The sequence below is a fragment of the Colletotrichum jinshuiense genome, chromosome 4 (genome assembly GCF_051148585.1).
Source record: "Colletotrichum jinshuiense chromosome 4, complete sequence".
Classification (NCBI taxonomy): domain Eukaryota; kingdom Fungi; phylum Ascomycota; class Sordariomycetes; order Glomerellales; family Glomerellaceae; genus Colletotrichum; species Colletotrichum jinshuiense.
Genome location: NC_139311.1, coordinates 4099414 through 4232950, shown reverse-complemented (window position 1 = coordinate 4232950; position 133537 = coordinate 4099414). Strand labels below are relative to the sequence as shown.

The 133537-nt window shown below is 54.9% G+C and overlaps 39 protein-coding genes across 39 annotated transcripts in view; 18 read left to right on the top strand and 21 right to left on the bottom strand.

Annotated features, from left to right (window-relative positions):
* The window catches only part of EsH8_IV_001059 (Kelch repeat-containing protein), a gene marked incomplete at both ends in the record, with an annotated part of 1901 nt that extends 1547 nt beyond the window's left edge, over positions 1-354 (bottom strand). Inside the window, 2 exons of the mRNA XM_083265949.1 lie at positions 1-165; positions 225-354. The exon at positions 1-165 is cut by the window's left edge and continues 634 nt beyond it. Of these exons, the coding sequence (XP_083124844.1) occupies positions 1-165; positions 225-354 (295 nt within the window). The remainder of the gene's footprint in view (positions 166-224) is intronic.
* A 1419-nt stretch (positions 355-1773) lies between these two features.
* Positions 1774-2994, top strand: EsH8_IV_001058 (YgfZ/GcvT domain-containing protein; the record flags this gene model as incomplete). The annotated part of the gene is made up of 1 exon (XM_083265948.1): positions 1774-2994. The coding sequence occupies one exon, from the start codon at positions 1774-1776 to the stop codon at positions 2992-2994; it is 1221 nt and encodes a 406-aa protein (XP_083124843.1).
* Positions 2995-3090: 96 nt separating this feature from the next.
* EsH8_IV_001057 (J domain-containing protein) lies at positions 3091-4005 on the bottom strand (the record flags this gene model as incomplete). Its single annotated transcript, XM_083265947.1, has 1 exon — positions 3091-4005. One exon carries the CDS (start codon positions 4003-4005, stop codon positions 3091-3093), a length of 915 nt encoding a protein of 304 aa, XP_083124842.1.
* Positions 4006-6538: 2533 nt separating this feature from the next.
* EsH8_IV_001056 (PUA-like domain-containing protein) lies at positions 6539-7702 on the top strand (the record flags this gene model as incomplete). Its single annotated transcript, XM_083265946.1, has 3 exons — positions 6539-6993; positions 7045-7320; positions 7378-7702. 3 exons carry the CDS (start codon positions 6539-6541, stop codon positions 7700-7702), a joined length of 1056 nt encoding a protein of 351 aa, XP_083124841.1.
* Positions 7703-8066: 364 nt separating this feature from the next.
* On the bottom strand, positions 8067-9864 carry EsH8_IV_001055 (major facilitator superfamily domain-containing protein; the record flags this gene model as incomplete). Its single annotated transcript, XM_083265945.1, has 2 exons — positions 8067-9274; positions 9333-9864. 2 exons carry the CDS (start codon positions 9862-9864, stop codon positions 8067-8069), a joined length of 1740 nt encoding a protein of 579 aa, XP_083124840.1.
* A 1329-nt stretch (positions 9865-11193) lies between these two features.
* EsH8_IV_001054 (peptidylprolyl isomerase) lies at positions 11194-11796 on the top strand (the record flags this gene model as incomplete). The annotated part of the gene is made up of 4 exons (XM_083265944.1): positions 11194-11334; positions 11396-11498; positions 11572-11708; positions 11779-11796. 4 exons carry the CDS (start codon positions 11194-11196, stop codon positions 11794-11796), a joined length of 399 nt encoding a protein of 132 aa, XP_083124839.1.
* A 287-nt stretch (positions 11797-12083) lies between these two features.
* EsH8_IV_001053 (40S ribosomal protein eS12) lies at positions 12084-12772 on the bottom strand (the record flags this gene model as incomplete). The annotated part of the gene is made up of 3 exons (XM_083265943.1): positions 12084-12208; positions 12261-12579; positions 12770-12772. The coding sequence occupies 3 exons, from the start codon at positions 12770-12772 to the stop codon at positions 12084-12086; spliced, it is 447 nt and encodes a 148-aa protein (XP_083124838.1).
* A 715-nt stretch (positions 12773-13487) lies between these two features.
* On the top strand, positions 13488-14121 carry EsH8_IV_001052 (40S ribosomal protein uS8; the record flags this gene model as incomplete). Its single annotated transcript, XM_083265942.1, has 2 exons — positions 13488-13620; positions 13862-14121. The coding sequence occupies 2 exons, from the start codon at positions 13488-13490 to the stop codon at positions 14119-14121; spliced, it is 393 nt and encodes a 130-aa protein (XP_083124837.1).
* A 4126-nt stretch (positions 14122-18247) lies between these two features.
* On the top strand, positions 18248-20794 carry EsH8_IV_001051 (uncharacterized protein; the record flags this gene model as incomplete). The annotated part of the gene is made up of 8 exons (XM_083265941.1): positions 18248-18532; positions 18579-18781; positions 18831-18903; positions 18998-19020; positions 19094-19238; positions 19285-19647; positions 19694-19901; positions 19950-20794. 8 exons carry the CDS (start codon positions 18248-18250, stop codon positions 20792-20794), a joined length of 2145 nt encoding a protein of 714 aa, XP_083124836.1.
* A 1086-nt stretch (positions 20795-21880) lies between these two features.
* Positions 21881-26086, bottom strand: EsH8_IV_001050 (aminophospholipid-translocating P4-type ATPase DRS2; the record flags this gene model as incomplete). Its single annotated transcript, XM_083265940.1, has 3 exons — positions 21881-22061; positions 22120-22787; positions 22838-26086. 3 exons carry the CDS (start codon positions 26084-26086, stop codon positions 21881-21883), a joined length of 4098 nt encoding a protein of 1365 aa, XP_083124835.1.
* A 2032-nt stretch (positions 26087-28118) lies between these two features.
* EsH8_IV_001049 (uncharacterized protein) lies at positions 28119-28475 on the top strand (the record flags this gene model as incomplete). Its single annotated transcript, XM_083265939.1, has 1 exon — positions 28119-28475. The coding sequence occupies one exon, from the start codon at positions 28119-28121 to the stop codon at positions 28473-28475; it is 357 nt and encodes a 118-aa protein (XP_083124834.1).
* A 547-nt stretch (positions 28476-29022) lies between these two features.
* Positions 29023-30051, bottom strand: EsH8_IV_001048 (Alpha/Beta hydrolase protein; the record flags this gene model as incomplete). The annotated part of the gene is made up of 1 exon (XM_083265938.1): positions 29023-30051. One exon carries the CDS (start codon positions 30049-30051, stop codon positions 29023-29025), a length of 1029 nt encoding a protein of 342 aa, XP_083124833.1.
* A 1081-nt stretch (positions 30052-31132) lies between these two features.
* EsH8_IV_001047 (pinin family protein) lies at positions 31133-32169 on the bottom strand (the record flags this gene model as incomplete). The annotated part of the gene is made up of 4 exons (XM_083265937.1): positions 31133-31471; positions 31522-31590; positions 31646-32102; positions 32153-32169. The coding sequence occupies 4 exons, from the start codon at positions 32167-32169 to the stop codon at positions 31133-31135; spliced, it is 882 nt and encodes a 293-aa protein (XP_083124832.1).
* A 419-nt stretch (positions 32170-32588) lies between these two features.
* EsH8_IV_001046 (PHF5 family protein) lies at positions 32589-32980 on the top strand (the record flags this gene model as incomplete). Its single annotated transcript, XM_083265936.1, has 2 exons — positions 32589-32605; positions 32665-32980. The coding sequence occupies 2 exons, from the start codon at positions 32589-32591 to the stop codon at positions 32978-32980; spliced, it is 333 nt and encodes a 110-aa protein (XP_083124831.1).
* Positions 32981-33295: 315 nt separating this feature from the next.
* EsH8_IV_001045 (uncharacterized protein) lies at positions 33296-34778 on the bottom strand (the record flags this gene model as incomplete). The annotated part of the gene is made up of 2 exons (XM_083265935.1): positions 33296-34202; positions 34276-34778. The coding sequence occupies 2 exons, from the start codon at positions 34776-34778 to the stop codon at positions 33296-33298; spliced, it is 1410 nt and encodes a 469-aa protein (XP_083124830.1).
* A 1218-nt stretch (positions 34779-35996) lies between these two features.
* On the bottom strand, positions 35997-38305 carry EsH8_IV_001044 (CAF1 family ribonuclease; the record flags this gene model as incomplete). The annotated part of the gene is made up of 6 exons (XM_083265934.1): positions 35997-36307; positions 36361-36914; positions 36981-37224; positions 37284-37335; positions 37673-37832; positions 38055-38305. 6 exons carry the CDS (start codon positions 38303-38305, stop codon positions 35997-35999), a joined length of 1572 nt encoding a protein of 523 aa, XP_083124829.1.
* Positions 38306-39681: 1376 nt separating this feature from the next.
* On the bottom strand, positions 39682-40861 carry EsH8_IV_001043 (mitochondrial 54S ribosomal protein mL46; the record flags this gene model as incomplete). Its single annotated transcript, XM_083265933.1, has 3 exons — positions 39682-39975; positions 40038-40756; positions 40813-40861. 3 exons carry the CDS (start codon positions 40859-40861, stop codon positions 39682-39684), a joined length of 1062 nt encoding a protein of 353 aa, XP_083124828.1.
* Positions 40862-41813: 952 nt separating this feature from the next.
* EsH8_IV_001042 (uncharacterized protein) lies at positions 41814-43947 on the bottom strand (the record flags this gene model as incomplete). Its single annotated transcript, XM_083265932.1, has 2 exons — positions 41814-43573; positions 43635-43947. The coding sequence occupies 2 exons, from the start codon at positions 43945-43947 to the stop codon at positions 41814-41816; spliced, it is 2073 nt and encodes a 690-aa protein (XP_083124827.1).
* Positions 43948-46773: 2826 nt separating this feature from the next.
* EsH8_IV_001041 (60S ribosomal protein eL43) lies at positions 46774-47683 on the bottom strand (the record flags this gene model as incomplete). Its single annotated transcript, XM_083265931.1, has 3 exons — positions 46774-46837; positions 46909-47105; positions 47666-47683. The coding sequence occupies 3 exons, from the start codon at positions 47681-47683 to the stop codon at positions 46774-46776; spliced, it is 279 nt and encodes a 92-aa protein (XP_083124826.1).
* Positions 47684-48446: 763 nt separating this feature from the next.
* On the top strand, positions 48447-50146 carry EsH8_IV_001040 (Saccharopine dehydrogenase-domain-containing protein; the record flags this gene model as incomplete). The annotated part of the gene is made up of 5 exons (XM_083265930.1): positions 48447-48501; positions 48566-48709; positions 48956-49301; positions 49371-49936; positions 49989-50146. The coding sequence occupies 5 exons, from the start codon at positions 48447-48449 to the stop codon at positions 50144-50146; spliced, it is 1269 nt and encodes a 422-aa protein (XP_083124825.1).
* A 738-nt stretch (positions 50147-50884) lies between these two features.
* On the top strand, positions 50885-52527 carry EsH8_IV_001039 (RMD1 family protein; the record flags this gene model as incomplete). The annotated part of the gene is made up of 3 exons (XM_083265929.1): positions 50885-51997; positions 52050-52401; positions 52454-52527. 3 exons carry the CDS (start codon positions 50885-50887, stop codon positions 52525-52527), a joined length of 1539 nt encoding a protein of 512 aa, XP_083124824.1.
* Positions 52528-52850: 323 nt separating this feature from the next.
* Positions 52851-53968, bottom strand: EsH8_IV_001038 (uncharacterized protein; the record flags this gene model as incomplete). The annotated part of the gene is made up of 3 exons (XM_083265928.1): positions 52851-53447; positions 53505-53743; positions 53953-53968. 3 exons carry the CDS (start codon positions 53966-53968, stop codon positions 52851-52853), a joined length of 852 nt encoding a protein of 283 aa, XP_083124823.1.
* Positions 53969-54499: 531 nt separating this feature from the next.
* Positions 54500-56311, top strand: EsH8_IV_001037 (chaperonin-containing T-complex subunit CCT8; the record flags this gene model as incomplete). Its single annotated transcript, XM_083265927.1, has 4 exons — positions 54500-54558; positions 54624-56016; positions 56067-56240; positions 56294-56311. The coding sequence occupies 4 exons, from the start codon at positions 54500-54502 to the stop codon at positions 56309-56311; spliced, it is 1644 nt and encodes a 547-aa protein (XP_083124822.1).
* Positions 56312-60022: 3711 nt separating this feature from the next.
* EsH8_IV_001036 (Pleckstrin homology domain-containing protein) lies at positions 60023-63775 on the bottom strand (the record flags this gene model as incomplete). The annotated part of the gene is made up of 5 exons (XM_083265926.1): positions 60023-61971; positions 62022-62254; positions 62315-63014; positions 63072-63413; positions 63580-63775. 5 exons carry the CDS (start codon positions 63773-63775, stop codon positions 60023-60025), a joined length of 3420 nt encoding a protein of 1139 aa, XP_083124821.1.
* Positions 63776-76223: 12448 nt separating this feature from the next.
* EsH8_IV_001035 (uncharacterized protein) lies at positions 76224-77684 on the top strand (the record flags this gene model as incomplete). The annotated part of the gene is made up of 1 exon (XM_083265925.1): positions 76224-77684. The coding sequence occupies one exon, from the start codon at positions 76224-76226 to the stop codon at positions 77682-77684; it is 1461 nt and encodes a 486-aa protein (XP_083124820.1).
* A 245-nt stretch (positions 77685-77929) lies between these two features.
* On the bottom strand, positions 77930-79482 carry EsH8_IV_001034 (uncharacterized protein; the record flags this gene model as incomplete). Its single annotated transcript, XM_083265924.1, has 2 exons — positions 77930-79181; positions 79232-79482. 2 exons carry the CDS (start codon positions 79480-79482, stop codon positions 77930-77932), a joined length of 1503 nt encoding a protein of 500 aa, XP_083124819.1.
* A 751-nt stretch (positions 79483-80233) lies between these two features.
* On the bottom strand, positions 80234-81230 carry EsH8_IV_001033 (uncharacterized protein; the record flags this gene model as incomplete). Its single annotated transcript, XM_083265923.1, has 2 exons — positions 80234-80705; positions 80755-81230. The coding sequence occupies 2 exons, from the start codon at positions 81228-81230 to the stop codon at positions 80234-80236; spliced, it is 948 nt and encodes a 315-aa protein (XP_083124818.1).
* Positions 81231-81824: 594 nt separating this feature from the next.
* EsH8_IV_001032 (uncharacterized protein) lies at positions 81825-82969 on the top strand (the record flags this gene model as incomplete). The annotated part of the gene is made up of 2 exons (XM_083265922.1): positions 81825-82173; positions 82227-82969. 2 exons carry the CDS (start codon positions 81825-81827, stop codon positions 82967-82969), a joined length of 1092 nt encoding a protein of 363 aa, XP_083124817.1.
* A 70-nt stretch (positions 82970-83039) lies between these two features.
* Positions 83040-86470, bottom strand: EsH8_IV_001031 (glycoside hydrolase family 35 protein; the record flags this gene model as incomplete). The annotated part of the gene is made up of 10 exons (XM_083265921.1): positions 83040-84818; positions 84866-84992; positions 85041-85077; positions 85128-85242; positions 85300-85677; positions 85729-85881; positions 85938-86079; positions 86138-86181; positions 86232-86280; positions 86334-86470. The coding sequence occupies 10 exons, from the start codon at positions 86468-86470 to the stop codon at positions 83040-83042; spliced, it is 2961 nt and encodes a 986-aa protein (XP_083124816.1).
* Positions 86471-95187: 8717 nt separating this feature from the next.
* Positions 95188-96038, top strand: EsH8_IV_001030 (uncharacterized protein; the record flags this gene model as incomplete). The annotated part of the gene is made up of 3 exons (XM_083265920.1): positions 95188-95243; positions 95543-95659; positions 95708-96038. 3 exons carry the CDS (start codon positions 95188-95190, stop codon positions 96036-96038), a joined length of 504 nt encoding a protein of 167 aa, XP_083124815.1.
* Positions 96039-96878: 840 nt separating this feature from the next.
* EsH8_IV_001029 (uncharacterized protein) lies at positions 96879-98360 on the top strand (the record flags this gene model as incomplete). Its single annotated transcript, XM_083265919.1, has 1 exon — positions 96879-98360. The coding sequence occupies one exon, from the start codon at positions 96879-96881 to the stop codon at positions 98358-98360; it is 1482 nt and encodes a 493-aa protein (XP_083124814.1).
* Positions 98361-100035: 1675 nt separating this feature from the next.
* EsH8_IV_001028 (XPC-binding domain-containing protein) lies at positions 100036-101631 on the top strand (the record flags this gene model as incomplete). The annotated part of the gene is made up of 7 exons (XM_083265918.1): positions 100036-100053; positions 100163-100210; positions 100300-100372; positions 100427-100506; positions 100565-100900; positions 100955-101452; positions 101506-101631. The coding sequence occupies 7 exons, from the start codon at positions 100036-100038 to the stop codon at positions 101629-101631; spliced, it is 1179 nt and encodes a 392-aa protein (XP_083124813.1).
* A 1443-nt stretch (positions 101632-103074) lies between these two features.
* EsH8_IV_001027 (transcription factor TFIIIB subunit BDP1) lies at positions 103075-104973 on the bottom strand (the record flags this gene model as incomplete). The annotated part of the gene is made up of 1 exon (XM_083265917.1): positions 103075-104973. One exon carries the CDS (start codon positions 104971-104973, stop codon positions 103075-103077), a length of 1899 nt encoding a protein of 632 aa, XP_083124812.1.
* Positions 104974-105490: 517 nt separating this feature from the next.
* On the top strand, positions 105491-108132 carry EsH8_IV_001026 (BRE1 E3 ubiquitin ligase-domain-containing protein; the record flags this gene model as incomplete). Its single annotated transcript, XM_083265916.1, has 5 exons — positions 105491-105679; positions 105998-106141; positions 106189-106249; positions 106299-107908; positions 107959-108132. The coding sequence occupies 5 exons, from the start codon at positions 105491-105493 to the stop codon at positions 108130-108132; spliced, it is 2178 nt and encodes a 725-aa protein (XP_083124811.1).
* Positions 108133-108539: 407 nt separating this feature from the next.
* On the bottom strand, positions 108540-109493 carry EsH8_IV_001025 (uncharacterized protein; the record flags this gene model as incomplete). Its single annotated transcript, XM_083265915.1, has 1 exon — positions 108540-109493. One exon carries the CDS (start codon positions 109491-109493, stop codon positions 108540-108542), a length of 954 nt encoding a protein of 317 aa, XP_083124810.1.
* A 5924-nt stretch (positions 109494-115417) lies between these two features.
* On the top strand, positions 115418-119592 carry EsH8_IV_001024 (P-loop containing nucleoside triphosphate hydrolase protein; the record flags this gene model as incomplete). Its single annotated transcript, XM_083265914.1, has 3 exons — positions 115418-115970; positions 116040-117305; positions 117353-119592. The coding sequence occupies 3 exons, from the start codon at positions 115418-115420 to the stop codon at positions 119590-119592; spliced, it is 4059 nt and encodes a 1352-aa protein (XP_083124809.1).
* A 7121-nt stretch (positions 119593-126713) lies between these two features.
* On the top strand, positions 126714-127876 carry EsH8_IV_001023 (uncharacterized protein; the record flags this gene model as incomplete). The annotated part of the gene is made up of 2 exons (XM_083265913.1): positions 126714-127241; positions 127289-127876. The coding sequence occupies 2 exons, from the start codon at positions 126714-126716 to the stop codon at positions 127874-127876; spliced, it is 1116 nt and encodes a 371-aa protein (XP_083124808.1).
* A 923-nt stretch (positions 127877-128799) lies between these two features.
* EsH8_IV_001022 (phytanoyl-CoA dioxygenase family protein) lies at positions 128800-129903 on the bottom strand (the record flags this gene model as incomplete). The annotated part of the gene is made up of 2 exons (XM_083265912.1): positions 128800-129249; positions 129424-129903. 2 exons carry the CDS (start codon positions 129901-129903, stop codon positions 128800-128802), a joined length of 930 nt encoding a protein of 309 aa, XP_083124807.1.
* Positions 129904-130922: 1019 nt separating this feature from the next.
* Positions 130923-132617, bottom strand: EsH8_IV_001021 (uncharacterized protein; the record flags this gene model as incomplete). The annotated part of the gene is made up of 2 exons (XM_083265911.1): positions 130923-131425; positions 131612-132617. The coding sequence occupies 2 exons, from the start codon at positions 132615-132617 to the stop codon at positions 130923-130925; spliced, it is 1509 nt and encodes a 502-aa protein (XP_083124806.1).
* Between the last annotated feature and the right edge of the window lie 920 nt (positions 132618-133537).

Sequence of the window (133537 nt, the reverse complement as noted above, 5' to 3'; positions counted from 1 at the left end):
TTTGCGTTTGCTTGATCTCTACCTCTGAGGGCGTCCATGACTTCGAGAGGTCGATTGATAGGGTGCTTGACAGTGGGGTGGACGGGTTTGTGGTATTCTTCCCGCTGTTGATATGCTGAGATACCTCTCCTCCGTCGAAATAGGCCCAGTCGCCGATCACCGAAGCTGCCTCCGTCAGTCACGCCTCATAACAACAGACACTTGCTCGGGACCAGAAAACTCACGACGAGCGAAGACTCTTCTCAGAAAATTATCAACCGAAGGAACGTCCACAGCCTTGGAATCATCGGCGCTAGACATTGTCGAAAGTTGGCCGACGGCGAACAATGCCGCCATCCATGAGCGCGACACCATGGAGGGCAGTTGGGTGAACGAGTTGGGTGCGAGACTGGAGATGAGCTGCGACGCTGCTTTGTATCGAACCACTACTGCTTCGGCTACAGCAAATCAGGACAATGTCCCCTTGAGCCGACTGGTTAAGATACTGCCAAGAAACTTTCCGATGTAGCTTCAATCCACGCCATCTGGCGATCGCAGGAGAAATCGAGGAGAAGGTTGAGACGGCAAGGGTCAACGCGGGCGGGAAGGAGCATGAGAAAACATGTCCAGGTTCTGAATTCTCGAGCAGGATCGGCAAAACACATGATTAGGATTCAAGGATCCGCTCGAGTTAACGGATTGAACCCAGCAACCAACCCCTGATCCAACAATCACCGCGAGTGGTACGGGACGTCGATCCACGGCACCGATTTGTGGGCTCCGAATGCGGAGAGTGGCTGGTTTTGTGTATTCCTCTTCTTGGCAATTCCCTGCCATGGGGCAGGAAACATTAGTGCTTACTAGAACCGCTGCCGCCGAGTGTCCCATTGGCGGTGCACCGCTGGGGGTTCATATACAGGGGAGCTTTGGGGGCCACCAGGCCGCATTGAAAGCCCTCAGCCTTGCGGAGGGAACTGCATGCTGTGCCACACTCATCCGCCCGGCACTGTCGATTGCCAGCGTCATTCTCTGGGGGCCACGGGGAGGACCACGAACAAGATAGCATATTTGCTGAGCTCTCTCTCTCTCAGCTAGTACGAAGCTGGACCATTGACTCACAATCTCAGCTACCAGTGACCGTACAGAAACAGAACATACAACGGAGAGAGAACCCAACTGAAAACATCCATCAATTTACCAGTCCAATGGGAAGGTTTCAGCAGTACTCCGAAGAACAGGGGCTGTCTTGAGCAATTGGCAAGGGGCCGCCACATCCTGTTCTAGATTCAGTACCTGCTAGGCAACCAAGCATTTAGACCTAGTGTGTGTATGCCCTGTCCGTATCGCCGTGTGTCACTATAAATCATCGAATCTGTTCCACTTGATATGGATACTTTGCTGGCAAGGAAATCCACTTCAGAAGCATCGTCAAGTTTGAGAGGATGTTATGAGAAGCTTGGACGTGTCGTCGTCCCAGGCAGCAACTTAGCCCCCAAAGCTCAGGCCACCTTCGGAGCCAGGGAGGAGCCAGCAGCGGGAGCCTGTCGGAGCTAATTGGGCCGCCCGATACTCCGTACCTTGCCTTAATTAACAAATGATTACCCGGCCACGGTCCCCGTACATCCCGGCGCCAGGGCCAGACGTCATTACCAACTGGGAACAATTTTCTTTCCACATCCCAGCCCCATCGCGGGAGTTCGCATGCCGTGTAGCTAGCTCGGTCACCGATTGAACCGACAATCCATCTTTTTTCCCCCCTGCATATTCACCGAGGTCAACGACCGGGCATCAACGATGAGTGTCATTTCGCGCAACGCGACGCTCGCCGCGCGCAAGCAGCTGTCTGCTGCAAGCTTCGTCTGCCGCTCATGTCGCCAGCAGCAGCAGCGTCGGCAATACTCGAGCAACATCAGCCCGCCGCCCCCTGCGCCGCCCACAGCCGGCTTCGCAGCGCTGCCCTCGCGACGCCTCATCTCCGTCGCCGGCCCCGACGCGGCAAAGTTCCTTCAGGGCGTCATCACAGGCAACATCGCGTCCAAGGAGGCTCGCGCGAGGCCGACCGGCTTCTACGCCGCGTTCCTCAACGCCACCGGCCGGATCCTGCACGATGTCTTCATTTACCCGGACAATGCCGGCCTCGGTGGCGGTGCAGCCGCGGAGCAGGAGCAGGCAGGCACCAGGTTCCTGATCGAGGTCGACGCGAACGAGGCCGAAAGGCTGACGAAGCACATCAAGCGGTACAAGCTGAGGGCCAAGCTCAATGTTCGGCTGCTCGCGGCGGATGAGGCCACGGTGTGGCATGCCTGGGACGACAGTGGGAAGCCTATCACGACGGATGCTGTCACATTAAGCACCATCACCCGTGATCCGAGGACGCTGGGGCTGGGATACCGCCTGGTACAGGGAAGAGACACGCCGCCGCAGCTGGATCTCAACGCGACCACGGAGGACAGCTACACGATCAGACGGTACTTGCAGGGCGTCCCCGAGGGGCAGGACGAGATCATCCGTGAGCACTCGCTGCCCCAGGAGACGAACATGGACTACATGAACGGGATCGACTTTCACAAGGGCTGCTACGTGGGACAGGAGCTTACGATTCGGACGAAGCATCGCGGAGTGGTGCGCAAGAGAATACTGCCCTGCATGGTGTACGACGTGGATAGGGCCGTCCCACAGACGCTGCAATACCGGCCAGAGGAGGACGCGAACCACGGACCCGAGGGCTTGCCAGCAGAGACAATCCCACGGGAGACGAGCATCGGCAGGTCTGGCAAGAGGGGAAGAAGCGCGGGCAAGTGGCTCAAGGGCATTGGAAACATTGGTCTGGGGCTCTGCCGTCTGGAGATCATGACGGACATTGTCCTGCCCGGCGAGACGGCCGCTTCCACTTTCGACCCTGCCAACGAGTTCCTGTTGCAGTGGGGCGAGGAGGACAAAAACAACGCAGTAAAGATCAAGGCGTTCGTGCCCGAGTGGCTGAGGAATGGGCTAGACGGGACCTCTGCCAACTGAAAAGTCGGCGCAGCTCTTATTGTAGAATAAAAAAAAGGAAAAGGGGGTATAATTGTTTAAACATGCTTTCGTCGTCTCTCCCGTCCTCAGTCCAGTCTACGCTGCCTTGGTGGCTTCTTTCAGCCTCGGATCCAAAGCCTTGCATGCATCAAGTCTTCGCTGGACCTCTTCTTCTGTCGCCAGCCCAGCCGCAGCCGCCTTCCGGGCTTCTTTAAGTCTCTGAGCCGCGCTCGCCCGAGCCTTGAGACGCTCCCAGTCAGCCGCCGTTGGTGTCGGTGCCGGCGCCGGTTCTGCGGCTGGAGCTGTACTCGGTGCCTTGCTAGTATCACCGCCATCAACCACCTCGCCCTTCTTTCTTGCCTTTTTCTCGGCTTTGCGCCGCCTGGTCTCATCTAGCCGTCTTTGTAGATCCGCCAGCTTCTCGTCGTACTCGTCAGGCTCTCTCTCCCTTTCCATCCGCTCCAGGTTTTCCCTCTTGAACCTCTCGTCCTCTTCAGCGATGCGCCGCCGCCCCTCTTCGGCCAGCCGCGCCCTCTCGCGGTCCAGCTCACGGGCGCGCTCCTCCTGGGCAAGCTTTTGTCTCTTGGCTTCCTGCTCCGCAGCCTCAAGCTCATCAATCATGCGCTTGCGATGGCCCTGGACGCGTTCGCGCTCGGCTTTCCGCAAAAGCACGGCCTTGCGGGCATTGTCGTAGGCGGTGCGGGCGGCGGCGTCGAGGAGGATGTCGCGGGCCGTCTCGATAAGCTCCCATTTCTCCGGGTCGAATGCGTCCTTGAGCTTGTCTGGGTGGTAGTTGAGCGACTGTTTACGCCACGCGCGCCTGATATCCTTCTCTTCGGTTGTGCTGGCGCCGATTTGGAGCAGTTCGTACAAGTCGACGTTGTTGGACGAGTACTCTTGCGCTTTCGCGAGTAAGTCTTTGTTGCCGTCCATTTTCGGCGCGTTGTCGGGGGGAGGGTTTTTTTTTTTTCGTGCCTGGAGGAAGGTTGATGAAAAGTTGTAGATTTGCATGTGGTTAAAGACTGCGCGCCAAGATAACCCGTCGGTTCGCGTAGAGCAAGTGGCACTGGGCGACTCACGTCAAGAGAAAAGTGGAGATCGAACTCCTTTGCTCACGCCCGACACATACGCAACGGCAACCACAGGAGCTTGCTTCATCTTACGTCCGTACCCCTCACTTACACAGCATTCGCCGTTTCCTGGCGGGGATTTAGATCTTACCATCATAGGGTGGTGGAGTTTCAACTATTCTGCAAGGGATTGGGAGGAATACCAGACCTCGTCTCTCCCTTGGGAGGGGAGAACTGCATTGGTTTCCCTTTCGATGTTCCTCATTACTCGAGGCTGCTTGTGTCTGCTTCCATCTGGTGGTTAGCGTCTAGTTCCCTGCCTTGTCGGCGATGTACAAAACTCCTGTTGCAGACCGTCTGGCGGTAAATGGCAGGTCTACACGTCGGAGAGAGAGAAGAGAGAGACGGACGGAGAAAAGCCAATCACCACAAGCACACCATAGTCCTACTACGTACAATTTTCTTCTTTCCGTTCTGAAGCATGGCATTTAATTCTGCCCAGCGTGGACCAGCACGGCTTGCCACCTGGCATTGAAGAGTGGCCGAGTTCTTTGTCAACTCCCATGAGGTCAACTTCCGTGTTCTAGCCCAAAGCGACCAACACCACCATCGCACCATCACAACCCGACTGGAGTTTTCCTTTCCCTTGGAATACAGGGGAGTTAAAGTCCTCAGCAAAAATATCGGGTTAAGCGGTGCGTTCTTTAGGCACCTCTTTCTTCATCAATCAGCATACCTGGGAGGGTCTTCAGTTGGTCTCTTGCGCCCGCTGATGCAAAGGTTGAACCCACTTACGTCTCTCCCACAACAAACCCCTCGAAGCCACAGTAAATCTCTTACCGGAAAATTCCTGGCTTGTTGACCTAGGAGCGGTTGGTTCTTCTGCTAAAGAGCCAAAAACCTGGTTTTATAACGTCAGACCCAGCGCAACATGTTTTGGGATGAGACAGGTTGACGCTGGTACGCCCGCCAAGTGAGGTATTGGGGGCGGGCGGCAAATCTGCCAAGTGTGCTCACTCTTCCGCCTTGACCAGTTTGGGAGTGAAGAGAGAGCCGTTATGCCAATGAGTTGGGCGGACATAGTTAGGAGCATCCCTTTGTCCGGAGTCTCATGGGTGATGCCACCGAGATCGGACAGGTACTTAGTTGGCTCTCCTATTGATGTACATTCACTGAGATGGGGGCCGCCACCGATGGTGGTTGGTGCAGTTACAGGACTCGGCATACGAAAGAGGGCCGCCTATGCTCGGATTGCGGATTGTTCAAACTTTGCGTTTCCCGTTCTTGTCAAAGACTCTCGAGGCGGACTACGCACATGTGCTCCCAACTGAGCGCCGGAAATGGTTAACCACAGCCGACCTGAATCCGACCTCTCCGGACAGGTGCCACATGGTCGGGCAAAGCGCCAACAACTTGGGCGAGGGATCTGCCCATTGCGTCCTATGCAGCTTGCCATGCCTTGGGGTTTATCCTGTAACAAGATGTCTCACAGCATCACCGGAGTTGGATTAGGGGATGAGCAGATTTTCGCCCAAGACCATAGATTTGGCCCTCAAGCCTAGGAAAGAGGCCACCACATGGGGCAAGTCTGGAACACCTGTAGCCATCGGGTACCTTCCAAATTCCCCGTCGGCCATTGTGCCGACCTTACCCCCCTTCCCAGGGGTTTGACGAAAGCCTCCCAGTCAACTTGGCAGCAGCCCCAGCAACCTTGGCAACCCAAACCAACCCCTCGGTAGCGCACGCCACCACCAGAGCTGAAAGACGCGATGAAAGCTCATCGTTGTTGCTCTCCGAACCCAACCTCTTCCCAGCAGGCTGGTTCAAACGGACATTACTTTCCCATTTTGCACGTTTTGTCTCAGAGCTAGTTCACATGGTACCTGAGCTGTTTCTACTTCCGGCCATCTCGTATCGCTTCGCATCGCATCGCATCGCCCGTGGATCCGATGGCCAAAGAGTTCACGCTTGGCTAGCCCAAACACCACCGGAAGTTTTCCTGGGGCTTTTATCTTCCTTCTCTTCAAACTATTGCCCTGATGTTCTACTTTTCATATAAGCCGTTGTTCATTCCTCCTTCATCTTGAAGCCGCCCATTTCCAAACACGCTTATCATCAAGAGAATATACTCCACCCAAGTCCCAACGACTAGTTCCGGAGACTTCAGCAAAGCAACTCGGAGGTACTCCGCCGTGTAGATGCGAGTCTCAACACCTACAAATATCCGCCATACGACATTCATTCCTTGAACATTCAAGGTATATTGCAATTTGAATCGTCATGTCGTCTACCCAAGTCATGACAAGGCCCTGCCGCTCGCCCTTCCACATGGACGGATCATCAGAGACATACTTCATGAGATACCCAGGAGCAGGTCAATACTACCAACCACCGGCCACTTTTTGATAGGGTCTGACATCTTCATAGCCGTTCCATCCTCTCCCTCCGCAGAGCCCCTGCCAACAAAGGAAGAGATGCTCGAACTTTGCGACTCCGTGCGAACATCACTTCGACAAGAGAAGAACCTGGGTCCCAACGACGAAAAGATCCAGGGTCTTCTTGAGAAGGCCCTGAAGGAGGAGCTGCGGCACAACCCTACATTGGACTTCGAGACTCTCCAGTACGCCCGTTTGGACAAGCTCCTTGCTGATATTCTCGACCCCGCCTATCGCCCATCACCGTTACCCCTCCGCTTTCGCACCGACATGGTTGTTGCCGAGAGCCTTCAGAAGATATGGAGGGCCCGCTTCCGCGATCAGTATTTCTCCCTCGACCAGATGCGCCAGCGTCGCTTGTCCATCGGCGGAGAAATGCGCGACATCCATTTCACCGCCGCCAGCAAGGATCCCCTCGAGTCGTGGACCATCCGCAACAGCTGTCGGGATCCCATTTCGGAGCTTGAAGTAAAGCAGCAGTTTGAGCCTGGCCAGTAAGGCAATGCGCCCCCTATAACCAATACAAGTGTGCTGATTTTCCATAGCTGGTGGCTGAACCTGGCTTGCGCCCACCGTGACGGTATCCTTGGCACTGCGGTCGAGAAGCCCACCAAGGGCAAGTACGGAGTCACCGCTCTTCCACTCCTGACCGGACGTGAGGAGCATGTCCGCGGCAACCTCTACCGATACGTCCGCGAGGGCCGCCTCTCCGACATGCACGTCTCCCTCCTCACCCAAGTCGGCACCCAAATCCGCATTCTCAGAGGCTACCGCCTCAAGAGTGTCCTTGCTCCCCAAGCTGGTGTACGCTATGACGGGCTGTAAGTTCATTTCCACCCACTGGGCTCGCTCTTCGTCGGCTAACAGACATTTCCCAGTTACACCATCCGTCAATACGGCAATAAGCTGGATGCCACCACAGACAAGTACCGCCTCGAGCTCCTCTTGGAGCGCGTCGACGGCCAGAAGAGCCTAGAGCAGGTGCAGCAGGTACCGCGCCCGTCTCAGATGGACAGCTGGCAGATGTTTAAGAGAGTCGAGGCCGAGATCGTCCGCCAGCGCAAGGGCGACGACGGGCTGCTCGATTTTAAGCTGCGCAAAGAGGAGGAGCGCATCGACCGCGAGCACTGGAGGCGCGCCAGCGAGTTCAAGGCCTCGCTGGGCCAGGAGGGCTGCGGATTGGGATTGATCATAACTGTTTGATGTGGAGATGCAAACCCAAAAAATTTCACATCGACCAAGCGGGCCGTTGCAAGGCACTGCTGGTTGGTTTCCAGAGATACCCTGTATTACCTACTCTACTACACCTGTAGACTACTTTACGAATAATGATGATGAATAACGACTAGTTTACAAGTTCCCTGTAAGGTTTCTCTATTGACTATGAGATACCAATAAGCAAACTAAGGTTATGGAGGTGGTATACCCACCAACCAAATAATGGCTACTTCATGAGGGCCTTGTAGTATAAATGGAGTAGTCGTAGCTTCTAGGGCTTCTAGGGCTTCTAGGGCTTCTATCTACTCATTCATCCACCTTTGTTTATGACGCAGAAGGCAATTCGGCGTTAGATTGACACCGCGAATCTACTCTTGGCTCGAATCCAGTGTCCGTAGTAATACAGCACATATGGTATCGGCACCAGCACGGCCGATATACAGGCCAAAATCGTTAGTGCGTAGTGCGTTCCCATGTTCTCGTAGAAGGGGATCCCAACGACAGTAATCCCCCCCGCGACTGTGTATCTGATCAGGGAGACAAACGTGAGCGCGGACGCCGAATATATCTCGTATGAGTCGATGATGTACATGTACACGCAGATGAAGATCCCAGTGACTCCGTACCCAAAGACGGCGACAGCAAATATGGCTGACCAGATGCTAATGCTAGAAAAGTTTGTCCAGCCGAGCCAGAACAGGGAGATGGGGATAGCGGCGGCAGCGCCGAACATGGCGTACCACAGGCGGATTTCCGGTCGGAATCCTGCGCCATCCTCACCCTGCTTGACGTGCTTCGCCGTCATTGAGTAAATTGACGGTACGAATACAAAGTTGGCTTGCGTGCCAATAAACATGGCGATGAAGATGATGTTTGCAAGACCCTGGCTGAGGCCATAGGTGTACTCGAAGATGTACGGCCATCCGACGAGGAACGTGAAGAGGACGATGTAGACGACAGTGATGTACAAGGTCATTGCCATGATGATGGGCTCAGTCAGCATGAGAAACGGCCTTGTCATGCTGGTTTTGAGACGGCTGAACAGAGTAGCGTCGACAATCTCATGCTCGGAGCGGAAGCGAGAGTCGCCGGTGATCCTTCGATAGTGGGCGGCCTTCCATTGCAAGAGCAACGGGCCGTAGGTCTCGGGCATGCAGAGAATGACGAGAGCCAGGACAAGCCCGGCAGATATCAACACCGTCCATTCGGACCAGCGCCAGCTTACAGCGTCCGAAGGACCGATGTAGGCACCCATGACGGCCCCGATCATGGGCCCGCCGAAGCAGGTGATGGCATACAGGGGGAAACTCCAAGTCTTTTCGAGCCTGTTGTACATGTCTGCTATCGAACCACCAGAGCAAACCAACGGTGTCGAGGCGGAGCACCCGGCCAGGAACCGAAACGTGATTTGAGCCCCAAAGTTTGGCGCCAGACCGGCCGCCATGATCCAAATCATGAAAACTGCCATGGAACCAACGTAGACGACGTTGCGACCAAAAGTTTCCGAAAATGGGCCAGCTATGAGCGACCCAAGGCCCATGCCTACCAGGTATAGGCCTAGCACCCAGATGTCAGTGGCTTGAGCCAAGCAATACCGGGTGGGTGTAAAACATACCTGTAGCTAGTGATTCGGCAACTTCACTGACGCCGAATTCTCTAGAAGCCTGCGGAAGCACCGTTGCATCGATACCTGAAGCGGCTCCGACAAAGAGCGCAATGACGGATATCTGTAGCGTCACGCCGATGCGCTTCATCGTTGACCAGTTGTGCGGGTCCAGAGCATCGTGTGGTCCCGCCCAGCCGACGACGAAGACGCGCCCCTCGTGTCCTTCGTCTACTGTGCGGTCGCGGACGTGAATACCGGTCAACACCCGGCCCAGAGCCGTGCCTTCGGAACATTGGGTCCGCGCTGTCTGGCTGCGCTCAACGACCGCCAGATTTTCCTCGAGTCGTTCGCTGCCGACTTCAGTCCTGGCCCCGCCAGGTGAGTCCAATGACAAGCTCCGCCGCTTTTCCTCTTGCGCCGGGGAAACCGGCTCGGCATGCGGCCGTTCGGTTGGATTGGAGGTTTGGGCTTTCCCAATATCGCGGTCAATTTGCGCCTGGGCCTGTACGCCCGCCCGCCGGTATTGGAGAAAAGACTGCATTTTCTGAGCAGGTCCTCCTAAAAACAACGGTGAAGGCAACAAGCGATTGCATCTTTTCCATAAGCAAAACAGAGGCGAGGCCCCAATGAGGTTAAAGACGGCGCGAAAACCCGAGTCATGAGGAGTAATCCGGTGTATGACTTCATTCTACTGCTGCGAAGGCGAACCTCTTTGCACTCTCACGTCGCCTCCGGTTTATTCCCAGGAGCTAGTAGAGCCAGAGACCCTCAATGACTGCAACAACACTGGGGCCCTGAGGCTACGCAGACAACGTCTTCGCAAAGATCGGATTTACTCGGGGTGTAAGTGTAGCAGCAGTTCCATTATTTTCGTCTTCTCCTATCGCGAAGAGGCGAACCCCGAGGCAGAGGCCATCCCACGAACCAAGTGGAAAGTAGATCTCACGAAGGGACGACAACTTCGTTACATTTCTAGCTCTGACGAGGAGCACCCTAGAGACCCGGGTGAAGTGCGCGGGTTCCTATGACCTACGGTGGTTGACCATGCGGTTGTTGTACTTGTTGTAGAACGCGGGCCGCGAAGAACGTTCGTAACTAGATTTGACTGCGAATGAATTATTTGCATTCAAGGAATCATGGGTTAAGGAATATTGCAGATGAAATAGACAAAATGTCGGCCATAGGTAATGGGCAAGTAGTGTCTATCTGTATTGTCACAATTGCTCACGGCAGAAGGCTTTGACCGATTTGGCAGATAATATCCCTAACACCGGTGGACTCACAACGACCATTGATTACCAACGTATTGAGGATTAAGGTGCTTGAAATGACGTGGCCGGATTTCAAGGACTTGCTGTTGACGACTGGCCCTTGTTCTTCGAGATAGGGCTGCCCTCAAAATTCGTCATAACGACACTTTCAAGTTGTCGGCTATAGGAGTGCTGGGTATAAATACGCATGGGAGGATGGAAGACGCCCAGCTGTGTTCGATAGCGCTTGGTCCACTTGGTAACAAAGGTTCTCGTTGCTGAAAAAAGATAGCCAGGTTAAATGATTAGAGTACATATAAATAATGAGAACCTAGAGATATAGCTTAGCTCCATAATAGCTCACCTTGAGCGATCGTGTATATTGTCAATGTCACCAATTTCTTCTGTAGGTAAGCTTGTTTCTGCGTGAGTTTAGGTAGTCAACGGCGGCGGCCGAGGTGCTGAGGTCCTGTCCCCCCGCACTCCATTGGTCGTGCCTCCACCGTTGACAGGGTCTCTTGTTGGTGGGGTATAGTGAGTGTTGTGTGCCTCAATTCCCCCACCATCAACTACCAATCCAATTTTCAGCACCACCAAACCGCAAACTCCGCGCAGTCAAGATGGGGAAAAACGACAAAAAGCCTGCGGAGAAGAAGGACGGCGGCAAGTCCGGAGGAGGAAAGAAGGGAGGCAAGGGTGAGAGCGATGACAAGGGAGCCAAGGCCAAAGGCGCGCAGTCCATCAACGTCCGCCATATTCTGGTGAGAGTCTTCTCATGGCTAGAGTTTTCCGAGACATCGCGATCTGACAGAAGACGTCTAGTGCGAGAAACATGCTAAGAAGGAGGAAGCCTTGGTTAAGCTGAGAAACGGAACCAAGTTTGACGAGGTTGCGAGAGAGTTCTCCGAAGACAAGGCGAGGCAAGGTGAGTGTCATTTTCACCTGAAGGTGTACCGCGGATGAGAGAGAGAGGGCATGGCGTGCTGACAATCGGGCAGGCGGCTCTCTAGGTTGGAAGACGAAGGGAAGTCTGGACCCCAAGTTTGAGGACGTCGCATTTGGTCTGGCCACGAGCACTACAACAAGTCCAGTTTTTGGAGAGGCCAAGACGGAGTTCGGATACCACATCATCATGGTAAGTGTCTGCCTACCAATACGTATCTCATGCGGGTGCCCTGTCCGAGAAACGCTAACCTTCAACACAGGTCGAGGGCAGGAAATAGAATCCAGGGGTTTCAGCCGCTTTGATAGCATCACGTTCACAACGAGTCACATGGTGAAGATAAATTTGGTTTAAGAGTGCCCAATGCCGTTTCTCTTTTTTTGCCCTGATGCAAGTTGACCTGACCTCCAGAGGGAGTCCTCCATTTTTTGTTTCGAGATGCCAGCTGAAGAAGCTAGAGTACAACCGAAAGATCGTTCTAGCGACGGTTCCAGATTTCCCCGCCGCCCCTCTATACCCTTCTCCCCGTCGTGACGCCCAAATTCAAATCATGAAGCATACCCAAATTTACTGCTCGGTCTGGAAGTAGTTGAGAAGGATGGAGCGCTCCTGGGACTCTTCACCCCAGTCCTTGACGACGACGCAAGAGCAGTTGACAACCTTGCGGGCGTTGCCCTCACGGTCCAACACGCCTGTATCTTGTTAGTCCACATCTACGACAGATGCACTTCATGTGTCACTCACAGAGACCAGCCCACTCGCCGAGCTGCTTGCCGTCGGGGACCTTGATCAAGGGGATCTTGTGCTCGGAGCAGAGAGCGATGACCAGCTTCTTGTAGGCCTCCTCCTCGCAAGCCTCGTTGAGGACGCACATGTGGGCCTGGCGGCGGTCGAGAGCCTTGGAGGCTTCGCGGAGACCACGGGCAAGACCGTCGTGCATGAGAGCGAGCTTCAGGACACCCTTAAGGGCGTCAAGAACGGACATCTGGCCCTTGGAGCCAGCATCGGCGGAAACCTCGACCTCCTCGGCCACCTCGGGGGCGTTGTTCTCTTCTACGTCCGACTGCAGATTGCGCAAGGCCAACGGTTAGCGAAAATGGCTCTCTCAAAAGCGACAAGTCCATGCCCAGGGTATCGATTGGCCTTGCGCCCGCAAGATTACCCAGCGCCCGCCATCTAATTGAAAATTTTGCGGGCAGCTGGGAAATCTGCGTCGTCTGGCAAATTTAAATGGGGTTTCGGCGCAGACTCACCATCTTGAGAATTTGCGGTCAAGTTCCTGTCGGTGCGATCCTCGAAGAGTGGTGTTGTAATGTTATGGGTAGTGTATGAATAAAGTGAACTTTTGCCGTGTCGCGGTTAAGGCACAGGGAAAAGTGACAAGAAGGTTTGTGTGCCACTGTCAGAGATCGCTTATTGGCTGAGTGGAGTCGCCCAGCCGTGCGCTTAGGGCAATTTTTCTCGCGCACAGACCACCCACAAGACGACTGGCAATTTTTTTCGGGGTGGGCACATTGGTTTCCCACGAAGGCCTCTTTTTTCCTCTTCTTCCTTTCCATCACGACCCTCCACCGACAATCTTGCCAATCCTTCAGCGGAACCGTTCAATCAACGAGGTATGTGTAACAAACACGCAACGATGGCGACTTGATCCAAGCAGAGTCTTTTGCCTTTTCCTTGATGCCGGAGGGGAGCAATCAGACGAGTCGTGCGATTCGAGAATGCGATTACTTCGACCTCTATCCTGACGGATGATGCGCTCTTTGCGGGCTGCTCCCGCCAACGACGATGACATCTGATACGCTCCTCCTCTTCAGCAATGAGCTGGCAGAACCCTCCTCTCGATCGAAGCTTGCCTGGGAGGGCACTCTCCATGCTCAGTAGGCCTCGGAAGGCTAACATACAATCTTTTCGCTGGCAGATACCTCATTTCCCTAGACTTGAGAATCTCCGCATTCACCAACCGTCAAAATGGTCCGCACCTCCGTTCTCCACGATGCTCTCAAGAGCATGAACAACGCCGAGAAGGCCGGCAAGCGCCAGGTCCTTATCCGACCTAGCTCCAAGGTCATCATCAAGTTCCTCCAGGTCATGCAGCGTCACGGTATGTTCATACATTTACTACGACTTTATTCCTTTTTCTTCTTTTTCTTTCTTTCTTTGGAGGACATTTGGAATATACATTCGGCATGATAACTAGGGCGACCGTCTCTTTCACTCCCACGACCCAGCCCCTATAAGTTGCCGATAGATAAAACCTTGCGGAGATCTTACACCTTTTTCGGATTTTACCTCGTGATGTTTAAGTTTTAAATCCTCGCAACAATTTACTGATCTTTTTTCAGGCTACATCGGCGAGTTCGAGGAGGTCGATGACCACCGCTCCGGCAAGATTGTCGTCCAGCTGAACGGCCGTCTCAACAAGTGCGGTGTCATCTCCCCCCGCTACAACGTCCGCCTCTCCGACCTCGAGAAGTGGGTTGTCAAGCTGCTGCCCGCCCGTCAGTTCGGCTACGTCATCCTCACCACCTCCGCTGGTATCATGGACCACGAGGAGGCCCGTCGCAAGCACGTTGCCGGCAAGGTTATCGGCTTCTTCTACTAAGTGTGACGGAAACCAAAAGTCTTTGAAATAAAGGGGCATGGAATTTGGCGTTTGGGGGGCAACTTGGGTTAGCCATGGCCGATACCAGCGGAGGCCATCGAGCTAGGATCTCATTTACACCAAAAGCAATGAACTTCAAACAAGACCCCATCAATACTAGCTGTCTTCCATGTGTCACTTGATGTGTCAAGTCATTATGTTGTGCAACCCTCGTGAGATGTCAGATCCGCCGGTGATGATTGCGAATTAGACAACACCACCTCTACCGATGCTAACTGAGGGCTCCTGTTAGTGTTGATAACGGCAGATATAGCTCATCAAGTGTGCGTATTAAAATAATACTATCGGCCCTCGGCGGTTACTTGACGCATTGCCAGCATCCCTATTGAGAAACGGGGTACAGGGTTTGTAATTGCTGGCAGTGGGAGAGAATCTTTGGATCCGTCGATAGAGGGATTTGAGGGGCGCAGTGCTGTTTCCCATCCTGCGGCCGGTGCGCTTTGCTACCCCGGGAAGCTGAAGTTGCTATCGGAACGTCATCAACTCCTACGAGGGAGGTGAACCGGGGCTTACTGGAGGAATGACCTTCATGTAAGTGGCAGCTGAGCATCGTGACCTGGGAATAACCCACTAAACTTTGAAGTAATCCCGGCGGGAAAGCCTGCAGCATTGCTGAGAGAACTTTCTGGCACCGACAGGGAGGAGTGAAGGCGAAGCTTCCACTTAGCTGGGCTAAACGAAGCTCCAAGGCGGCATGCGAAAGATTGTTCGATTGAACTGGATGGGGTTAGAGATAACGCCGAGGCGGTTGAGAACACTGAACAAATCAATTGCACACTAACTAATAAGACTCATCCATTGCCATCGTCTCGATTGCCTGAATCCCGATGAAAATACTTGAAAGGCCTCGATTTTCCATGATTTGGAATCACCTCGTGGGTCCAGGCGACGGGCCCACAAACTCGGCGCAGAGTCGGAGCAGGCCCGGTACAGAAGGTGGTGAAATGAACCGGGACGTCACTTGCGGATACCCAACAACGAATGAGCTGTCTAGGTATCAAACAACCTCGGCGAATGACGTTCTTTTTTGTTTTGAATAGTTAGACCGGGGTTCCTTCTGTAGGACTTGCATTTCCCTTTGCTGCTCGGGTGACAATGGACGGATGTGGTCAGAAGAAGAAGCAAGCCCAGAATACAGGGCAGGGCCTGTGTCCGCAACCACCAGGCCCAGCGATGGTTGACATAAACAATTGGATAAAAAGGGCAACTTGACTGGATATTGGCTCATGGAAGCGCTTATATGAGTGGTCTGACATATCTATTAATAAAAATGAGTGAGGGGAAGAAACATACATATGCGGTGCGAGCTGAGGCTAAAGGTGAAGAAGTCAGTGTGTTTATTTATGGCATATCACACCCTTTACAGTTGCAGCAATAATAGAAGGACGATGCAGAATGGAATGTCCGAAAGTCAAATGCTAGTGTCGTTTGCAGTGCTAATTAGTATGCCATGATTGGCTGGCGGGTGTCGTCAGAGAAGGAAGGAAGAGCTCGGTGTGATGGAAATGTACGCCACGAGCTCCACCCGGAACGGGTACGTACTTCCTGCCCCTCAATACCCCGGCCCCGAGCCGGACACACCTCCGGGGCTGTAGTGGCTCCCTTGCAGAGCGATTTGTCTACTTGGATTTATTATCTTCGTCTGACTTTTTATATAGTTTTTGTTGGTAGGGGATTTTTTTTCTTTTTTTTCTGGGGTTGTTGTTGTTGTTGTTGTTGTTGTTGTTCTTTTTTCATTTCTTTACTGTGCTGCTAGACCAGCAGGAGCTCAATCATTGAACAGACCAGGCGGAACGGAAAGCAAAATCGAGGTTTGCTCAAGCTCCGTAATGCTCGTCCGACACATCGGAGAGGTAAGGCGCAAAAAGATCTTTTTTCTTATCCTTCTACGTACCTGTGTACTTTAGGCAGGTGCTAGAAGGCTTCACGTTTGCGCCATTGCTACACAAAGTGGCTTCAGCGCCTTTCATGTTTGGTCTTCCCGCAATCACTCCCGTTCCTCCGAAAAGTGCCGAACCGCTCTTTGTGCCATCAACGTCCATCTGTTTCTAACCGCCCACCTCATTTCGCGGTTGTGATGAGCAACATTAGACCAGCGTACGGTCGCCATCCAAAGTATCATTCCGACGCATTGAGCCTGCCGTCTGCGACCGTTCATATGAACCAGATGGATCTTGACCCTGGAACTCGCCAGCACAAAACTTTTTGGTGGGCTGCCCTGTCACCCCCGTCCGTCACCCCCGTCCGCTACCCATGGTGACACTAAACACCCTGGCCCAACCACAACCTCGCTTCAACTGAGACGATTTGTATTACAGAGGCGCTGTATTGTTTCCCGGCTGATCGACGAGGCACGGCCCCGCCAAAGGCCCGCCCGATGACGATGATGGCTCGGTATCTTGACCTCAACCTCCAATTCACGCCATACTGCTCTTTCCCTCTTTCATCCCAAAGCCGGGATTTGAGCCTACATGCGGACACAGACTAGTGTCTTATTCGCCTGCCACCGACTTGGCAAAATATCCAGCCTTTTTTCATCACAAGTACGTACATCAAATGAGCTTTCCTTACCTACCTACTGCATACTAAAAGTGGAGCCAGCTCATCATCTCAACCGCAACCCTGGCTTTGCCTGTAAGCCACGTCTACGTATACTACCAGTTCCAATTGACTCACTTTCTTTGTCTTTCGTCATGGCAAGAGAATGTGGAACGGTTTCGCTTCTTATTATTCCACCGTGAAGACCCCTGTCTTTCACTTTACTCCAGCTCCCATCCTCCCCCATGGCTGATGTTATGTATGCCGTGGTGCTATCTTCGATGCCGACGTTTGCCTGGCCCTCTTCCCCTCTCTCCTCCAATGTCGCACAAAACCAACACAGGACAGCGTGATCGCTTACGCGTTTTGCGTTTGCATTGTACAGGTATTTACAGTGCTGTTGAGCCAAGGGGACATGCCAACCTTTCTGAAGCACAGACTTGCACAGACTGGGAAGCGATGGCATCGTCCGCATGTAGGCTTCGATCTACGCAGCCACATCTACCTGCCGCCCACGCTACTAGTCTAACTGAGCTCGGTTCGCTCCAACTGCCGGACCGTTCCTCGCCAACCACGTTCCAATGTCTCTTGCACTACATCATCCTAGACCGAGCTCTACGTTTTCAACCCCCCCCAGCTCACATCATCTAGATGTAACTTTTAGTCGAAAACGAGCTGGCACGAGCGACAAAAAACAACGTGGACAGCCTTTAGAAGAGTGCCGTTCGACATGTTATTCAATGTTGCTTCTCTTCTCTTTGCTTTTCCTTTGGAGGACTGGGAGCTGACCCCTGAGGTTTTGAGTCGTCCCCGTGGCTGGCATCACACCAGCGGCACCGTCGATGTTTTGTCGTCTTCGGTGACGAGGCACGAAATGCAGCCAAGACATTCTATAAGCACATAATATCAGAACTCTCGGAAGCGTGGCTGCCTCCCTGATACATCGCGCTAATGGTTTTTCTAATCTGACAACATTTGGCACCCCTCTGCCCCCCTTTTAGTGGGGAGCTACCCGGGATGATTATGATGCTATCACTCCTTAGTTCCCCGGCGCATGCATTTGTAAGAGGCAGCGTACCGTCGCTTGCTCGGGATGTGGATGTGATTTTGTTCTCGGCAGGCGTGCTAGTGTGGTTCCCTGGGCAGATGAAGCCTCCTGCCCTGGCTGCGTCTTATGACCAGGATTAGCAAGAGCAGCATAATCCTTGGGCCTGTGTTCTAGCAGGTGTCGTTCTCTTTCCCCATCGGGGTTTCTGCTGAGTTCTTCGTACCCTCCCCATGTCCTGTTGTTTGTTCTGCAGCTCGGACAGAGCTCTGCCTGCCAACCCAAGTTTCTGGAGCTGATAAATAGCCTCCCATTCCTCGGTTCTTTTTCTTTTCCAGCGGCTGTTTGGCTGTTCTCTTTTCACATCTCCAGGGCATACAGCGTGCTTGTCCGTCATTGGCAGTTTTTCGTGCATTCCTGCCAGAGAAGACGCCAACGACCATTTACGTATAATAAAGGTATCCTTTTGACATCCATTCCAACATGCATACCGCCCTCCTGGTGGCTGGTCTCGGACTGGCCACATTCTCTTCTGCCGGTTGCCCCTTTGCAGACCCGTCCAACATCAAGGCCCGTACTGAAGGTGGGGGCTCGCGCGACCATATTGCCAACTATGAGGTTGACGACTCCGAGGGTGATCCGTATCTCACGTCCGACGTGGGCGGCCCCATCGAAGACCAGGTCAGCTTGAAGGCTGGCGTACGGGGTTCAACTTTGTTGGAAGACTTCATCTTCCGCCAAAAGATTACCCACTTCGACCACGAGAGAGTACGTAACTGCCGGCCCGGTTGATTGCTTTTACTGACCAACTCAGGTGCCTGAACGAGCTGTCCACGCCCGAGGCGCTGGTGCTTACGGAACATTTACTAGTTATGGCGACTACAGTAACCTTACTGCCGCCTCGTTCTTGAGCGGGGAGGGCAAACAAACGCCCACCTTTGTGCGGTTCTCAACTGTCGCTGGTTCAAGAGGAAGTGCAGATACCGCAAGAGATGTTCATGGCTTCGCTACTAGATTGTGGGTGTTCATTGGAGTAGCCACCAGAGTCGCCGACTAACGAAGACAGCTTCACTGACGAGGGCAATTTCGATATTGTGGGAAACAACATCCCTGTTTTCTTTATCCAAGATGCAATTCAGGTAAGCCGAATAATTTCGTCACTAGGAACTCTAGAAACCAGTGCTCGTCTGCAGCCCTTTATGATTGTTACGGTCATCAAACTAACTTCCACAGTTCCCAGACTTGATTCATGCAGTGTAAGAATTTTCATGGCTTTCTCCAGTCTGAAAGAAGACAAAAACTAGTTTGCTCATGTTACGCCTCGTATAGGAAGCCCCGGGGTGACAACGAAATTCCCCAAGCCGCCACAGCTCATGACTCGGCATGGGATTTCTTCAGTTCCCAGACCAGTACCCTTCACACCTTGTTCTGGGCTATGGCTGGATACGGTATCCCGAGAAGCTACCGACACATGGTGAGCATAATTTCCGTATCCGCAAGACCTCAACTAATAGCCCCAGGACGGCCATGGTGTGCACACATTCCGGGCTGTGACGGACGACGGCAGTTCGAAGCTGATCAAGTGGCATTGGAAGACGCTACAGGGCAAGGCCAGTTTGGTTTGGGAGGAGGCCCAAGTTGTCTCGGGCAAAAACGCCGACTACCACCGCCAGGATCTGTGGGATGCCATTGAGTCCGGAAACGGCCCTGAATGGGAGCTCTGCGTCCAGGTTCTTGAAGAAGAAGATACACTCAAATACGGCTTCGACCTTTTGGATCCAACCAAGATCGTCCCTGAGGAAATTGCCCCCCTCCAAAAGCTCGGCAAGATGAAACTCGATGCCAACCCTGTCAACTACTTCGCCGAGACCGAGCAGATTATGGTATGTGAGTCAGATGACAAGTTTGAGCGTAGCTAATTCACTATAGTTCCAACCCGGACACATTGTTAGGGGTATCGATTTCACAGAAGACCCTCTGCTGCAGGGCCGCATTTTCTCGTATTTGGACACTCAGATCAACCGTCATGGCGGTCCCAACTTTGAGCAGCTACCAATCAACCGCCCTGTGACCCCTATTCACAACAACAATCGGGATGGTGCAGGTCAGAACTTCATCCACCGCAATAAGAATTCATGTAAGTCGTCAGACCCCGAAACCTAGAGCATTCATCTGACTGAAGTAGACACACCGAATACTCTAAACAAGGGCTTCCCTAAACAGGCAAACCAAACTCAAGGGAAAGGCTTTTTTACGGCGCCTGGACGTACCAACAATGGGAACCTCGTTCGCGAAGTCTCCGACAGTTTCCTGGATCACTGGTCTCAACCGCGTTTATTTTATAACTCTCTGACCCCCGTTGAGCAGCAATTCCTTATTAACGCTATCCGGTTCGAAACCAGCCACCTCGAGTCGGACGAGGTCAAGCAGAATGTGCTCACGCAGCTAAACAAGATTCACAATGACATTGCAAACCGCGTGGCTGAGGCTTTGGGCGTGGATTTGTTGCAGCCCGACTCGGAATACTATCACGATAATGTCACCAAAGGTTTATCAATCTTTGGCGAAAAGCTGCCCACCATTGCGACCTTGAAGGTGGGTGTGTTGGCAAGCTTGTCGGTTGATGGCTCTGTGACTCAGGGCAAGGAGTTAAAGGACGCCTTCGCCGCTGCCGGGGTTCTGGTGACCGTCATTGCCGAGAAGCTGGCAGCTGGAGTCGATTCGACATATGCGCAGGCTGATGCTACCGCTTTTGACGGCGTCATCGTTGCCAGCGGCGCCGAGGGTCTGTTTAATGGAACCATCAAGTCTCCTCTCTACCCAGCTGGCCGGCCGGCACAGCTCGTCATTGACTCCTATAGATGGGGCAAGCCGGTCGGTGGCATTGGTAAGGCGCTCAACGAGTCAGCCTCGCTCAGTGTCGAGACAGGCGAGGGTGTCTATTTCTCCGATGATGTAAACACGATCGTGGATGACTTCAAGGAGGGGTTGGCCACGTTCAGATTCACCGACCGTTTCGCAACGGATTAGGGTTGCGTTGCGTAAGCAGGGTGTGGTTCTCTTCGTGTTTATAGTTCGCGCCCTCTGGTCATCCAAGATGAGGCAAAATAGGTCTGTTTAGTTATCAATATCATCGGGTTCAACTCCCTTCACAGGGTTTTCGAGAACTGAAGTCCCAAGTTTCGATGTCATGGTAACATGTAAAACTCCCCATCTCGCATGCACCATCGCCAGTTGCATAAGCTAAACAAAGAGAGGGAACAAGAGAGCTGGCCAGGATGGCAAAGACAAGGAAGAATAGAGAAGGACGACTGAAGTGGGGTGGTAAGATTAAGAGACATAGGGTTAAAACAGACAACCAAGGCGACATAGGCAACGCTTGCAACGGTCATTGTAAGCAGCACAGCCATTTTGACCTATGTATACGTATATGCACAGTATTAGTCCAGTTGTCTTCACGCTGGCGATTGGGTGGTAGGCAAAGGGAGATTTTGTTTCAATTCATCAGCTGTGGTACATGGACCAAAACGCCACCGCCACCACCACCGCCCTAGAAAAAACAAACACATGTGTTCGGGGAGTTGGTCTCTAACGGCAACTCTTCGCTCCACCTTCTGCATAATCGTTGGATCTCTCCCTCCTCGGACCTGCCGCGTCGTGACATGAGTTCTTTTTTTTTTCCGCCTTCCCGCCCCTTTCCATCGTAACCTCGAGCCTCATATCATCGCTCCTGTGGCTTGGCCTTCTGGTGTGAGTGTGCGTGTGTGTTTGTGTGCGCATTGCAAACCGATAACACGGAAGAAGAATAGTTAAAAACAAAGACTACACAAAGTAGTACATAAAGCCGACAAATAGCTTGACGAACGCCAGCCCATGGGACTTCCTCCCCAGACTATGGGGAGGTCCCCACCATGCATATAATAATAATAATAAAAAGACACAAAAACTTTACATCGTGCTGTCGTCGCTAGCTTTGCATTACCATTTCGTTTGGGAATACCTCCCCAAGCATCAAAATCAACGCAGCCAGCCCCTTCGGTCGTGATCATCATAGGCTTCGCGTCCCTCCTGGAACATGGCGGTGGTGACGGCAACATCGGAAAAGAGCAGGCGGGACTATCTGCCCTGAGGTCTCGAACTGGCCATCTCGCCATATCTTCCACGGTGTTGCGTCGTGTCGTATGCCTGGAGCACCCTCGTCTGACTTTCGTCTGCCTGGGAGAACGCGTAGCCACGCTGCTTGCGCATACGCTGTACTTGGCGTACCTTGCGAATCGCTTTTTGGAATTGTTCCATTCTGAGACGCGAGTTAGCGAACCGCCACGGCAAGGGTCGCGCAATCGATGGTGACATACCTTGGTCTGTAATCTTGAATGTTGTACTTCTGAATCTCCTGGATGTGGTGGTAGGTCTGCGGCATGTACATGCGTTTGGCGAACTTATAAGCAATATCGCGCAGGAGACACATGATCGCCAACGAGAAGGTCTGCAACCAGAAGATGGGGCTGCTGTACAGTTTGGGAATGACTCCATGGTACTCGGCCGAGAAGGGAATCATGGGGGCGACGGTGCCGTACAGGGCGATGAAGCCCCACCAGAACAGCATGCTGCCGGGAATGGCAATGACATGGTACTTGGTCCAGTTGTTCGTGATCAGAGCCGCCTTACCGAGAACAGTGAGCAGAACCGCGGCGTACAGCGCCGTGCCCCAGACCCAGTGGCCAGCGATTTGTCCGTCGCCCTGGATGAGGTCGCCATACCAGATGAGCTGGCCGAAAACATAGAGAATAATGGAGTGGTAGACGGCGTTGGCGACCCATTCAGCAAAGATCTTGATCTTAAAGAACTGATTTTGCTGGCCCATGATATACAGCTGCGGGTAGCGATCGAGAAGCCTCGCCGAGATGAACTGGTCAAGGATACCTAAGGCGAGGGGAGGCAAGACAGTGTAAAAGACGTTGTAAAACGACAACGTCCACGACTCGTAGATGACTGCACCGGAGAACACGTTTTGGAATGTGTACTAGTCAAGTCAGTAAGTTGAATGGTATAGGAGAACAAGGATAAGCTTACCCAGAATTGCGTCATGTACAAAGTGATGTTTTTGTAAAAGGAGAACAGAATTGTCTTTGCGACACGCTGATAGCTCCAAGCGCCGTGTACCAGCAATAGCTTTCTGAGGTATCGAAATTGACCAATGGAGACGTCGGCGCTTCGGGCAGCCTGGAGGCCTTCCATACCGCTGATGCCCACGCCAATATGGGCAGCCTGGATCATGGAGACATCGTTCGCGCCGTCACCAATGGCGAGCAGAATAGATTCCTTTTGGTATTTCTTGACCAGCTTGACGACGAGAGCCTTCTGCAAGGGGGAGACACGGCAACAGATGACTGCCTTGCACATGATAGCGAGGTCAAGGAAGAGCTTCTCAAGATCCTTTTCCAATGCGTATGTCAGAGACTTGCCATCGATGATGAGAGCTAGGGTTTCGGTTTCGATCGTGCCGTCACCCTGAGTCCGGATGGCGTCGAGCTTCTTCTGTAAGTTGTCGCGTGTTGCTGCCGCGCTTTCTTCATTGACAATCAAAAGCATCATGTCTTCGCTAAGCAGCTTGCAACTCATGCCAATGTTGATGGCGGTCTCCTGACGATCACCCGTCAGGACCCACACCTTGATGTTGGCCTGCTGGAGCGTATGGATGGTCTCTGGGACACCGTCTTGGAGACGATCTTCGATAGCGGTCGCCCCGAGAAGGTAGAATTCGCGTTCAATGATTTCGGCGGCTTTGTCCAGCTCATCGGCGCGGTTACCACCGACAGTCGTAGATGCCTTTTCGTAGATCTGGAGCCATTCTTTGAACTCTTGCTCGGGAACTTCGCGCATCGCAAGACACAGGGTCCGAAGACCCTCGGAGGCATACTCTTCCAAGTGGCGCAGGGTAGCTTCAACGTGGGGGTTCTGGTCGTTCAGGCGCTCGAGGATGACAGTATCGGCGCCCTTGCAGTAGACTCGGACCTTTCCATCAGGGCATCGGTAGATGGTCGACATTCGCTTTCTGGTGGAGTTGAACTCGCAGACAGCGAGCAGCTCATACTCGAGCTCGCGTCCATTGGCCTCGATAAAGACAGACCTCGGCTTGCGATCCGTGAAGACGTAGCCCAACTGTGCTGCGCCCTCCACAAGTGCACCCTCGTCAGGCGAGGCCGCTTGATACTTAATCTTTCCGCCCTTTTCTTCGTTTCTCTCAGGAATCACAGTGTGGCAGGTAGCCAGCAGAGCCAAGAAGTGGTCAATCACAGGAGCCGTCTCGTGACTCTTGAGGTTCTCTGCCAATCTCTTGTAGTCGTGAATACCAACCTCGACGCCATCCTGAATCGTCGCCCTGAGATCCTCCGGCACGTCCTCCGCATATTGAATTCCACCAATAGAGGCCTGCTTGAACTCCATCATATTGCAGGTCAGAGTGCCGGTCTTGTCGGAGAAGACATATTCAACCATGCCAAGTTCTTCAACCAAGCTGGATGTTCTGCAGTTCGCAGGAGTGTCCGTCTTATCGTAGTAGATATCCAAGTCGTCGTTGATGAGAATGCCGTGCCAGTACTTGACCATCTCCAACGTGACAAAAAGTGAGATGGGCACAAGGGAAGAGAACAAGACCCAGTATGTAACCATGTCCTTGAAGAAGGTCTTGACAATATCGCTAGCAGAGCCAGTTGAGTCAAGCATCAGGTATTGGATTGCGACACCATCGACCTTGCGCTGCACGAGATCACCGACTGTGCAAATGACACTCAGAACAAGGAGAATGCCGACCAGAACGAGAACCAAGATGTTGAGCTTCTTCTCCACCTTTGTGCGCTTGATGGGCGTGGCCGTGGCGTTGCGCATAAGCTTTGTCTCATGTCCAGTGAAAACGACCGCGCCATGAATCCATGGCGTGTTGCGCAGAGTGGCACCACGGAGGAGGAGCTGTTCCGGGTTCAGGGCCAATTCCTTCTCACCACCACCAGCCTGCATCGTCAGGGTGGCCTCGTACGTGTACAGACTGCTGTTGGGCTGTTCAGACTTGATTCTGCCGCCGAGCCTGCTCAGATCGCTGGAGCTGACCATCGTACATGTCTCTGGTAATGCCTGCTTGATCTTCAAGTTGGTTTCTCCATCGAGGTTGGCTGTTTCAATGTAACACAGGCCTTCCGGCTCGGAACTCGCGAGAAGGACCAGATCGGCAGGGAAAGGCTCCTCCGACTCCACGCGGATGATGTCTCCCACAGAAACATTGATCCATTTGGTCTCCTGGAACGTAGTACCGCGCAAGACGCGGGCTTTGGATGTGTTCAGTGCGTTGTCGGCCTGTTTTCTGCGGTAGTCTTCGACCAATTCCTTGCCGGCAGAGACCATCATCACAATGAAGAGTGGGATAATGGTGGTGTATCGATTCGTGGGCGAGAGGTTGGGGATTTGTTGCAGCGCAGCCGTGAACAAGAAGAAGATGTTGGCGAACTTGGAGAATTGCTCGAAGAGGAATTTCGGGAGGAAGGAGGCGACATTGTACTTAGCCGTCGAGATGTGGTTGTCGACATATTTGTTTGCTGCGTTCGCAGGCGGGTTGTTGAGATGGATCATTCTCGGGCCTAGGGTCGAGGGATCCGGCTTGCTTCGACCAAAACCAAACTTGAAGTTGCCCATGTCGAACTTCTTGCCCTGCCTTGCTTGCTGGTCGAGACCAGAGTCTGCCCGCCCCTGGCCGCCCGCCTCAGTTAAAGGCAAGTCCATCTCCGAGTACCCTTGGCCCATCCCCAACTTGTTCTTCATGCGCCCAAAAAAGCCTCCGCCCAAGCTGAGCACGCTATTACGGTTCCGGGCGTTGGCCCTAGCCGACGGGTCTGTCACGTTGTTTGCACTCGTCGCCGCGCCTCCCTGATGATAGTACGAATCGCCTTCGGTGGGATAGTCGTCGAAGTCGTCGGCGTATCGCTGGTAGTTGTTGAGTTCTGAGGTTTGGCTGTAGTGCCTCTGCATGTATGGACCGGAGGATGCGCCGCCGGCGACGCCCGGTGACGTGGGACCGCCGGGTTGCGGTCTCAATGCTGAGGGTTGCTGAGTATTGTTGCCTCCTCCACCGCCGCCAACGAAGTCGTCATAAGAAACGGAGGGACGGCCATGGTCTTGGTCCTGGTCGTTGTTGTAGGAGCGTAACAGGTCGTCGTCAGTCACCGTGGATCGTTGTCCTCCGCTGTATACCGGTTGGTCATTCTCCAGATCTAACAGCAAGTCGTTATTCGAAGGGCCTCCGGGAGGGCCTCCCGTCGGTCGTCCAGCCATGCCGGGAGGACTGGGTGGATTGCAGAGCGATCAATGTGAATGCGTCGAAATGGCCAGCATGCGAAGTCGGGTTGGTTGGATTAAGAATGTGTTTCCGGACACATGAATGAAGAAGCGATGGGATCGAAAGAGTGGTGTGGATGCGGAAGGTGTTCGGTCGGGTATTCGGTCGATGCTGAGATTCGTAACCACAGCAGCTAGAGGCGACGGCGACAACGGCAGTGAGAGCGACGCCGCAGCCGGGCGATTGGGAGCTGAGGTGGTCGAAAAAAAGAAGTGGCCCAGCAATCCGTATTTGTTGCAGCACAGCCTCCTTCTGGCGCAGAATTATGATTACACAGTGGTCGGCTTGCGCAACGTCAAGGGCTGAGTGAGTGCGCGCCGGAAGGTAGGGTAGTTAGAGCGTCCAAGCAGTCTAGTGGCAGTGGCAGTGGCAGTGGTGGATGCTCTCAGAAGGCAGCAAAGCAACGCAGTCGCTATGATTGGCTTGCAGCGGTCGAGGAAACCAGAAGGTGAGGTGTCTTGAGAGAACGGAGGCCAAGAATTGAGGTGATGCGAAGTGTCGTCCACTGCAGGGTGGGATCTGCGGAAAGTCGTGTTTGAGGTGCTGGTGCTTGAATGGGCGGCGCAAGGGAGGAGACGAGACGAGACGGTTGAAAGCTACCTACGCACACAGGTTGGCCGGTAGGGGGATTTTGGGGGGGTGGGCAGGCGCAGGGCAGGTTGGAGTAGCTCAAAGGGTCTGGAGAAGGAGGCAGTTTGGTCTGGTCCCAGCTGGCAGTGCGGGTGGGCTGGCTGCTGGCACTCGCTCTGCCGTTTGCCGGTGTTTTGCTGTGCTTTTTTTGCTGTGAAAGTGAGACTGGACGGAGAGCCTGGGCATGATTTTGGGGCGTCAGCTCCACCAAAAATGGCACGTGGGGCGTGTTGCTATTCGTGGGCGGCCAGTTAGTGGCCGCTGTCTCCCCGCCTGGTACTGGCTACATCTCACTCCACATGCATCCATCCATCCCTCGTACCGGATGGGCCAAAGCTGACAATCAATCTGCCTGCGTCCTCCAGCCACATCAGCTCCGACGACAGGGCAGACTGAACGGTGGGAGGAATGTATGCCTGGCTTGCTCTTCCCCTCAACACCATCAACCACGTATCGGCAATCGCCTAAGAGGACCAGCGTCCACGCACGCAATCTCGGGGCCGTCAGTTTAAGCCACTAGACAGGAGCCAGCATTCAAGCCCGGGCTTTACTCCGGAGGGACTTGCATCCGCGCTTGTCGTGTCATCAACCCGCTCAGACTTAAGCCCCAATCGCACCGGCCAGCGCCAGGGCCAGAGTATAAACTGACAATAGACAAGAAATGATGGAGGAGCCTTCAGCCAAGACTCCCTTCCAGCCATCATCAGGGAAGGAATTAAGCATCTCCCGTAGCGAATTTCCCTCATCCCCGACGATCTGTGATTACGGGTGGATACTGCACTCTCGGTCATCCGAATTGAACGGATGAATTTTGCCAACCGCTTGGGAGAAATCCCCCCGGCAGCACCGTAGCACTGGAGAGACTGGTCAGAAGAGATCCAGTTTCAATTCCAAAGTGGCTGGGGACCCCGTAAAGTGAGAAATCAGTACTATGGTACACTAATTAAGAAGGGCCCCTATTGTGGCTACTGGGCCACCATCCCAACATGTGTCGTCCACAATCCCAGCTCGCACGGCGCTAGCATTTAGCCCGACCCACCGGGGAAACTTCAGCAGAGGGCGAACAGGCACGCACGGCAGGAATACGGCACTTTAACCACCGTGCTTGCTTGCTGCAACGTTGGTTGCGTCACTCGAAGCCTCAGCTGCCTCTCAAGCCACATTTTCTTACCTCAGCCTTACCAGAGACGCCACCAGCCACAATCTGTCTTTTGTCGAGTCGCCCACCCCCACCCATTCACTCAGTGCCTTCCTGTCGCCTTCGCATCATTTGCATCCTTCGCGTCAAGAGCAACGACACCCCCGCGACGAGAACCCCGAACTACAAACCCTTTTAAAATGGTCTGCACAAAGTGTCAGAAGCTCGGCAAGGGCTCAACGACCCTCGCGACGCCCTCAGTTAAGAAGAAGAGCGAAATGTACCACGGCTCCTCCGCCTCGTCCGCATCATCCTCGAAAGCGACGTTGGGAAACGCCGGCATCGGCAAGAGCAAGCTACTGTCCAAGGCTGCGAAGAACCCCTACGCCCAATACTCGAGCGCCTGCTCCAATTGCAAGACGAAGGTCTCTCAAGGCCATTCCCTCTGCCAATCATGTGCCTACCGCGCCGATTCGTGCGCCTCGTGTGGCAAGCCCAACAAGAAAGCCAAGGGCGCCGCGCCCACCGTTGCGGGACAGAAGTTTACGCTGAAGTGATGGTGTTAGCGATGCTTGGACTTACAATATACCCGGGAAGGGAATGCGCCGATGCCGTTGGGATGCCCTTGCGCCTACCTACACTGCGACCGCACGTTGGAACTTGCCAAGAAAGGCGCGGTATCCAAACTCGTGTTAGCAGCCGGCCCATGTGGTGGGAGCTTCGGCATTTGGCGAGGAATACAATACCAGGGACTAGACCTGACTGGGTGCACAAGACGTAGAAAACCGCCGGCAAGTGTCGCAGCCTACGAAAGTGTAGTGCTCAAGATATCACGTCCACAGAGCTGGCTTGGCAACTCAGGCACCCTCACACGCACCTACACACGAATATAAGCTGTGTCGCAAGAGATGCAACACTGCTTGCCCCAGATAGGCTAGCTAGAGCCGCATACAGATACGTTCTAGATCATCAATTGAAAGACGAGTCTCGCTCGACAATCTTATCATTATTCTTGACTAATCTTCTCGGCCGTGTTCATCCTTGCCTGTCATAAAGGCGTTCATGTTAAAATCCGTCCTCACTTCCCATAGCTGTAAGTCCAACTCACAGCGATGCCGTCGGCTTCTTGTCGACCTTGTTTTCAATCCAATCCTTGATCTGCTTGTTGACCTCCTCAGGTGCCTCCCACAGCGCCCAGTGCGTCGCCGTAACCTCGCCCCGCGTCAGGTCCTCAAAGTACTGCTCCATGCCCGCCGCCATGGCCGCGGGCAACGCCGCGTCCTTGTTGGCCAGGATGAACAAGCTGGGCGGCGACACCTTGGTCGGCTTGCCGTCCTTCTCCGCCTTCTCCGCGAGCGGCAGTTCCTCGTCGTAGTTGATCTTGCGGGTCCGGTACCAGTTCAGGGGGCCGCGCATGCCGCTCTTCTGGAAGTTCTCGATGTAGTAGGCAATCTCCTCCTCGGATAGAAGGGGGGAGGGGCCGATCTTGCCGATGTTCTCCCAGACGACGCCATTCTCAGTGTTGAAGACGAGCTCGCCGTTCGGGCCACGGCCGCCGTAGATGCCCTGGAGGAACTGTCCAATGTCCTCGGGCTTGAGGCGCTCCTCAACCTCCGGGCTGCGCAGCTGCAGCTGGTACTTGAAGTTGGTGAGCCGGCCGGTGGCGATGATGTCGGCGAGGTCGAACCAGGCGGTCGTGGGCGCGTGATAGGGGGTGCAGACGCTGAAGACGCCCTTGATCAGGTCAGGGTGCCACGTGGCGATGCGCCAGACGAGAGCTCCGCCCCAGTCGTGGCCGCCCAGGATGATCTGCTCGCCGGGCACGATCTGGTCGCACAGCGCCTTGATGTCATCCGACAGGCTCTTCAAGGAGAACTCCTCGAGCTTCTCGGGCGAGGAGGTCTGGCCGTATCCGAGGCAGTCGGGGGCGACGACCTGGTAACCCTGTGACAGGAAGAAGGGAACCTGGTACCGCCATCCGAACGAGATGTCGGGGAAGCCGTGGACAAGAACGACGGTGCCCTTGGGGCTGCCCTCGGGCTTGCTGTAGAGGTAGGAGTAAGTCTTGCCCCTGACCTCGGCCTGCTTCCGCTCCACGCGGGGGTCGTTGGGTGCGATCTTGTCGACAACCATGATGTAGTGTGTAGTGTGCAGTGTATGATTATAGTGTGAATGACGAGATGGTGCGGCTCCTGGGGTTGTGGCCGAGTTATATACAGCTCTGTACTCGGCGTATGCCAAGAAGAGATCCTTGTTTAGTCGCGAGCTCCAATCGATAGGGTTCCGTCAAAGAGTTGCGGGGAACGATGTGAGAATACCTAGTCTGCAGTGAACCACCGGCTTACGAATCGTCGGGAGGCCGACTCTTACGCCGTGAGTCGGGCAATACGAATAATGGGGCCTCTCAACCTCCACATCGCTTTAGAAACGCGAGGAAGCCGAAGCGTACAAGCGGTGTATCGAGCCTCGGCCTAGTTGCCTGAAGTTTGGGATACCGATGGGATATCGTACTATAGCAGACCAGTTCTGGGAGAAGAGGGGCAGACTTTGGGTGACAGGGACCTGACGTGGGGCCCGAGTGCACCGGAAAGAGCGGCGGCATTGGCGAACGGCCTGGCCGGGAATCCACCCACGCGGGGCATTGCAAAGCTTCCACCGGGGCCCCTGGATGGAATCGTCCTAGCGCCCGGTCCGTGTTGCAGCAGCCATGCCTCGGCCCAGGAACAGAGACCAGGTCAACAAGGAATTCGGCGTGCTGGAAAGGCCTAAAATCATTGCTACCATTGTGCCATCCAAGACGCTTCGTGCCGGGCGGCAGTCAGTAGATCGCACAAACTGTAAATGCGGCATGCTGCATGCGTATTTGTCGATTATTCAACGGCTGTTGGACGGGTTGCCACTAGCTTGAGGAGCAACACGTCACTCTGCTGCTCCTCGAGTCAGAGCTTGCCTCGACGTAAGAAACCCACAAAGTTGCCTCCAGAATGGTTTAACCCGCATTGGTCTCGAACATCTGGAATTATCGTGGATATCTTTCTAAGTAAATGCCGCTTTGAACTCCGGCTGGTATCATGTCCCCAAACTTTTTAACTCTCGCACCAAAAGCAAGAGTAACGCCCGCCTACGTCGACAATGTGTCTGCGGTGGTACTATACTATGACTGCGAACAAATATCCGCACGAAAGGATTGCAAGGGCCATGCGGCCTGTCGGCATCAGTATATGACCATATCTTCCTCTGCGTCCTCGACAACGTCCCCGGCATCATCGTGATCACGTTCAGGCCTGTCTCTCTCGTGGGCCAATGATACGTCGGTATCTCCTGCAGGCGCATCGACAGGATCCTCTGAGGGCACCTCTGCTGAGCTTTCAGCGGCCACGGCAACGGGCAGCTCCTGCCTTGTAGGTGGCCTGCTGAGACCGTAACGTTGTTCATGTTCTTCTTTCCTGATTCCAAATGCCTCGTTTTCCCTTGCTATAACGGCTTTGGCGTCTTGGATTTGCTCATCTATTGTGTTCTCTTGGTCTCTCGTAAACTTCCATGGCCGATAGTACTGATACCTGTTAGAATGCAGTCGATTTCTTGGGATTTGTCTCTACGTACAATCGGCGGTACTGCCTTGGTTCTGAGGGAATGTGCCATCGCCAGCATATTGTCGTGTCGCGTTCTCATCTAGAAAGTGCATTAGCAGTTACACCAGGCTTACAAGGGAGAAAACACCACGTACGACTTTCTCATCAAATTTGATTTGCTCCTGCAGTCGAGCCTCGGTGATCCGCGCAAGCTTCTCGCCTCGTCGTTTCTCATCTTCCGCTCTCTGTTTTTGCGCCCTCTCGTGCTGTCGTTGCTCAATCTCCCTTCGCTTCTTCTGCTGTGAGCCGGTGTTGGTTTGACTAAGTGTGTTGAGAAGACCACCAAACAACCTCTTCCCTCGCTTCTTCTCTTCTTCTTTTGAAGGGCGGTCACGACGACCAGCATCGGTGTCTCCATCGCCGTTGCGCGGCTTCAAATCTGTCGTCGAGGTGGTCGAGTCTTGTGCGGGTGGGTCGCGATGGTCGTCCTCCTCGGTTTTGGGTCTCTTGAACGACTCTTCGATCTCGGCTGAATCTGAAGAGGCCTTCCGCTTCTGCGTTGTCTCGACTTCGGAACTCATCGGTGCGGGCTTGATGGTACTGGCAGGTGCCCTGGTTTTTGTAAGCTCTTGTTTTGACTGGAAGGGCAATGGACGCCATACTCTGTAACAGTCGCCATTTGAATGTCGCGCAAAGTCTACGAGTTGGCTTGAATGTTGCGACAAGATTGCAGAAAGCGGCAATGGGCGAAAGTCTGGTCTAGCTGAGAAATCGAATGCGCCCTTGAGCCATGGTATCCTTAAGCTCACAAGCTCCAACCCAAGCTCCAAGGCTGAGGTTTGTCAGCGGGGTCCAGCCACTCAGATAAAGGGACCCATTTATTACCCCACCTCGGCCCGGAACAGACCAGGGGCCGTACCAATGATGGAAGAAGAAGCGTCGAGAAGAGGTGGCGAGGCTGAGTAGCGCGAACTTCTCTCCAGGCTCGTAGTGTGAATCGAGGTTTCGAGGACTTGCGATTAACAACTCGACCACCAAAATCACTGCGCCTGCCAAACTTGACATTTTCAGCGGCGCTCTTTCCAAAAACCGCCCAGAATGTCGCGCCATCACCCGTAGGTTATTCCCGTCACACCCTGTTGAAGAATATGAAAAGCTGATGGTTAAATGACAGCGATCTCGTCATGTGCCGCAAGCAGGCCGGCATCGCCATCGGCCGCCTCTGTGACAAGTGCGACGGCAAATGCCCCGTATGCGACTCATACGTGCGCCCCACGACACTTGTCCGCATCTGCGACGAGTGCTCCTTCGGCAACTACCAGAACAAGTGTGTCGTCTGCGGCGGCGAGGGCATCTCGGACGCCTTCTATTGCTTCGAATGCACGCGACTCGAGAAGGACCGCGACGGCTGCCCAAAGATTATAAACCTTGGCAGTTCCCGAACCGATTTGTTCTACCAAAAGAAAACCAATCGGGGGGCGACGTACTAGTCCCTGCGTCGCCCGGGTATGGGCATCGGTGTGTTTTGGCTGGGAGGGAAAGGCGACGAGTTTTGCGAAAAATGGGTATTGCATCGTCTCATGGCGTTTGGGTGTCTAGATTTACAGATATGGAGGTTTCACGGCTTTAATGGCGACAGTCAGAAATGATATCCCCAAAGTTGCGCGTAGTCAAATGAAGCGTTATTTTTGTCAACCAGTTGCTTCATTTTGCATAAACATCCCAGACCACATATAATTACGGCCATATTCGTCCAGATTCGTATAGTACAGTGATGTCAAAGCTAGCCGGTGTCCCCGTCATAATCATATATAGCTAACCTTGACTCCCATTCCCGCTGTCGCCTTTACCTTGTTCCAACCATTACCAAGCACGCGCTGTATCCGCTCTCGGACGTTCTTCTGTCCAAACATGACGACCAAGCCCAAAATGAAGGCTACCAGCCGCATCAGAAGCATGGGATTCGTCTTGAAAGTTGTCCCCAGCTGATCTATCATGTCGCGTAGGCGAGATATAATCATCGACGCCCTCGTCCCAAAGGTTGGTGTTGCCGGTGATTTCCCTTTCGCCCGGGAAACGGGCATTTTCGGATTCGAGTTCGATCCAGATGCGTTGGAAACGGCCCTTGTGTGACGTCCCTTGCTCGACCCCGCCTTGCTCGAACCTGGTCTGCTTGGTGTTCCCTCGATACCGTAGTCCACTTCGGTGCCTTCTCTCCGAGCCCTCTCTTCTTCTAGCCTCCTCCGTTCTCTTTCTTCATTTTCGGCTCGCAGCTTTTTGGCCTCTTCAATATCGCGCCGCAGTTGCTCCTCCTGTTGACGCCGTTCCTCTGCCTCCTGCCTCTCTGATTCTTGCTGTTCCTCCTGCAGGCTTTGCAAGGCCTGCAGGAATGCCTCGCGGCGCTCGTCATCTAATACTGAGCTGACGCTGATAAACTCTCGGGCATAGTCCCATTCGTTATTGCGGAGCAACACGTGCAGAGTGTACAACTCGAGAATCTTGACCCGCGCATTAAGGTCTCTCGGTGTGTCCGCTCCACTCGTCCCTTTCGCCGGTGATCTGTGCCGGTTATTCAGCCGTGGCGACGGCGAGGGTGAATCAGAAAACCTCTTAGATAGGTCCAGATTTGGTGAGCTGGAGGCAGCGAGGTAGCTCTCCAGCTTCTTTTGGTTCAACTCTTGTGTCCTGGCGTGGGCTAAGAGGAGTGTGGCGCTGTATTTTTTTGGTTAGCTTGAGCCCATGTTTATGTAGATGATGAGAAAAAAAAACCAGTTGGGCAACTCACAGATTGATGACCACATCTGAATCGACGTCGCTCTCGACACCGTGATATCCATTGCGTACGACCTCCTCCCATACCTCTCCTTCCCTTACTTTGGAGCACAGCGACCGCCACTCCTGACTCCCGAACGCATCCTTTCCTTCGTCTGGCTCCAGTTCGACGATGGCGTTCAGCGTCGTTAGATACAAGCTCCAGACCTTGATCCTCGTGGACCGCGATGCTCTTGCGACGGGCGCGGGTTCGGTAACGCCGTTCCCCGCTTGTTCCGATGGAGGGGTGATCAATGGCAGAATAGTCGACAGCGCCTCGGGTAGACGACGCGTGAGGAACAGGGTCGAAGCCTGGCGATACGTCTTCGAGATTTGCGAAGTGTGGCGTGATGAGGTAGATGATGAGAGAGACGAGATGGAACTCGCGAGCATATGCGGAGGGAATGCAGCGGCGGTGTCGGACGATGCGACCGTGGGACTCAAGGTCGCCGTGTATGAGCCATTGAGAGACGACATGTTGGCGGGCATTTAGAGCACGAGCAGCAGGTCAATTTGTCGGCATTGAAGTGCCCTAGGCGGAGGGAAATGAAAAAAAGAACGGGGTTTATTGTTATGTATCTGGCGTGCGGAGAATGGCGGCCATCATACGCGTTTCTGCTCAAATGCCACTTGCGGGTTGTGACAAGAGCCGCGACATGTGGTTAGGTTCGGGTTCCCGGTGCTGGTGGTGCTTGGCTGCTGGAGAATGGAGAATGGTGTTGGTGTCTGCTGACAGAGAACATGCCGATTACCGCAGAGGGCTGGGCCAGGCACTCATCGGCACGGTTACACTCTTCGGCCATGGCCAAAGTTTAGCCTCGGTTTGTTTTGGGGGGCTACCCCCCCCAGTTTCTGCACCGCCGGCCAGCCAGCTGACCGCTATGATGAGAGGGGGTGATAAGTAAGTACATGGTATGTGGCCGGTCGCACACCCTGGGATCCTAGGTGACGTTGGGCTGGGCCCCTCCCCATATGAAGTACCCCTCTAACCTCCACGGGTGTGGCCGCCTTCCTTCATCCGACGTTCTCATTGGGTGCAACTTCCTGATCGGGGAAGACGCAGGCCAAGTCGGAGAAACAGGGGTTGCCCTCGACGACCGGCCGAGCTTTCATCTCACGTCGCGGAGATCACCAGCCATTTAGAGACGATCGTCTCATGCTGTCGCTACCTCTCATTTCAATTCTTCGTGTTTTCTTCACCCTCCAAGTCGGGATTCCCTTCCATTTGTTGGCCTGCATGGCTGGGTTATTTTGATAACCTGTTGGTCAATCCTGTCGGTTGTCATCCACTATAGGTTCACGTGTGTTCGTACTTTAGTGTTTTCATGCCCCTGTGTTTCCCCAGATTATCCCGAGGCATTGCTGAGAATCACCGAGGCGGCATCAACGGAAGTTTGGAGGATAGCTGGTGCACCAAGTCTCCCAGGATTTCTTTCATTGATTGCACTCATCACTTATTGGGTCATAAGACCCGTTCACACGAGGAGATGGATCCCATTCGGCCAGATTCATCTATCGAGATGTAGCCTAGCGGGGGTTCTCCAGAAATCCACCCAGGGTCACCCGTTCTCAATGACATTGCAAAGCCTGTCTATATACACAGACGCGTCTTCCACTCAACGCGTATCCGGCTCATCAGGAGGTTGCACAGTTTTCGCGTACCACGAAGCACTTTGACCCACAGCCCCTTGAGATTTACTCTCCAAGATAGACCGTTGCCAGTGGCCCAATCCGAACTGTATTTCGAATCAAGTCAAACACATGGTCGCCCCATTCGGGTTGGGCGACATCCGCATCGTCAACGCTCGATTCCCCCGCAGCGCCAAAGAATATGTCTGGAGAGGTCGTGAAGTGGCAAGGATCACGTCCAATAGCCATCAGCCATTCTCTGTTGTACAATCCCTGCAGCATTTTCTCCCGGCTCAGTCTTTTGTCTTCGGGACCAGTCCATCTCTCACGGGCGAGTTTGCAAGCTAGGCGTAGAAATATAGTCGCTGTCATGTGACCTATCCTAGTATCAACGAAGCTCTTCCGGAGTCTTATCGAAATGATGACATACTATCAAACCCAGCCTCATGCGCTGCTCCATTACGGCCGTAACCATAAGCGGTATCCCAAAAGATGCTCGGTTTCATCTCTTGGCTAGTGAATCTGTTGTAAAGATCCAGCAGAGGGTCGTCGCCTTCGATTGCTTGATCTTTGATGGCCAACAGCTTCGTATCCAGTATGTAGGGGAACAACTCGTGGATCTTGACCAAGAAATCATCTAAACCCGCAGGCAGGTCGTCGAAAAAGGTGTTGTACAAGAATAAAAGGTCCAAAAACTGGTTGTGTCCGACAATGACGGGTCGTGAGTGTTTCAGTCGAGTCTCTAGCGTTTTGAGTGCATCTGCAACCCTCTCGCTGAGCAATTCTGTGGACGGCTGGTCATCGCTTTGGTAGCCCTCCTCCCAGCCAGTGGGCTCCACCCAAGTGTCTCCAGTACTTTTTTCATGTTGAATTCTCGTTGAGTCCTTGTCATCCCAGGAACCAAGCTTCCCTTGGCCAGATCCATCGATTTGTTGAGCTTCTGTTCCGTATGAAATCCAATCGTTCTTGGTATAGACATAGTCACTGCCAGGGGAGACTTGGCCCTCATGCGCAGAAACCCAATCCTTGCCAGCCGAAAGCCAGTCCTACATGGCTTTTCTGGTCTGGCACTGGACCTCGAAGTCCTGGCCTTCTTTGTTCAAATCTTTGTGGTCATCTTGGTTCCCATCCTTTTCCTCGTCTTCTGACGATGGAGATAAATCCAACTGCTTTACTTCCTGGCAGAACTCCTGCGCATCTTCAGAGCAGTCAGACATGGCATCGATAATGCAGTTTGGGTCGATCAGGTGGGCAAAGTTTCCTCCGGCAAGTGCCTCAATAACCAGCCGGATACCTTAATCCTGGCTGTTAGCCTAGGTTACCTTTTCCAAAGCTGGTGTGTGTGTTATTTACCTGAATACTTTCTCAGCGAGGTAGCGAGCCGATTTTGCAGATAGCTGTGTCTCTGGGAACCGTCAGCTACCATAGCTCTTCACGAGCAATGCCCTGACACGCAATCTAACCTTCATCTCTTCCTTGTCGTCCACCGAAAATATGATCACAGCTGCCCCGTGGTTCCCAATGCGGCACCTCATGTGTGGAACGAGAGACTGGACCTTTTTGCGAACGATCTGATGATACACACTGTTTCGTTTCTTGATATATGAGTGTGGGATAAGGATTTGGATCTCCGCAGCTCTCTGTTGTACTCTCATGTGAGCATGCAACCCAGAAAAACACAAACCAGACCGAATCCTCCGAAATAAATCGAAAGGTTTGGGGGCGGGGAGAAGAAAACAAACCTCATCGTCAGAATCTGTCAACCAGCTAACAATCGTATCCCAGACGTATGCACTAAAGAAGCAAAGGCCTTCGTCATCCTCATTATAAGGGTGGTCTGCGACGGTCCAAGGCTCCATTTGACGCTCCATACGCTCAGTTGCTTTCAAGACGTCTTTGCGGCTGAGATATGGGACGCAATTGTCATATATCTTCTCCACTTGTATGCGTTCCCTTCTCAAGAACTTGAGGGTGCTGTACGAAATTGCTAGCTTCCTGTCAGTAGCTTGGATAAAAGTCTCGTCGTCTCGGGTGTCGGCACACAGACAAGGACTGACGGTAAAGCTGTAAGAGTCCGTCCTGCATGATCCATCTAAATCTTCGTCAGTAGCGACTACTGGTTACCAGCCACTTAAATAGCACGAACCTGCTTGGATCTTGATGCAGGTAATGCCTAAATCGAAGACGTTGAAAGTAGAGGCAATCCTCTTGCCTGTTTCGTAAATTTGATGCTTCGTTGGCCTGCCTCTCTTTTCCTTGGAGCTCTTGTCCGAGATTCCGGTCATCTCGAAGTCGATGGCGACGAATTGTGAGTTCGCGATAGACAGCAAGATCCGTGGCAGCTGTCGCCAGAAATTTTCCATGGAGACCTCCATGGCTACGTTGGAAGCAGTCAAAGTATTGATACCGACCGTATCTAATGTGGGCGAGAGAGTGAGTTGATGAACAAAACAATTGTGCTCGGGAAGGTAGTGCCAGGACTTGGGGCGTAGAAGCAGGCAGTCTACCAGTAAGGTTGAAAGTATTCACGGAAAGGGATGTATAACAAGTAAATTTACCTTGTATTTGTAATAGTTGATACAGTCGATAAATAGGGGACAGAGAAGCTAGAAGAAGCAACAGAAAGACGACAAAGTAATGTAATGAACAAACAACATGACACTACACGACACCCCGGTCATCAATACCGACGTCTTGTCAGATATAACGACAACCTATAAAACACCACCAAGGCACGTTGATGCTCGCAGAGGAGAGGCGGACAGAGGACGTGTCTTGATGCCCATGGAAAAGTGAGGAAGATAAAAAATTTCCGGATGTGAAGTTGATGTTTAAGAACACATGATCGATATTTTTGTAGTAGACATAACCTCCTACCCTTCTTCGCTAAGCCCTTATTTGAAGGATTATTCCGAGTGGAATATCAAGATGCGCCAGTCCAGGTTGGTCAAGAGCATCTTTATATTAATGGCTCGCAGATTTCGGAAGTGGTTATCTGGATTATCGGCAAGACCCATCGTAAGTTATGAGCCGACTGCAATATCGCGTTAATCGCACCTAGATCACAGGTTGATACCAATGCCACTTGAACCTAATTTGGCTGGGAGAGAAGCTAACTCCATCAACTAGGAATATATTCGAAGAACTGGGTATTTGTTGGATTACTCAGCCAGAATACAGGGAGCTGGCCAGCAGCAGCAGCCGGCCGCGGCAACGGCCGCGGCAGCGGAACCCGGAGATCCAACCTCCGGGCTGCCAACAGTGATATCTTCACTACTGCTGCTGCTGCCAACCTACCTACTCTTCTACACACAAGATATACAGAAGAATACAGTACCAGTTTGACCCTTCGATTACGTTCGATTACTCCCGTACGGGTAACCTGTGATTCCAACAGTATTCTCAAAAAGACCTAGTCAGGATCCTACCCGACGAGGAGGCAGTGAGGCACTTACAGGAGACACGACTTATATCGATGCCCTCAGAAAACCCGGTTCAAGTTGTTAACACATTTCCCTTGCGACTCCTGCACTAAACAGAGTAAACACATATGCCTACACCACACACGCACTCTTCGGTCGGGCACAGGAAGGTCAAAGCCATAAGCGAGACCGTCGAGCCTAACCGGCCGACGTCATCCAGTGAAGAATTGATTGTACAGTTTATCTATGATACAACAGCGTTACACCTCCTTCGACCTTCTTCAGTACAGGGCGATTCTCGCCAAATAGAGGGGAGATCATATCCCCGTTTATCTGTCCGCCAACATGTTTCGTACACTGCGGTAATATTCGGGCTCCAGCACCTCCGCGAGCTCCTCCTTCGTCAGCCACTTAAACTCTTTGTAGTCGTGCTTGTTAGCTGATAGATCTGCCTGACCCGCCATGATGCGTCCCTTGAGGAAAAAGGTCTTCTGCCCCTTGCTCACAGCAGTGTTGTCGTCCTTGGCCGCCGGCCTGTTCACGTGGGCTGCGACAGGTACACGTCCAACCATCCACGTGTTCATGTTGACGCCCGCAGTCTCGTCAAGGATACGTTGCGCGGCCTAATCATTCACATTGTTAGCAAGCTCGGCATATCCCACCATGGAGCGTCGACAGTACTCACCTCGTGAAGGTTCTCATCTGTGGACAGTCCCGCCGCAGGGAACTCCCACTTGTTTTCGTACTTGAGGTTTTTCTTGACGACCAGGTACAGTGTCTGGTCCATGGCGCGGTCCAACCTCGTCTTTTCGCCCTTCTTGTCCGCCTCCGACACCCTCGGCATCAGCGCCTCCGGAGGAGAGCGGTCCTCCTCAGGGATAATTTCCGCATCATCACTCACACGCATGACGGCGTCCTTGAGAAGCAGATCAATCGTGGTGTCATGCTTGCTGAGACTATCGTCGATAGACAGCTCGTCGTCCCACGCCTTCGAGGCCTTGCCGTTGTACACGCCCAGCTCCTTGGCCACGGTGCCCTGACGGTCCTTGACCTTCATGTTCCAGTCGATGAGCGCCGGGGTGTCGGGCTTGAAGTAGACGGACGTAATGAAGGGCAGCGTCAGCCGCTCGTTGAGGCGCTTTTGGTAGAAGAAATAGGCCTGCTCGAAAGGCGTCAGGGGTCGCGTGAGGAGCGGTGCCCGCGTAAGAATGACGCCCGCTTTGATGTGGAAGTGAGGCCCAGTTTGGCCTGCCGGCTTGAGCTCGGGCGGTATGTTGACATTCGGAGGAGTGGTGTTCGTGATCGTCTCAGTCGTCGTGGCGGCGGCGGCGGCGCCCGAATATACTCGCGAGGGAGCTCTGATCTGGACTCTCGCACATTGCCGGCATAGTCTAGGGGTTGCTGCTGCCGAGCCAAATTAGTCAATTGCCGGCGCAGATATACAACAATGAGAATCTCACGTCGTATGCGCCCGAGAGCGGCGAATGCGCCTCTGCTGGAGGACGTCATGCTGAATGGCTGAGTGTACTGGGTCTCCTCATCGATACCTCAGTCGAGATCTCCAGATGGATTGAACTTTTTTGCTACAAGCTCAGCCGGGGGTACGTACCGAGGAGGTCTTGATTTGGCTTACCTAATGTGAACTATCCCAACGCGGTGTTAACAGTTTGTAGAGTGGACACTACTTTAGGTAGGATGGAGAAGAATCCAAGCTTGGTCATATCACGTGATAAATAGCGGGCAGCTTTGCATCACGTAAGAAGTGGGACCTCCAATGCAGAGCCTTTATTATCTCAGACGGCGCCGCCGTTTCTCTCCTCCTCTTCTTTCTTTCGTTAACGGCACCAATTCCTTATCGTCAAGACCCGTTCCGCCTCCAGAACGTCCTGATCATTTATCGAGTGCCCAGAGTAAAAAGCAGTCTTTTTTCGCTAGCGGTTCCTGCATACTTTTTACTGGGATATACTGTTAGATAGTTACTGCACACATCCATCACTTCCAACGTTGGTTTTGCTGGGTGTTAATCTTGATGCGCCAGTGATCTGCAGCTTTTAAGTCTGAGCGATGCTTATGATTTTGTTCATTTGACGATCATTTAGCGTATGTGTGTGCTAGTTGGCGCCACCGATCGTGCGGTTTGGGAGACGCTACGGTACAGGGTGTGGCTACGCGCTTGCATGTGAAGAGTCGTTATGTCCATTCATCGTGTCGTCGTCTATCTACAATACAGGAAGCTTCAGCAGCTTGATGTCGAGCCTCTTCGGGAACTTCGACAAACAAATTCGAGTCATACAAAGACCCTTACCATACAATCGCATCGTCCCTGTTGGAGAAGCACATGGGAAAATCCATGCCGAAAAATTCAAAGAAGCCTCCTTCAGATGAAGCGTCGGGTATCAAACCGCTTGGTTCGCTGCCAAACACCAAAAACGCCTGATGCCCATGCCATTCGTGTCTTCGATCAAGCCTTCAGTTCCTCAACAGCACGGGCCACCTCTTTGGTGGCAATCTTCTCCCACGCCTTCTTGGCATCCTCGTCCAGAGCTACAGGATCACGCAAACCCTCATATAGCTTTCGAGAGACATCTCGGTTAATGTTGGCGTATTGCTCAGACGTGAGCTCTTGTGCGCGCCAATGAGGCTTCAGTGCAGCCCGGACGATGCCGCTGATTCTTTCTTTGGTATCGAAAGGGATGATTTGCCGTGTGGGGGAGGAATCCTGCGATCGAGAAAAGTTTGTTCGGTGATGATTTGGTCGCTGGGGTCGGGGCTGGCGAATTTCAACGCCGTTCGAACGACTATCGGAATCGCTGCTGTCACCGGTATTGCGAGTAGGTGAGTAGTTGGCCTTGGGAAATCTCGGCTCTACGTAAGAGCTTAAAGATAAGGTAGGGGAGCTGGGTCGGGGGTGTGGTGGCGGTGTAAGGGATAGCGCACGGGGAGAGTTACGTGATGATGGTGAAGGGGATGCAACTGGAGATGAAGGGTCGACGCCAGAACGGGCACCGAAATAATTCCTCAGGGTCTCCTCGTCCGACGGAGTGCTCATCTCGACCTCTTTGAGTAGGGATGACAAGAAGGATGGGCCGTTCTCGGTGCCAATCTGAGGTTGTGTATGGTGCACTGTCTCATTCGTTTGGGGCCGTGAGGCTTGTACGCCCGTCGGCGTGGGCGACGATGTAGCAGCAGTTGTGGGAACAGAGGCCGAAGCGGAGGCCAAGCTAGAGGCAGCAGCACTCGTAGATCCCGATCCAGAACCCGTGCCAGGGCCAGAACTAGGACCAGACCCAGAACCTGAACTTGAACCTGAACCGGAACCTGAGCCGGATGCTTCTCCCTGCAAAGGCAACCGGCGAGTGCGAGGCCGCTTCAGCTTGCGCTCAGGCTCCTGAGCAGGCTCCTGAGGGGAAGCGGTGACAGATCTCGACTTTCGCTTTCGGGTGTTGGGGGTCGTTTCGACCTCGCGAGCTCTTTCGAGGGCACCCCAAGCCTGCTGTTCTTCTCTTGTCTCTGGTGCTGGCGGGGCGGGTTGGACCACTGGCTCGACTGGTGCACCATCTAGACGATGACCGACGGTTGGCCGGATGTTCCTCGCGAAGACATCTCTAGCGCCTAGGCGGCTTGCAATGTCCATCCGCTGCTGCCAATCTCGATGCTCTTGGAACTCGCGGATCTGCTCTCTCTGCACCTGGGCTCGGCGGAAGCCCTGGAAAAGATCCTCATCTTCGTGATTGTCGAGGTCGATATCGGTAGCATCGTAGATACGGCTTGCAATACGATCCCAAGCCCCTTGCCATTCGAGGGACCTTGCCTCACGGCGGGCGTTTCTCGTTTGCAACTGTGTTCGCAGGAAGCCCCGACGAGCGACCACATTTCGCCGGTTGGATGAGCGCGCAGCCTGTGAGATGGGCTGCGCCTCCTGCACCTCGGCGTCCGAAGTCTCGCCAGAGCTAGACCGGCCTGTGTTGTTGTCGGCACACTCGAAACAATACCAGTACTCGGTCTGAGGAACGCCGGCCAGGCCAATACAATGTGTGTGGTAGGCTGCATTGCAACCGTCGCAGAGGAGTAGCACCTCTTCGCGGTCCGCAGACTCGCAGATGGGGCAAACGGGGCTTGGCTCTGAGGCTTCGTCCTCGGGATTTTCTTCAAGCCATCTGTGAATATCAAATTCCGGCTCTTGTTTCTTGTCCTGAACAGCGTACGAATCGACGGGCGGTCCTGGAGCTCGAATTGTCAGTTATTGTTGAAGCGTCGCGGGGTGGGATGTTTCGATACGTACCGTTGAGCTCAGATGATAGACTGACCTCATTGAAAGGAGTGCGACAAATGGGACAAGTGTTGGAGTTCTTGGCCCAACTTCTGATGCACTGATCGTGGACAACGTGATTGCAACCGACAAGAGTTGCTATAAAGTTATTCTCAGGTTCCTCGAGGATTTCGAGGTCGGAATCGATGGCTCGATAAACTGGTTTTGTTGTAGCGGTTGCTGGTGCTGGTGCTGGTGCTGGTCCCGCTCCGTTTGCACCGTCTGGCTGCAACGAGGGGTGCTGCAGCGACTCCAGGCATATGATGCACTGATCCGGTTCAGTCATTGTGGCAACAGCGGTAGTATCGCTTCAAATTTGATGAATTCATAAATTTGTCGTTTGGTAAGGCCACGAAATGGCTTTTCAGGTGCACAGGAATTCACGTTCCTTGTTTTGCCGCGATATCTGCAAAGGTGTTGTCGATGGCCTTCGTTGCCTTGTTGTTGGTCGTGGGCGTGGGCGGCGGTAAATGTGTCGAGTCGAGGGTGCTGTGGTGCTACTGAGGTGCTGAGGCGACAGGATGGGGGAGCAGCACTGGGTGCACGAACGCACTGCAACTGGGCAGTTGCTGAAGAGTGGGAGGAGGGAAAAAAGTGGGAGGTGGGTAGGCAAGTTCGGTGTGTCCTGCGTTTCTGGCGGGAGATGGACTGTCAGCCGATTCAAGGATGCTTTGCCGCTGGGGGAATCAAAGAAAAATAAAATAAAATAAAATAAAGTGACCAGTGTGAAGGGGGGTATTCGCACTTCCGCAGGCGGTGTTAGGCGTGAGGCGAGAGAAAAAGCGCTTGCTGGTGCTGCCACTGTTACTGAGAGGGAACTGGAATTGTAAGAGGGAGAGTTTGGAGGGACCCAAGCCCCAAGGCGGTTTTTGCGAGCGTAGCGCACGCCTGCAGCTGGTCTCAACCGGGGCCAATCAACGGTCGGCTGATGCATCGGCACGCCACGCTCCTTGCACCTCGCAGGCGGTGGTCCAGCGGGCTGGACAGGGACCGGCTGGGCCGTTCATGGACATCCATCAACACCCCAACCAGCAACACCAGTGCCTGGCACAATGGAGGCACTTGACGGACCAGACTAGCCCACTAGGGTCGCTGCAAAGCACAACCCTCTCAAGGATCGTTGCAGCTGTCGCCGCAGGAGCATCTCACCTCACCACTTCACGCAGAGCGCGGCCATGACAGACCAAAGGTACAAGGTGAGCGTGCTCCTCAGCAACCTCTCCATCGGACAAAGTTACCTAGGAAAAGAGTTGGTACGTACCTGACTTGGCGGTCAACCCATCAAACCCAGACAACGGAAGGGGCTTGCGTGGTTGCGTTGCGTCGTGTTGCAGTTTGTCGGCCTTCTCCTCACGGTTCCTAGCTCTCTGCTCCTCTCTTGTCTCCGAGCCACCCTCCAGGAGGCAAGGTAGGAGGTAGGTAGGTACTGGACGCCAACAAACCGTGTCGGGGGAAAGGGTGGGAAGGGGGAAGGTGGTAAGTGGGCGAGTCAAACACTCGGTGTGTTGGCTCGTGCGACGTCAGTTGGATAGGTAGCCAAGTACCTTGGACCAGCTGAGCGCAAGGTGTGATGGTGAATTGGGTTGGCAGGTACGGATAGTGTATGGCGTTGAGGGGTCTTTGAATGAGAGTGAGGTGTGAGGCGTCTACGTCAGGCACTCACTCTGTCAGAGTGCAATAACCCAGACACACCCAAGGTAGGGTAAGGAGGTGTTGGTATTCCGCGTTGACACGCAAACTCAGCAACAAGAGTCGGTGATTGTGGGGAGCACAGCAACGTGGAAGAAGGACGAGGACGATGTGTGTGCAACGGCGGGAGCAGTCGAGGGCGGAATCTGATGGCTGAGAGGAAAAGTCGGGGGCGCAGGGTGCGAATATTTGGCGCTGGAATGGGTCTGGTCGACCGAAGTGCTATCTCCGCTTCCAAAAATGGGATGCACTCATCACGGGAGTTGGGGGCAGGGACTAAGGTGCTGTATCCGTAAAGCAAGGTACACGTGAGACCTTCACGCCCCTCGTTTCTCGGAGGCCGACAAGATTGGCTGATGGCATGGCCTGCGTCAGGTTGCGACCCAAGCCCAGAGTCCGTCTCTTCCTTGGTGTGCCCGAGCGAGTTGATATCGTCGAGGGCCGCCCGTCCCGGCTGCAATTGCTTCCCCATTAATTACCAAGGGGGGAAAGTGACCAAAACAACCGGCAATTTGCAGCGGGTGCAGCGTTTTATACCCATGTGAGCCTCTTTCGTTTACGACGGCAATTCCGCGAGCAGAGAGCCCCCAACTGTGCTTACTTGGGGGTCCTTGACCGTCATTATGTGTCCCTGAACGCCAGCGCTACTGAAAGGTGACGAGGTGAGAGAGGCAGACCTCGCCGACTTACATGGTATGAACCCGCCAATCTTGCTGGTTTCCTCTTTTTCACCGCGACACGCGGGCCTCTCATTGGCCGCCTGACTATAGCTGACTCCGCGCCTTGTAGGTGCAGAGCACCTGGATGAGTCAAGTTGTAAAACAGCGTGGCATCACATGGTGTGCACTTGTCCGTTCGTTCTGACGATACTCGAAAATCGAAATTTAGAAAGATAAATTATGACCACGCTTCGGCCCAAAATCTTGCTGTAATGTCTGCCGCAGCGCAGTCAAACGCCAAAAGACATCGATCCTGCAGGCCTACTCTCACTTCGGCCGAGGCGAAAGTGACTGCGCGTCGATTTCAATTACGCTTGCATAGCCTGTCTTGTGAATGGCCCCCCTATGACGAACTACAACATGTTCATCTTTATTGAGTGGGCCATTTTTAACAGCAGCGGGAGAGGAATCGATGACTCTGATGCCCGCACCACACTACTCCATACTGCCCCCCGAACATTCACCACTTCACAGATTAGTTCGGCTTGGGAAGTCGACGGAAGCATGTCAGAACGAAGCGATTGGGAGGGGACGTTCCTGTACGTCAATTTCTTTTCATTGCTGACCAAATGGTCCCTCTGGCAGCTGACCGAAGACCCGTTCCATTGTGGCCGTCGTCAGGATGTAGGCGTGAATATCCGGTTTTCCCATACACCGCCCGAAAATGCAAAGCAGAAGCCGTCCACCATCCGTAATCTCGTCCCTTAAACCTCAGCGATTTCCCTCAAACGACGGAGAGTCGAGCGCATGGCGGCAGCGGCGGGGGTGCTATATTGATGGTTAGCCTTATAATTTCCCTTCACGGCATTGACCGGGGCTATTGTCGGATCTGCACATACGCAACAGTGTAGGCACCGCCAGCGACGGTCTTCTTGCAGCCCTTGCAGTTCCAGATACCGGTGGAGTGGCGCTTGACGGTAGGCTTTCCGCAGAACGTGCAGGTGTAGGTGGCGTGCTGGGAGATTTCCATCTTCTTCACCTGCTTACGCAGGGAAGCACCGTATCTGGTACCGTACTTGCCGGTAACTCCGACCTTCTGTAGGGTTGTTAGCCATCTGTGATCTAGTAACAGCACACGACCTGGTTCCTGGCTTCATCGACAATCCGGACATGCAGCCGTCATGTCTTCTGGGCTTCCTGACACAAGCTTCCACAAGCTGAGGGGACGAGAGAAGAGAACTCGAATATGTCGTGCGGCAACATCGTGGATTGATTTGATCATGTTAAGCAGCCAGTCCGAAGCCTGCGCCGACGGATGGAGCGCCAGAGCTCGCCGAAAGGATCGCATGGCTTAGGTGTCGTGTGTTGACATGATCAATATTCCCCGTGTACTTATTCAATAGTCGTCAAGCCTGGCGCTGGTATTCGATCGCTCGTCTCTCGTCCTCGACTCGTGTGGAAGTCGGCACTGCTGCGTAGTCGTTCTTCTCTCAGACTCTTCACCCCGAGACACTCATACGAGGAGACGCTTCGTCTGCCACTGTCGCCAATGGAGAGAATCGAAGTCCGTCGTCGAGGCGGGGTAGTGGAATTCGAACAATGACGGGAAGTCGATGAAGCCAGTCCTCATGAGATTAGATGTAGAGCATTACGAACCTTCGTGCGCTTGGCCATTTTGTCGTTGTGTTGGGGGAACGGGTTCGTTGACTTGAAGTGCGACGAGTGGTGATGTTGGATCCTCCCAAGGCGGTTGCTCTCAAGAAATTTTTGAGATAGTGTTGAATTTTGGGTACCTAGGGCTGGCCGACTCTGTGTGTGCGTGAGAAAGAGCACGGACCACTGACGAAAACTAGGCAAAACTTCGGCGAAGGGTGGTCCCTGCCCTGTGGCTGTCATTATTTCGTAATCATCACGTGAGTAACCACATGACTGGACGCGCTCGCATCCCCCTGAGGTGGGAACGGCTAGGCCTCTCAAACGGAGCTTTCAAACTGCCCGGGAGATCGGCGTCATAGCTGTCCGCATGGCCCTTCTAACCCATATGTGGAAAGCACAGCGCCCGGGCGGTTGACGCGAAGGCGCTAGGATGCCGAGGCAGCGCGGGCTAGATGCCTTTACGAGCTGATATCGCCGTTGCTACATCACAAAGTTTGCGCCCCCGAAGGCCGCAGCAAGAAATGTGTCACCACTGGACCGCAAAACTGTTATTATGAGGGATCATTACACGTACACGGAAGGACCCCGACAACGGTACCCCTTTACGTGGCGTGCTGGGATATGTAACGATGGCAGGCCGTGCATAACATTGGCGCGAAGATGTCTGAGACTGGAACAACCTTGACTACCACAACGTGATTCTTGTTCATCTCCTTTCAAATTCTGTCTTTCTACCAGGTGACATCTGTAGAGAAATACTGTTAAAAATTACAAATCGAAAATGCCTATCAAACAGCACGGCCGCCCGTATGACCTGGTTGTCTTTGGTGCCACCGGTATGTATAAGTCAAAGTGTTTATAGCTAGGCAAATTGAGCACCAACGCTGATAATTTGCCTAGGATACACCGGGACGTTCGTGGCAGAGCACATCACAACACAGCTGCCGTCCAATCTTAAATGGGCTGTGGCGGGCCGGTCGGAGTCTAAACTTCGAGATCTTGTTGGTGAATGCAAGAAGTTGAATTCTGACAGATTGCAGCCAGGTAGGTGGAGGGCCTTTGAGTTCTTGTCGACATCAGATGGATATCCGATTCTGTTGAATGTTCCCAAACCAATTGGTTATTTTGCTTTGGTCTCAGCTGTTCGTACGAACTGCAAATACCATGACGAAAAATCGGGTTGAAAATCTGCATGCGCAGCGAAAATGGTGACGAATTGATGCGGGGTTGCATGTGGTCTTGGCGGACGCTCACTGTTACAACACCAGGAACGCTGACTGCTGTTTATAGAGGTCGAAATCTGCAGCCTAGACAATGAGGATCTTGAGACGCTCGCCAAAAAGACATACATCCTCATCACTACGGTCGGCCCGTACGCTCAGTATGGCGAGCATGCATTCAAAGCATGCGCCGAAAATGGTACCCACTATCTCGACGTCACCGGCGAGACTCCATGGACAGGCACCATGATTGGCAAATACGAAGGTTCTGCCCAGGAAACGGGAGCAATGATGTTCCCTCAGATAGGAATCGAGTCAGCGCCACCAGACCTCGTCACCTGGTTGCTAGCAAAGCAAATCCGCGAAAAGCTCTCAGCCAAGACTGGTGCTGTGACGGTCTCTATCCATCAGCTGGAGTAGGTCCTTCTATATCGCCAGAAAAACACTGGTAGAACATTGGTCTGACACCGATATCCCCCCAATAGTTCTGCACCGTCCGGCGGTACCTTGGCGACAGCTCTCGGCCTCTTTGACTCGTTCTCCATCCAGGAAGTGAGGGAGCAGCACAAGCCATATGCTCTTTCGCCCGTTCCGAACCGCGGCAAGGTTCAGTCACAGACGTCCTTGCTAACCAAGTTGATGGGATTGCGAAACGTCCCGAATTTAGGATTGATGACCACATCCATTGCCGGAATGACGGACACGCCCATCGTCCAAAGGTCGTGGGGCCTCTTCGCAGTGCTGCCTTCAAGGGAAAAACAGTTTTATGGCCCGAACTTCTCCTTCCACGAGTACATGAGAGCGAAGAGCTACCTCCGAGGAATCGCCATACATTGGGGTCTTGCGTTCTTTGGCTTGCTACTCGCGACCGTTGCACCGTTCAGAAAGCTGGCCAAACGATTCGTCTACGAGCCTGGCCAAGGACCTGATAAGGAGCTTGCTAAAAGAGATGAAATCGAATATCGTGGCATTGCTATTCCAGACATTCCATCCAAGAATGGATACCCTCAGGCATACTGCCGTGCTTGGTACACTGGCAGCATGTACTACTGTTAGTTTGTTCCCAGCCGACGTGGTGGGATGAATTGCTGACTGGAATGTAGTGACTGCTGTTCTTTTGGCCGAAGCTGCCTCAACGATGCTGGAAGAAGACGTGGAGTTGCCTGGAGGTGTCTTTACTCCGTCGTGCTTGGGCCAGTCTTACATCGACCGGTTGCAAGGGGCTGGCTTCAACTTTGAGTCAAAAATCCTAGAGTACTGATGAGGTTAAGTTGATGGTCTTCCGACTAAATCTTCTTACTCCATTCAAAGGAAATGCCACTACATGTCCCGTTTCAAACAGTATGAATTAAAGCGCATCCTACAGCTTTCACCATGGAACTTGAAATCTTTGAGCTTTCGAGCTGTTCTTTTAATGATTTGGAGAGCTTTCAGAAGCGGAGTTGCACTAACCAACGCAACACGCTTAATACAAGCTGCAAGCTGTATGCCAGCCAGGGGAGCCTAAGATAATCCAGGGGTTTGCGTCGGAATAGCATTGCATTTGCCGCTATCATTGCCAGTTGGCAGCTGAGATGGTCTCAAGGCTCCCAGCCCACAGTGGAGCGTTGCCGGCGTGCTGGACCGACTGAATAGAGCAGTTGCTGTGCCGGGTAATTAGCGCACCGAAAGCAGCGTTCCCCGCAGAATTAGAGGCACACAGCTAGAGCCAGGCCCTGCGCACGACGGGGTAGCCTCCCCAATTCGTGAAAACTTAGGACGTCATCAAACATGGTGCAAACCCAGCATCGTCCGGACCCATCAAGCATTGTCGCTTCCACACGCAGCAATGACCTCCCGGACGTCGTCGAGTTAAGAAATCCCAAAATTTAATCAATTGCGACATGCGATAACACGACCGACGAGAGCATATTTACCACCAACGCCACACGACCTTTCGAGCTGTTCGTTTTTGTGATACCCCTGAGCGAGAGGAAAGAAAAGAAGAAAGCTTTTGAGGATGGATCAGACAACAATAGCCAGCTCGGCCTCTGTCACCGAGAACACGCCACTGCTACTGCCGACGACAGAAAACCGCCCAAAGTCTTCACGCACCGTGACGTTCAATCAAAATCCCGTTTCCAAGACGATAGAGCCCGAGCCTGTTTTCCCACGACCCAAGACAGGCCAAAACAATAGCCTGTCGGCAAGTCCTGGACAGAGCTCTGCCATTTCTGCCATCAACAACAAGCTGCGCAGGAGGAATAGCCATGGAGCCGTACCAAGCTCCATGCCGACTCAGCTGGTGCCCAAGATCGGACCGCAACGAAGCACGAAGAACGCGCAGAAGCTCAAGCTACTGCCTACCCCCGAAATCAACGAGGAGAGTCCCGATGAGGAGAGCGGCAGGGACGTGTATTCGCAGTATACCCGGATCAAAGATCCCACGGCACGCAGAGATGCAGCGCGACTGGGCAAGGCCGATCGCGACAGACTTCCCAGAGTGACGGCGTATTGCACGGCGAACAAATACCAGATGGAGGGGTTGATGCGCTTCCTCAAAGGCCGAGGAAAGTCGAGGGGTGCTACTCCTAAACTGATCGACGAGTGTATCTACTCGGCCTACGACTACAGCATGACTGTTGAGAATAGGCATGACCGTCGAGTGGGCGCACAGCCCGATCCAGTTCAGGCGTACGAGAGGCGGCACTCAACAGGTGATGTCTCAGACAACGGCTTTAGTCGCGACAACCTCATCGACCTCCAATCAGATGGCCGACACGACTCTGGTTTTGTTGACGGATTCGACGGAGGCAACGAGCACGAGAACGCGATCGTCGGGACCAGCCCGGACTTTGATACCCAAATCCATACACCCGAAGTCTTTCTCTTTGACTACGGAGTCGTCGTGATATGGGGCATGACATTGGCACAGGAACAGAGGTTCCTCAAGGAGATTGCCAAGTTCGAGACGGAGAAGCTGGCGCCGGACGATGTCGAGACGGAGCACTTCAACTTTTACTATACCCGGGAGTACCAGGCTCGTATTTACAACGACTTCATCACTTTGCGGGATAAGAGGAACTATATGACCAAGCTGGCCATCTCTCATGCATTAGCACAGAGTGTCAAGGTAAGCGTTGTTGCTCGTGCCCCGAGATTGTTGATTACTGATGCCTCCGAAGACGTCTCTTTTCGAGGAGTTGATAGCCTCAACTGTCGACACATGTAAAGACATCCCTACACAAATCGCATTGACTGGCAAGATCGCCCTCAGTCGTACGCAAATCAACATGCAAATTGGCGAGCTCTTCATCCTCCGCATCAACATCCATCTCAACGGCTCAGTCCTCGACACGCCCGAGTTGTTTTGGGTAGAACCTCAGCTTGAGCCGGTGTACCAGGCCGTCCGCAGCTACTTGGAGATGGACCAACGCGTTGGCCTCTTGAATGAGCGTCTGGACGTTATCGCAGATCTTTTGGCTGTGCTGAAGGACCAGCTCAGTCATGGACATGGCGAGAAACTGGAGTGGATTGGTGAGTTAGTATTTCCTGATGAGCGACCGATTTTGCTAATAATTGCGCACAGTAATTGTACTCATTGCGGCCGAAATCGTCGTCGCAGCCATCAACATTGTGGTGGACTTGTATGCATCGGATTAGCAACATGGAGTGGAGTGTAAGCGTTGATTAGGGTCATCTTTCGCGGCGGTTCATTCTTTCACGGTGGGAAAAAAGCAGCGACTGGAGGTATTTCACAACCAGGACACACAGAACACACAGGAGTTCCGCCATGTGGCAAAGTAGAGAGAGAGAGCTTCACGGCGCAAAACACGCAGAAAGGGATGTGATCAATGGGCTGCAGTGCCTCCATTCCCAGGAGCCGATTATGGTGTCTCGTACTATACAAATAAACAAAGAATCCTCAACCCGCCAGTTCCCTAACGCCTGAACCTGTCTGTACACTGAGTATGTACCAAGTCGCCTCAATCATCAGCTTTGTCGTCGGCAGCTGGCGTGTCCTCTGGCTGCTCCTCGGTGTCGTAATTGCCCATCTCTACATCCTCATCTTGTGATGCTGCAGGTGCCGCCTCTGGTGTCTTCTCACGCTCCTCCTCGTCCTCGTCCTCCTCCTTGGGCTCGGCACTCTTGCTCTTTGCTGCGAAAGCGTCCTTCTCCTTCTGGTACTTGGCCATCTCTTCTTCTGAGCGCGTCTGAAACTCCTTCCTTTCGCCCTCCGGCAGATCCTTCCAGCCACGGGCAAGCTCCTCCTCAATACTGAGGTCAGCATCGTCCTTGCTCTTCTCCTCAAGAGCTGGCCGCGTGTCGGCGCAGTACAGCTCGAACGCGTTCCCGGGGCGTTTGGGCGGCTTTGCGACACCGTTGGTGCGCTCCGAGGCCTGGGTGTCGCCGCCCTGAGTCGTGTCGCCGCCCTGGGTATGGGAGAAGGTCTCCGAGCTTGGCGAAATAGTCGCTGCAGTCTGGCTGAGCGGCCTGGAGTTGGCTTTGGCGGCAGAGTCGATCTCGGCCAGGACCGAAGGCTTGCGGTGACCGCGCTTCGTACGCAGAGGCTTCTCTTGCGGCTGAGATGGTGTCAGCAGTCTGCTTTGTCGTCGAGGTGGGCTTGGCGGAGGGCCTACAGTCGGGGGCGGGCTCGGGCTGCCGTCTGAATCCTCCACGTTGGCGCTTGTTCTTTTGGCCAGTTGCTCCAGAAGGAAGGCCCTCTCCATCCGCAACTTTTCAATTTGTCGTCGGATGCGGGCGAGGCGAACGCGGGTCGCGTCGTTCTCTTCTTCGACCTCGCCAGTGCGCTGCTTGAGCTGGATGCATTTTCTCCGGTAGGCCTCTTCGACGGAGGGGGGTAGGGAAGGCGGGATCGCTGAGAGATCGATCGCGGGGGGATTAGCTCGAATGATCTTTTTAGGAGGCATTGCGTGGGTTGTATGGGGTAGTTCGTGTGGAAAGAAAGAGAATTGGCTTTTTTTCGGGTAAGGTAGGAGAATGAGTTGCGACGAGATGGGGTTCGCGGGTGTCAAGCGGAGCTTTGCGAGGGCGGTAGGTTGTTTGATTCAAGGGAGGCAAACGTACCGGATTGCGGAGCCATTACGTATCTGTCAAAGGACTTCTGGTGGTGCTTGCCGCGCCAAAGGACGAAAGATTGAGTTGAAGCTTGATTGCAACGCGGATCTGGCGATTGGAGGAAGGAATTGGGTGGTGAGCCGAGAAAGTAAGATGGGTGATTGTCGTCAGGACCAACCCGAGCAATCGCGCCAGCTGGGAAGTACGAGGCTGGCACCTGCTGTGAGACAGCAGGAACCTGGAAGCAGGGGGCCCCGTCCACCACGCCCAGGACCAGGCGCTGGAACCACCCCCAAAATTTAGAATGGACCAGTTGCGCCGGATCGGATCAATAGCATGCCTGCAGCGCCTTGATTGGTCATCCCTGGTGCCAACCCACCAAGGCTGCAGCCAGATGCTTCTGCACCACACGCATTGCACCCAGACTTTTTTTTGAGGCCTGGAGGAGCTCCTGCAACCACATCATCAACACACAGGGTACTTTTACACTGTTGTTTTTGAACGTTACGACCGACAACGCCCCGATATCCCAAGCGCATTAGGTCGTCGGACAATCATGTCTCTTAACATCCCCAACGCGCCCAACGCGGGCCTGTTCAAGCAGGGGTACAACAAGTGAGTCCCTCCCACATGAAGCTCCCCCGCCTTGCTGCCCGTCACCGACTGACCCCTCGCACCAGCTACGACTCTGAAGATGGAGCTGTCCTGCGCAACATCGACGCCTGCCGTGCCATCTCCTCGACCGTCCAGACGTCGCTGGGTCCCTATGGCCGCAACAAGATCGTCATCAACCACCTCCAGAAGATGATTCTCACCTCAGACGCTGCCACCATCCTCAGAGAACTCGACGTTGTCCACCCGGCCGCCAAGCTCCTTGTCATGGCCAGTCAACAGCAAGAGGCGGAGATGGGCGACGCCACGAACCTGGTTATCGTCCTTGCCGGCGAGCTTCTCAAGAAGGCGGAAGACCTGCTGCGCATGGGCTTGAAGACGTCGGATATCGTCACTGGCTACGAGCGGGCACAGAAGTTTGCTCTCGACACGTTGGAGGAGCTCTCCGTTGATAAGGTCGAGGATATTCGGTCTCAGGAGGAGCTTAGCAAGGCCATTCGCACTGTCGTCGCCAGCAAGCAGAACGGCAGCGAGGATTTCCTGGCCGATCTGGTCGCCGAGGCCGTCCTGGCAGTGCTGCCTAAGAACCCCGTCGGTTTCAACGTCGACAACATTCGAGTAGTGAAAATCATGGGCGGTAGCTTGGAGCAAAGTCGGGTTGTCAAGGGTATGGTTTTCCCCAAGGAACCGGATGGATCCATCAAGAAGGCGCAGCGGGCCAAGGTCGGCGTCTTCTCCTGCCCTATCGATACCAGCCAGACTGAGACCAAGGGCACTGTGCTTCTTCACGACGCCAAGGAGATGTTGGACTTCACCAAGGGCGAGGAGACGCATCTTGAGGCTGCCATTAAGGAGCTTTATGATGTTGGTATTAGAGTGGTCGTTGCTGGCTCCACGGTCGGCGAGCTGGCTCTCCACTACCTCAACAGATTTGGCATTCTTGTCATCAAGATTCTCAGCAAGTTCGAGCTGCGGAGAATCTGCAGAGTCGTTGGTGCCACTCCCCTTGCCCGGTTAGGCGCGCCCATGCCGGACGAGATGGGCTCTATCGACATCGTGGAGACCCTTGAGATCGGTGGTGACCGTGTTACCGTGTTCAGACAAGAGAACGAGGTTACGAGAACAGCGACCCTGGTCCTGAGAGGAGCCACTCAGAACCACCTGGACGACATCGAGCGTGCTGTTGATGACGGCGTCAATGTTGTCAAGGCTATTACCAAGGACCCCCGCCTTGTGCCTGGCGCGGGCGCTACCGAGATCCAGCTTGTTGAGAGGCTGAACGCTCTCGGCGAGAAGACCCCTGGTCTGTCGCAGTACGCGATCAGAAAGTTCGGTGAGGCTTTCGAGGTTGTCCCCAGAACAATCGCAGAGAGTGCCGGTCTGGACGCTACGGAGGTTTTGAGCAGACTTTACATGGCTCACCACAAGAAGGACGACTGGGCCACTGGTGTGGACATCGAGGTAAGATTTATGTTGCGACATCCAGAAGCCCGTGACACTGACTCTTATAGAACGACGACGGTTCCGGTACTCTGGATGCCCGTGAAGAGGGCATTCTGGACCTGTTGGTCTCCAAGTCCTGGGCTATCAAGCTCGCCACCGAGGCTGCTCGTACTGTCCTGTCCGTTGACCAAATTATTGTGGCTCGCCAGGCCGGTGGCCCGAAGCCGCCAGGCCCCAACGCGGTAAGTTCCATAGTCGATCAGATAAGTCATCAACGTACTGACCTCCTGTGTAGAACTGGGATGAGGACTAGATGGGAAAATACAACGGCTGGAATTGGAGTTCATGTCGGTTTTGATGATCATAGACCACACCAAAAATCACGTCGAGATATCCCGAATAGAGTCCTGAAGACAATGCAAGGTGTGCCTACACGCCCAAAAGTGATTTGTGCACAACCATTAGAGCTTTGCAGGCTTTGAATGAGGGACGCTTTCCAGCCATGGGGACATTGCCATGCTCAGTGAAGTTGCAAGTCACATTGCTTCAGCTTCACTTGCAATGACAATATTACATTTTCAGTTCCCCACCGTTTCTATCCTCCATTGACACACAGATCCCGCCTTGAGACAGCAAACCAGCCACCCGTTACTAGACTGGCGGGTATCTTGCCACCATGCGGTGGACTTGAACATGCGGCCAGTCGCGTCAACGGATATTTCTATTTTCTTCCTTGGTATGTTGCAATTATCTCCTATTTCTATAATTTGCATATCGACCCTTCCCTCTAACCCAACCCCCCCCCCCTTCCCTTTCGTTCTGATAAGGGATTTTTTCAAAGGTGAGAAGAAGGAAGCTGTCAACTTTTGTATCCAACTTTCCTCGTTAGCCGGCTGGAAGAGCTTGTGCGCCACGTTCCACTTCTCGATGATGCGTAAAGTGATTGTCATGAGATTCTCCACAACACGCCCCTCGTCAAAGACTACGCATAGGAAATCCATCTTACACAAAAGATCAGAGAGGTTGCACACCACTCTTATACCACACCGTTTTGGTGTCAAGTTGGCAGCATAAACCGCAAACCCCAAAACACATACAACGCCGTGTGTTCGCTAGCCGTCGTCGACACAACTACTATCCCGGCCCTCTCTGTGCACTTCTAGACGACGCGGAGAAACCATGTCATGATGGGCTCTGAAGACCTTGGGTGTTGCTCCTTGGCCTCGGCGGGGAAGAACATAGTAGCAGCAGTAGTAGTTAGTACTGGCAGAGAACCCCGTCTTTGACAACGACAAAGTAGGTTGACTCGGATTCTCCCCCGGGGGCATCAGGATCAGGTTTATCCAAGGGTGTCGCGATAGATCGTTCCTATGGGGCCCCCCACCCATGTCTTTCAATCTGACAGCCACCCCATTACTTCATTGCTGACGGTGACTAAAATGGCCGCCCGCCGCAACCCTTGCGAGTGCGTGCGTCCAGACTTGGGTATATACTGGTTTGCGCGGTTGTCGTTGAGCAAGCAAAAGTGGAACCAAATGTGCAACTGGCCAACATCGCAGAGGAATTCCTATCCCACAAGCGCGGTTCCTGTACGAGCGAAATATTGGCATCCGCTCATGTCGGGCGAGGCATACCCCGTCGTTCTCTGGGCAAGGCCAAGCGGATCACTTCAGCAACGTCCATCTTCTCCCGGCCGGGCCGCTGTTACCGCTAGCGTAGGGGGGATTGTCTCTCGTCCCGCAGAATATCTATACGTTCCGTCCCGTCCTGTCCTGTCCCAGGCGCGGGTGGCTTGTCGGGGACCGCTTCCGAACCGCCCAAGCTGGCGGCGAGGCGAGGTGTGGCAGGATCTGTACCCGGATGAGTTATAGAATTCTATGCTCTCCGGGGGAGCAGGGGGCCTCAGAGTTGGCGGGGGCAGGGCGGGATGGTTTGGTGCACGAAATCATGAGCTTCAACCCCATATTCACTTGACTGCTTTGACCCTCTAACTTATAGAAGACGGCGGCAGCTACGGGTTTCTCAATGCGGCAGCTGGTTTAAGCTCGGTTGCAGTAGCTCCAGAGGCCTCAAAGGCCCAAGGATCTCCTTCGTCTGTCAACGAATCTTTTTTCGGCGGTTGATAAAGACATGGGGGGACGTTGTGATTCGGTTGCGCTATGTTGCCATTCCTTCGAGAACCGTATAGTGCAAATCCTTCCAGCCAGCCTAGCGCTGTCTTTCCCCAAGCTTATTGGTGGAACCTGTCGACTACAGTCTCCCGTCAGTATAGTTGACGTTGAAGCCGTAGGGGGCTGTCGTATATGGAAAGAAAGCGCGTAGGGGTGGTGGTTTGTATCTTTGAGGGCTTGGCTATGTGGTGATCGATTAGCTTGAACTGCACGTAGCAGAACAGAGACAATTCGGAAGCCTTTTTGGCGTCGCTAAGTAGTAGCTGGCATGGTCCGTCTATAAATCACGATGCGCGTCCGCACTTGCTTTCTGGGAGAGGAGGTAAACTTGCCTTCATCTCGACAGCTTCAACCACCAAGTATCCCATACCAAGCCCACCTACGAAGCCACCATGAAGTTCGCAACTGTCCTCCTCGGTTTTTCAGCCGCTTTCTCTGGCGTTCTTGCTTCCCCCATCAACGCGGACGGCACCGCCGGCGTCAGCTCCGTCGTTGAGAAGCGAGCGTGCGCTTGGTCCAGCTGCTCGGGCTGCCAAAACTATTGCTGGAACGGTAAGCTTTACTCGTTTATATAGCAATACCCACTGTGGAGGTTGGAAGAGAGAGAGAGAGAGAGAAAGAGAAAGGAGGAGGGGAAAAAAGACTAATGGTCGTCTAGAAATCCCCTGCCCCCCCAACAACTTCTGCGGCGTCAACCAGGGGGGATGCTTGATCTTGTGCAAGACAACGGGCTGCTGCAACTGACCCAAGGCTGGCACAAGTCACGAAAACATGGTTTCCGGTGGTCGGGTCTCGAAGTAACTGATGGGAATTTCCGTATCAGGTTCGCTCTATCAGGTCATATTGAGAGTAGCAGGGCGAATTGAGTACAAAGCTAGGTTACGCAAGGAACAGTACAGACTGTAAGAAACACGATAGATAGAGTGCAAAACCCCACCACTGAAGGAAAACTACATAGTTCCAAGGACATGAGAGAGCTTGAATTTTCTTCGTATTCCATATGTGATAACGTGTCGAAAACAGTGATGGAGCCATAAGGAGAATTTCCTTTTCACCGAGCACCGTATTGACGTCGAGCCTCATCAACCTATCCAGGATAGGGGGCGCTTTCTAGTAGCATGACAACAGTAAAGAAGAGTCGGGAGGCGAGGCAGCATGCTTGCGTGACGCAATATCCTTCGTCGCTGCGTGGAATTTCTCCAAGCTAGCTTTTGTGGGCTGCCCTCGACCCTCATGCAATGGAAGGCAGTCAACATAACCACAGGCAATTGCAAAGCGATACTCAATATGACATGTCAACAGCAAGTAGTATTGCTCCAGTCCTCCGCACGCCCACTACATTCATTTCCAAGCAAGTACGAGCAAGCTTTTCCCAGGGCCCGAAACCCCCATTCTTTATCCTGCGCCCGACCCCCTCCATCGCTCCGACATCAGTGACATGACAATAAGAAGTGAAATTACATGATATGACAGGCCCCTCGGGTGTCCTCACGCCACATGACAACCTCGCTGTGGTATACGTAAGACGATAAGCAGGTATCTCGTGAGACAAACCCCATAGTCAAACATAAGTAGAAAGAAGAAAACAGATCAACAAATGTGGTATCTTTCCGGCAAAGCATGCTGCGGTGCGGCGAAGACATGAGCAAAAGCAGCTATATCGGCAAATAAAGAATAGAGCTGCAGATCAGGGGGTATGATGTTGGCAAAGGCAAGCCGTGCCAGGTAAAGACCGTAAGAATGTGTTTCCCCCCCCAAAGAACCGATACGCCGCCGCTTGGTCGTCCAGGTCGTCCAAGTGTTCCCATTAAGCCAGGGGTAAGAAAATGAGCATGGCACAACAGAGGGTTGATTTAAGCCTCTTCCATGATGCCGCCCTCGCCACCGCCGTCCTCCCGCCACTCTCGACTCTTGCTGGTCAGCTTCTTCACACCAGCGACACGGCCCGCCCAAAGAGACTCGATGGGGGTACGGAAGGTGAAGGCGCGTTGGGAGCTAATAACCCCGATCGCTTGGAGAACAGCCTTACGACTGTCGCGGCCAAACACGGCCGGGTGGCTGATCCATTCGAGACTGCTCTCGAGTTCAGCATCGAGAGAGGCGACGGTGTTGGCGTCAATGCCAGCGCCGAGGCCGAGGCCGTCATTGGAGCGGCTGCGCCCAATCGCAGCAGTTGGGTATCCGTTAACGGCGGACGAGTTGGCGGATTGGGTAGGAGATGGTGTTTGTTTCCTGTCGGGGGTGATGGAGGGCGAGCCATCACTCCCTAAGTGTGGAGTGGATGGAAGAGATCTGTTTGGTGGTGGTGCCGTCGGGGGAGGGATCGGAGGAAGACCGCCTTTTCCAAGCCCCTTCAAAATAGAACGGGTCTCGTTGAGCAGGGTGTGTGCTCGGTCGTGCTGGCCGCGCGACACGAGCGTCAAGGCGCGGGTCAGCATGTCCGACGTCAGCAACTCCATGCGCCGCTGAACGATGTGTGGGTGAGGAGGAATCGGGGGCGAGTTTGCCCACGAGTTCTTCTGCTTCGCCAAGGCGGGCAGCATGGTGATAGCAAGCAAAGAAGGGCGAGGGAGGTGCGAAAGCGTTCCATCTCGCAGGATGTCTCCCCAGGTCAAATCCGCCTGGATCAGAGGGACCTCTTCCACAGAAGTGACTCGCTGATCGTCGCCATCCGCAGCTCCCCCTAACGCCTCCAGGCCGGACACGATGTTGTCCCAGGGGTCTTGGGGCAGTTGCTCCTGAGATGTATTGTCCGGCACAATGACTAGCTGCACCAAAACGTCGCGCTTGTCGCCAAATCTTAGATCGCCGAGGGACGCCTCAGCGTCGCGGCCGGTCGCCCGCTTGGTAATCTGCAGGGCACCGCTGATCTTGTGGAACTTGGCCGGAGATCCTTCGGGCAATTTAAGCTTGAGCTTCACGTTTTGGTGAGACAGCGTCTGCATGGCGCCGAGACAGCCGGCAAGACACTCGCGGAGCATCATCCAGTCCTTAACATACGTGTAGGAGGCCTTGGTGCGTGTGGAGAGCTCAATCATGGTGTCTGGCTTGTGTGTCATGCCGAGACCGAAGGAATGGATGGTGATTTTGGCAGCTTCGGCTCTTGACACAACAAAGTCTACGCTGTCCGCGTCCGATGTCGAGGCGTCGCTGATGAGCATGATTGTGGCGATTGGGTTGTTGTACTTGCGCTGCATGAGCAGGTCCATGGCAACGTTTGCGCCCTCAACCACATCGGCGCGGTGGCTCTTCTGACCAACGGGTTTGATGGAGGTAAGGACATTACTCCATCCAGGCCAAGCCTTAGTGGTCATGCCGACAATTGGCACGCCGCCGCCGCCAGACCCAAAGGTAACGAGACCCATCCTGTCGCGCTCGCCGAGGGTGTTGACCATGAACTTGAGAGCGTCGCGTACCAGGTTGATCTTGACGCCTTGCATCGACGACGAAATAGGCACCACGACAACAACGTCAATAGGTACGTGGATCGAAGCAGGCATCGTCGGGCTTCTCTGGAAGCTCGTGTACTCGGTGGGCGCCGTTGTAACAGACTTGGGGCCACCCCAGGACGAGGCAATTGATGACACTCTCTGTTGTCGTGACCCACGTTGCCAGTCATCCTCGTCCGTCTCAGAGAATTCGCCTCGGTCGTATTCGGGGCTGCGAACTGGTGAAGTCTCCACGGCGTTCAGGTCAAGCAGGGCTTGGTGCCACAGCTTCAGCTGATTGCGGTTCTCGAATCGCAGATGAAATTGGGGCAGCTCCGCCACAGAAAGGTTTAGCGTGAGGATATTCTCATCAACTATTGAAAAATTAGCGCCAACCTCTTCATGGAATGAGAGGAAATCTCACTATTGCCCGTTTCAGAGACCTCATTCAGGTGTTTCTTGATGAGGATTGATCCTTTCAACGTGCATCGGGCGACTTTCTTGGGCATGCCGTTCTCGTCCCACTGCCCGGCGACAGGTACCTTCTTCTCCTTTACGCAGATCAACATTTCTGCGAACAGGAAGCATTCGAGCTCCTGCCAAGACTGCTTGTCCTTGCCAACGCGCAGTGTGCCATAGAGCCGCAACTTGCCGAATCTAGTGCGTGTCAGTATCTACCATTGACCGGCGTCCTGCAAGCAGTTCGTCAAATCTCACCTGCTAAAGTCAAGCCCATGCCAGTTATCCACCCGATTCCTGAGATTCTCCGTCATTTCTTCCAGCACCTCCCGAGACTCATATGGGTAAAACCGCGGCGCGCTTCGGGCCGGTGATGGCGGTCTCGCGAAGGCTTCATCGATTCTGCCATTCGCAGCGGTCGGGCCAGGCGGGGCGGACCCAAGATCTTCGGGATCGGGCCGCCATTTGTTGTCGGGTACCTCTACGGTGATAAGACAGGTCAGGGTCTGTTGTTGCCGCGACCTGTTGATAGTAGGGAACTCGGATCGAACTGTCACGGTCGGCGCCGGGATCGGATTCCTGGTGATTCCACGCGGGCTCCCCGGCGTGGTTTCCATCGCCTGGACATCGTAGTCGTGTCTACGCGGCGGGCCGCTCTGGGTCGTTTCGGGGTATCCGCCAGACGATGCCACGCCCGTTGCCTCGCTGTCGCTGCGACCATGCCTCGAAGGGCCATATCTTTCTGAGGTCGGCGGTTGGCTACTATCTCTATCGCGACCGGTGCTTCGGGGCGCGCTTTCGCGGGTGTGGGTGCTTGGCATATTCCTCTGGCTCGACTCGACGCTTGTGGGGCGCGGCGTTGGGGCTGGGTTGTCCCATGGCGTCGCAGTTGGCGTAGGAGTATGGTTTGATCTAGTGTCGGTAGATGAGACAGACCGAACAAGATTACTGATTTTCTCTGTTACGGGGCAAAGAATTAGTAGTGTCTTAGACAAGTGTCGAAAAGGGTGCTTACCGATATCCAAGACATTGCCGCCTCTGCTTGTGTCGAGATGCAGCGGCGCATCGCACGAGGGGCAGTACTGAGATTCAAACTCGCGAATAAACTCGTAGAAACATGCCTCGTGCGACACGTGAGAGCAGGAAAACTGCAGGATACGCTCTCCGCGAAGCGTATGCTCCAGGGGCTCCTCGCATACTGCGCATTCACTTCCTACAAAGGTGCGCTCCCTGCGATTGCGGCCGGCGCCGGATGCCATGTTGCCGGAGGAGTAACTGTCGCCCCTTCTATGGGTGCTGTCCCCTGACCGAACTGATTCGTTTGAGCGCTGGCCAGTACCACGTGCTATTGAGACGTCTGCAATTGGATTGGTTAGCTGAGAAATTGCGCACACAATCCGTAGATACTGAAAACACGTGAGGCAGGCGCAACGCAGTTGGCCGTCGACGTCGAATGTATGGACGACGACACGCTTTGCGGCACTCGGGCAGTCAGAAGAAGTCAAGATCAAGAGTCCACGTACTCTTTTCCGGAAATGACGGCGCATCCGTCCAGGTGTTGTTCGTCCTCGCCGTAGTAGCGGTACCAGGCCGGTAGGGTTCTTGAATGGCCTTGGGGCTCACAAGACCAAGATCAAGGAGGTGGTTAACCTGGTTGTCTTTGGTGCTCGAAGATCCAAAGCCGAACCCTTTCGATCCCTTTCGAGACCGACTGAACATTTAGGAAATTGCTGAGTCGTAACTGCACGATCAGGCGATGTCGGTGGCGACGATGGTAGGGCTGGGCAGTTATGCCTTGAGCGGGTGTAGTGGTCGGCGGTTCGTTCGAATCGGATTGGGCGAATCGTCAAGGCGTGGAACAGGTTGTGAGAGAGGGCTGGGCGGGAAGTATATTTTAAGAAGGGAAGGTGATATCAGAGTGGTGATATCAGAGTAGTGATGGTATAGGTGATGAGGATCTAGGATCCACCCGTGTGACTGGTAATGCCAACTGGAGAGCGAACAAGAAGAAAGGTCGGCACCCGGCGGGTGGGTGTGGCGGGTTGTCACACACACACACAAGGACCTGGGACGCCTGGCAGGGTGTTTCAAATGGTGGTATCAACAATGCTGGGTTGGATGGACTGCAGACTGAGCATGCATGATTGCAGGGTGTCGAAGGTGATGGTGAGCGACGTGGGGGACGAAGGGGGTAAAAAACTGAAGACGAGAACAACAGCCGAAAGAAAGTCAACCCAGAGTTTGGCAGAGTTGAGAATTGTGCAGGAGCAGGTGCAGGTGCAGCGGGTTCGCGCGTCGTCGCAAGTTCAAAGTTCGACAGGTGCGTCTGTTTGAGGGTGGCAGGTAGGTGGTGTGTCTCCTTTTTTACTCTCTCCCTCTCCTAGCGTCGCGTACGGATGGGACGATGCGTTTTGTCTTGGTCGCAGCAAGTATTAGTCGGTTGACGGCTTTCCAAGGCGGAAGATGAGACGAAGTAGCTCTCTGTAGCAACTGATTGTCTGGACCGTCTGTTGGAAAGCGGCAAATGGGAAAGACGGGCTCCCTCTCCGAGTACCAAAAGTCGACAAAGCTGGGGCAGAAGGCGGGATTCTGGGTTTGAATTATCGGGAGCGCCCGCCAGCACGGTATACTGCGCGCAAAGCAAGGAGGGCGGAAACGGCGAAGGGACGAAGTATATACGCGGTCGAGTGTGAGACGGGGAAAGAGAATACCGGGACGTGGAAGGGGAAGAAAGAGCAGTGGTGTGTGGGGACGCCTGCACGTTTTCCCTCTTCTTTGTTCGGTTAAACCTGGTACGTAGGTGAGCATGGTGAGGAGGTGCCCCGGGGCCTGGGCTGCGGCGCGCAGTACGGTTCAGCGTAGTGCAATATCCCCTGCAATGGATCCGTAGCGTATGTAGGTACGGTACCTAGCGCGGTGGGCTTGCAGATTGCCCTGGCCTCCTTGGGTACTTGCTGGTCTACGTTCCTGGCGAGCCAAAGCAAGGTACCATAAGGAGGGTGCATCGAAGGGCAGGGTTCCTTGCGCTAGGAACTTGGCCAAGGTTGCTTTGCCCGGGCCCCCTTCCCACTCCTCTAACAACGGCTGCCCCCTAGGAGATGGGGGGTGGTGGGCTTTTCTTTCCCGGTGCAGGACACCACCACGGTACGTGCTCCTGTGGGCGCTGGCTCTTCTACACTAGAACCAAACCCACGTTGTGGTCGTTGTGTGTCGGGAACGGCTTGTTTGCTCAACCGCAGAGGAAGCGGGAGGGGTGGTGCGGATCGAGGTTTGCAAGCAAGCAAGCGGTGGACGGGAGAATAACAACAAAAACAACAAAAACAACAGAAAGAGGCGCCAGCTCAGACCGTGCGAAGGCGCTGCCTGAGTCGCCTGTGCTGTACAAGATGGGACGCGCGGGCTCGCGGAGGTACGTTCAGGTGGTTTTGCGTAGGGGAACAGACTCTCCGGAGCACGAACGACGGAGCCAAAGCCGAACGGGTGAAGCTGGCGCCGGAGCTGGCCCGGGGAGCTACGAGTTCACCCCTCCCTCTCATGTCCCAAGGTATCCGCCCAAGCTGGCTTGGTAGTTCCAGGGGGAGATGATGAATCCAGTCTAATCAGCACAAGGCAGATCAATACAGTACATACATAGTATGCATCCGTCACGGAGAATAAAAGGAGGCGCTGGGCGTAGAAACCGAAAGAGACAGGAAAATCGGGGCCTCATCCACGACTTTTATTGGATTTTGAGATGGCCAACTTCGTCTGCCTCGTCCATTTGCAGCATCGTCATCTTCATCATTAGACAAACATATGCACATGTCAAATGGCCTGTGCTGTGTCCTGCATGTGCACCACAGGACAGGGTAGAGCACACACTACCCTACTACTATGTCGACTTCCCCGTGGTGTGGGATCCCACTTGCACGGGCATCGAGTCCATGCTCTTCTCTCTTCCTCGCCCTCCTCCTCTTGCCCATCAGATCTGCCTCTTCCCTTTCCTTTCACCTGCAGCAGCCTGTCAAGCTCATGTTTGGGCGGCCAACGGTATCAACCCAGCAGGAGGAGAGTTTGGCAAGGGGCCCGTGCTCTCTCCTCTGGTGTACTGACAGCACCCCTGCGGATATACAAACAACTACCCCATGTCGTGCTGCATGGATTGCGAGATGCCTGGTATAACCGTGGTATATCTGTATTCGGTTGGGTGTACACGACCCCTGCGCAGATGCCCCTCCCCCGTAGGACAGTGTGCTATGCATTGCGCCTGTAATGGACGCCCATTATCGCAGCTCAAGCCTGAGTCCAGCCCGCCCCGGGCCTTTGATGTACGGATGACAGTGACACACAACGGTGTTGGTTTTCTGCTTTCGTTACAGAGGTTTGCCCTTTCCTCTACTCTGTACCGTAACGAGTCTACTTTCCGTGGCGTTGGTTGGAGCCCTGCGCATTCCCCTAGACATGGTACGGCCACGCCGTGTTTGTGGGTGGGTGCAGATGCAGTTTGCAGCAACACATATCAACCACATAGTAATGATAATTACTCTGCACGTCCATGTCGACAAGTATGTGAGGTCTTCTACATAGTAAGGTAATGGATGCTCTATCTCGGCTTGAGGAGATTACTTTCTCAGTCTGTAGGCAGGCGCACTTTGCTGATGTGGTGAGCTCCCTGATTCCATACTATGCACGTATCCATGCGTGCAGTGTAGTGTATTGTACTTCTGTACAAACACCCTTGCTTTCCAAGGCTCTTACCAACATCTCACACTGACTGAACCGACCCGAGCTGGTCCATCCTAGACCGAGTTCACTCGTGCCCCGCCACAAGGTACCTTCCTGTCCCCGCCAGCCTTGCTCTGCGAGCGATGCACTGCGTGTGATCATGTAACTGCGACTTATCATAGTATTTGCCTCCACCGGCCAGGGCTCTCTGGACCACCGGGTGGCAGGCTCGAATTTCCACAGCCAGCTGTTCTCAGCCAGTCGCACAGCCGCATTTTCCTGTCGCCCCTTCCCTGACGAGCTGCCCCGCCGTTACCCCCAGTTCAAAAGTGCACTATTCAATAGCCCCGGTCGAACCCTCCTTCTTCACCCTAGTAAGTGGTCGCTCTCAATGGAAGGAAACGGCTTCCTGGGTTATTCCCTTTTTTTTCCTTCTTCTTCCCTTCCCTCACGTCCCTTTTGGACCCCTAGCACGCCTTCCCCCTTCTCCGCCGACCGCCCCAACCCCAATCCATCCATCCATCCATCTTCCTGGACCTGAACTGGGTTTGGGTTAATTGAGGTGAAGCCGTCGACACTGCAAAGCTGGGACGCCAATTCATAAAAATCGTACACACCCAAGCCCCTCCTCACCCGCTCAATCACCGCTGCGGCCCCTCCTGCTCTGAGGCACAAAGCAAGGGTTCCCACAGCACTACGACGCTATTCTTGATCATGACCTTACATAGTACCAAACTGTCTACAGGTTTGCCTACCTACATCCGCATGCCGGCAACAAACAACCGCTGCCATGGCTCCAGCGAGCCCAATCATCCACCGTTCACGAGACCACGCGGATATGTCTGCATCGGCCGCCCCCGACTTGGTTCGCCGTCCACCAACGTCTCGCTCAAAACAGATGTGCTCCAGCAGCTTCGGATCAGGAACGTGTGCCGTACGCCGTAGCATTGTGCAATCACCACCACACCACTACCGTGTTCATTGACCAATAGCCTAGGGCCCCTCATTCTATTGGGTCTTCCCGTCCTTCCTCTCGGTATCATCCCTGGTGGCTCCCCTCTGTCCCGTCGCACACACGACACGTCGTGAGTTGGAGACCGTACGCCTCATCGATCTCACGAAAACGAGCTAGTCTTGGCTGTGCTGATCAGTCATCAATGCGAAGATGCATTATGCCGCCACCGACGATTAGGTCAACTCGTCTCGCAGTGTTTGTTGTCTACACTAGTCCGTATGAACATCCAGGTCGCAACGCCTCCTGTTAATCCCCTACCCTACATAGTATACCCTCGCATCCCCAGTCGTCTAACAGAGTCAAGGGCAACCTGGAGATCTAAATGGGGCGGGTTGTTTTATTTATTTAGTCTTTTATCTATTTATTGGCTGCGAGATAACATTGGTCCGAATCATCTTGTTTTCTGACCCCTTTGGGACTTCCTGATATTCGTTCGCGCCACGCAAAATAACACGATACCCAGGCGCAGGAAACTGACAAGTGGCAGGGTTGATGGCGGGCTTTCCGCCACGAGTCGCAGCACGTGGCAAGGAAGGGCTTAGTTGGAAGCCAATATCCCACTGAAGAATGGAAACGCAATTGGGCCAACGGGGACCCCTACGCCATCCCTACCATGTAGCTATCGCTTGCAAACCTTCTTCCGCCAACTGGGCGTTTTGCTAACCCCAGGGCCTTGTCTTCATTTCCCCCCTACCACCGTCGCCCCTTGAGGCGAGGAACAAAGTTGGTAGAGGCGTCAAACTCTGAATTATTTACGGCTTGATACGGATAGAGCAAGCGTCGAATCTGTATTAAGGGGTCGCCGACTACCGAAAGGTCTCCCCATCTCCACGCCAGACGCGACAGACGCGACTCTGGTCCCGAATGGCTTACGAAGGACGCAGAGCCGCCAAATGATAATCCACCTCGGTGGCATGTGAGACGGGACAATTATGTTGTTCCCGTTTCTCTAGGGCAGCGATATAGCTTTCCACAGTCTGCCCCGAGGGCCTGGTTAGACGCCCATCGCCTCAACGTCGATGCATGGCGGAGAGACACAGCGAGACTTCCAACAGGCCGGTACGTGGAGTGGACCAGAAAATGGTCGAACTAGAGCCGTAGCCATAAATGGTTGGCGATGGCACTTGTCTCCCCAATCATGGCCCCTCGCCGAGGATCTGACTGTTTCCAGAAGCCCAACTAGCGTGTCTAGGGCACTTGAAGCTAAGGCACCGTTGCTGCACGAGTGGCGCTAGGCCTGCAATGACTCTGATCCTCTCTCGATTCCAAGGTCTGTCTCCTTTATAAAGCACCAATGGCAAACATCCCCAAACCACTGATCTCCGATACTATGTTCACAGACACACCAATTGTACCATCGACGGTGGGAAAACCCGTGACCAGGCACTGTCCCAACCGGCGGCGGGCCCCGCTTGTTAGTGCCGGCTCATACGAGAGCGTGCGTTGTTGGAACGGACAGCCATCAAACGGACTAGATGTATTCCGGTTGTGCTCTGCAGCCAACAAATGTGCGCGCATCTGTACATTGTCGGCATTCGCGAGTTGATTGTGTCGTGACACTCAATTCTGGGGACCATCCAGTTTATCGGCCTCGGCCGTTGTCATTGTTTGTTTCTAGTTCCTCAAACTCTTCTCAACGTCTGCGAATACGGTTCTTACGTGTCCGCTAGACAAGACGTTTACCGTGACCGAATCGACGCACAAAAAAGGGGACGCTTGATTAGCTCGTGGGGGCGGATATGTGCATCAAATTCCCCGTCGACGAGGGCCCTGCTGCTGTGATCAGCCTGTGGGTCAACGTGGAGCCCAGCAGAGCCGACCCGAGTCGCACGAAATGCCCCTTCGGCCGCCGATTTGGATACGCAGGGGGAAAAAACGAATGTTTCTGTCTTGCGGGTCCCCCAATGTGACCTGTTCTATTTGGTAGTTGATACATTCTCGGCAGCCACCAAAATCCACCTTCGCCTTGAACGCCTCCCCCAAGCGTCGGTCACGCAGTTTTCTCACGCACCATCCGGCAAAGACGAGGCAAATTTCGGGGCACATTCGTTCCCTACTGAATATTACCGGGGGGCCCCTCCTTTGAGATTTATCACTGGATGAGAGAGCAGGGGCGAAATGCCCATCACTCAGAGACTCCCAGTTCCAACCGATGCATTCTGCTGGAAGAGTTTTCCTTGCATCAATAGGAGGTTGATCCTTGTGCTCCTGCTGATGCACAAACGGGGGCCGAATCGGAAATTGTCCCAACACGAGAGGGAGTCGCGACCGTCGCCGGATCTTCGGACTAGCTCACGTAGGCGCCCTTGGAGGATCCCATCCTGCTGGCACGACCCTGTCTGTTGAAGCGCGCGAGCCCGTATGGATCTGCTCGGCGAGAGGATAGCTTGACCAGCCACAGCAAATCTTGCCATGGGCTTTCGCGCTGCCTTTGCCAATGCTAACGACCTTCGATGACGGGCAGGCCCGATAGCTTCTCGGCAAGTGGCCAAGGCTCATCCCCATGATACGTGCTCATCACGTCAGTCATTAATCACTGTTGATCTGCACCGCAAGAAATTTTGAATAAAATAAAAGGATACGTAACAGTATCAAAGTTTGACTATCGACTTTAGTTCGCTTTAGCTGAAGTCCTCTCCCGATACGGGCGTCAATCCCGATTCGGCACCCGCGACCGATCAAGAAGAAGGCACCTACGGTCTCCCGTCGGTTATGCTTTCTTTTTTTTTATTGCCAACTGACATTCATCTCTTTCCCTGTTACGCCAGGTATTTGGGCAACCCTTGGGCACATCGGATTCTCCGGTCAGGGCGCAGTATCGCCGCATAGCGGCCGGGGATGGATGCCATCGGTTCGAAGATGCATTCGCTCGTCGGACCGGTATGGTTTCACTCTCCGGGCGTACATGGACGGACTACTTCTTTCAGTTAGTGAGGGGGACGGATGCGAGGAGCGATGTTCGTCGTCGGCGACAGAGGTCGGGGTTTTCTGGCCAGACAGAGCCATCAATTATCCTATGGACCAGCGTGCAACCACACAGTGACCCATCTCACAGATGAATTTTTTTTTTAAACCCCCCCAAGCTATGGTGATGTGATTACTGCCCATGGCAGTGATCCGCGCAAGCTGGCCCATGGCGGCCCGGCCGTCCCCGACATTATTATCCCTCTTGCCACGTGCGACCACTTACAAAACACCCTCTTTTGGCTTCTTTGGACCGACCCGACACAAACGGGCCAAAGGGGGGCAGCCATTTTCAACTGTCAAGACTCACCGATAAGGAGGAGGGGAATAGCGGTCAAGGCCAGGCTGGTGTTGGAACGAAGACGTTGCAGTCGACGAGGGGCGGAACAACTGAGGTTGTACGGTGTCCCCCAAGTTCTCTCAAACCATGCCTAATCCGACCGCGGCGCAGTTCCATTGGCGTGCTGCACGTTGAAGAAAGAGCTTCCCGCACGGATCCCTTTGGTGTGGTGTGTTGCGACATTACACTTTCTGTAGCGAAAGTAGCATCTGCGAATATGGCGATCCAAGACATGGGTAGTGGAGCCCCCCCCCCCCCCCCCGGAGAAAGCAGTGGCGCTGGTGACAGTATACTGTACATCGCTACCAACCAAGCTCTGCGCATGGGTAACATTCTCTCTCGTCCATGACATCGACTTGCGCATCTCGCCATTCATTATGCGATTAACAAGATGACGGCCATGCATCAGACGTCTCCAATGATGTCGGAGGTCTCCCGGACGGTTTATTTTTATTCTTGTTTTATTTTATTGGCCCTTGTTGAGCATGTGTGCGTACAGAACAGATGATGGGAAAACTGGAGCCTGGATTGCCATGTCTTGGGACCGAGCCAAGACAACTTTATGTCTCACCATTCCTGCGGCTCGTCCACCCCGCACTGCACTGCAAGCCCCGAAGGCAGATTCCGCGAACACCCAGTCGAGTTCTTGGGCTAATCACATCTTCAGATCGCGGGTTGAGAGACTTGCATTCACCGGCCACACATCAGATGATCCGAAATGCGTTAGCGTCACGTTCGAGAATAACCAGGACGATTATGAGATGTGATTTGCTGCCATGCTTGCGACACATCATCGGGGTTATCCTCGCCATCGTCCACCGCCATGGGCGGGCAGACACCCAGCGCTTTGCCGCTCAGAGCAGACTTCCCCAGCCGTGGCAATGGAATTTCTGCTCAGTGAAAATCAAACCTCAAGCACTCAATGCCGGTGCTGGGCTCGCCGGGGCTTGGCGCGTTTGTTCGGCTGCCTTTGGCAGGGAGAGTGACCTTTTTCCATAGTGTTCTAACGTCATCCTGTGAAGAGAAGGGAAGAAAGCCCATGAGGCTGATTGTGTAGCCCTTGACAAGCCTAACAACAGCAAGTATGAGATTCTAATAATGCGCTTCTCGGTCAGTAAGCTGCCGACGGGGCCTACATCGGTGACTTCCCCAACGCCGAGACAGAGAGGTATGGGGATATACGGTTACGGTTCCAGAAGACCACCATCTACCGTACTAGGGCTGTCAAGTCTGCCGTTTCTCACCATTCGACACCGGCCCGCAAACTCTGTAGGCATTCGGTGTAGCCTACACGTGGTTCTTCACGCTTCAGCGCCGTTTTGAGTCTGCCTGGCGGCATAGGGTAGCGGGAAGTTGCCGATCAAACGGCCAAAACCGGCGGGCTTCGCATTGCCTTTGTTCGTCCGCACAAGCCGGGTCGACAGGGTTCCATTTGCCCCCTGCAGAATCCAGCAGAGACTGGTGTGCTCAGAGATGGGACGAAGAAGGCCGATGCAAATGTCCGTGGAAGAACATGTGGTGGTAGTTAAGCACGGCAGTGGGTAATACCACCCGCGGCTAGAGAACCGCCCGGGCGAAGGAGCTGACGCGGTCTCGCTTCATTCGAGGCCAAGGATGGATGGTCTGGATGCTGTTCCTCAAGTCTCGGGTGAAAACACGGGCGTAGGTGTCCCGGCGGGGGTCGACCTAAGCCGATCTCCGCCAGACCTTTGAGACCTCCCAGTTCCGCACCTCGATCACTTTGGCGACCCAACGAACTGCGATTTTACATCTTCAGATGACAGTCTTGAGTTGCATGCGCCTCTGCGTCGCGCCTCTACTACGGCAATCGCCCAGACGGGAGTAACTCAAGGTTTGAGATTACCCGTAGAAACATTGCCGTCCCATTACAAATCGAAGCTCCGGCTGAGGGGCATGCAACACGGCGTCGGATCTTGGTCACGTCCCACACCAATGGGGTGTTTCACACTCTTTTTCAAACATCCCCAAGACGGCCTATCCTAGTGTCGGCAAGACCGCCTCTTGATCCAACCCCAGGTCTAAAATCGGCGCCGAAGCTCTGCCTTGATACGCTTCCGTTGGCCCATGGCGATCTTGCCTTCAAACCCTAGCTTCCCGAGGGGGCGGGGTATGGTATGGGTTGCGCGCCGCTCATGGATGATGACATCCCATATGTTGCGCGCAGTTGGGTGTGTGTTGCGCCAAAGCCAGTCGGTCAGCCATGCCCAGTACCCCTTGGGATCGGATGGCATGGTGATCAGGGAAACCTTGCCGCACAGACGTCTGCTTCTGGAAGGTCAAGCAGCCGCTGGATCGTTCTGTCAAACTTGTCAAGATGCAAACCCACAGACGCGCGAACCCGCCACAAGTGGCAATCCCCTCTTATCGCAGACGGTCAAAGCTACGAGATCCATTCCTACATGGGACGGATACAGGCTACTGGGCAGGTTTTTGTTTCAGGAGTCTGTGCTCAGTTGAGCTCGAAAGAGAGGACGCCCAAGGACGATGTCACCACACCGTATGCAGCCGAGGAGTGAAGTAGTGAACGAGGGGGGGGGGGGGACGGCCGCGGCCCTCCGGAAGGCGTTTGGACGGATGTTATCAGAGAGGGCCATTTAACAAACCCACCCAGCATATTTCTGTCCCCTGTCGCAACGACTCCCCGCCCTGCCGCAGCGAACGTCTCCACCTGGTTTGACGTCGTGACCCGGCCTCGGCGACATCGCGGACTAGGGCGGACTAAGCCTTCTATCGGGCAGGGTCTGCAAGGTGTGCCGCTTTTGGTCAGCTGGGGAGGCGCTGTCCGAGTCGTGACACTCGATTCCAGCTATCATCAACGGCGCCGATCTACCGTGTACGGGGCAGCATCGAGATAATCGCAAACTGGCCAGAAACTCATCCCCTCCTCTCCCCTCCTCTCCCCTCCCCCGCGGGGGAAAGGAAGAGCAAGCGCGCTTGGCTCGTATAACGAGACATGTTTGCATCTGGGTGTTCTTGGTCCTGGCTTGAAGGGGGGGTGGGCGAGGGTTGTTTCGAACCCACTCTGCTCCGCTCTGGGAGCCATGTCGAGCGGTGGTGCGGTCCTGCAGCATCATGACTCTGTCTCTGTCTTTCTGTGGTTAAGAAACCAGGTGTGCATGTGGGTGGGCGGAACTCATTGAAGGACGACGACACTGAAGCGGACAGGTGCGTCGGCCCTAACCGTAATGCTTAAAAGAGGTATGGTGTGTGTGTTTGTGTGGCCCGTGGAAGGACCCCCGGGGGGCTCTTTCCCTTGCAGCCAATGAAACACGCCCGCCTGGACGCACAACCTGGCTCAGCCCTCATTTTGCACAACATCGCAACAATTTTCAACAACCAGCATCTGGCCCTCTGGCGCAACGGTAGCGCGTTCGACTCCAGTTAATGAGTTCATCGAAAGGTTATCCGTTCAAATCGGGTGGGGGTCATGTGATTACAAATATTCTTTTGTTTTTCTACATTTTTGGCTGCAGATGTTGCGGTTTTTGATGAGATTTGTTGTGTTTTGCTTGGTTGTGTGTGTGTGAGTGAGTAAGTGAGTGGCGGTTTCGGCTCACGGTGAGGAAGACAAGAGAACAAACTAGCAAAGTACAACTACTGGTGCTTTCCGTTTTATGATGAATTCGGATTTTGAGTACAGAAATAGTTGGGGGCTTCTTCCTTTTTTTCTGATTCTGTTAAAGACAACGAAGCATGTGTTCCTTGTCACTGGACTTTGTGGCCAAGCATGAATCTAGCGTTGACAAGTTACTGACCGGCTTGCGGATGAATGCCCAGCAATGACGGGAAACATACCATGGCAATGTATGCCAGCGGATCGGGATACTCTGCTGGTTTGCTACTCGGAGCTTCGCCCAAGAAGACGAGCAGTCACAGCCCGGGCTGGCACCAGACCAGGCATGTACAACATGTCAACAAATCAAGGTGTAAATGAGTCTGGGGACCAATATTGACACCTGGGAGTGCGACAAATAATGAAATTCAATCATATCCCTAAAGGCATCGCATGTCCACTTACCTCCTCGGTCTCGCCGTATCACATTTCTTGCTTCTAGTTAAGCAGGTGATAATAATTTTCAAATAGGAGGAGACCATATCAACAATGACAGCACCAATTCTAGTGTTATTGTTAATGATGACTTGCTTAAGAGTCTCCTGTATTGTGACGTAGTGCAGGAGCCTTTTGAGTTGTTCATTATCGTGAAAATCCAATCTAGACTGGCATTTCTGTTGTTACCATTATTTCGGCCAATGTGGACCATCTTTATACCTCGATTTTGATACAGCAGAAGTCCAAAGAAGCAATATAAACACCATATAGATACCACGACGATGGGACAAAGATAAAATAGGGCTATTTAGGGGAAACCCATGATAACAGAAGAGGCATAGATCGGAATTAGTAGAGTATTTGATCATATGGTCCCGGTCTCATCCAAGTCTCAGCAGCAGTCTGCATAGTGTGAGGGTGTCTACTTCTACAGAGACGCGACACAGAAGCGGGAACATGTCTTTGTGCAACATGTGGTGAACGAGAATGTGAAGTGCGGGTCTGGCTCCTACTTCATTGTGAAGGCAACCGAACCGAAGAAGATTTGTAGGCAAAAGGCCCTCCTACACAACAAAAGCAGTTGTAATAACCCCATCCCGATTTGCCATAAGCAACTGCAAGACTCGGAAGGTGTGGAATGCTTCCTTCCTCTGCTACACTTCAGCCCCTCCAAAGTTCTGCATTGCCCGACTTGGCTCACCTCACCTCCCTCTTACCTCTTCCGCATCCAACACTCTCTCCCGGCAACTACTGTACGGGCGTGGGATTCTAATTATTTTGTTTTCTCCTCTTGGCATCTGCCAAGAAAGCGAACCTCTCGCCTCTGTTTTCTCAAGAGCTTTGCGCTATACCCCGAGAATCCCGCAAGATGTCTAGAGAGAACGAAAATATGGCATCAACTTGCGCAGGATGCCTCAGCCCGGACCATTTACTTGTCGAGTGTGCTCATATTGCCTCAGGATACCGTGTTCCGAGTGCCATAAAAGGCTGCCCGATGTGCAACACAAAAGACCATAATTACGACAGTTGTAAGCAACTACCTGCCGGTGGTGATGAGCTTCTACAACACCACATGGAGTGGCTCGTTCATCGCCGTCGAAACTTGCCTATGATACATAGCAAGGTTGATATTTGGGTTCTGGTACTGGGCTTTCCAGACAATGATGATGCTGGTTACCCCTGGTCCACGGTATTCAGTCTAAAGATGCGAAGGCAGGCGAACGCCCCATTTCCTCAAGGTCGACTTCTCGACCTAAGTCAGATTGCTACCTCCATTGGGGCTGCTGATACATCGACGAATTCACTCGCCAATATCAAGCGCCATGTCGATTTTGATGTTCCAGAGAGGCCTGACTCGAATTACCGCGCGTGGAATCTACTGTCTCAAGGTGACGTACCTCACCCAGACGAGTTTGGGAGACTACTGGACGACAACAACGAGTCCACTGCGGCATGGAGGGCAATGATGGAACGATGCGCACAAAGTACTCTATGGGAGAAGCGGGTCATGTGGTCGGTCCACCGTGCCGGCACTATTTCTGTGTCAGCCTTCGCTAGGGAAAGCACAGCCTGGGCGCAAACATTTGGCAGATTTCTCCTTTATGACAATCCTAAGGGTGCGGATAGCCTGCCCTTTCTTAGGGAGCTCAGGAACCAAGCATGGAACGAAGCTGATGAGGAACGGAAGACCCAGCAAGGTCGCGAGAACGAGCTAGCAGTCGCTTCGAGTCCGCGCCAGAAGTTGAGGGTGGAATCTATCGACTGTACCCCAGTCAAGACACGCCTGAAAATATGGATGGAATTATGCCCGAACAGACGGTACTTCGGTAATTTTCCTTTCGAGGCTCCCGTCCCTCCGGCCGCTCGACTGAATAAGCACGTCACCGGCGAGCTGAAGGAGATGAAGAAAGGAGGCAAAAACACCGAAAACCAGCTGTCAAACTATATTCATCCCCACGTCAAGATAGATGTCGCCCAGAGAAGACGAGCGGACGGTGAAGTTGCCAATATGCTGGTTCTGGGTCTCGTCAAGGATGCCTACAACTTGCGTTTCTCTCGACTCGGATTGCTCCAGGCGTACGACATGATTGTTTGCTGGGCTGCCAAGGTCGACAAGGATGGAGTCAGTATCCCCCTGAGACACGCATTGGATGGCTGCAACAAGGTCACAGAAGACATTGTGGCCGGCTCAGATCGCATCGAGGAAATGAGCGGGCTGGAGAAACAGCTAGAGAGGCTCTCCGGTCCCTCAGAGCTCGACCGTGCCGTGGAGCTCTTTTCCGAATGGCTCGAACGTCACAAAGATAAGATTGTATCCTCTCCTGAGGACCAGGATGAACGACTTCGCAAGTGGTGCAGACGGAAGCATGTCGAGTTGGAAGGTTGGGACAAGAAAGCCTTGAAGCAGGCGTGTCGACAGGCTTTGGAGACCAAGTCGAAGGAATGGAAGAAGGGTAAACGTGAAATCAACGCAGTCAACTTCGATGTTGAGCTCAACGGGTCGAAACCGACGAAGAGGGCCCGTACACATTGATTGATTAAACAGCTCTCGAACCGGATTGGGAAGTGAGGTCAGAGTATAAGATTAGACTACACAAGGAGTCCAAGGTGGTATAATTCAATGTACCTCATTGAGACAGGATTAAATGTATACTAGTATTGTACGTGGTCGACAATAGGTAGTCACGCCCCATGGAAAGATCTGTTCGAGGATGTTCTAAGCCGCTTTGTCGCTGAATATCCGTAACATGTAAACTTGAGCCACGACGAGTACCACTCTCATACCACCTCTTGCTTTCCATCCACCTGAACCGGCTCGCTTGCGACATCGCCCGCCCCCTGTCGCTTCGCGATTCGATCCCTCCTTGCAAGGAACCAAATCGCACCTGTGATGAAGAACTGCACCACCATCGTCGCCACAACGCTCCGGAATCCGCGTCGGAAGTACGGCGCCTCGACGGCAGGGAACTGTAGCAGCTGTGCCCACGCGACGATGGCTTGGCCGATGGCGTTCATCGACGCCGTCACGATGGCGCGCTCCTCGGCGTCGCCCGCCATTGTGATGGTCGCCCACGCCATGGTCAGCGAGGGTATCGCGCCCTCGAAGCCGTTGAGCATGAACGCCGCCAGGCGCCCGCCCTCGCCGACGTTCCACGCCACCAGCATGACGACGCCGACCAGCGAGGGCACCGTGGCCGCTACAGAAAGCCCTGCGAACCAGCCGGTGTGGTCGGCGACGGCGCCCGCGGCAAAGGCCGAGACGATGGAGATGGCCGTCGCGACGGTCGGCAGGGTGTTGATCCGCGTGACCGAGTAGGTCTCGGGGAAGGCCTTGAGGTACAGCGAAAAGGGGGAGCCGCTGGGCTGCAGGTTCTCGTTCATGATGGTCCACTGCGCCACGAAGAGGTACCAGTGCCAGCGGGTGAAGACGCGCTTGAAGATGCCGCGCGAGACCCTGAGCTGCGGCGGCGCCGTCAGGCCCTCGAGGCGCTTCTGCGCGAAGGCGTGCAGGTGCGCGGGCAGCAGCCTCGGCTTCGAGCGCGAGGGCACGTCGGGGAAGACGAAGAAGCCGATGAAGGCGATGGGGATGGTGATGATGGCGTCGACGATGAAGAGCCAGCGCCAGCCGGCGAGGCCGTGGACGTGGTGCAGGTTCGTGTAGGCGGCGGCCTGCAGGTAGCCGGCGAACATGGTGCCGAGGGGCGCGGCGATGTAGAAGAGGGCGACGCGGCGGCCGATCTCCGATGGCTTGTACCAGGAGCCGATGACGTAGATGATGCCGGTGAAGGAGGAGGACTCAAAGAGGCCCGTGAAGAAGCGCATGGCGTAGATGGTCTGGACGTTTTGCGCCCAGGCGAGGCCGAAGGTCGACAGGCCCCATCCGACCTCGAGGATGGGCAGGACGACGTTGATGGGGTACCGAGTTAGGTAGTAGCACGCGGGGATCATGGACGTGCAGTACGAAGACCAGAACACGATGGTCATGTAGTTGAGCTCGTTGCCTTGCAGGTTGAGGTCCTCTTTCATGCCGCTGGTCCGGATTAGCTTTGGAGAGACCGGGCGAGGCAGGGGGAGACATACCTGACGTAGGCGTTTGTAAGGGAAGACTGGTCGAGGTACTTTGTGAAGAAGCACAAGCAGCCGAATATGAGAATCAACAGGTCCAGGCGGAGGACGAGCTTCTTTTCCTCGCTGGGCGTGTCGTGGGAGTACCAGCGGAGAGCCGTCATGAAGCGAATCCAAGGGCCCTCGTCGGATGTCTCACGGGTTTCGTCGTGGACATCGTCAGTGCGATCGGCCACTGCCGGTGACTTTTCAGTAAGTGAAGCCATGGCGATAGGCGTTCGACAATCGTGGATCTGAAGAGCTAACTCAAAAGCACCCCAAAGTTTGATTTCAGACCATCTCGAGATCTTCGTCTTATATCAAATGGCCTGACTCGCCGCGGAGATCGAGGAAGTGAAAAAAAATTAACCATCGGAAAGGCATCGGCACTCACAATGCTACCCATTCACGTCGCAAGGGCCGTGACAGTCGTCAATGTCAGTTCTCTTCCTCATTCGGCCAATATCCGTAACGGTGGTTGGGTGTCAAATGGCGCAATGCCAGCCCACTATGATGGCACATGGCACCCCGTCTGCGTCTTCCTATGAGACGCCGCCGTTTCGCAGCTTCTTTGGAAGCCAGGTCCTGGGCTGCAGGGTGCGCCGCGATAAGATGCCCCCAAAAGACCCCGATAATCCAGGGTCCCCACCCGTGAACCAGCCAGTGCCAAGCTTTGAGGCTTCTTGAACCGACGGGATGGATCGAAGAGTCAGAACAGCGGCCGTTAGGCGGCTTGCAATTGCCGCAGTGGGGACGTGTGGACTCATTGAATATGTGCTGTAAACGATTGTCTTCGGACCTGGGTCCGAAGTTCTGTGATGAATGAGCCTCTTTTTTTTACTCGTCCTGATTTTCAGACATGGCCCCGCTTGATCCCGCAATCCAAACTTTTGTACCATTCATTGCCTTCCCTGACCACATCTCTTGCACTGACAGTCCCGCATCCCGTCCACGTAGCACCGCAACTCGTACATGCGCTTAAACCAAAAATCCCTTACGCGCCCTCACGGGTGCCCTGCCGCGCGTCAACAGCGCCTGCTTCGCGTTGACCGAATACTTCTGCGCCTTAGGCGCCAGCCTCTCGTCCTGCTTCTTCACAACCCGGAACACCGTCGAGCCGACGACCTCGTCCTTGGGGCCACTGGACTCACGCGCGATCTGCGCCTCAGCCGTGTGCAGCTTGCGAGCCTTGCGGGGCTTCCGCTCCGTCTCGTCGTCGCCCTCCTCCTCCGAGTCGGAGTCGAGGTACTCGGCCGGGAGCTCGGACGGGAGATCAAACTTATTGAGTCTCCGCCGTCCAGTCACCTCCGGCGCCGCATCGGACTTCTCCGCCTCCTCCTCATTGGACTCCTCCTCCGGGGCCGCATCTTGCTGCGCCTTACGCTCCGCAGCCTGCTCTTGGAGGCGGGCGTTGCGCTCTTGGCGCTTGCGCTTTTGAGCGGCAGCTTGTCTGCAAGCTGTTAGTTGTAAAATAATGAAAATTGAGCAGCGAGACTTACTCTGCAATCGCCTTGTTGGCGGCTTGCGCAGACTTCTTGGCTACCACTGCGGCCTTCGAGGTAGAGACGGCTTCGGGTGCCTCATCCGAGTCTGAATCGTCCGCCGCCTCGGCGACTGGCGCCGTCTTTTCCGCTACGGGCTCATCCCCCGACTCCTGGGCCTCGCTTGCAGCCTCGGGCGACGCCTCAGAGTCGTTGATAACCTTTCCCTCCTCGACCTCCGGCTCCGGGGCCGGCTGCTCGGGCCCTGTGATAATCTGCTGCTCATGAGCCTCCTGGGCGTCGGCCGAGGCGGCTTCCGCGTTCGGTCCCGCCGCGAGAGACGACCGCTTTTTTGATGATGACCGGCTGCTGGGCTGCTTCTTGGTGGCGGACTTGGTGTCCTTTGATCTGACGGGCAGCTTCTGCTTCTTTGTCGTGGTTCCAGCCGCGGGAGCCTCAGCGGCTGTGCGCTTTCCATTCCGTGTAGTGACCATTATGAATGTATGTGACCGTTAAGCAGCAACAGCTTGCGACCGATTTTTTCCCTTTTTAGACAGTTGGCGGCAGAAAACAATCCTGACGAGTGTAACAAGTGAGAAGAAAACAATTGTTTTCACGGATTTCCCCTCCTTTAGAATCCAATAGCGTGGGAAGAAGCGACCAATTGTCGGGCAATGGTGTTGTATGAAAAAGTCGTCGATGAGTTTGGTAAGTGAAGACCGAAGCGTGGTTGCAGTCGCACTTTTTTTCTTCGAGGTGGGGCTTGGAGTCAAACAATCAAACAATGATTGGCTGTACATGCAGACCCACTTCACATGCGTGGGCCTCAGTCAAGCTGCTCCCCGGAGCTTCATCTCAACACCTAATTAGCACCGGTACTCTAGCTTGGACACCTGACTCTGGATCGCTTCCTTGATAATTGGGAAAAAGGAGATCAATTCAATTGGGGATACTCTGTGGATATACATTGGACTTTCTTTGAATGCACATGGACCGGGGATTTATCGAATCAGCACCTCGTCGGTAATCGTGCCATCACTCAACCTGTACCTCGTGATGGGGCATTGAGTATCGAACTCACGCCGACCATGTTCCGTCTCGCCACAGCTCCCCGTAGTCAGGGGAGACAGCTCCTCGCCAGCTTTGTACCCTTGGTCACACCGCAGGCCACGGCATTCAACACAGCAAGCACAAGGACATATGCAGCCAAAGCTAAGCCTCGAAGTCCCAAAGCCTGGAAAGCCCCAGTTGGGGGCGAGCGGCGTCCCCAAGAAGCCGCCTTCAAGCCTCGACCGTTGTCCGCGTTCCAGGCCAGAAACAAGGACCTGGGGTTCAAACATGTCACGGCCGAGGAGGCGCACGCGCTCTATGTCAAATATTTGTCCGCCCTCACCGTCCGTAACAAACCAGCGGACTGGCAGGACAAATTCATCAGAGGTATGGACCCCATCCCGTTCCCATGTTGCCAACCCCCCTCGCTGACTACGCAGACAACAATGTCACGGCTGCCGCCCTCCATGAGACGGGCCACTTCATCTACACTTTCCCCGACATGGTTAGCGACGAGTTCCATCTCCTCTGCAGCATGATGGACTCTGCCGCGGGACTGGGCCATGACGCCGCCGCCCTCAGCCTGGGGCGCGTTCTCATCAAGCTGCCTGGCGGAAAGGACAATTACTTCCACTTTGAGAACCCGAGGTGGTACAAGACACGCTCGCGGTGCCTGGCCCTCATCAAGGAAGGCCGCAGCGCGAACGCTCTCGTTCTCGATGGGCTGATCCACCTGAAGCGCAACACTCCCAAGGACTACCGTTCCGCCCTACAGGCTTTCGGCCAGGCCGAAGAGCTCAGCAAGAACGCCGAATCTTTTGATTGGCAAGCCTCCTGCCTCGAAGGCCAAGGTGAGGCCTACCTGCAATTGGGGGAGGAGCAGAAGGCCGAGGAGGCGTTTGTGCGGCTAGCCGACCTCGGGTACCCCCAGGGATACTTCCGCTTGGCCCAGCTTCGACCCGAAAGCCCTGAATATCTGGAGCGGATCACCAAGGCGGCCGCGTCGGGCATCAAGGAGGCATACGAAATGCTGGTGGCCGAGCACGAAAGGCGGCGCGAGGTTTGCAGGGCTGAAGGCAGGGTAAGCGAGGCGGCGCATCACGAGCGGGATGCTGCAGAGTGGACGAGACTGTTGCAGGCATCGCAGCGGAAAAATCGGCGCGAAGAGTCATCTTCCTTATAATATTGTAGCTTGTAAAATTAAAACTAAATGTATACGATCCGCGGGCGCTGACCCGCCCCGCTGACGCCTTTTAAGCGTACTCCTGTCGATCCTCCCACCCGGGCTGGAGGTAGCTCCAGTCGCGGTTGAACTTGAAGTCCGTCTGGTACTGGCCGTACTGCACCAGCTTCAGCCCGTCCAGCTTGGCGCCAGCCTCGTTCTGCGCCCACAGGCTGACGGTCAGGGTGTTGCGCCCGCGGTTGTTGAGCACGCCCGGCGGCACGGGGAACCTCTTCTGCGGGCCGATGTGAGGGACGAACTTGCCGTACTGGTACCCGTTGACCCAGAACATGACGCGGGCAGTGGTGCCCGCGGGCGCGGAGAACTCGAAGCCCAGGGGCGCGTCGAGGTCCGAGTCGATGTTGAGCGTGAAGTCGGTGACGTAGAAGCGGATGCCCGCGGTGGAGAGGCCGTCCAGGGGGGACTCGGGCTTCCACGAGGACCCGGCCGGCGCGAAGCCGGGCAGGTGCCAGCCCAGGCGCTCCGGGTACAGCCCGCCTTCGTTCATGGGCCCGCGGACGGGGTCGATGTTGGACTCGCCGCCGGCGGCGCCCGCGAGCTTCCACAACTTGAAGCCCGTGTTGGTGCGGGTGGTGCCGGGCTGCAGCTGGGCGCCGAGGATGCCGCGCGGGTTGTTGATGCCCTGCGCCGTCGAAGCCTGGTCGTGGCCGTGGTAGTCGACGACGACCGTCACCACGTTGTTCGACTCGCGGAGCGCCGACCGCGGGAAAGCGAGCGTCTTGTTGGTCGTCGTCGCCGAAGCGGATCCGACGTCGCCGCCGAGGAACTGCCCGTTGAGCCATGCCGACCAGCCAAATGCCAGTCCGCCCGAGGCCGTGATGTTGACGGACGTGGCGTTGGCGCCGTCAAAGTAGCCGCGGTAGACCTTGGCGCCCGAATAGAAGCCGTAGTCGGAGCTGTAGAGCACCGGCAGAGTGACCGGGGCGTACGGGCTCGGCGTGGTGGTCTTGTTGCAGACAGTCCAGCGGGAGTCGTCGTAGTCGGGCGCCGCTTCGGGGAGCGCATCGGCGGCGCGCCAGTTCTTGAGCTCCGGGAGGGCGATGGTACGGTCCTCGGCGCCGGGGATCTGGGCTGTGAAGGAGCCGTAGGCAGTCTTGGTGGCGGCCAGGCGCTTGCCGTTCCAGTCGATGGTCTCGATGGGCTTGTCGCCGACGTAGGCCTCGAGGGTCGTGGCCCTGTCGCTGTCGCCGGAGATGTGGAGGACACCGTGGGAGATGCTGGCGCTTCTGACGAGGTAGGGGCCGAGGACGAAGAGCTGCTCGTTGGGCTTGACGATCGGGTTGGACGTTGTCGGTGGGGCCCAGAAACGCCATGCCGTCTTCTGTTCGAGGAGGTAGACGAGGACGCCGTTGGAAAACTTGACCACGGTCGAGCCGGCGACCTGCTTCCAGGTGAAGGCAGCGTGGTCGCCATTCGTGGTCTCCGTGAGATCAGTTTCGCCAAAAACTTCGAATTTGAGGTCCGGCTCGTCCTTGAACGCGAACTGACCCGTCTGACCCTCTTGAAGGTAGAATACAAGCACTTCCGAGTCGAAGATGCCATAGGTAGCGATGTCGGCGGAGGCGTAGAGAAGAGTGTGCTTTCCAAAGACGTAGTCGGTGACGAGGATCTTGCTCTGGCGTCCGTTGAGCACTACATTCGGAACTGTGACGGAGCCGGCCGTTGTGTTGAGTTTGACATCGAACTGGACCGGCGTCATTGAGCGGGTGCTGGCTTGCTGCACGACGGTGAAGCCGGCCTGAGTGTCTGGGTTACGGAGTACCCAGCTGAATGCCGAGGGAGATGAGACCTGCGGTTCGTTAGTTGCGTCCTATATGAATTGAAAAGCGGGCTCACGCTATATCCGGTGCCGTTGCCAATCATCTCAACTTTGAGGAGGTCGGATGAGACTCTGGTGAACAGGCCGATGAGCTTCGTCTGGAACAACTTGGTCCATTGCTCACGGGTTTCTCGGAGAGGAGCACTGCACTGTGTCAGTTGCGTCGGTTTCAAATGAGAACCTTCAATTTACCTGTAGTCGTAACTAGTGTAAACCTGCGGTGCGGCAGCTGCTTTTTGTCAGTTCAGTCACGGACGAGTGATTCGTTACCACACTTACAGTGACCCCAGTTGGTTCCGCCGTAGCTCATGTAGATGCTGAGAAGGGTGACGCGCTGTCCGATGTTGTTCTTGTAATAGATATCCGCAAACGCTGGGTCGTGCTCAGAGGCACACTGTCCATGGAATTAGCCCACGGTTCCATTCAGATCAACGGCTCGCCACAGACGCACCTCGTCGTAGAAAGTCGGGCTCCCCCAGTTGGAAAACCACCCGCCCTCAAACTCGGCCAAGTAACTTGGCTGCGTGAACGAGTAGTTCGAGAACCACTGGAAGTACGTCCTCACAACATTGAAACCGACAGTTGGATCTGTGCAGGAGAGGGCGCCGGGGTAGCTGTCAAGGGCGTATACGTTGACGGCGCCGCCGACGTTTTTGTAGTCCGTCGACCACGACTGGGAGCGCATGCCCTTCTCGTTATGGGTCAAGGGGACAACGATCCCAGCATCGCGGAAGGCCTTCTTCAGTTGTTCCATGTAAACCACCGAAGTGTGGTCTGCTTGGTAGACGGTCTCCTGGTATTCGTTTTCGACTTGGTTAAGGATCACGGGCTGCGGGTCTCGTCAGTGGGAGATGTCGATAATGGAGGGGAAGGGACGTACGCCGCCGTTGGTGATTTGGTTTGCGGCAATGATCTTGCCGACTTGTGTGATGAAGGGAAGCCACCCGGCGTGGTACCGCTCATCCGAGGTCCTCAGCTTGCCGAAGCGGCCGTCGGAGCCCCAAAGGGCAAGGCCACCACCGCTTGTCTCAGCCTACGATTGTCAGTCAATAAGACGAATTGGATTATAGACGGGCATTTGTTGCGTACATTGCAGTAGGGTCCCGCTCTTGCGATGACATAGAGCCCGGCCTCCTTGCAGTAGTCGAAGAGCCGCTGGATGTTCTTGCCCGCGGTCTCGAAGTCGTATACGCCCTCGGAAGCGGAGTGATAGGACCAGAAGAAGTATATGCTATACAGATACGGTTGGTCGGTTGGTTAGGTAAGAACGGGCTGGTGGGGCGGCTTACCTCACGGTGTTGAAGCCGTTTGCCTTGAACTTTTGCAGGATATCCTATACCAGTAATTAGCTGGTGAAAGCAATTGATGAGAACAATCACATACTGGCCACAACTCAGGGATCGGAACACGCTGATAGTGCCACTCTGCAGAGCTATTACAAGCCGTCAGTCGTCATTAAAGTCTCTGCAAATGAAGAATACCGACAGGATGTAAGTCCGGGTGTTGTTGATCACGAGACTATACTTGTCCCACGACACGACGTCGGTGAGGCCGTTGTCAGTCGCCACGGCCCCGGACACAAGCAGCCAGACCAAGGCCGTCACGGCCTGGAATAAACGCATTGCAACAGCAGCGATTCCCACGCGAACTATGGTCTTGGCAAGATTCAAGTTGCAGCTGGGCAGGGTCAAGGACGAATGGCGTTGCGCTCCAGGTCATCTCACTCGAGTGGAACGCCGGGAGCGAGCCGATACATAAACGAGGGCCTCACACGATTCACAAGCGCGGCTCTCCCCCAAATCGCGGAAATGGAGGCCGAGTACAACAAACGCAGACTGCTCGCCATTCCAGCAATCAGCTGCTTCAAGACCGGCCGTCAACTACTTCATTGCGGGGTACCCCAGTCGTCCAACCCTGCCGCGCGCGCCGGCGATGCGGGTCATGGCTCTCTTTGCAACACAATTCTTCCGCTGGGCACTGTAAAAGGAATAAAGCCTCACGAGCGGGAAAAGGGAAAGACGCAGGCACGGCCTGCTACTTGCCTCTTTGGTTGTTTTGGAGAGAGGTTAAATGAGGGCTCGGCGTTATGGCTGCCGAAAAGCGTGGTGTAATTGCGGGGTCACGCCCATGATCATCTGGTGATCAGAGGGGCGAACCAAGCTTGCTCCCCCGGATGCCAATGGAAGCGTACCTGTCAGGTTGCGTGAAAAGAAGGAGACAAGCTTTTGGGGAAATCTTCCGATGCCCGCTGGCCGTTGTTTCCGGGCAAGCCCAGATGCGTCGCGCTTGGCCCGTTCCTTCTAGAATTGGCTCATTTTTTTTTTCTCTCTGTCAAAAATGACGATCCTGACCATGTCGACAGAGCAGCCACTTGAATGACGGCGCTTCTCATCCCACGTCGCTACAAGTCCGGGCCGAAATATCAGCAAGGCGGTGTCGCGCGACGCCAGGCAGGTTTACATCGACACCGCCCAACCTCCAGAGGCATCTAACTTATTGGCAGGTCGCTTTCTTTAACACGGATGGTAATCGGCGCAACATCAAACTCAAGTTCGGGAAACGAGACGTCAATCGATTCATGCCGTGCCGCTTCGACGATAACGATAAAGCAGTCGCATTCTACTTCATCGCCATTAAACTCCGGGCGACCCATCCAGGTCGCGACTTTGGTATACAGCAACCGATGTGCAGTACGAAGACACCTCATGTCCACCGGGCATGACCTTCCTCTCAAGCCCAACAACACCACGAACTCAGTGGAAAGCAGTTTTCAGGCCTACACAGCCAAGCCAAGTGCGGGGGACAGCCCTTAGTATTTTGCCTTACACATGAGGACGTCGTCCGCTTCATCGCTAAAAGGCTCATAGGAATATCCCAGGGCTTTGGGCGGCGAAGAGCTGGCGGCTCGTCGTCGATGACAGGTTGACGTGGAACGAAGCCCTCGTCGTCGTTAGCTTTGCTAGCGGAGGGAGCTGACAAGTGTCAGACGACAGCAACGGCACCCTCGCCGAGAGCAAACTTACAAAGCTGTCTTGCCCACGTCAGAATGCAGAGCCCCAACCCGCCGAAACAACTCCAGGGGTCACTGGACGCCAGACACACACAGCACTGGGCAGAACGGGAGTTTATGGCGGCTTCATTCTGTCTGCTTGAGAGGGTGGTCGGCGAGTATCGCTTTGCAGAACTCGAGAGAGACACCGACGGCGAGGCAGCGTGTGACTCGGGAACGGATGCGGTTTGGAGATATATCGTGGGAAGAGAATGCTGCCTCATGAGCTCTGCAAGTCACGGCCATGACAGCTCATATTTGCGTGTTGCTGGCGCTTACAGAGCCTGCCCATTCACCTGCCGTATCCTCTGAATGGGAATCTGTCGAGACAATGGTTTGCAGCGAGCCAGGAGCGGTTATTACTTATTGATGTTATTACTAACTTTTGAATATCATTCTTTGCACGACCGGGCCGGAAAACGTACTACTTCAAGAGGGCAGTGGGAGACCGATAGCATGATATCCGGCAGCAGTTTGGAGCCGTCGAAATCATCGTCACCGGGCCTTGGGAACGACACCTGCACCCTTCACCTCTGCGGACTAGGACGTTTCTTCCATCGAGACAAATCAAAGCCAGGACATCTGGCCTCAGCAACTATCAGTTCAGACTATGGCGTGCTTCGACCAGAGTTCACTCACGCTGCCTTGCCTTGGAACCGTACTCCCCGGCGCCTTGCCCCCTTCTGGGCTGCTGCATCCCTTTCTGGGGCTGATTGATGAACTCACATCCCATTCTCATATTAGCCGGGCGATGCCCTTTTGCCTACCTCTATGCCCGGACCTGACTCGCACCCCGAATTAGAAGGCATAATGACGTACGGCTACTATAGACCAACTTAGACCTGCGAGGCTGCGACGACGTCGTCGACCCCCCGGACCAGAAAAAGCTTCCCCTTGGTTGACTTCACTGGTGAATCGATAGCGCCAAAGCTTCGTCAAACCCCCTGGGAATAGTTACGTCTGATAACAACCACCCCTGGCAGTACTCTGTAGATTGTAGGCAGGCGCGAAGAAGGCCTGATGGGTAAAATACCCTTTTCCCTCCCCCCCTTCTTTACCTTTTCCCTTTTGGGGAGTGGGTTGGACATGGCCGCTGGAAACCGACCGGGGTAGGCGAAATACAAAGGGATGCGAGATGCAACGGGAAAAAAAAAGGGAGCCTTTCCTTTTTTTTTTTTGGCCCCCTTTCCGGGCGATGCTGTTACTAGGTCAGAGCGACAGCACCCCCTCTCATTAAAAATTAATGACGACTTAACCAGCCCCCCCTCCCCCCCGAAACCGTTGATATGTTTGCTGGACTGGGCCGGTTCAATTTTGCGTCTTCGCCCCCGGATTTCTCAATCAAACCCTAGGAAGCCGCGCGGGAGTCGGAGAATATCCCCTCGACGCGCCCGTGCGGGAAATTTGTGCAGCAGCAGCAGCAGTAGCACCGCTACCACGTGCAATATGTAGAGAGAGCAGGCCATATGACGGGAGAAGTCGGGGGGACGTCCCCTTGCAACACATGGCGTAGATGCGACTTCGGTCTCAAGGCCTCGATTGATACCCTTGCGATACCAAATCTTCAAGTCGTTGAACCGAGTGCAGGGACCACCAGCGAGGCGCCCACTCTCGAAGAAGAACTAAGCCAATGAGGAGGGAAGATACCAAGCCCACAAGCGGCAGACAGGGGACTCGGTTGCCCAGGACGGTTGTGACCGTCGCCGTCAAGCCGGTGGCGGTAGTGGCCGCCACCACCACCACCACCATTACCGTGCCATGGCTGAGCAGCGGCACAGATATCAACAAAATCTCGGCGCGCGATACACCTGCAGCAGTGCGTGTAGGTTTGCCGCGCGAACGATAACGGAGCCGATGCCGTCGTCCAATTGCGTTGGCGATATGCAACCTGCAGCCCCCGGGCATCAACCGGACCGCGGCCGCATGGCTGACATGGTGACAGACGCCCGTCAGTACGTAATGGAGGAAATTGGACTTGACCATGAATTCCAATTTCTTCTACCCCTTGACAGGAAGAAAGATGTCAAAGGTACGGAGTACAATGGGATAAGTTAGAGCTTAGCAGTATTGGAGTCCGTATGTGGGTGGCGGTATCCAGAGACTGCGGCCCCTCCCTCCAACCACGTGTGGGTTGATTCTGTTTGACCGAGGTAGATCAGGGAGAGAAAGACAGTACTCGGCGAGACAAAGGCTGGCTAGTCGCGGGACACACACTTACACGGACAGAGAGAAGAGACTGATGGACCGATGGAGAGACAGATCGAGAGACACGCCAGACGACATAGTGGCTGGATGCCTGGCGAGAATGGTAGGCCTCCCACGTGCCGAGGGCGTGTTACCTGACTTCGTTCCGTTTCAGTTGCTCCTAAACAAAGAGCCTGACGGTGACATTGATGGTGTTGACAGGCAACGTGAGGTTGTAACGCTGGCCCGATCTGAGCGCAGGCGGCCGCCGGGCTAAGCAGACTCTGACCCTCTGGGGGCGTCGACTAAGACGCAACTCTGGAGCAGAAGTGCTGTGCGTCCCTTCCAAATTTGGCAACACATTCGACCAGAACGACGGCAGGCGTTGCTAGGAAGATGGAGAATTAGGATGGGGGGCTAAAAGGAAGAGAGAGAGAGAGAGAGAAGGGGGAAAAAATGTTTCAAAGGCCGCCAGGCATGTGTGCGGGCTAACACGTTGCGGGTGGACCTGGAGAGGAGCGGTTCGCAGGATGGCGGAAGGCGAATGCAGGTGTGCGCCCTGCCTGATAGCATCTGCACCGAGGGTTTAACTCGCGTGCTTGTTCATCGGCGCTGCAGTCATGGCGGGGATATCCCCTCGACCCCCCAGAATAACACCGAGTCGTTATCACCAGCAAAGGCCGCCCGCCCGTCGCTTGCTTGTTTTGGCAGTGGGCGAACCGGTTGCTGGTTTGTGTGCAGACGAGCCCCTCTTCTGACAGCGGCAGTTCCAAGCAAGTTCCCAGAGAGGCCTGCGAATGGGAAGCGACGGGGACGGCCCAGTTCGGGGCGCGAGGGGTAACAGTTCTTGCCAAATTGCTTCTCTCGTTGCTGATTGCCGTGAAGAAGTTAGAACTCTGGGTCCAACTCCGCAGGGTGTGGGATCTATGACTGTTTGCTCCCGGTTTCCCCTCTCGTCGTGCGCTGCGTAGTACAAAGTTGAACTTGGCAGAGGGGGGCAGAGGAGGAGAAGGAAAAAATAAAACGCTCAAAACTGACAAAGCAACTTACAGATGGCTGAATGGGCGCCGGATGGGTACGGGTGCCCCCCACAGGAGATGCATCAGCGTGAGCCCTAAAAGCAGGAACATGCACACCTGAGCCCCGGCATTCATCGTCCGATTGAGATGCGACGAATGAGATGCGACGGATTTGCTTCGATCCATGGAGCCGCGGAAGAGCGAGCGGTCGCCTCAGTCACATCCCATCGCATCAGGCAGGGGTCCTTGGTCAGGTACCCGCGGTACGTATCGATTTTGTGTTTTTGTGTGCGGCGAGATGCAAGGCACGGGCGCAGGAAGGCAAGTTGTGCTTGCAAAGAGAGTACACTACACTACACTAGACGAAGAGGGAGGGTGGGAAAGAGAGAGAGAGACATGGACGCCCACTCGCATCTTGTGTTGGCGAATCGCCGTATTTCGTCCCCCTCGATTGCAATGTGCGCCTCGTTCGTATTGGATGGAAGACTCACATGTGCCAGTGAGTCCAATGGTGAGCCACCAACATTCCACCCCTAGGGCCTGTCTCATCTTTAATCCAGCTCCCGTCGACCTCGAGAGATGACGAGCAGCGGGGGAGGCGTGTACCGGCGTGTCTGATTGGGAAACGCCAGGGAAAAAAGGAAGCGGGAATAGAAGATGTGGAAATGGATGTGCCGTAAGCCACCCCCTCCCCCCCCGAAAATGGCGCCAGCCTGCGGCCAACAGGCTGGAACTGCACTACATACATACCTACTCTTGGAGCTTTGGACGACCGGACTACTGGGAGGGAGATCAGCAGGAGGAGCAGGCAGGACAATCACGGCAGATGGGTTGTCGAGTGGCCCGCGGCTGGAAGGCCGAGTCGGGCCCAGATGAATCCTGTGAGCATTCTTTCGTCATCGTCGCCGCACCTTCCAAGGCCCAAGAGTTCCAGGCTTCTGGCCGTGGATCTAATTCCCGCAAGCCCCGTCGAGCACGTTGGATCCTGGCGGTTTTCATTCTCCTCGAGCCCTGCCCTGCCCTGCCGCCTCTCTGTCCGTCTGCTCTGGCCGGTTTTTCTTGGCCTGCTGTGTATCCGTACCCGCCCCGCCTCCCCTCCTGCCCTGGCGGGAGCCCTGTCTTTCGCTTACCCGGGGAGTTGGCAAGTTGCAAGCCTGCTGCAGCCTGACTGGGAGAAGCAGGTTCCATTCTCGGCCAGGGCTACGTCGTGGAAAAGTGCAGCGCGGTGGAGAGACACGGAGTCGGGCGGGGTGGACGAGCAGGGCCATGCAACATGGAGCGAGATTTGCAGTGGGGAGAAGAAAAATTAAAAAAGTCGTCGAATGAAGGCGGTGGGATGTTAACAGCGGGATGGGAGCTGGGGCCCACGGCTGGTGGGGACGGAGAGGGGAGGAGGTGTGTGCGGGAAGAGCAAGCCGCCGCCAGGCCAGAAAAAGACGTTGGGAGGTCCCGTCCTCAGCGTGGCCCTCGACGCCGTCATGGCTGCTGTCTGGCTGTCTGGGAGGGCTCTCCCGGGCAAAGGGGGCTAACAGGCACTGTAGCATCTGCCATTGTTTCACGCCTTTCCACCAGAGCCTTCCCTGTTCCGAGCGAAAATGTCTGTTTGTTATTACTAGGAAGGCCAGCTTTGCGCAGTTGTAAACACAATTACACACCTCCTTCGCACTGGCACGGACAGCAGTATCAGCATCTGACCTGGCAACAGACACAGATCCCCCCATCCCATCCCATCCCTTTTGCCAAAGGTACCGATGGGTTGATGGATGGATGGATGGATGGATGAAAGGATGCGAGAGAAAATTTCAGGCATCATCTCCTTCTCCGGCCTCCAGCAGCCGAGAATAGAAAAATATTTGCACATGAGACAGCTCCCTGAACATGGTTCATTATCCATGTCCAACCAGTGGTTTGGGTCCATCGTCCATCGGGGATTAAGACAAATCAAATGTACCTTTCCTACTCTGCGCTTCGTACGGATACCTGGTTGTGCTGTGCTGTGTCATCCATTCCGGCCCAAAGGTACTTTCTAATGCCCATTTCCCCTCCTGCCACGCCGCACATCTTCATGTACCTAGATTTCTGTCATTTTATATTTTATACCCATGAAAATTTCCATCGATAGATCGAGTTCCCTGTCTCTCCAAGTCCCAAGCCCTCCCCCCCTGGTCTTTTCTATTGCAAGTCCCTTTCCTTCCCCCCTTTCTCCCAAGGGAGCTGACACAACCACTTCTTGCGACATGACCGCCCCCCCCGGAAAACCACTTTCGATTCCGGGCTGAACCTTTTGGTTTTGGGGGCCGAGTCATTCCGGCCCAGTTCGGAATCCGTATTCACTTTGTTGCTGCGTCACCAGTTTTTCACAAGCCAGCAGAAGCAGAACATTCTCAGCAGTCACCAAGTGTCCCCTAGAGCATGGCACATCTGCTGGCCCGTCCAGCGCAGCCGCAGCCATCCAATGTTTATCTGACCGTCAGCTCCCGTTGCATAAGCTTGAAGCCCATAGCGCCTCCGGGGAAACGGCAAAAAAGCCCTTTGTTATGCAAAACTTGCCCTCTGCAGAACATGGTCCACCCATGCGGGAGAGCCCTTCCGCCATCGTCGTCCAAGCAAGACCACCCCCCACCCCCCAAGGCGCTTTGTCTGCCACCTCAGGTACGCCGCCAGCCCTCCACTGAAGGAGCAGGAGGGAACACCCCTCTCGAAAGAAGACAGCACTGGCTTTTTGGCCTCCTCCTGCCGCCTCCGCTCCCTTGCTTGCATTGGCCAATTGCCATGGAAACAAGTGGATAGCACAGAAATTCCCAGAAAACCATCCCTCCAAGCCCTCATTCTGTGTACGTCTGGCGATTCAGCACCTAAGCGGCGGAATTGGTCCCCCGGCCGAACCCTCCGATGTGTCTTGAAGCTATCGTGGAGTGCGCATGGCGACCATATGTTAAGAGAAAAGAGTCCAGCTTGTCTTGGTCCCCAATCCCGCCCTCCCTCTGATCGCGACCAACCGACAGGGATCCGCGTCCTGTCTCACCCAAAAACAACAACAGCCGGGAGAAACGTCACCCATCCATCCCATCGCTAGCCTCGTCGATCTGTTGCGCTTCTTTCGGCGGAAGGGCGAGGCACAGCATCGTTGGCAGCAGCAGCGCAGTAGCCTCTCGCTGGGACGTCAGGATAAGTGGCGGACGATTGATAGATCGCCCGTCTGATCCATGGAAGCAAGGGAACACTTACAATGAACAACCATCAGAGAGGGCCGGAGATTGTGTCTGCACCACCCCCTCACATCGGATGCAAGTGCAGCCCTCTGCAAATCAGGTCCAAGCCCAGCCTTACCCTGCGCCGCCTAGTGCCTCTCCCTCGACACGTCGTTGCTACCATGCCGAAAGCGACCAAATGTAAACAAGCTAGAACGGCCCAGAGCCTTAGTTGACCGAAGCGACGGAGCCTCGGGAAGCATCTGCTAGAAGCCGTCATTTCGTCTCCACGCTGCAAACCATGGCGAATGCCTCTGGAAAGTGGGAACGTCACCTGTCTGTTCTTGGATGCTCCCAGGTCGCGTCATGGAGAGCAAAACTTCGTCGCTGCGCTGCAGCTGCAGCAAGTGAGATGACGCCCGTGCTGGACAGCACTGCGGTCCAGGGATGACCAGGTAAGAAGCGGCTCACGCTCCAGTTTGGGACATATTGGGGAGATGCCGACCTATATCAGAAAAACATGAGAGATGAAAGATGTGCTTGGCGGAGAGAGCGCCGAAACCACGCGATTCCGAGCGACTGACTGCCTGTCTGCCTGCTTACAGCAGCAGCAGCAGCATATGCCGTCTGCTAATTCGACCATCGAAAGTCGTTTCTTTTTTTTATGCTTTTTTTATAATCCCATTGCGGCTGGCGATATCGCCTCGTTTCTTCTTCGAGGAGCCACTGGCAGAATGATGGATGATCCCCCCTCCCTTCTCTTACGCCATGTCTTTGGTCCTTTTTTCCCATGTTTTACAACGCGCTTGTGGCTTTTGTCCTCATCTAATCTGGCCGGCGCGGCCAATCATCCCCCGCAGCCCAACTGTCAGCTCTCGCCATCTCGTCGCCATCTCATGCTGCTGAAGGGGACGGACTATGCCACTGCCGCCCAAGTGCGCTCGTGGACACGGTATATACTGCTTTTTTGGCGGGGAGGGTTTTTTTTCGTTTGATAGTGTTTCTTTCGGAAAATGATTCAGAAGCCACGATGAACGCCAACTCCAGGCACGGCATCGATTCACAATCAAACCAACGTGGTCAATTGGAAGCTCGAGTTTGATTACTACCGGCACACAACAGCTTTTGGCCTCTCGCATGTGCACCCTCTTCCGGGGTCCTACGAGCACAAGGAGGACGAGGTCAGAGAGTACATAGCCGTCGCATCGTCCGCTCATCATCCAATTCACTGACTGGCTCTGTGCACTGCAGAAGCATCACATACAGCGGCAGCGGCATCGCTGAATGGGACGACGGTGCCCCTCTCGTACACACACTACATATTGCTGCGGTCCGGTACATGGGATGCAACGCAAGGCACGGCACAACGTAAGCAGCACATCACATATCCCGAACCATCTCGTCACCGGGCCTCAGTCCCCTGCCGCCGCGGACTCCCAGTCCTAGTCCCAGCTCCCAGTCAGAATCCCAGACCAGACCAGGCCGGACTCTGTCCCAGGAGCACACGCCCCCCGGCACGGACAAGGGTAGCTGCCAGTGTTTCGTTCCGAGCGCCCCACCACGGCATCCTCCCAACATCCTTGTCATCGCCGTCTTCCTCCACTCGTCTCTCACTGCCCCTTGTGTTGGGTCCTGGAAGTCCACCGGCCGGCCGAGGCGTGTGCGTAAGGTACGAATAAACTCGCTCGGTCTGCCGTTTGCCCACGCGACGCTGGACCTCGACTACCCAGTTCCTCCTCCACCCTGACAGGGAATGACAATCTACCCTCAACCCAGGCGCCGCACCGCACCGCACACACAAAAACGCGTCCACGACCGCCTGCCATACTTTATCCGTTTGGTTCCCAGGTTTCGTCCTTCGTCCCCTCTACTTACACCTACACCTCTTCCCACAACCCCCCCTTCCGTTCGTTCTCACCAACTACTATTCTCTCGTTAAATCTCACCTTCAACTTTCGCTTCACCGGACCCAATCGACTACCTGGTTTGCCAACGGCCCATCCTCGCGGCCTAGACTAGGAGCATCTCGACCATACAGTTCCAAACCAGAGCCTCGCTGCCCGTTGCTCGGCGTCTCATTCGTCAGATAAACGACAACCCCGGTCTTGCTCGTCCTATCGAGGGTTTCTAAACGGAGCTCTCTTATTGATCGAACAACCCACCAGTGCGCTCATGTACACGGCTGGTCAACCGCGTCTCGAACTTACCCCGTTCTCCCACAAACGCCTTTCTAGGACCGTCTCGTCGACTCGCCGCTTACACCCGCCGTCGTCTCGTGGTCTCCTCGCCTCTCTGGGGCCTTGTCCTCGTCGATCAAGGTAGTCGACATAGCTTGCCCATTTGAAAGGCAGCCCTCGTAACTCGCCAACCTGCCAGCCGGTCTGTGATCTCGTCAACGGTCACGGTTCGGACGGACGGTCCATTCAAAGTTGGGAAGCAGCCATATTTCCCGACCCACGATCTTTGACAGACGAATCGCAACCAACACCCGCTTTTACTGTGTCTGGAACAAAGAAAGTTCCTCTTCGTCAACCACCCCGTTTCGATCGACTAGAATTCCTAGGCTTTGACAGCCCCAATTTCAACCATGGGTTTGCCTCGAGCTCTTCCAGTTGCGGCCGGCGCACTGGCGTTGATCGCCACCATCACGATTGTCGCCATCCACGTCGTCCTCGCCGCCCACATCACCCAGGTTTCCCCTGTTAGAACGTCATCGGCTATATCATCGATTTTGGAAAGCATTCTTTTGGTGGTTTTGGGATGGATGCTGTCGACGAACTTGGTCTCAAGGTTCCGGAACTCATCAAAGCGCTTTATCAGCGTCATGTTCGGCGTAAGCGTTCTCACATGCACCATGGCCACTGCCGCGTCAGTAGCAACCATGATTTGCCTCAGCAATGCGACAAGGGACCTATCGGATTCCGTCCTGGGAGCCAAGCAGACGAGTTTCCTCATCGCCTCGTCGGTTGCTCTCGGTCTCTGCTTTGCGTGTCAGCTCATCTTTGTCGTCATTCATTTCGTTCTGGCACGCCTCTCTGCCCACGAGGAGGCAGGTTCTATTCAAACGGACGAGGAGTCCCGAAGGTCTCCCAACGTCCACATCAAGTCGGTGCCTTACCACCGCACATCACCCACGTTCGACGGCAGAAGCCGGTCCACCTCCATGGGCTCGCAAACCCCGCCTCAGTCGAGCAGTGGCCGCTCTGCAACCGAGACACTGAGCTCTATCCGCTCCTCGCTGTCCAATGTTGTTCGGCCCATCTCCTCCCGAACCCGCCTGCTCCCTCTGAGGGAAAAGCGGCGGGCGTCGTCGATCGATTCGAACCACTACCGGTCGCGGTCCAGCAGTGTCAATGAGGATTCCTCATTCGACTCTTGGGACACGTCGTCGGTTGATATGCAAAACCGAATGACGGTCCTTGGCACATCCTCCCCTGTCCCGAACACATTCCTGGAGACGATCCCCGCCAGCCCTACCACCAGTCGCAGCCCCAGTCCCGGTACGCCGTTGGAGATGGACCTGGAGGCCCCGCGCGCCCGTCGGCGGAGCCGCAGCTACAGCCCCAGCCCCATGGGCACTCTCCGGAACCCCGAGCCTACATTCACTCTGCAGGCTTCCGCCAGCGAATGCTCCCTGCGACGCCCTGAGCCTGCATTTACCATGCAGGGTTCAGCCAGCGAGTCGCACATCCACCCCCTATTCCGGTCTGATTCCCCAGACCCTCCGCCAATGGTGACGCCCGGCACCATCGTCACCGCGGCGCCCGATGCCGGCCGGGTCATCTCGGACCGGCAGAGCGTTCGCCGTATGAGGAGTGGCAGTCTGCCTTCAGGCCCAAGCCCACTCAGCCGCACAAACAGCCACGAAAACTTCTTCGCCAACAACCCGCCCGTTAAGGAGAAGGAGGAGCTCCCGTCGCCTCTCGAGGAGGACGAGTCTCCTGCCGAAAGACAAATGACACCTCCAATTCCCGAGTGGATCCTGACTGCCGGAACCAGGACGAGCCTGACCGGATACCAAAGTCGGAGGCTCCGGATCGATGGAGACGTGACGCAGGAACAATCATGATGATGACGACAAAGGCGGCAAAACCGCAGCAACAACAAGCGTGTCCGTGCCTTGCAACTAGAGGAAACGGAAAACTGACCCGGCGTGGTCCTCATGAATGTCTAATTCCTATTTTTGTCCTTGGGCGACAAGAGGGAGTGTAAACTCGGGGCGGTGATACCATATTTGAGGGATTTTATTTTCTTTGTCCAGCGTGGCGTTGTCCTGATAGGCAGGCAGGAAAACAACAAAAAACCGAGCAAGTCTGGGGGCCCTTAGAGAAGCCGCCGACGAGCTAGAACAGCTAATGGCTACATCAGCCACAGCAATTAACGAGTCAAACGAACCAAGTTCCCGGTGCCTTTTGAAACCGTGAAATGATGTAAAATGTACGGGGTTGCCTGATGTGTCCAAATGGGAGTTGGAAGAAGCTCTTTCCAAGGGATAACTGAGTCTTTGGCATCTTGACTCTCGTTGTGGCAAGAGCATCGAGAGACAGAGGGCCGGATCATAGATGATCCTTGTCCGCACCGCCCGCTCCCCGTTGCGGACTACCAGCAGCCCCGGTCGGGGACGGGCACGGGCACACCCATAGCTCAGCTCAGCGACGACCCCTCAACTCCGGTCCAGGCGTTCCTGCAAGCATCCAGGCATGCCGGGGGAGGGGGAGGGGGAGGGACGGGACGCTCCTACGGATACTTGGGCAGTTCAAAGAACGGCTTGTGATACCATGCGAGCGCGCGATACGTGGCTTTGGCGGGCTCTAGGATTACCTCAAATCATGTTTCCGTGTCGCTCTTCAACGGCAGCTGTGTAATCATTCTGGAAGTAGCCAGTACACACAAACCCGGCGTCAACACCCCGCTTTCTGTGGCTGCTTCGTAGAAATTTCTGCAGGCCGCCCTGGCCTGGCTGCTGCGTGAGCGAATGAATTGAGGCGTAAATCAGAGCAGAGCACAGCAGAGGCAAGCAGAGCAGAGCATGCCCCCCCAAAAGTACCATGTCTCTCTCCCGTCGTCCAATGATTCCAACGGTTTCCCTCGTTGTCCAGGCTCGCATACACACACAAACACACTCCCTCTCTGTCTCTCTCCATCTCTCGCATTACCTCATCCGAGGTGCCCAGGCCTAGGCGGGAGGTCCGACACACATGCACCGCACCGCCACTCTACCGAGGGCAAGAGAGTTTGGCTAGAACAGAGCCACCCGACCGCTGTGCTAGCTCTAAGCCAGTTACCGGTGCTCCTGGCCGCCTCGCCGCCTGGCTGGCTGCCTGCTTGTTGTGACCCTGTTTCTCGATTATAGTGGGGAAGCGGGCGGAAACTGAGGTGAACAAGCACCGAACTACCCCCTCCCCCGGTCGCCTCAGAGAAAGAACAGCAGGAAGGGACCTCAGCCAACCAACTGGAACCGCCCGCCGCCGCCTTCCCCCACTGCACGGCAACCAAACACTGACTTCAGGTCACCACTCACCTTCGTCATCTCCATTAATTCTGTACCAATCTTTCCCGCGCACAACAAAACCACTGGGTGACGGATTTCTCATCTTTCACCCACAGCTCCTGCGCATCACCTTCCAGCGCACACCTCTCCATCGTTGCCACAACACCCCCATCTAGATTTTTTCCCCCTCTCACCGACATCTCAGCTCTCCCCTCGTGATCGCAGCCTTTTTGCTGCTTTGAAGCTAGTCAAGATGAAGGTCACATTCAAGGTACGCAGCTCTGAGCCGCCAACCCCAACATCGTGGCCTTTCGCATTGCGCCGCACTCCTTGGAGCCGCCGACCTCGAGCTTCCGCTGACCATTTTTACTTCTCTGCAGGACTTGAAGCAACAAAAGTTTACGCTCGATGTCGAGCCCACCGATCTTGTGCGTCCTCCTCCCCCCCACTTCCGCCCCGAGCCCATCCTCCGCGGCTGCCTTGCGATACCCTACCTCGGAACTGACACGATAAACAGATCTCCGTCGTGAAGCAGAAGATTGCTGGAGAGAAGGGATGGGACCCCAAGGACCAGAAGCTTATCTACTCTGGTTAGTGACCTCGCTCTGAGGAATGCGATTGCTCCGGCTGACTGGTGGTGCTAGGTAAAATCCTGAAGGACGACGACACCGTTGAGTCCTACAAGATTGAGGAGAAGGGCTTCGTTGTCTGCATGGTCAACAAGGTCCGTAATCTACCTCAAGGTCCCGTTCCGACTTGCATGCGTACTAACGACTGGATAGCCCAAGGCACCCAAGCCCGCCCCCGCCGCTGAGTCGTCTTCTGCACCTGCCGTCCCCGCGACGCCCGCCCAGCCCGTCGCCGCCACCCCGGCTGCCCCTCCTGCCCCGTCGGCCCAGGCTGCTGCTCCCGCCGCCGCTCCCGCCACGCCCACGCCGGCTGCTAGAACCACAGGCGGCGATGCCCCCGCCAGCAATGACCCGTCGATGGCCATGGGCGCCCAGCGCCAGGAGGTGATTGCGAACATGGAGGCCATGGGCTTCGAGCGTGCCCAGATTGACGCCGCGATGCGTGCTGCCTTTTACAACCCCGACAGAGCCGTCGAGTATTTGCTTAACGTAAGGTCACAGGGATCGGGGAGTTCAAGGATATTGGTAGCTGACATCCGTTAGGGTATTCCCGACAACATCCAGGAAGAGCAGCAGCAGCGACAAGCCGCTGCCGCGGCGGCCCCCCCTTCTGCGGCGGCCGCTACCGGCGCGCCTGCTGGGGTCGACGACGATGGCAACGTGAACCTCTTCGACCTGGCCGCTCAACATCGTGGTGGTAGTGGCGGTGGACGTGGCGGACCCGCCGCTGGCAACACTCAGACCGCAGCTGCCGCAGCCGCCGCCGCCGCCGCCGCCCAGGGTGGCTTCGGCAACCTGGACTTCCTCAGAAATAACGCCCAGTTCCAGCAACTGCGTCAAGTCGTCCAGCAACAGCCCCAGATGTTGGAGCCTATTCTCCAGCAACTCGGTGCCGGCAACCCTCAGCTTGCCCAGCTGATCGCCAACAACCCCGACCAGTTCCTGCAGCTCCTTGGAGAGGAGGTCGACGACGATGTGCCGCTGCCTCCCGGCGCACAGGCTATCCAGGTCACCGAGGAGGAGCGCGATGCCATCGAGCGGGTATGTTCTTCTATGCTCTTGAATTGCTGGTTGGACGCTAACAACCCCCCCAGTTATGCCGCCTGGGCTTTGACCGTGACGCTGCCATCCAGGCCTACTTTGCCTGTGACAAGAACGAAGAGCTCGCGGCAAACTTCCTTTTCGACCAGCCTGACGATGATGATGCCCCTCAGAACTAAGCCATCTAGGAACGACCGCATGATTACACATTCTACGACAGACACGCAAGGCTTAGGGATTACCGGACGGTGTTGGCTTGGTAACAGCAACTTAGGGAGACTTCAGGATACCTAGTCCGGAAGGCAGGGTCCTCATCGACAGGTGCACGAGGCCATCGCCCTCGTTATTCGTGGAGGTAGATTCTTTTCCGAAAGATGTGGTGGACACAGGCAGGCTGAGGACGATATGCAAAAACGAATCGACGCATATGGAGGTCGCATGATACTCGCGCTTGCAACGCACTTGTTTGTCTGTTGATCAGGAGTGCTACTGTTCTGGTTTGAACGAGAGCGTGGCGTCAATCCTAGGTAGCCAGGCCAGGTAGTACCAGGTAATTCAACTTTTCAGTGCCACTTGTGATTCATTGGTGAATTCGATGGAACAGTGACAATGAGTCTATGGGTGGGTATGCGCATACAAGCTCTATGGTACTCCAATCAATGAGCAGGATAGCGGTTGAGGCCAACTCGAATTTGGCCTCGACGAATTGGCCTCAGTGCTATTACCCCCTCTTCTGCCGAATTGGCCTCAACTCGATACGGACATATAAACCATCGCAGCACCCCGCCATCTTGAGCCCTCTCCTTCTCTCCATACTTACCAGCCTGATGACCCGGGGATCAAGAGCACCGTGGTCGTGGAGGAGGGGGGCCTGCATTGCACACCGGCGGCCGCGCCCCTCGCCGTATGGGGCCCCTCTGCGGGAACCGTACGAGGCATAATTTTTTATTTACATTTGCACCATCTGCATCATCTGTTATCCGAATACCTTTTTTTAGTTTTCGGGAGGCGGTTTCGTCGGTCGTTGGGGCAAGGGGAGGGGAGGGTGCGGTCGTTTCTATTTCCTTTTTTCCCACCCTTTTCTTTTCTCCCCCTTCCCGTCGCGGTTGTCGGCTGTGGCGGGTGGTACGGGGGAAGAAGCAACGTGTATACATATTTTCTTTCCCGCCCTGAAGAGCAAAACCAATTTTTTTTTCCGCGGGAAGCCGTCAAGGTGATGAGGATGTGTAAGTAGTCTCTAGGGGGGGGGGGGGGGGGGGGGTTCCCCCCCAAGGTTCTCAAAAATATAGTGATTTAATTCTTTCTTGCCCATACTTCTTTTTTTTGAGAGAAGAGGGCTTCTTTGTCTGGTTTGATCCTCGAACTCTCGCTGCTTTAAAAGTAATAATAGGAATACCAACGCCGCCTGATGCAAAAAAAAAAAGAGAGAGCCGTCGACGAAACCGTGTTTCTCCTCGTTATAAAAAAAACCAAAAGCAAAGGGTATATGTCTCTGGTAGCCGCCCTCCCGTCCGTCTTTCCCACGATGCCTTGCCCCCTGTAGTTGCCTCCCACTCCCCCGTGTAAAGCCGACCCGCATGCCAAGCCATGACAAGGTAGTTCCCCATCATTGCCGTCTAAAATCAGTGTATGATCTCGCCGCGCATGTTGTACTCCACGGCCTTCTTCTTGGCCTTGCCCGTGCCCTTCTTCTTCTTGCCCGCGTCCGGGTCCATGTTGGTCTCGTCGATGGTGATCATGCCGTCGGCGTCGACTGTTATCTGGGGGCCGATGTTGGCCTGGGGTCTGGGCTTGGGTTTGCTGCCGTCGGCGTCGAATGACTCGTCGGCGAGGCCGCCCTCGCCCCGGTCCTGCAAGGCGGCCAGCTTCCTGGCATTGACGGCGTCCTTGGCCGCCTTGACCTTGGCCTGCTCGGCGTCGAACTCGGCCTGCTGCGCGCGCTGCGCGGCCATGATGGCCTCGACGGGTTCGTACTCGGCCTTGGTCCACGTCTTGTACTCCTCGAGGTCGATCTGTAGCTCCTTCTTGCCGACGAGGATGGCGTCAATGCGCGTGGGCGCGTGCCGCTCCTCCCGGTTGAACTTCATCTTGACGTGCCGGCGGTTCTTGCCGGGGAACATGCCGCTGATCATCTGGAAGTCGGTGCCGAACATGCGGAGGCCGCGGTAGAAGAGCTCCGTCTCCTCCTCGGTCCAGACGTTGGGGCCCTTCAGTTTCGAGCCCGTGCGGTAGCTGTTCTGTGTCGTGAGTGTGGTGAAGTCGTTTTCTTCAATCTCGAGCATGTCCTCGCCCTCGGCCGCCGCCGCGGCGATGGCGTGCCTGTCGAGGCTGAGCGAGTTTTGGTCCACCACGATCTGGCCGTCGATGATCTGGAACTGGGGCCCGGTCGATGGCAGGCCCATCGACCTCGCCTGTGGAGCCGCCACGGGCGTGGCCTGGCCGCTCGTCGTGGGCGCCGGGGTCCCGCTCTCCGACGCAGCGTCCTCCGAGCCGTTCCTCTTGGCCTTGAGCTTCTCCCTGGCCTTTGCCTGCTTGTCGCGGTGACGCTGGAGGAGCTCGTCGTGTCGGCTGAACTTCTTGCCAATGCGGAGGTCTCGCGTCAGGTCGCCCATCGTGAGAGTAGTGAGATCGGCCTCCTGGTTCTCGGCGTCGTCCGGCGTCACCGACCGGGCCCGGCGCGCCCTTGACGCATTCTTGGCTGCCGCACCGTCGGTTTCTCCGTCGGTGACCGCACCATCTTCGACCGTCTTCTTCTTCCTCGGCCGGGGCTGTCGTTTCGGGGCCTCGCCGTCTGTAGTTGTATCCTTTTGTTTCCGCTGGCGCTTGGGTTTTGGGGCCGCTGCCCCGTCCTCTCCCACCTCGGTCTCTTCGGTCGTCTGAGTCGCTCGTTTTCGAGGTCGCTTGGCGACGGGGTTTGTGGTCGTGTCGTTCGCTCCGCTCCCTGGCTCAGTCCCGCTGTCGGCCTGGGATTCCACAGAAAGCGCTACGTCGGCCACGGAGGGGGCGGTAGCGGGTGGTGTTTGTAACTGAACTGGCGCTGGTGTTTCGTTGACCACAGCGGCTTGGACAATATCCGGTCTAGGTATGGAAGACGCCGGCGGGGGGGCATTCTCCGTAGAGGCAGCCGGCGCCTGCGTTGTTGACTGACTGTTCGAGACCTCGCCCGCTTGAGTTCCGCTACCATGGGTAGTCTGTGAAGCAACGGCCGCACGAGGCTCGTCTGCCGGTTGTTGGGTTTGGGGTATAGCAGTCTGTGCCGTGTTCGAATCGGTGGATGGCGGGGTAGCGGCGGGCTCGACCCTGGCCGGCTCCTTCGCTCCGACGTTCTTTTCGGCAGTTTCTTGAGTCGTCGTGTCCCTGGATAGACTGGGAGTCTCCGCCTGCGTCGCGGGTTCGATTGCAATCGACGACGGCGCTTTCGAGGGCTGCGGTGCGGCTGCAGCCCCAGGCGCTCGAGGACGGGCCTGGGGCATCTTTGGCTTGAAGGCCAAGCCGCCTTTTTTCTTGAACATGGAGCTCATGATGTCGGTGGTATCGAGTTTTCCCTATTAACGATGTGGATATAGCCTCATGGCCGGAGCAGAGGTTTGTTCTGCAGTCGGGTTGTTGGAAATGGCTTGTGAACCAAACTTTTGCCAATCGCGGCGGGACAGTGACTGGGTGGGATGCAGAAAAAGTGCTTCTGATAAGTAAATGAGGGACCCGACGATTAACCGTGCCATGCACATTTGCGCGGGGCGCCTGACTGGTTGACAAGAGGACGAGGCCCCATACGACTAGTGTGGCGCTAAGACCGATTGAGGAGTGGACCGGGCTGGCTTGATTTGAACGTGAAGCGTCGGCGTTCAACCTCGAAAATTCAACTCCTTGCTCAAGGATTCATCCCCCATCTCCCGCGCGAATCTGACCAGTTCCGACCCTCTCGACTCCACGCATGGCCCAGACCAACGCGTGAATACCTCCAGCCCCCTCGTCCAGTTGCCCTAATCGCCTCTCCGACCCGGATACATACGCTGTCCCAGCAACTCTACCTTTCTCATGCCTGTAGCGACTTCAGCCCCGACTGCCTCTCCGCGTCCGTCCACCTTATCCAAGATGGAGGACAGGAAGAGACCTCCCATCAGCACCGCTGAGGATCTCGCTCCTCCCAGCAAGCGACATCAAACCGTCAATGGAAGCAAGTCCAAGGGTGATGGTGGCGACGCCGCCGAGGAGCACTGGATCGAGGTAAGTGTCACGAGACACGTTTTCCCAACACATCAAGTTTTCTCAACAATCAATGGACCCCTACGCGATTCCCCTCTGCCATCAATGGCTGCGCGACATCACGATCATCGACTGCCCCTAGCTATAATCAACACTGGCGGATTGCGGTCGACTGGCCCGGGGCGGCCTTTCGGTCCGCCGTCGAGGGAGACGAGGCTGGCTGACGGCATTCCGTCTCCCTGTCCCCGACGCATCCGATTTCCTCCACACTCTTACACCCAAAACACGGTCGCATGGCGCGGGATATATGGAAAGGGCATGAGCTGATGATGAGTTCAGAATTACCAAAAGGGAGCCATTTACAGGCAGCTTCAGGAAACAAAGAGAGAGAAGGCCGACTTCGAGTCGCGCGTGGAACAATTGCAGAAAACCCTAGTATACCGGGCGGATCATATTCGCATCATCGAAGCATGGTGGAAACAGGTCAGTTCGATCGCTCCCTTGATTCGGTACTTGGCTGACCCTAGTAGGTTTTGGAGGAGATGGAGCAGCTCGCGGATCCCGCGCTCCCGCCGCCGTCAGGCCCGTCAAGTAAACCCCCCTCGCTCGACTTTGTTTGGAATGGCACTAACGGTATCAGATCCTCCATACATCACTAGCACGCATTTTAAGGACAACGACGAATTTCAAAGGCACCTCGACGAGACAGCCTCGGATATAAAGAAACGAGCCGAGGCCGTACTCAATCGCATCGCAAATGCCAGAGGGCAGATTACGCCCAACATTGCCGACTTGGAGACGAGGGTCAACAGCTTGCTCGCCCAACAGAAGGACTACCTGGTCAAGCTGGACCGTGCACATCAAGAGAACGAGCAGCTGTCGGAAGACCTGAACAAGGCTAGCCTGAGATTTTTCAAGGCTGAAAAGCGCATGGACAGACTAAAGAGTGCGCAAGTCCAGAAACTCGAGCAGCAATTCATTGCCAGCGCCAAACCTACGATCGCCGCGGGAGAGAACGGGGGCGACGCCGCGGAAGCGAATGGCAATGCGGCCGAGGCGCTGATCAAGTTTGAGGAAGCGTCGGCGGTCGTCAAGAAGCAGAAGGAACAGTTGGAGTCAGCCCAATCAGACATCAAGACCCTCCAGGAGGAGAACTCGGGACTAAAGGCCAGACGAGAAGGTCTCACAGACGAGGATTTCATCCGGACCGACGTATTCAAGCAGTTTAAGAACCAGAACGAGGACCTGATCAAGCGGGTCAACCATTTGGAGGCTACGAACAAGCAACTGAGGGAGGAGGCTGAAAAGTTGCAGTCTGAGCGAACGGCATTCCGAACCAAGCTTAACGACGAAGCGCAGATGATTACTTCAGATCTGGAGCGCCAGGTTGAGGAACGCGACGCCGATCTGACTCGAATCCGAGCCGCCCGGGACGAATGGTACGCCAAGGCTAACATGCTGGAAACGCGAGAGAAGGAGGAGAAGCAGGCGCTGCAACATCTCAAGGAGCTTACGGGAGCTCAGGAGGACCGAATCGCATCTCTGGAATTGGAATTGCAGCGACTGAAGCCCGCCGAGGACCAGCAGATGGCCGATCCCGATCCCGAGCTGGACAGCATGCCTGCGGAGGAACTTTTGACCAAGTACAAGAAGCTCCAACAAGATTTCGAATCCATCAACAAGGAGCTGCCCGCTCTCCAACAAGCATACAAGCGATCGATGGGCCTCGCGCAGAAGAAGGTCATGGACTATGCAGTTCTGGAGGAACGAGCCTCTAATGCGCTTGCCGAAAAGCAGAAAGCCGACCAAAAGTACTTCGCTGTGAAGAAGGATGCGGACATGAGAGATCGCGAGCTCGGCGTGCTCCGAAGCCAAAACCGAAAGAGCTCCGAGATCGTTGCGCAGCTGAAGGAGATTGAAGCGCAGAACCGAGTATTGATCAGCAACTTGGAGAAGCAGTTGTCCGATCTGAAGCAGGCGAATGCGGCCATGGCTGCAGAACACAAGAAGATGGAATCGAGCAGCTCCGACGCTGCGCGTCGGGTTGATTCGTATAAGAACCAAATCAACGAACTGACAACTCTTGTCAAGTCCCGCGACGCGGCTGTTGCCGCGGCAAGAGAACGCACCACAACTCAGGAAGCGGAGGTCGAGCGCCTTAAGGTACGCGCAGACATGGTTCAGAAGGAGAAAGACGAATGGAAGCGCAAGGCGTTGAGCAACTCATCGGAAGAGGAGGAAATGCTCAGAGTAAGTCGATTTGTCCCATGTTGCAGAGGCATTTGTCTAACAGGAAACAGACCTTCGCGCTTTGCACTGTGTGCCGCAACAACTTCAAGGATACGGCTTTGAAGACGTGCGGACACCTGTTTTGTCACCAGTGTGTGGACGACCGCATCAGCAACCGCATGCGGAAGTGCCCCAACTGCTCCAGGGCGTTCGATCGGTTGGACGTCATGTCTGTTCACCACTAGCCCTCAGCACCGAGGTATTACTTCGCTTAAATAACCGACCCGTGTCTTATAAGCCTCGATAGACGCTCATGTGGCGGTTACTGTTTTGATATGCATCGAAGATGTTTGCGCAGTTTGGAGTTTGTTTCCGCAGCAGGGGATTTCATGGTATGATACCTCGGGGGTGGCCCAGAAGACGCTCGCACTTGGAAATGATGGATTGTTGTATTTTTACGTGTATGGACGACGGCCTTGACCGCGGAAATGTACATAATGTCACGCCGCCCAACAATGGGGGCTGATCTCACAAGAGCTGGAGGAGGTCGACGAGAGGGGATGTACGAGAGCGAGGAGTACAGGATAGACTTAGAGTCAAGCTGGCTCAATGCGTTCAAACTACTCTATGCCTCCTTTTGCAAAAAGAGTTCCTATCTTCTGTTGGTCGAACCAAAACCAGTGCTTTCGTGACGCGCCGAGCTTGATGATGAGCTTGTCGACGACCTAGATGGACCGGCTCCCCAAGAGCTGCCATTGTCATCCGTGCCATACCCCCGTTGGTTCCTGTTGCTGTTCCTGCCCTGGTAGTACCCGGCTCCATAGCCAGCGGCGCCACCAGCCCCTGCACCCGTCCAGAATCCCGGGCGCCATCCTTGCTGCGCGCCTTGGTTTGAAGGCTTCGTACCAGGATACGGCGGGGGAGGATCGTTGTTGTCTTGACCGAATCCGGGGTCCCATCCGCCACCGCCTCCGCCTCCACCTCCGGGTCCGCCGCCGCCGCCGCCACCACCTCCTCCGCGACGCCGGCCGGTATTGCCAGCCGCCCGATTCTGCGCACCAGCCACACACGCCGAGTACACCATCCAAGCTATGACGCCGAAGAATAAAATGCCGAAAAGATAGGCGCCCCAATCCGTCTCGCCGTCCCCTCTGCTTCCGCCGCCACCCTTACCTATGTTCGGGTACCGCCGCTCGCCCTTGTCTGTGAGAGCGAGCCGGTACTCGACACCACAGCTCCCGCGGAGGATATACGGATCCTCCGCAGAGGAGTAGCCCTCGCAGATGACGTCCGTGGACCCGAGCTTGAGCTCCTCGGGCAAGGAGGCGGTGCAGGACCATTGGATATCCTCGGAGGAGTAGCCGGCGCCCTGGTTGGTGCAGCGCATGACGTCAATGTCATAGAGGTCGCAGATCTCCTTTGACGAGACGCATTTCAGCTGGGGCGCGGCGGAGACGCGGCGGTGTGTCGTCTTTGCGCCGGCGCCGCGGAGGGTGAGAGACTGGACGTCTGAGAGGAGGATTGCGTTCTTTGGAACCTTGGCGGCTGCTGCTAGGCCCGGAAGGAGCGGGAGGAGCGGGAGAGTGAAGGTGGATGAGAGGTGCATCTTGCTGAGTGGTGGTGGTTGCTGATGCGTGAGGTTGACTCCGTGTGACGTTATGTCACGGTCGGTGTTGAAATGAGGGCCCGCGCGGCGGCCGGCTGTTGCCTGAAGACGTGAAGAAGGCGTTGGCGTAAGACCACGAGCTTTGAGTTTTTTTTTAAACCGAAGCGGCACCCTTCCAATGACAAGATATTAGGTTTTATTCCCAGATAGGTGCAATATTAGGCAGGAAGAGGGTAGCAAGTCTAGAGGACAGATATAAGACTCGCCCCTCAACGGTGTAAATATGTGTCGTGGAGGCAAAGCAAGAGTCGCGGTCTCCATTCGTTCGGTGAAGAAGTGGCGCAGCATGCCGAGGGAAAATGGGGCCACCTGTTCTCTGTGGCGTTGGAAGCCCCTGCCAGCTTACCTCATCAACTCGCCAACCTCAGCTCAGCCAAAAATCTGCAAGTTGGTGCCAAGGGACAGGCTTCCCACATGTGGTGTAATGCCGATCGCCAAGACGGCTACATTTCGTAGTATATTTCGCTGATCACACTTATCCTGTTCAAGTCGGCGCGCGTGCCAACTGTCTTCGTGGGGAGCTTTTAGCCCCATTCGGGAGGCAACGACGCCCGGGCTTGTGCGCCATTGTTTTATCTTCTTCTTCCTGGGATGTACGGAGTATGCTCTCTATAATAATATGAGCGGAAGCTGCAAAGATTAACATAAGATGGAGTTAGTAGGAGTTAGTGGGAGTAACTCCGGACTCTCTTCATCAGCATCAGTGGCGCTTCTGCCCTCTCTGCACCTCATACATGGTGCGCTTCGTTGCCGCGAAGTCCCAACAACCTGAGAGTTTCGATTGGGAATGATAACCGGTTTGATTCGACAACAACTCGTGCTCCGTCTCGCTTTCGGTTCGCTTTCGTTTGTCCCGCAGCGGCTCTGCTCGATTTTGTGGTCTCCACAACATACGGGAGTCCCTCTTTTTCACATGAGTCTCCCCACGTCAACAGCGACGATCTTCACCAATGGTCCTCCGCGGTGGAACTCGTCAACGGTTCTGAGGAACCACCACCTCGGCATTTGATAGAGGGGTTGAACGCTGTGACCATGAGGGAAAAGATCAGATAATGGCCTCCGGAATTCTTATCCCCCTTTGCCATTTTCATGCACCACATCAGACATATGCATGCATTGAAGACCGTGCTCTCAGCAACTTGCCGAGTCAGGCTTTCAGAATCCCAATTTTAGCTCGTTGGGTCCATCCTAGGGCCCGGCCACATGGTCTGATGCCAGTGACGGGACGCCAGCTTCGGATGGCTCCTGGAACCCCAAACATCGGTACCGGCTACGGCGATTTTCGGCAGTGGGCTTCCTTGTGGTGAAACTGACGTTGACCTTTGTTCCACGATGTTTCGATCAATGCCAGGGACACAGTACGAAAGCGCCGGGTCTGTGGTTCAAGCTTGGTGGGGTCGAGAATGACAGAAATGCACGTTCACCAGCTCACGCCCTTCACCGTTGCCTTCCTATAGTCACGGAGGATGAGAGTTGAAATCGTGAAACAAGCAGAAGTGAGAATACCTATATCAGCTACACATGGGAGCTTGCCTATTTTCTATTGTTTTCCTTTTGTCACTCGCGTGCCATGTTCCCCCTTGAACCCTACCGCTTGAAGATACTGGGTGAAATCATCATTGAACATATCTTACAACTACGGTTATGACTAAATCAAAGTGGAGAATGTGCAAATATGAGACATTGATGGTTGGCAAGGAATTCCCGGCAATGCCTACTAAATATCTAGCCGAAGCTGTGATCAATGTACAGCGGCAGACGCGCTACGCCCTTCCCACGGCCGCGGAGAGAATTACGTTAGACTTCAACGGGAACATGGCAACATGCTGGACAGGATCAGCAAGCTGAAATTGAGGCCACCAATGATAGAGTTAGCCAAGACACTGGTTGTGGAATACGCACGACAGTTCTTCATGGTCGAGAACAGCTCTTTGAAGACCGGAGACATAACCCGCATTGCCCGACCTTTCTACCAAGGGGCGCCATGGCATGTGGGCATGACTTCAGCAGCAAGCAACGAGCGCTCCAAACTTGGTTTGCCCGAGACCCGAAGACCAGCAGCGCGAACTACGGCGGCTCTTGACGTCAACCAGCTGACAATACACATCGTTGCGTCGCATTAGATCGCCGTAAATGTTGCAGCCAAGGCTGGCAGAACGGGGCTCTGCGAAGCCGAAGCACGAGACCTCGCTGGTGTGTTGGTCAGAGATAGGCTACGAAGCAGCTTGCGGCAAGGCATGGAGAAAAAAAACCATTGGAGGATACGGGAACCCGCCCATCGCAGTTGGATGGAATCGTCTCTGGATATTTCCCTCCAGGCAGCAAGTGGCCCCCACCTGCGTCGGGAGTTTTTTTTCGTGTAACTGGCTTACAAGGGGCTCCATCCACTCCCCCTAGCTTGTCGTATAACATCTTGTTTTGCTTGCATTCAACCGCATCCCGCCGGCAATGTCCACACCGGTGGGATGGTCAAGTAAAATTGACTGGCTCGCCAAGGCTACTTGCCGGTTGCCATCACGGGGTTGCAATATAACGACCACCGGCGGATGATCTACAGCGCCAGCAAAGGTAAGCCGGGAAGAGTTTGTGAGGGTGGTACTTGAGGCTCAACTGTCCGGGGTTCACATGTTCCACGTGTATTGGCTTCTATATTACAACCATGTAGTAGATAATCTACCGTGGAAATCACCGATGGATCGAAGGCGTACAAAGTACAAAGCGTACTTGAAGAGAATGGTCAACAGTATGATGTTCGTCGATCCGCACCTAATATTCCCATTCTTCTGTTGAGAATCTTGCCACGGGGTTGGGGGTTCGGAGACTTTGGCGGTATGCTCTGGCGTCCCGGGAGACCGATATTCGCTGACCGCCTTTGGATCGAGGAAGTGAATTGTAAAATGCTGGGGGCGATCGCTCGCATCCGCTAAGAGAATGCGAGCAATTGCGATTGGGTTCCCATTAGTTGCACATTAGCAAAGATGGCAGCTCCACCACTAATGCAGTGCTCGTAACTCGGAGGGGGTGATGTATTTCATGTTAGGTCCCTTTTTTACCGATCGCTTGCGCCCCCTATCATTTCTACCTGGTCCACCCACAACGGTGGTTACGCCGAGACACGGGAGCCTGGCGTTCGGCAGCAGGCTTCAGGTGGCTTTGCATTTTCCAGAACGTCCTATCCCTCGCCTGAACCGGCGCGTATTGGGTCCTCCCCCACCATTGTCGCACTGACTTGCAACCTCAATCTATGACAACACATCCAAGGCCCATCCCTGTGGTGGAGGGTGGAAAGCGCTCGGGACCTCTCAAGCTCGGGAAAAGTAAAGGACGTAAGGAATTCGACCATCCAAACCAACTCACGGCCTGGGACGAGGCGTTGGACAATTGGACGACATCACACCGCTCCAGAGAGCCGTGTCCGGATCGTCACTACCCAGCACGAGTGCAAAAGCAATTGGCTGAGGGTTGTTCCTGGCAACCACCACGACGACGTCTGCCTTGACACGCTACACATTTTAGGACTGACTGTAAGCACTATGCATGTTCCACGTTTCCCAACGGCGAACAAGCATGCAGCAAAATGCGTCGTAATCTCCCATTCACGGTAGAGGATGAACCCGGCATGACTACACGCCCCGAAACCCAAGTTTGCTTATCCGCTGACACTGCCCTTTGGGAGGGGTTTTTGTTTTTTTGGTGAACCCAAAGGATCGGGCCCGAAGCAACTTTATCGCCGGCGCCACGCTGGGGTTTGGACGGGTCAGAAACCCGGACATAGGAGATTCGGCACCGGGCCGGCTGGCCCCTGATAGAGTTTCAGAGGAGACTTGTCAACCCCAACTATCAGATCGAAGTGCCCGTCGCTGCCTTTTGAACTTGGCATTGTAGCAGGATGTCTGCTGTAGGAATCTCCCTTGCGGTGAATTCTCTGCTCCGCTCGACGATATATGGTGGAAACTAACCCCGTCCCTGCCCTGGCCAACAACGGTTCTGGAAGCTGGAAGCTGGACTCTGGGGGTCTCTTGGAGGGGTGGAAGGATTGCGAGGAAATGAAGAGATCGGAATTCGGACTGCTAAAGAACCCCGAAGGAGGGGCAAATGGCTGCTGGGGGGGACGTACCTAAGCGAGGGACGACGGATGACTCGAGGCCCGGCGGAACAGGTACGGGCCTGACTAGGCCAGAAATCCCTCCGGCCAAATAGCACAGGCTAAGACGGGTACGGGCACGGGTGCTTTCGCAAGCCATTTGGGCTGTGTGGATGACCCGAACATGACGTGCAGGCGCGACAGCGATGGCAGCCTGAGCACGGGTTATCCGAGGTCATGTACTGTACAGTCCAGTCCATTGCGCGGAGGCGGTCCTTGTACATGCAGAGAGCAATAGGTGACTTTGTTGGGTTGGGACTGGTTGGCTAGTTGGTTCAATAGTTGCGGAGTTTGGCTACGCGTCTTCTTAATTCTAAAGAGACTTTCAGCTCCCGCGGGAACTCGTCGCAAGTCCTGGGCCAGAGCGAGCGAAATACGAGGGATGAATTTCAACCACTCAACATCGGCCGAGAGAAAGGGAAAAGGGGCCCACCACGGCGCGGCACAAGTTGATTGACGACGCAGCTCGAGTTCATTGTCGCATGCTGAATACATAGATGCACTAGTGTCCGGTGTGTACGTACCGATGTACCGATGCATCCCAATGTTCCCCAGACTCTTCTTGGAGGGGGGCCAAAACAAGGAGGGAGAACAACAAAAATAAGAAAAAAAATCCAGACGGGACAGCACTGGCAATGTGGCTTGAGCTGCCAGTCCGTGTGAACCCCGGTCTGCCACATTCAAACTCCGGCCAGCGTTCATCACACATGTTCCTGTTGGCATCCTTCCCACAACACGCGTTTCGCACTTCGCACCTCGCACTTCCAAAGTCTTCCAACGTCACTTTCGGATACCATGTCCTCCGCCGGTGCGGCGTGTGTCCACTGGTGGATGTGGGGTTGTAAGCAGCAGCTGCTGCAGCAGTCCAACCCCGGATGACTATCCGCCGTCGTGTCTCCAGGGTGGTTGTGATTGCGGCGCAAGATAGTGTAGAGGGCAGGCAGGCAGGAGACGGGCTAGTTACATTTCGGGAAGTTGAAAAGAGCGAGTGAGTCGAACCGGTCGGCTGCATTCCGTTGGCCCTTTCCCAAAGGCCCCTTCGCTTGCTCCAGTTGCTCGTCTCGTTTGCCCCCCGGTTCGCCCCAGGTCGGTCCTAGGCCCATCCATATCAAAAGTGCCCACCCGAGTCCGTTCTCAGCCAAGGTCCTAGGGACTTTGAACACCCAACCTGCGTTGCGGATACCACTAATCCCTATCCTGGCCTGCAGCCCGAGTGGGAACGCCTCTTTCCTCTATCCGTCCTCATTTTTTTATTAATGGTCGAGGGAGGGACACCTGCACTGCTGATACCAATACTGCTTTTGTTGACTTCCACCTTGCCTGCCCCGGTTCTTCGTTGCGCGACGACGATCCCGATCGCTGCAAATCTTTCTTGGCTGCTCTCGCCGACAACTTTCTTCCTATTCTACTTCTTCTTTCTTCCTTCCTTTCCCCCCCTCCCCCTCTCTACCCTTGCCTAGGTAGTCTTCGCAGTTTGGGGAATTCGGAATACCATCGTCACGCCGACATATGCGATAACGTGCCAGTCCTTTCGAGCGCATACGTACGACCACCACTATCTGCAACCACATACTGCATCCTTGCCACCAAGTCGCTTGCGCCTAGGGACTCTACAACCACAATCGCACAGCCTGTGCGCTGCGCATATTTGCGCCACGAGCCTGCCTCTCGTTTTCACGCTCTTCGTTCCTTACAGCTCTGCTAGGAGCCACACTTCAGCATGACGGCCGAAAATGAGAAGCCCATCGGGGCCAGTGAACAGTCGACGGACGTGGCTGAAAAGGCCCTTAGCAACGGCCACTCGGACAGGGCGTCGTCCCACGGCGACTCGACCGAGGTGGATGCATCAAACCATCCCAAGAACCAGACCACCGAGGTCAACAACCTCGAAAAGGCCGATTCCAAAGCCATCGTACCCAAAAGCCCTAGCGATGACCCGTATGAGCACCTCCCGGAGCATGAGGCTGCGATCCTTAGGCGCCAGGTGTTTACCCCCGAGGTCAAGGCCGGCATGATGACCCTATACCGCTATTCCTCAACCAACGACCTTCTCATTCTCGCCGCAGCCGCCTTCACGTCCATCGTTGTGGGCGCCTCCCTGCCGCTCATGACCGTCATCTTCGGTAACCTTCAGGGTACTTTCCAGAGCTACTTCAACAAGCAAACCACCTATGACGAGTTCACCGGCGAGATGGCGAGCCTGGTCCTGTATTTCGTCTACCTCGCCATTGGTGTCTTCGTCTGTCAGTACATAAGTACTGTCGGTTTTATCTGTAAGTTTGCGCTACGTCGGAGCGGGAAGAAGCGAGAGTAAGAATTTAATTCTGACCACCCTGTACCAGACACGGGAGAGCACATTAGCGCCAAGATTCGCGAGCACTACCTCCAGAGCTGCATGCGCCAAAACATCGGCTTCTTCGACAAGCTGGGCGCCGGTGAAGTGACGACCCGGATCACCGCCGACACCAACTTGATTCAAGACGGTATTTCCGAAAAGGTCGGCCTTACACTCGCCGCCATTGCGACCTTCGTCTCGGCTTTTGTCATCGGTTTTGTTCACTACTGGAAGCTCACCCTGATTTTGCTGTCCACTGTTGTCGCGCTTCTCTTGAGCATGGGCGGTGGCTCCACCTTCATCGTCAAGTACAGCAAGCAGTCGATCGAGTCGTACGCTCACGGAGGCAGTCTCGCCGATGAGGTCATCAGCTCTATCCGCAACGCCGTGGCGTTCGGCACTCAGGACCGCCTGGCCAAGCAGTACGACGTGCACCTGGCCAAAGCGGAGCTGTTTGGTTCCAAGGTTAAGTCTGCCATCGGCGTCATGGTTGCCCTGATGATGACCATTCTGTACCTGAACTATGGCCTTGCCTTCTGGCAGGGAAGCAAGTTCCTCCTCGACGACAACATTCCTTTGTCCAACATTCTCATCATCATGATGTCCATCATGATTGGTGCCTTTAACCTTGGAAACGTTGCGCCCAACGTCCAAGCCTTCACGACCGCCATCGCCGCCGCCGCCAAAATCTACAACACCATTGACCGTGTCTCTCCCCTGGACCCGTCGAGCGAGTCTGGCGACAAGCTTGACAAGGTCGAGGGTACGATCCGTCTCGAGAACATCAAGCACATCTACCCATCCCGGCCCGAGGTCACGGTCATGGAAGATGTCAGTCTGACCATCCCCGCCGGCAAGACGACTGCCCTGGTTGGTGCGTCCGGTTCCGGTAAGAGCACGATTGTCGGTCTTGTTGAGCGATTCTACGACCCCGTCAGAGGATCGGTGTATCTGGATGGCCACGAGATTAGCACCCTGAACTTGCGTTGGCTGCGCCAGCAGATGGCCCTGGTTAGCCAGGAGCCCACTCTGTTTGCCACCACCATCTACCAGAACATCAAGTACGGTCTTATCGGCACTAAGCACGAGAGCGCAAGCGAGGAGGAACAGAAGAAATTGATCGAGGATGCGGCGAAGATGGCAAACGCCCATGACTTCATCACTGGTCTCCCTGAGGGATACGAGACCAATGTCGGCGAGCGTGGTTTCCTTCTTTCCGGTGGTCAGAAGCAGCGCATCGCCATTGCGAGAGCTGTCGTGTCTGATCCTAAGAGTAAGTTTTATTAGTGAACCGCACGATGCCTATACTGACTTTTCTAGTTCTGCTCCTCGATGAGGCAACCTCCGCGCTCGACACCAAGTCCGAGGGAGTTGTCCAGGCCGCTCTTGAGGTCGCTGCCGAGGGTCGCACCACCATTACTATTGCCCACCGCCTGTCAACTATCAAGGATGCTCATAACATTGTGGTTATGTCCAACGGTCGAATCGTCGAGCAGGGTACCCACGACGATCTTCTCGAGAAGCAAGGCGCTTACTACAACCTCGTCACCGCTCAGAACATTGCCCGGGTCAACGAGCTGGACCCTGAGGAGGAGGAAGCTATCGACGCCGAAGATGACGAGATCATCCGCAAGGCATCCCGAGCTTCGGAGAAGGGTTACATCGCTGATCCCGAAGACAACATAGCGGCCAAGCTCCAGCGAACCTCCACTTCCAAGTCTCTGTCCAGCATCGCCCTGCAGAACAGAAAGGATGATGCGGAGGCCAAGTACAGCCTGTGGGTCCTGATCAAGCTCATCGCCTCGTTCAACAAGAAGGAATGGAAGCTCATGCTTATTGGTCTCTTCTTCTCCATTATTTGCGGTGGCGGCAACCCTACACAGGCCGTTTTCTTCGCCAAACAGATCATGACTCTGTCCGTACCTGTTACCGAAAACACCCCCGACTCGGTCCGTCACCAGATGAAGCATGATTCCGACTTTTGGAGCGCCATGTACCTCATGCTCGCCGGTGTGCAATTCATTGCCTTTGCTGTCCAAGGCATCGTCTTCGCCAAGTGCTCCGAGAGGCTCATCCACCGTGTTCGGGATCAGGCTTTCCGCACCATGCTTCGCCAGGATGTCGCCTTCTTCGACAAGGACCATAACACTGCCGGAGCGCTCACTTCATTCTTGTCGACCGAGACAACTCATTTGGCTGGACTGAGCGGTGTCACCTTGGGCACCTTGCTTATGGTCACAACGACTTTGGTTGCCGCCTTGGCTCTCGCCATCGCTATCGGCTGGAAGCTCGCCCTTGTGTGTACTGCAACCATTCCGATTCTCATTGGCTGTGGCTTCTTCCGTTTCTGGATGCTCGCACACTTCCAGCGTCGCTCCAAGACTGCGTACTCAAACTCTGCGAGTTACGCATCCGAAGCCATCTCTGCGATCCGCACCGTCGCCTCGCTCACGCGTGAGGATGATGTCATCCGCCAGTACCAGAATTCCCTGGCGATCCAGCAGCGCATCAGTCTGATCTCCATCCTCAAGTCCAGCTTGCTGTTTGCTGCGTCTCAGTCCTTCATGTTCCTGGCTTTTGCTCTCGGTTTCTGGTACGGAGGCACGCTTATCGCCAAGGGCGAGTACGACATGTTCCAGTTCTTCGTCTGCTTTTCCGCCGTCATCTTCGGCGCCCAGTCGGCAGGCTCCATCTTCTCCTTCGCCCCCGACATGGGCAAGGCCCACCAGGCCGCCCGCGAGCTCAAGATTCTCTTTGACCGCAAGCCCACCATTGACACCTGGTCCACGGAGGGAGCTTCTCTCAGCGCCGTCGACGGCACCCTTGAGTTCCGCGATGTTCACTTCCGGTACCCCACGAGACCCGAGCAGCCTGTCCTCCGCGGACTGAACCTGGTAATTCGGCCGGGACAGTATGTCGCCCTTGTCGGTGCCTCTGGCTGCGGCAAGTCCACGACCATTGCCCTGCTTGAGCGTTTCTACGACCCTCTCTCCGGTGGCATTTACGTCGACGGCAAAGAGATCAGCACTCTCAACGTCAATGAGTACCGCTCTTTCATCGCTCTCGTCAGCCAAGAACCTACCCTCTACCAGGGCACCATCAGGGAGAACATCCTGCTCGGTGCCAACAACGAGGTTACGGACGAGGCCATTGAGTTCGCCTGCCGCGAGGCCAACATCTACGACTTCATCATCTCGATGCCAGAGGGCTTCAACACCGTTGTCGGAAGCAAGGGTGCGTTGCTTTCTGGTGGCCAGAAGCAGCGTATCGCCATCGCCCGCGCGCTTATCCGCGACCCCAAGATCCTGCTGCTGGACGAGGCTACGTCAGCCTTGGACTCCGAGTCAGAGCACGTTGTGCAGGCCGCCCTCGACAAGGCCGCCAAGGGCCGTACGACCATTGCTGTCGCTCACCGTCTCAGCACCATTCAGAAGGCCGACATTATCTACGTCTTCGACCAGGGTCGCATCGTCGAGGAGGGCACCCACGCCGAGTTGATGAAGAAGAACGGCCGCTACGCCGAGCTGGTCAACCTGCAATCTTTGGAGAAGAACCGATGATTGCTTCATCGATCTGATACATCCGAGCGAGGTTCTGTTTGAAGTGTTGCGCGACTGCATCCCGTGTGCGGGAGGGTCCGTTGTGTTGTCTCCAGAGATATCCGGATCAGGTCTGATCCATGTCGAATTGCATTGTTGGGCGTTTTGTTTGGGAAGGAAGGCATGTTGATGAAGACGTATCAACATAGACTGGCCACGTTTTGTTGTTTCCTGTGGGCCCAGTTGAGCTGTTCTTTTCACGAAAGGGTGGCTTGTTGAAGACGGAGATTTTGGGAGAAGAAAAAAAACATCTTGGATTTGTTGTAGCCATTGGTTTTAATGATCAGGGTTGAGAACTAGACTCCCCTCCCTCGGTACAAGTAGTACTGTGACACCCACTTAGAAGTAATTCCAATCTTCAAAAGTTATCGGTTGCTGTCTCATTCTGGTGACGAAGGTATGTGTGACTATATTATGAAGTTGTCATGTTCGACAATTTAAGGGACCGAGGTTACATGCGGGTTCCGTCCTCGGTCTATCCGAAGCTAAACCGGGGAGTTGTAACGTGTTGCTGTTTTACATACGCCTGTCCCTTTGGCAATAATATATTCTCTCCTCCCAGGCGTTTGCTAGATCAGAGAGGACCGTTCTGCGGCCGTCCGTCGACGAGGTAGACGGAGCCCCCGAGATGGGGGCAAGACCAGCCGGCATGATTATAAACGAAGGAGGCCAACCCAGGTTCAAAGAAGCGGTCGTACAGCGAACGCCCTTGGGAAGTGCGTTGTGTGTGTGATTTGAAGCACCCCTTATTCTGTCCATCAAATATCCCGATTGCCCATTCATAAGCGACACTCTCTCTCCTGTCGGGGGTTGTCTCTCAGCATTTCGATGTTTCTTGTTCTCCCCGTGCTTATTACTGTTCAGGCTTGTTGCTTGTTCATTTTTCTATGGGCAATCACCACTGTAGGATTACAAGGTGAACGAGGCACAGGTTGTTCAAAGTATAATAATAATAACATTATCAATAATGAATCGTGTTTTCCCGGAGCCTCACTATCTAGTGGCGTCGTCCTCTCAGAGTGCCAATGCGGCAAGGGTCATTGCGGTCCATGCGGCGCTGGATGGGCGATTCCCCCCCGCTCGGGCCGGACGTGAGAGCGGTGGACGCGGAGCTTGGCGGGGCCGGCAGGGCTCCTCCGTCCGAGATCCACACACGCACGTACGGAGACCAGAACCCGGTGCACTGCGGACGGCGGCAGGGCCATCGAATGCCATTTTTTCTTCCTTTTAACCCTTCCTGACAGGGGAACAGGGTACAGTCATCCCCGTCTCCGAAAACTGTTATTTGCCGATAACGGAGGATTCTTCATAGTGTGAAGCAAGGGTGAGGCAAACTGACGGGCGCCCTGCGACTGTTGTTCTTGTTTTTCTTATTCTGCCTCTTCCTCATCTTGGCGGCTCCTGTCACCGCCTCGCGCTGGATGACAGCAAGCCGGGACTAAGCCATTGTATTCATGAGTCCCATTTGGAATTGCCCGTTTAGCCGCGGGTCCGTCGTGAAATGAAGCTTGCGTCATTACTGACGCCGCGAGGAAGGGCTGCGACATATCAACTTACTCGCTGCCCCCGCCCCAGCTTCGCGCGAGACATGTGTGCTGCAGCATTGTCGTGTTGGCGAGACACTGTCTCGTAGTTTCTGGAACGAAAGACCGCATGTCCCCGTCCCACGTATTCTTTTTGGTCATATGCGGTGGCGTGTCCTGTTTGGGCCTGCAGTTCGCCGCCCCGGGACGCGGCGGAGAATTTTAGCCGCCAATTTTGTCTCACGAGCCTTTTCGTGTTGTGAGTCTGTGACATTTCGTTTCGAGACTGTTGTTCCTTCCCGCGATGCTGCCGTCTTCGAAGCTAGTCTGCACAAACGTGCGTAACGTGCGACATAGAGCACAATCTATTCTGGGCAGACTCGTCGCTGGGCAACATCGGTCTGTTCACTTGTGCCCGCAGAACATCCGTGCGGAACTGTTGCGCAGCATTCGGCGAAGTTGGAGTGTAGTCCAGCATGTCTTGCAGTCACGCCTGGGAGTTGCTGTGCCTTGTCTAAAGGTAAAGTTGCGTCCTTGGGCTGTTGTGGCATGATGATGGCCCGGCGCGTTCAAGGAATGTTGGGCGTGGGCATGCACTACTCACGCGTGAATCCCGCTAATTGCCAATTAACGCGGCAACGCGAATGTTCACACCTATTTCCCTGGTTGTGCCGTCATTACATTTGGTTTCTTCCGAAAAAAGCAAGAGAAAAATCGCAAGTCGATATTAGGGGAACCTTTTGAAGCCGGATAGATCGAATAGGGGGCCATGATACCATTTAAGGGCAAACCAAGCCGCAAGCGCCGGGCTAGATGCACAGTTCTCCTCCGTTGGCCGCGATCTATAGCGCCGTTGTACAAGACTATGATTCTATCGGCCAAGGTCTAGAGATTTCCCTCCCGGTGGTATGTGGCGGTATGCAAGGTGGCGCAGGTACCCGTCGACTAAGACAGGAACCGAAAAAGGCAAATCAATAGACCTCGCGCCGTCAGCGCGTTAGCCCGCCTCATTGGGGGCGTCGATCGATGGTTGTGAACCAGAGACAGTCGGAAACGCCGCGGTCCAATACCAAGACAAGCCGTTTCCTTCAAGATCGTGTGGCAGTCAGACACGCGGCAACGGGATATGTCAGTTTTGACGGACTGACCGTCGTGTCGGCTCGGGGGAAATGAGATGCAATTCTCGAGTAACACCACTTTGGATGCAGTGTCGAACTCTCGCCAATGGGGGGTGGCATCCACGACAGCTCCGGGCTGAGACTTCTCGAAGGTTGGAGGGAGCATCCCTCCTGCAGGGAGCCGCGTAGGTGACCATCAATTGAGTTCAAAGGTATGCAAGTTGACATTCGGGCCGCTGGATCCGGTGGCAGCGAGGCAAAGGGCCGGTCAAACATTTTTGGTTATGTATTTGACTTTAAACGGTAGATTAAGTTTATGCTGGGCAGATTCTTACCATGTCATTTGCCATGCCCGATAGTCCCTGTCTGCCCTATGGGAAGTCGCGCGGGGATGGTAGGGTTCTTCGTTGCAAGATTGAAGCGCAGATGTGGTTGTTAGGCTAAAGGCACTGGTGGCAGCGTCGGCGGATGGCAGGGGGCCCCTTATGGAGAGCGTGACGGGAAATGAACGTTGGAGATGGAAGATGCGACTGGAGTCCCAACAGGCAGACTGGGCCTTGCAGATCCGGCCGACTCCAGGGCAATCTCGTTCTAGCCTTGGGACTTGGGTGATGGTGATGGCGGTGACACCAATGTCTCATTTGCACGCCATGTGGTGGCCGGGCGACAAGAGAGCAAAGATGACAGCTCACCAGCGGATGGATGGTGGCTTGAGTCTTGGTATTGGCCTGGTAACATTTTTGTCATGAATGCAAGGAAGCATTCGTTTTGTCCTGTGCAATCCTCTCAGACAGCGTCAACGGCCGATGATGCAGTCAGCCGCATGGAAGCGACGGCCACTATCGGCCGTTTATTGAGTCTAGTTGAGCCTAGAGGCAGCTGAAAATTCCTTATTCGAGCCACGTAGGGGCGGCCGGTGACAACGACTCAGACTATGTAGGTCAGATTTGGGGGACGGCGTCGAATCCTTGGTTGGAATCGATGAAAACCGCGCACAAAGAAAAAAACAAAAACAAAAAGGGGGCAGGGGAGGTTGAATCGTGGACGAGAAGGCAGTGAGCGAGCGACTGGGTGAATTTTCTCCCTCCAGCGATCCTGGAGATCCGGTATACACAATTGGTAACAGACGGAATCAAGGCAACAAACAACATCATGGATGGCCTGTCGTCGAGACGCATTTTTTTTATTCTAGGTTTTATTCCCATTTTTTATTTTTACTTTTTTACTGGGAAGAACCCCATAACTTACTATATATTGTGGTAGTTGTAATCAGCTAGGCAAGCTTTGACAGCCGGGAAGATCACTGGAGATTGGAGAATGACGACGTCGCGCTCCGCCATCTCCCGCCGCTCAGGAACTGGTGGTGGTAGTGGAAAGGGCCGGAAGGAACCAGCAAAAAGCATCCAGAGTGCAAACGAACCTGACTCTTGCCATCTCCGCCGTCGCCGCTGCCGTCAAGTGGGGGTGGTCAGACACTTGGACCATGTGCGGTGCCAGCGATGATTCGCCGACTGCGTCTGGTTTTTTCCAGGCAGGTCAAGTCAATTAATTACCATGTAATTGCTCTTGCCTTGGATTTCATAAGTCCCTCTCCTTGGCGACGCACAACTGCGGAATATGCAGATGCACGCGCACAGGTGCGTTCGCGCCGTGCATGTGCACTATTCGTATCTGGATAATATCATTTGTGGATCCATCTGGATTCCGTCATTCGATCTCGCCCGGCTCCCTCGCGAGGCGAGGGGTACGCTGCTCCTTTCCCAGGGACTCGATGGGGTCGCGCGATTTGCAAGATTTCCTCCTCCCAGAGCTGCGGTCCCTCTCCGCAGATGAATTGGCGACTGGAAATAGAAACACGAGTGCTTATCAAGAGAAGGGTCGACAATGTGTAACTTGTGCCAGGTGGGAGAGGGTCGGTCAACTCCCACCTGAGGACGGACGATTCTACCCCCACAACTTCAGGCGCAGTCGGACATTGGAATGCAATGCACCGCCAGCCCACCTGCCACTGGCCACCGACCACCACCCGCGGTCGCGACTGCGACGACGAAAGTACGGACCAGGGGGCGGGCCTCCCCCATGCGGGCATCAGCGTGGTCATCTCCCGTCCGCCGTCGCCGTGTCTTGGTAGTGTCTCCCAATCTTTGGAGACAGATACGGAGTAAATGGCGAGGCATGGATTTTGGTGGCCTCCATCAGAGACAATCACCCATCCGGTCTGGCTGGCATGCTGCCCGTTCCAAGCCGGTACCAATGAACGGCGGTGGCTGCCCATCCCTCGTTGCAACCCTGCAAAGCCTATGCAGTTCCAGACCACTCATTGGCATGTTCTGCTTGGCTCACTGCTTCTATTTGCCAGCGGACCATTCAAATGCTCACGACAGCCCAGACGAGAAATACAAACAGACGGGCAGGCAGACACCCATGCACGACTTTGCATTTGTCCTGGTGGTTGCGTTGCAGCGGCCATTGTGTTTATCATCCGCCGGACATTACTAGACGCGCCTCAAAGGAGTCTGGTTGGCTGGCCTTTGAGAGATGGGTAATAAGGTTGTTTCTTGCCTATGATGCTGATGTCGTTTACTGAGGTGTAAGCAAATGCCATCTATCAAGCTCTCGTGTCTCGTCAATCAAGGCGGCATCGTCTCTCCCGGCATTCAATCTCTGGTTGCTTTTCTTAGCGGACCCCAACGCAACATCAACCCGCAGTTCAGGGAAGGCACCTGTCAACCTGGAAGCTTCCCAGTTTCCAAGCTTCGACTGGGCAACAAGCCCGTCCTTCCGTGCCGGCGCGGTCCCAAATCCCCAATTGACCCCGTGCCCCCCCTGTGCGTCAAGCAAACAAGTGGGGGGAGGCGCTGGTGCAGGTGCGAGGCGAGAGGCAGGTGCAAAGTGCAAAGCACAAGGGCTGCTCCCACCGGATTGGTGGAGAAGGCTGACAGGTGCAAATATTGGCTGCTGCAGGCCGAGTGGCTTGACGCCAAATCTCCTCCTTCCCCATCCTGGCCCCATTACCCCTGTCCACAAGACCCCATGTCCCTGTCCCCTGCCAAGGGTAGGGTGGCCGGTTGAGTTCATCGGCCTGGACCCAGCACCACCGGCCACGAACCAGTCCAAGTGCAAGCGCACGACTATCAATCAAATGGAAGGGCAGGGGGGGGCACTTTGCTTGTCTGCCCGCCCAGGCTCAGCTCTGGGTCCTGGCCTCTCACTCGCACTCACCCCTCCTCACACGCACACGCACGCGTAGTGTGTGTACATGGTATAGTACACCCATACTATACTATGTATACCACCGCTCATACTCGATAGCGGAGCTAACGTCCACCCACCTGCTCTGTGGATGAAAACACTACACGTACGGATACATACGCAACCCACCCCGGCTGCTGCCCATGCATCGTCCACGCTCCACTGAAGAAGCCCGTTCACAGCCCTCTGCCGTCCGCTCCTCTGTTTGTTCCTAGTTTTTGGGCCCCAAACTCCAGGGTAGGTGCAAGTCAGTGTCGTAATCCAACTTCCCCCTCCACCCCTGTTCCCCGGTCCGGCCAACCTGCTCCCACCACGCGAGCCAGCCAACCCGGCCCAATATTGCTGGTTTCTTGCCCCCTCCACCCCCCGTCCCATCCCATCTCTCCCGCTTGTCCACCCGTTGCTCCTTCTTAACTGCTTCTTCTCCCCAGCCAGAGTCAGGGATCGTCGCCGCCATCCACGAGCCTCAGCTGCTTCTTCTCGCCAACCCATCGAAGTCGACCAATCTCCTCGACCCGGCCATTGCAACTGTCGGCCGACGCCCTCCCAAGCCGCTGTCAACTTCTACGGCGTATTCGACGGAATCAAGTCTGCTGGCGCGTCGAACTTGTTGGGAGAACTTTGGAAACCATTGGCCCTCGTGCGATTCAACCTTGAATCGACCCGAATAATTTCGAGCCGCCTAGTTCCAGGACGAGGTCAGCTTAAAAAGTCGCCAAAAGCTCGCTGAGCCGATTTGCCGCCTCTCGTTGGACATAAGCATTCACAGTGTTGTCCTCGATACTCCCCAGTCCACTCACTCATTCGCCCTCTTCGGTCATCTGGACCGAATCCGTTCGTTTTTTTTTTTTCTCACCCGCGTCAACATCGCCTTCGCTGGCGGTCGACAACAAGCACGGCAACTCGCCAACAGCAAAACAGTTCCACAATTGGTGCAGCCAGTGGAGTGGTGGTCTTGTTTTTCCTTGGTGCCATAATATATCCACCATCGCGTGCGTGATCTGGTCGATCACCGGCTAGAGACAATCGACGCCGATCAACGTGGGGGTTTCCAGGAAAATCAACAAAAAGCTACCTTGTTCTACCCAGCCAAGGTCCATCCTCGAGAAGCCTCTCTCGACTTTGCAAACCCCAAAGGAGAGAATAGGATTATGTGCCATCTCCCCCACCTGCGTTTTGCAGCTTCGTCATGATGGCCTCCACGCCTCTCATCATGCCTTCACTCACAAACCTTTCACCTTCCACCCGCAGGCCACGGTCACTATGGCTTTTCCTTTCCCTGGTCATCGCCTCGCTAGTGTTGGCCTCCCCCGAGCCTGCATTGGCCTTCCTTCCAGCTCAAATCACTGCTCCCGCCATGATCCCTCCAATGGATGCCCTTCTTATCGACGACCGCACCCCCACCATGATCAAGGGTCGGTGGACCATGGTGCCTCCGGGAGACAATGAGCTCAAGAGACGAGACGAGGATGGCATCACCCTTACGCCGAGTACGGTTGTTAAGGCCACGGCTACGGACGGCCAAACAACGCTGACCATTTCCGTTACCACTCCTGCCGCGACTTCTGACGTTGCGTCGCCTCTACCCTCGCCCTTCGACACTAGCCTGGCCTTCAACTTCACCAGCAATGACGGCGCCTCTTGCCCCCGATTCATCAATGGACTACTCACGAACCAGAACTTCAAGAAATGCTACCCGCTCTCCATGCTGCTTCAGGTGAGTTTGGCCACTGCGATGACTCAAACAAATACTAACCTGCATAGGGCTCGAAATCATTCTTCGAGGCCGAGAAGAAGCTTTTGAGCATTGTGAGAGTGCTTGACGCCACCTGCAGTGCTGATGTCGACTTTTGCACGGAGTTTTTAGACGGCGTGGCTGGCAACCTCACAATGGATGCCAACTGCGGCTCTGATTTCGACAGTGGCAACCCAATCGTCATGCAGGCCTACCTTGGCTTGAAGTCGTATGAGATGCTATACAAAGCCACTTGTCTCACCGACCCCGACACATCCATGTATTGTTTCGCCAACGCCGTCACAAACCTCACCACGCCCTCCAACGTCTACTTCTACTACCTCCCGCTCAACATGACTCTCCCCGGCAGCGCAAATCCCACCTGCGGCTCGTGTCTCAGACGCACCATGGAAATCTACCAGACCTTTACCACAGACCGAAAACTCGCCATCTCATCGACATACGGGGACGCTGCCAAGCAAGTCAACACAATATGCGGCCCAGAGTACGTCAACGACACTCTTCTGGCTGCCGTAAGCATGGCAGGGCTGTCGGTACCATCGTGGGTCCTGACAACGACAATGATAGCGCTGGCCACAGCCTATAACTTCCTATAGAAGTGACCTTGTCAGTGTCGGGTTCTTGACAGGCGACGGCCGAGCTGGTTATTCAGCAGGCCTGCCCAGATGGTTACGAGTCACGCCTTTGAGTTCATTGATTTTCCAGCAAGCGCCATTGATACCCTCAACATTCTCCAGCATTTTACATTTCATTTTACTTGAATTTCTTTTTGCCTTGCACGGGCACTTTGGTCGAACCATTTATCGGTTCTTACACTACACTATTTTGTTATTCTCTATTGTTTGAAATCACGGTCGGTTATGGAAAGATAAAAACAGCCAGGTCCCAACAATGGACGGCATGGAGTGGGCGGATGGCTGAGTGATTTTTCAGGGCACCTACATATCAAAGCTAGGAGGGCAGGAAATAAGATGTGGCGTACTCGCTGGGCCTCAGCGAAGGGATGGTTGGCGCACACCACATATCCATGGAAAACTATCGGCATCTGATAAGATGCAGTACAACTTTTAATCTTCGCAAGCTGCGACCGTTAATACTATTCTTGCATATAAGTTTTGGGGAGAGGGCGGTTTATCTTGGTGTAGACAGAAGGGAAGATGATGATGTTACATCACGATCATCTCAATACAATTATAGTCAATATGTTAGTTCTCTTGCTCAGTGATGTGCCGCGAAGCCGTGTTGAGTTGCGGGCCTTGCGGACTCTGGAATGGAGATCGTGAAGTTTACACAACTTCAACCGCGAGTCTCGAAAATCTGCCGAGCAACACACACTCTGCGGCAGTATCGCATGGCACAAATCATGGTTTCGATTATTTAGAGGCGAGTGTGAAGAACCGGGTTGGGTTCGACGGAGGCTGATGCTCTCTGCCCACTCCCCTCCAGTCTCAACCCTTGACGGAAACATAAAAGTAGGCACAAAATTGCGGTCACTCCATGAGTGACCCTTGCCCCCTATTCACAATTTCTCTTGGCGGCTATCAGCTGCCTTCCCCTCCTCCCGCTCCCTCAACCGCCTCTGGACAATCTTCCACGGGTGGACGCCGTCGGCGTACCCGACGAACGGCGCCCCGACCTCGTAGCCCAGCAGGTCCACCAGCCTCCTCGGCATCCCCCCCAACTTCCCCCACTCGACGGCGAGGACCTGGTTCTCGAGCGGCCGCACCCAGGGCTGGCAGTACTGCACCGTCAGCGCCCTGCGCTCGCGGCCCGAGTTGTTGCCGCCGCCGCCGTGCCAGAGCGTGCCCAGGAAGAAGACGGCGCCGCCCTTGGGCATGAGCACGGGGACGGCGTCCTCGCGGCGCGGGGTGCCGGAGGAGTGGGTCTCGGGCCCCCATCTGTGGGAGCCGGGGATGACGACCGTCGCGCCGTTTGTCGGGGTGAAGTCTTCTAGTGCGACCATGACGCCCTGGAAAAGGAGGCGCGGGGAGGAACCCCCCGACCGTTAGTGAGAGGGCGATTTCATTCCAACTGTGTAGGTGCCGTTGGGGGGGAAGCGGAGGGGAGGGGGTTGGCTTTTTTTTCTTTTTCTTTTCACCGTTTTCTCTTATTAGGTGGGAAGGGAGGCTGGCAGTAGACTTACTGATCCGAAGGGCGGATGAGGCCGCGGGATCCCGATGTAAGCGTCGTCGTGGTGCAGCGCCTGCGGCGCCTCGCCGGGCTGGACATACACGCTGTGGAACGCGTTCAGCTGGAACCCGGGGTCGAGGAAGTGCTCGTTCAGGGCGAGCAGGGCCGGGTGCAGAGGGAACTTGTAAAAGACTGGGGATTTGTTGAGGAGGGCATAGATGCGCCGGGTGTTGAGGCCCTCGAACGCGTTGCGGCCACCCCCGGCGCCCCCCGCGGGCCCCGCGGCGGCGGCGTCCGCTGTGAGGCGGAGGATCTCGGCGTGGGCCTCGTCAATCTCGGAGGCGGTGAAGGCGTCCGGGATGATGACGTAGCCGTGCTCTTCGACGTGGGCGACGAGGGACTGGATGTTTGCGTAAGGGGTGGAGGAGACGCGGGCGAGGCGTTTGCCGGCGCCCGTTTGTTCGAGCACCACGTCGCGAGATCGGATGGTCATTGTTGCTTTTTTTCTTCTTCCTTGATAATATTCAGTTCTAATTTGATTGACGTTTCTATTTAGATGGTGTATGTCGTATTTTTTTCCCCCTTTTCTTGGGAGACGCTGGAGGCCACTTATACGGCCGCTCGAAGAACCCGTCGAAGCAGCCTCTGACTGACTTTCTCGCCGCTGATTTCCTGCCTGTGGGTCAACCGAGGTAAGAGACCTGACCCATCTCTTGGGAATGGTCGTTCCAAGAAACCCAAAGTTCGAGATGTAGAGACGTTTGAGGAGGTAGGGGGGGGTTGTTGAGGGCCGGTGGGATATAGTCGGGATGACAGATGGAGGAGGCGGGCGGGCGCGTGCGGGGGAGCCGAGGTCGAACTGCCTCTGCACACGTGCGGGACTCGTAGGGGCCATGCGTCGGAGAGGTGTCTTCATTAGGAATGATGAACGGACGAACGGACAAAGATAATGTCCATCGCCCTTGGAGCTTGCGCTTTCAGAGATGGATGGCGTGGACGCGAGATGCGGAGAAGGCAGCAGAAACACGATCGCCCATCATCGCCCCGGCAAGACGGACTTCAGAACGGTCCGCGAATCACGGGCGAAACTGGAGGGTTCCGAGTGGTATTTTTTATATATATCTACCGAGCGGCTATGTCATAAAGACAGGGGGAAACAAACCCACATTGGGGTTGAACGCAGCGAGTGGGCCGCAGCTGGCAGGAAAGGGGTTATTCTTGGCTTTGGACGAGGCCAGTATCTATGATGAATCACGTTAGAGTGACCTTCGGAGATATCGGCCTCTTGCCAGTGTCAGAACAAGGCATCGGAGGACGAATGTTCAGGTCGTACAAGCTACCATGAGGGAAGTGTCAAAGGGGGGAACAAAGGAGGCGATCTTTTGTTGTAAAATGTTTCTTTTGGTTCAAGGCTAATTAATGGTGCATTCTGCTTGGTACCGCCTCTTGCTCGTCACTTGTAGGGCAACCATTCTCGTGGTATCATAATCAAAGTCCTGTCAACTCTCACTGCTAAAGGTTGATGCTGAGTCCCTCGAGCTCCTTGACGAGCAACTTGACTGGGCGGAATGTGCTGACGAAGGGGCCTAGCTTCACAACCCTCACCGGCACACTCTCCTCTTCCTTAGCCTCTTTACCCTGGGCCTTGGCCCTCTCGGCTTCGATCTGCGCCACGCTCTTGACCTCCGAGAATTCGCCCTTGATGCCGGTCTTCTCCTCTCCCCAGATCTCGAAGAAGGGGTAGCCGTGGCTTGCGTACGACTTGGCATCGACGGGTGTGCTGGGGGCCGGCCGGCCGGTGACGGCGCAGAACGAGTCGACGCCCAGAATCTGGAGGTTCATCATCACCGAGGCCTCGATGTCCCAGACGTCGGCAGGGAGCTCGTCGGCCTCGATCGTCTGATTGATGAGACCACCGGCCGCGAGGCCCATTTCCGTGGCTTCTTCCGCTGGAGAATAAGACATGAAAGCCACGGCTGGGGCAGCAGAGCATAATTTGGCAGCGGGAGCTGGTGCTAAAAGTTGTTAGCTTACATTCTAGCTTACGGCGAGAACCGAGGAAGAATAAATGGGAAGAGAGCTCTTATTTCCCGAAGAGGCCCCGCTCCTGACTTGGGTTGGCTGACTGAACGTCGCGGGAGATGAAAGGGGTTCCAAACAACAATCTAACATGGGCAGTAGAGAGATCTTAGCCAACGTACCTGCCAAACACATCCTCGCCCTCTTTGCACCACCTATCTTTTGCCGATATTGGTCATGAGTGACGCTGATTGTAGAAAACTTGGGCGGGAAGTATGTGTCGCCGAGCTTGACATCATCGGAAAAGTCGATTCCGTGGTGTCCGAATCTTGCACCACTTGCATGGTCGCGGAGACGCTGTTCTCTGATGGCGATGTCAAACTCGTCTCGGATGAGGCCCTTGACGTCTCGCCAGGTGCTCTCGGCGGTAAGGCCCTTCTCGGCCAGGTGGAAGGTACGGGTGACTACCTTGTTGTCTGCGTCCTCGTAACGGACGTCGAACTCGGTCGGCAAGTTCTTCTGGATGGGGATGATCTCGATCTGGATGCCGCCGACATTTTCCTCCCCGGTGACCTGGGCCTCGACAGAGAAGCCGGAGCCCTTGGGCTGTGCCACGAACTGGCGGATCTTGCCGTCCTCGGAGACAATCCCGTCCAGCCACCGCTGGCCCGGCACGACCATGTAGTCCTGGATCTGCTTGCCGCTGTTGAGCATCTCCCGTCTCTTCTCCTTGGTCTTGTCATTCTCCGTCATGGGGAACCCAGAAACGGCGTTGACGCCGCCGACGTAGATTTTGATGGCGAACGGCGCCTGGGCGGAGAAGTTGATCCACATGGCTTCGCGCTGGTACATGGGGAAGAAGATGCCGCCCTTCTTGGCCATGTCGTCGGGCATGTTGTGCGCATAGTCGCTGACCCTGAACAGGGGGAATTCTCCCAGGCCCGGCGGGAGATTGTTGGTGTCCCGGTTGTCGGGCACGCGGATCGTGCGGTTCAGTTGGAACGTCAAGGCATCCTTCTTTCCGCCGTGGGAGACGAGGATGTTCGTGGCCGGCTCGCCCGGTACTGGTGTGTTGAGTCTGACGGACAACTTCCTGCTGCTCTCGATGGGCTCGTTCTCAGTGGCGCGGATCTCGGCCATGACCTCGACGGTCTCGTCGTCCATGGTTGGGCCGGTGGTTCTGGTCATCTTGTGGTGTTGCTGCTTTGAATCTAGTGGATATTTGAACAGTTTCAATGATGGAGAAGTGCGGATTTTGTAGTTGAAAGCGGGATGTCTTCTTGGAGTTGTTGAGGGATTGAGGCGACCTTGACCTCCTTCTTATATCTGGGAGAAGGAGGATCTGCAACTTAGCAGATACTCTAACTACCTAGCTCTAAAGGAGTTCATTACTTGGATAGCCCTTATTCACAATGAGTCACGTCACAAACATTAACGAGGCGACCAGCCACTAGGCAGCCAATGGTAGTTGAAGTCTTGTTGGTTTCAACCTACCTGTGAGGTTCAACTAAGAGACGCAATTGGTGGCTGCGCATGGATGCTGGCTGCCTCCCCGAATTGAGACCTCTGATTGGCCAAATCTGCTCAGGTCTGACAAAGCCGCACAGCCCTTCTGGGCCGCCAGCGAGTTTTACGCAGCGGCGTATTACTTGACAGGACAGTCCGCCGCAGAGACGTGTGCTTCTGAATGTGAGTGGTTGCAATTGGTCTGATCGCAATCCAGCACATGCTGGACAAAGCATCTCTCATCTCCCAAAGAGGGGGTGTCCACGACACCACATTACTTGTCGCCAAACATAAAGAAAGACATATATATTCATCACGGGGTAAAAGGAGATCTCTACAAAGCATCAAAATAGAGACGCAAAAAAAACTACGAGCCTACTGCAGACGGCTTGCTGGGGCAATCATACGAGATTTATGAGATATATGGGTTTACCCCGATTTGCCCAACGTCCATTGGATCCAAGCTGCTGGAGTTGACGGCCGCTTGTTACACAAACTCCAACAACACGCATGAGAGATGCAGAGACCCGACAGCACCGCTTACTTCCAAAGTGCGACTTGCACGGCGGCCAGCCGTCCGGCGTCGTTAATCTGCTTTCTCA